A 142,057-nucleotide genomic window follows, 5' to 3' on the forward strand; every position below is an offset into this window, starting at 1 on the left:
GCTTTAAATAGCAGTATCTGTTGTGAGTTTGATTTGGTTTTCAGTGTTTGAAAAAGCAGTCATTTGTATATTTAGTTTTCAGTGCTTGAAGAGCAGTCATTTCATTTGAAAGTCACATGTATGGCACTTTAAAGAACAGTCATTTTGTTGTAACCTACTGCTTTTATTCATTTTCAATTGAAATTAAAGTACATGTAATGTTATCCACGTATCCCTCATATTTTGTTCATTTTGTGAGGTGGGTGGGTCATGGAAAAATGCATTAAAAAAAAGGTGAGCACAAAGCAAGAACCTCAGGTGCTCCTTTGAGAACCAGACCAAAAAAATTATGTGCACCCCTGTATATAGTAAATCATATAACCAAGCTACACATGGGCTTTACATTTGATCATTGCATCATTTAAACATTGACTAATACTACTGGGGATTATGTTGTGTTTTTTTAAATGAATTCTTGGCATTCACATGGTTTTTCCTAAATGTCAACTCTGGGTTTTCCATAATTTTTACTTAGATAGGGTAGATAGCCTCTCAAGTCTTTTACTTACTCCTAGTCAAGAGTGGGGTGAGATGTTTGGCCCAAGAGGACATGGGATGATGTGACTTCTGTCTGGTGAGTTTACATGGGGTGTGGTGATGTAAATCTGGGGCATTTCAGTTGTCTTACAATTGACAGACAGGACTCACAGCTATTCTGTCTGAGGTAAGACAGTCCCCAGAATGTACATACATTGTTGTTTTCATTTGATGTTTTATTTGTGCGATTTTGTTGTTGATTAAAAGTAACCAAAAGGGGGCATCTGGGTGGCGTGGTGGTCTATTCCATTGCCTACCAACACGGGGATCACTGGTTCGAATCCCTGTGTTACCTCCAACTTGGTCGGGCATCCCTACAGAGACAATTGGCCGTGTCTGAGGGTGGGAAGCCGGATGTGGGTATGTGCCCTGGCCACTGCACTAGTGCCTTCTCTGGTCGGTCAGGGCGCCTGTTTGGGGGGACGGGGGAACCAGGGGGAATAGCATGATCCTCCCATGCGCTACGCCCCCCTGGCGAAACTCCTCACTGTCAGGTGAAAAGGAGTGGCTGGCGACTCCACATGTATCAGAAGAAGCGTGTGGTAGTCGGCAGCCCTCCCCGGACCGGCAGAGGGGGTGGAGCAGCGACCAGGACAGCTCGGAAGAGTGGGGTAATTGGCCAAGTGCAATTGGGGAGAAAAATCCCCCCCCCCCAAAAAAAAGTAACCAAAAGGGGGGGATTGTGAAGACAATTTGTCTGCCATATATGATAATATAATAAATGATGTTTGCTTACTTTTAATCTTTGACCATGTGTATGATGTATACCATGTTAACTTTATTCTACATTGTTTAGATAGATGCTTAAAGTTCATAAGTAACAGAACACAGGTAGGTTATAAAGTGTCTTCTTCATGTGAACAAAAAAAGCTCTATTGTTAACTGCTAGCTGGTAGCAGAGAACTATGAGAAACCCACCGAGTGTCACAAAGTCTGTACAAAGTAATTAGAGAAACGGCCTTGGTGCGATGTGAGCTGGAAAACACGAGATAAGGAGGAGAAGAACAGGCGACTGCCCTATAAAAATGACTGTACCGGACTGATCGGCGCACACTCTGGTATCCATGTTTTGTGTGCAATGTTTGCAAGCTGTAATAAAGTGTGACAATACTGCGAAGAACCTTGTCTCTGAATCCTGTGTTTAGACAAATGAGTAGTCGGGTGTAGTATTGCCACGACATACTTATTCAAACACCACACACATTTTCTGTCTGTGCATACCAAGTGTTTCACCTACAAGCACGGCCGGTGACACAGAACATATGACTCGTAAAGCTCGTAGGGGATATAGGGTTTTATAGAACATACTGGTTTGCTTAGATACGAATGCCACAAGACTGCAGACTGTGTGAGCACCTTAATTTGAGCACCTTGACCACTCGGCCTCCAGTAAACCCAGAATCAAGCCAAACCAGATCAACCCTCCACCACCTTACACACAGTCTGGCCTGGCTTTCTCGGGGGGGCAGGATGGTAACAAGATACCTACAGCACACATCAATAATGTACTCTTTCTAGGCAGGCAGGCATACATTCTGCCAGCAGTAAAGACCTGGGCGACACTCAGTCACAAAAGAAATGTAGATTTATCACGGGTCTACACACTTTTATCATGTATCTTTGGAGGTCACTCACCATCACCCTGTGAAGGTGTCTCCTTTCTCCCGGTCCATAGATCCCAGATGGGCGCAGGACGCAAGTTCGCAACAGGCCCCCACCTTCACAACAGAGATTTCACACCATAACTGAGATAGTAATACTGCTTCTCGTGCACCACATAACGCCTCGACTCTGTCCTCTCCGGCGTTTTCATTGAGGAAAGCTTGGATGGGATGTCACCTGCTGCCAGTATTGCTACTGAAATTAGTTTTGCATTGTGTAAAACTGCACAAACATCACTGTACATGATAACCTGTCAAATATGTCTAACTGCCGATTACATGACATCTTTTTTAAAATGCTTTATGTCATGCAGTCACATTAGTGACTTAATACCAGCGTGTGTGTCCCTCAGAACAAACACTAACTCATGTAAACCACATCCTCCTTAAGAAGATGCATAGCCCAGGTTATATAATGACATAGCTCCATGTTCCAACCTTAACTGAATATATAAGCACGTGGTCATTGATAGGGTATAAGGTTACACCAAACGAGGGAAAGAAAGGCGTCACACCTGTTCTTTTTAAGTGCCTGTTAGGACCTATCAGAAGATTTCCCTCTGACGGTGGGCACTGGTAATGATAAAATACTACATAATGGATGTATTTATGTGTGCAAGTGTGTGTGTCTACAACTATATGTGTGTCTGTGTGTACGTATGAGCAACTGCACATGTGGCAGAGAGAGGGAGGCACATGAGAGGCAGTACATGGGCATACACGAGCCATGTGGAGCATTTGAGATAGTCTGGTGTCAGGTGGACGCTGCACTTCCACTAATTCTGTGCTGGTGGCAGCAGGTCCACTTGCACCAATGGGCTGCTTGGTTTCCATGGAAACCATTACCTCAGTGGCATGCACAAGTGCACATTCACTAACACATACAAGCACAGACACACACACACACACAAGCATGGACACATGCACACGCAACAGTTGTATGCATGGACACAACTCTCCTATTCTCTCAGCGTTGAGTGAAGCTTTCTTTAAAATTGTTGCCCAGCTTTTCATTTTTACCTTTCATTACATTTCAATTGCATTCTTAGCAGAAGTTGTTCCACACCTGTGATTGAGCTCCTGTTGGCTGAGAGGACCATCTGGTCTGCAATTGCTTTGGTTCTGGAGTAGTGATCTATGTGCTGGAGGAGAGAAACATAATTGTTTCTTGTCAACACTTTAACCCAATCCCAACACGTTAACTCAATCTCAAACCAATATCACATTAAGACCTTGCAAAATTATTGAACTAAAAAGAAAAAAAAAGTTTTACAAAACAGAAGCTATAACTATCAGCAGTTGTTCCCTCTGTACATTTGTGTATATGCCGTCCATTTGCAAGCTTCTGCATACACAAATACATCTGCATTTGTATTTAATTAAATAGCCAAACTATCAGTGAACAGCTCTCCAACTTAAACTAGACTTTGGGGTGTCTGGGTAGCATAGCGGTCTAGTCCGTTGCCTACCAACAAGGGGATTGCCGGTTCGAATCTCTGTGTTACCTTCGGCTTGGTCGGGTGTCCCTACAGACACAATTGGCCATGTCTGTGGGTGGGAAACCGGATGTGGGTATGTGCCCTGGCCTCTGCACTAGCACCTACTCTGGTCGGTTGGGGCACCTGTTCAGGGGGTAGGGGGAACTGGGGGGAATAGCGTGATCCTCCCACGTGCTACGTCCCCCTGGTGAAACTCCTCACTGTCAGGTGAAAAGAAGCGGCTGGCGACTCCACATGTATCGGAGAAGGCATGTGGTAGTCTGCAGCCCTCCCCGGATCGGTAGAGGGGGTGGGGCAATGACTGGGATGGTTCGGAGAACGGGGCGATTGGCCAGGTACAATTGGGGAGAAGAAGGGGGGGGCCCTAATCCTGAAGTGGTTATATCTCTCGATGTAGAAAAAGCTTTTGATTGAGTTGAGTGGAGCTAGCTGTTCTTCACATTAAAGCAATTTGGGTTTGGAGAGAAATTTACATCCTGGATACGCTTACTGTATACTTCTCCACAGGCCTGTGTATGCACCAACAATTAGCGATCACAATTCTTTCTCCTCTCACGCTGGATACATAAAGGACGCCCGATTTCCCCTCCTTTTTGCCATCGTTATTGAACCTCTATCAACAGCTCTTAAAACTAATAAGTTCTTTTCAGGTATCAAAAGAGGTGATGTCACGCACAAAATATCCTTGTATGCAGATGACCTATTCCTTTATGTTTCCGATCCAATGAGTTCCATTCGGTATATTTTAGCCACTCTCCAATCCTAACTTCTCTGGGTACAAACTAAATTTACAGTAAAGTGAATGCTTTCCTATTAATCAATTGGCCCAGGAAATACCCCAGTCTAGTATTCCCTTCAAATACCTAGCACCAGGCTTAAATACTTAGGAATAAATATTACTAGAATTCGTAAATCTCGGCTCCAGAGGGGGACTTGGTCTACTAAATTTCCAATTATATTACCGGGCTGCTAACATGCATAAAATTGCACTCTGGATCTCAGACACTGATGATAACTGGATTCAATTAGAAGCTAACTCTTGTCATTCTTCATCCCTAAAAGCACTGGTGTGTAGCACTCTTCCATTTAAGCCTAGACAGCACTCCTCTAACCCCATAGTAATTACCACTTTGGAAATCTGGCAACAAATTAGGCAACAGTTCAGCTGGACTCCTCTGCCCCTAGCTACACCTATCTGCAACAAGCAGCTTTTTCAACCAGCCAAGTTTGATTCAAGATTTTCCGTCTGATGCAGACACGGCCTATCCTGCCTGGGTGACCTTTATGTTGATGGCCTGTTTTCTAGCTTTGCACAATTATGTTCCGCATTCAAACTTGAACATTCTGATCTGTTTAGGTATTTTCAAATTCACAACTTTGCCAAATCCAGCATCCGAGCATTTCCGCAGGGTCCGCCGGCGGACCATATTTCTTTTATATACAATCTTTTATCAGCATTGACTTCCCCTGCTCCACATAAGATCAAGACAGGCTGGGAGACTGAACTGGGTATCACTCTGTCCGATGACTGGTGGGACACTGCAATACGTGCAATACACTCATCCTCCTCTTGTGCGAGGCTTAGCCTCATTCAATTCAGAGTTCTTCATAGGATCCATTTCAGTAAAGTAAGATTATCAAAGATTTTGTCAAACCTCTCTGATATTTGTGACAGATGCTCTCAGGCACCAGCAGACTTGACTCATATGTTCTGGTCATGCCCGAGTTTGTATACTGGAGGCCTTTATTTCTTTGACCTTATATCGGAGATTTTGGAACTGAATCTGGACCCATCACCTCAAATTGCTATCTTTGGTGTCCCTGAGGAGGGAGTTAAAATGACTGCTAAAAAAATTAATGTAATCTGCTTTGCCTCTTTAATTACCCATTGTCATATTCTCCTCCTATGGAAAAATCGCTCACCTCCCTCAAACACGTCCTGGTTACGGGAATTAATGTCATTTCTGAAATTGGAAAAGATCACATTTGCTGTCTGGGGCTCGTCTGAAATTTTTTACTAACACTGGCAGCCTCTTATCTCTCACTTTGAAACGATGCGGTCTATCCCATTGGACTACAGCAGTGGATGTATGACTTGGTTTAGGTAACTGTGTATTGTTCTGGGATATGCGTGTGCATGCACATACACATAGTGTGTATACAGGTACATCGGGCATGTGTTTATGTTGGTAGGCATTCGTGCAGGTATAGCAATGTGCGGGCTCGTACATACATCTTGGACTGTGGCCTCGTGGCGAGCAGGCGGTGTTTGAGGGCAGATTGACATAATGATTTGGTGTATTACCAATTGTCCATACCTTTTACTCTTTTTTCTCTTTTTTATGTTATGTATGTTTTTATGTATGTACAAGTATTTTGTATTCTGTTATCTTTGCTTATTCAATTCACTCATTTATTATTATTATTATTATTATTATTATTATTGCTGTTGTTGTGGTTGTTTTTAATGTTCGCTATTATGGGGAGACAATGGTTATCGGTGCCTTCCCCTTTTTTTGTATATATTTTTTTCTTTGTATTGTGTGTTTTTGTTGAGGTGCAGGGGGTGGGTGGGGAAAAGAAAATATGAAAAATGGTGACCTGTGTTTATTATTTGCTTGTTTTTTGTCAATAAAAAAAAAACAAAAAAAACTAGACTTTAAGTTTACGTGCACAGCTCTCGGCGTTCAAGACGCCTTTAACTACCCGACTGCTCACCTTATTCAGGGGCACACACGGCACAGACTCCTCGTCTCCTTCCTCAATTGGTTTGCCGGCGAACACCACATTGACGGTGCTCGTGTACACCAGCTGAGGGATGCCTCTCTCCTTGCATACTGAGGAAACACGAATCCACAAACGTAAGCAAAACAGAAACACTGTCGTACTGAATCATGCCAAACATTAGTACAATAACAAACGCTTACTGAGGGAGTATTATGTGGCAACTTCAGCAAAAAAAAAAAAGCTTATTTCAGTTCCCAAGTATTTCAAGTTTTAGAATTGCAAAAAAAAAAAGACACATTTTATGAACTCCAAATTGACAACGGCTTCTTACCGTTTATTATGTTGCTGGTACCTCCAACGTTGACTGACTCCACCTTTTCTCTCTTCAGCTTGAAGACAGTAGGAAAAGCATCACTTCTATATAATGTGAATCTATACAACACACTGACACGTAATAACCCTCAGTTTTAGCTGTTGTGCTTGATTTTTTTTTTCCACATAATTTTCTAGGTGTAACTCTGCAATACTGAGAACGACATGGGTTGCCTTTGTATCGAGAGACAGCCGCCAGCAGCTAGTTCACCACATCTCATCCAAAATAGAAAAACAATGGTTTCATATCTCGTGCCAAAACTGGTCCGATTACATTGGAAACTTGTCTGTTCACGTTGTGATTTATGCACACACAATTACACTTGCACATACAAATACAAAAACAAAACACACACACACACAAAGACATCACACATACACACCTACACCTACACATATGAAATTGAATACGACTATAGGCTGAGGGGTTACGTCTAGCACTGGCAGGTACGTGAGTCTACTTTCCTGCAAACTCTAGCTCGTCTATATCAGGTCTAGTCTAGTCTGATTGAACTCTAGCAAGTCTGTATCAGGTCTAGTCTAGTCTGGTTGAACTCTAGCTAGTCTGTATCAGGTCTAGTCTCGTCTGGTTGAACTCGGGCTAGTCTGTATCAGGTCTAGTCTGGTTGGCATTGCTGAGTAAGGTGTATGTTTATAGTATTGTCTGAGTGCTGAATCTGAACCACTAATGACGAGGTCATTATCTAGTGGCTACGTATGTTGGCGCCATTTGCCAACGCAACTAACATGGCTAATATACTGTGATGATTCACATATTTGCCCTGAGCAGCTCTGAATCAAAACTCTACGTACTTGTAGGAGAGACTCTACAGTACAGTTGCAGGCACAAAATATCCCGTGGTGCATCAAACTGAAGATATCACTACTGACTCATCAATGCTTCCAAGTAAATGAAGTCTGTTGCCTGACATGTATTTCTTGAATATTGAGATGAAGGAAAACTACGAAACAATACGCCGAGCAGAAAGGCCTGGGCCCAATCTCATGATGGGAAGGGATGTGGACTCACCTGTTCTGGTCCAGACATGCCATAGGAGGCCAGGTGAAATACACATTTCACCCCTTCACACACCTTGAAGAGTGAAGCATAGTCCCGAACATCACTCTGCAAGACAAGAGGACAGGGGCGTTTGCATAAATGAATTCACTCCAAGCTTGATGACGTTCCTGTATTACAATCACTGCCCCCCCCTTTTCTCCCCCATCGGTTTTTTTGGACAATTACCCCACTCTTCTGAGCTGTGCCGGTCGCTGCTCCACCCCCTCTGCCGATCCGGGGAGGGCTGCAGACTACCACATGCCTCCTCTGATGCATGTGGAGTCACCAGCCGCTTCTTTTCACCTGACAGTGAGGAGTTTCACCAGGGGAACGTAGCGCGTGGGAGGATCATGCTATTTCCCCCAGTTCCCCCTCCCCGCTGAACAGGCGCCCCGACTGACCGACCAGAGGAGGCGCTACTGCAGCGACCAGGACACATACCTACATCCAGCTTCCCACCCGCAGACACGGCCAACTGTGTCTGTAGGGACGCCCGACCAAGCCGGAGGTGACATGGGGATTCGAACCGGCGATCCCTGTGTTCGTAGACAACGGAATAGACCGCTATGCCCACGATTACTTTTTGATTCCTCCAGTTTAACGTGACTTCAGTGGCTTATTCCGAGAGACAAAACGTGCTAAGAAAAATAAAATGTGGAGACATGCTTAATGATGACCCTGCTTAGGGCACAGCTGCTATTTCCAGCAGCGTCATGTTAGTTTTGAACACACGCCCAGTCGTCTGACAAGCCAGCAGCTACTGAGGTAGAGTAAGTAACACAGTATGTGTGGCAAGTAAGCAACAATCCCATAAAAGGGCGGTATAATTAAGGTTAGAGTGCCACAGCTGAAGTTGGGGTCTGCGGCTGAAACCTGACTCATGTCCCCGCCCTGTCTAACCCCGGTCATCACCTGCCTTTCTGAGGTGGATCACTCACCTGCGTCTGTTCCCGACCCGTGCACAGACTGAACCCAGGACGCACAGAGCCATACTGATACCGACTGACCGAAAGCAATCTGCTATCCCCAAGCACACCAGAGCTGGAGTATGAAAAACTTTCCCCGGCGGCAGAAGTGATGGTCATCAATAATACATCACCAAACAAAAGGAGTAAAACTGAAGGGGTGGGGGTGGGGGGGGGCAGAGACAGCGTCAACTCCTGACCTCCTCGTGGCAGGACAAGACGAGACAAGTTTAAGGCTTAAAAAGACATTAAACGAGAGGAGCTCCAGTAACAAGAAGAATATCAAAAAGAATAAGATGAAGAATAAAAAAAAGAAACTAAAGGATGAGCAAAACTGGTTAAACAGTAAAATAATATGGCAATAAACAGTCCAACTCTGTGGTGTGCGTACTTCCTGTGTTAGAGAACAAGCTAAACTTGGCACACTTTAAAAAAAAAAAAAGTTTTAGCTTCACTACTTGACTGGTTGCTACTCTGTGGTTGTAGTACTCGAGTGTGGACTCTATTTTGATGGTTTCCGTCTAATTGGGCAATTCATACCATAACGACTCCGACTTGACTCGGTCTCAAGCGGCATGCATTCATGATCATTTTTCAATACCGGTCGAATACAAGTCTTTAATTTACTTTTTTTATATGACTATCAAGTTTCCCCTGTGGAGACCAACAAAGTGCAATCTAATCTAATTCGACTCTTTTGTTAGTGTCTCTGAAACATTAGAAAATTGGAATCTGTAACATTCTTTCCTTGGAGAAGGAAAAAAAAAATGTTAAAATGTAGTGAAATTTTGACGTTTACATTGATGTAAACACCGCGGACCCCTAGGGGTCCGTGGTGTAATTGCAAGGGGTCCGTGAAAATAAAATATCTTTAAAAAAAGATCCTATGACATTTATAGAAATAGGATTATTTTACTCAAATGTGACTGAGACCTTTATCTGCCTAAACTATAAAGGGTAACAGGACTTTTTTCTCTAATTACATCTGTTTCACAAGTGTAATTTATTGTATTTTAATAAGAGATCTCGCTCCTGTTTGCATTGTTAAAAGTTACTGCATAAAAATTCTGTGTTGTTACATATATCTGAAAGTTACTGAATACATATTCTGTTTTGTTACATATATCTGAAAGTTACTGAATACATATTCTGTTTTGTTACATATATCTGAAAGTTACTGAATACATATTCTGTTTTGTTAACTATATCTGAAAGTTACTGAATACATATTCTGTTTTGTTACATATATCTGAAAGTTACTGAATACATATTCTGTGTTGTTACATATATCTGAAAGTTACTGAATACATATTCTGTTTTGTTACATATATCTGAAAGTTACTGCATAAGAATTCTGTTTTGTTAACTATATCTAAGTTACAACTGAAAGCTCTTATTTTTGCCCCAAAGAGTGAATAAATGCTATAATGCAATTTAAAATGCAGTTTCTACTGTTTCTATCAAATTGCAACCCCCTCCCCCAAAATCAGGTGGAGGGGTCCTCAGGGTAGATCAAAAATACGCAGGGGGTCCAGGACCCCAAAAAGGTTGAGAACCACTGATGTAGGCTACCACAGTTACAATCATGGTACTTAAAAGAACTTACACTGTTCTGGTGTCAGTATATGTATGTATTTCTTTTAAGTTGAACTCGTCATTTTAAGTCTCGGACTTGACTTGGGCTTGTCCCCCTAAAGACGTGGCCTGGACTTGGTCTCGCCTTGGGTGGTCTGACTACACAGCCACCATAGGGCAACACTGCCCCGTACCTGATAGAAGACCGCTCCATCCGGAATATCCCAGGGAGGCTCATGCAGGTCCAGCAGGATCACAGACACTCCCCGGATGGCCAGCGCTCTCCCCAACCTGAAGCCGAAGTAGCCGCCTCCTCCCGTCACCAGCACCTTTCCTCGACCCCCACATGCCACCGCCGCCACCCTCTCCTCCAGCTTGCCGGAGACGGCACAATCCAGAGTGTTGCACCAGGCCTCTACTGCCCCGCTGGCCCTGTGTTGGGTTGCCACAGCCGAGGTAGGGTGGTTAGCCCAGGGCTGGTGGGTGAAGTGGTGGAGGTTGTGGAATTGGTGTTCGTTGGCCTGCCGGCGACACAGCCTGCCGTTTGGTTCAGCGAGGGAGACGACGCCGGTGCAAACTAGCTGCTCCACCTGGCACACAGAACTCCCACTTTCAGTCATGGTGGAACCACACAGCTCCATTTACTGCCCCGGAGTGATAGAGGCCTGAGGAGGAGGAGGATGACGAAGGACTGGAGATGTGGTGACAGACATGTGGCAAAAAGAATACAGACCTACATCATGCTGAAATAAAGGGATAGTGAAGTGACACATGCAATGAAAAGTTTACAGAATGCTGCTGGTGAAGATTTGGCTAGGGAGCACGAGATTTAGCCTGGTACATGTGCAGGCTACCTTGTATTTCGCCGTTTTAAAAAATATTTGATTAGCTGTAAAAATACCACACAAAGCGCAGAATTTCAGTCAAAATGTAAACAAATTAGCATAAAAATAATTTTTTAAAAAGTAAGTCATCTTTTACCTTGTAAACCCACAGGCAGGTAGCGGCAAGTGTGTCCGGCGCCCCTGTTAGTTCTTCAGCTGGTTTAGCCTCACGTTTTCTGAACACACATCTATTTTAATCTGACAACGTGGCGAAACTGGCGTCAGCTGTTCTAATTCTTTCACGACTAAACGACTGGATTGACTTTCGTCTATATAGACTACACTAAAACGTGTTAACTCCTGCAAAGCTGCTTCTTCTGCATCCTTCGAAAACGATTCACGGTGTGGGAGCGAAAAGAAACTCAACCTGACAGGTAAACAAACAGACACCTGAGTCACGGGTCCGATAATTTTTTCATTTCTTCATTGACTCGCCTTACTATTTCTTCCGTACTGTCACATATCCACACTGTAGTGTGCACTCAGCCGATAGAAAAAAAAAGGAGGGGGGGGTTACCTGCAGGGATCACTATCACCTTTCTCAGCAGTCAATCACCTGCGCCTGTGCCCGTGAGCCTCCTACCGTAAAGTCTGGATATACAGCGCACACGATTATGTTAAGCTGTCAATCAACCTGCGGCCTGTGAAGTCCAGAAACAAAACAGTGCGCAGGATTGAACACCTGACTCACCGTCAGGTGTTCACTGGGTAACACGAGACTGTCACTGCTAAACGTGAGGCCTGGTTTTTATTTAGTCGGGTTTTTTTTATGCAAAAGTGAAGGCAGACTTTATTTTGTTTCATCTGTGATCTTCAATGCCCCAGGAAAGCCTTGACACGTTTGCTTAAAACACACTGAAATGCCCCCCCCCCTGGGGGGGAGGGGCGGGGGCAGTTTATTCAAAATGTGGACCACGGATGCAAATCTACCGAATATGCATATGTGTGATATTTAGCTTCTAAAGTTTAGCTACAAAATGAAATTCAAATCATAAATCAAATTAGACATTTCAATCGAAACACAGATTACAGCAACTCAACTAGCATGGTTATGGTAATCCGGGCGTAGTCTGGTGTAGTCTCCGCCCTCGACGTCCTCTTGCAGTCACAAACACACCCTGTCAAAGACAAGAATCTTTGCACACGACAGAGTTTAAGTGTCTTGCAAAGAAAGTGTTAAAAACAGAGGGGACCAGCTTCTTTTGATGAGCACAGTCTGGTCCAGTGGAGGTCTGGCTTCAACCTCCTGGTCCTACAGATCCTATACACCTAACCTGCACTCGTTAGCATCCGCGAGATAATTATGAATTAGATATGCACGGTGTTGAACCAGTAGCTGAGACCATCTGCATGTCACACCTGTTTGGTGGATCTGAAGTCTTTGTATTGGAGCAGGGGCACAGAAGGGAGGGACTTAGATTCTAGGGTAGTTTTAGGTTTGGGGAAAGACACCGTCATTAGGGGGAAAGGGTCAACCATGAGGAGTCACAGGAAAGTTTGGCTTGAGCAAATGCAAAATCAAACATACAATATGAGGGATCTCTCGCTTTCTCTCTCTCCCTCTCTCTCTCTCTCTCTCTCTCTCTCTCTCTCTCTCTACTGGCTTTTGAGAAGTAGAAGATATATGCGTGTGTGTGTGCATGTTAACATGAGCGCATAGTCCATGTATGTATGTGTATGTTGTTTCTCAGTGCTACAAGGAAGCACAACAATTACTAAGATGCAAGGGCACACACACCAACATCCATCCATCCATTATCTGAATCGCTTATCCTGCTCTCGGGGTCGTGGGGATGCTGGAGTCTATCCCAGCAGTCATGGGGCGCCAGGCCGTCACACAGGGCCGACACACACACACACACACACACATTCACTCACACCTACGGACAATTTAGTACGGCTGAGTCACCTGACCTACATGTCTTTGGACTGTGGGAGGAAACCGGAGCACCCGGAGGAAACCCACGCCGACATGGGGAGAACATGCAAACTCCACACAGAGGACGATCCAGGACAACCCCCAAGGTTGGACTACCCCGGGGCTCAAACCCAGAACCTTCTCGCTGTGAGGTAACCATGCTAGCCACTGCACCACCGTGCCGCCCACACACCAACATACCACTAAAAAAAACCAAAACTTGACAATGAACAGGTCCCCAGTTTTCTGCGGTGAACCTGAAGTATCTAAAGTGACACACCTTAGAGATTGGCAAAACAGTTCAATAACGCCATACCTATCTAACAATAACTAGCTTAAAGCAGCAGAGGGCGCCAGTCATTAGTCCGAAGCTGCACCGTGATCCCTGACAGACTGCAGATTATCTCTTACTCTCTCCCCATGGGGGCAAAGATTATTTCATGCCCTCTTTTACTCGGGTCAGGATCAATTTGTGGTGCTAGCTCATGATCATCCTTACCACCATGAGCCGTAAAACAACAACAAATCTCGCGCTGTCTCCCGGTTGGACAGCCTGTTGGTAAAGCAGTAAGATGTCTTGGATGAGACGGTAAAGAGATGGATTAGGACTGTTATCCCCTCGAGGGAGCCTGTCTAGAGCCTGGATGTGAGCCCTTGGGGTGGATGTGAGCCCTCGGGGTGTTTCCACGGCCCGAACAGGCCCATTACGAACCAAAATCTAGCATATTGAGGATTCCTACGCAAACGAAAGGCAGCTAGACAAACTAATAGACGGATACGCAGGTAGACACAAACCACACACCCACCCACACACACACACACAAGCACTCAAATTCCCTTGAAAGTTTCACGAGAGATGGCGGATGAGTTTGAAAGAAGTCTGAGTGACAGGTTTGGGTGTGGCGGCATGTGAAGCAGGACTTGACAATGGCATGTGTGACGGCGGAGAGCTGTGATGGAGCAGATCTGAAGGAGGTGCGGCAAGGGAAAAGCAAGAGAAAGAGAGCAACAACTTATATGACGAGCTCTCAACAGCGAAACATCTGAGAACTTCACAGCCTCTCCGCATACACACATGAGACCACCAGACATCTTAAAGATTTTCTGAAATGGCGGTGAGAGGCGGGGGCGAGGGGGGGCGCATCCTTTCCCTCCACTGTGTTATCCTGGAATCAAAACTGTCACCATGACAGAACAAACTGTACCCAGTGCTACACGTTACTGTGGCCTTTTGACTGACAAGATCGACAGACAGACAGATCGACAGACGGATAGATAGATAGATAGATAGATAGATAGATAGATAGATAGATAGATAGATAGATAGATAGATAGATAGATAGATAGATAGATAGATAGATAGATAGATAGATAGATAGATAGATAGATAGATAGATAGATAGATAGATAGATAGATAGATAGATAGATAGATAGATAGATAGATAGATAGATAGATAGATAGATAGATGGGCCTAGAATAGGCACAAATGTAAATGACTACAGACCCTGACCAATATTCTTATTCATCCATCCATCCATTATCCGAACCGCTTATGCTGCTCTCAGGATCGCGGGGATGCTGGAGCCTATCCCAGCAGTCATTGGACAGCAGGTGGGGAGACACCCTGGACAGGCCGCCAGTCCATCACAGGGCACACACACATCTAGGGACAATTTAGTACGGCCGATTCACCTGACCTACATTTCTTTGGACTGTGGGAGGAAACCGGAGCACCTGGAGGAAACCCACGCAGACACGGGGAGAACATGCAAACTCCACACACAGAGGACGACCCGGGACGACCCCCAAGGTTGGACTACCCCGGGGCTTGAACCCAGGATGTTCTTGCTGTGAGGCGACTGCCGCGGTACGCACCGCGCCACCGTGCTGCCATATTCTTATCAAGCATCTTTAATGGACTTGTGAAGCTCACCTGGGCGGGATGCAGTCAACATTTCATTACACAGCTCCTCCACAACCTGGCAACACACTCCGGGGAGGTGTTTGGTGACTTAAATTTTGTGTTTTCTGCCATCATATCTGCGTAAACACACATCAAATACACTGACCTTCAACAGCGGCGTGCCAAGGAGTGCGTCTACTTCTTGTAGACAAGTGACTGCACCTCCAAAAGGCCTCTCTGTTGAGCTCCCAGAGTTAAACCGACCACTAGAAGTTGACATCTGGTGCACAGACGGTAACCTGAGGCTTAACACTGTAAAAGACAGCGGCAGTGATGCTAACTTTAGGAAGAAAACGCAGCTCTCTGTTCCCTCTCAGCATCAAGAACAGTAACTAGCCAGGGGCGGCTGGCCAGTACAGGGTGTTGGGGCACCGCCCCTTTCAAATATCAAGAGATGAAAATCTACTAATTCAGTTGTATAATGCAGATAACTATGAAATAAAAGCGTTTTTCAGTCTGTTTAATGTCTGTCAGCAGTCATTAAATATTGGTTCCAAATGGTGTTTGTTTGATTTCTGTCTGGGTGAGGGGCACCGGCCAAACTATGCCTTATGTAAGCCCTCAAACTTGTAGTGAGCAGGTGACCTGAGGCTGCTGTCTGATTTGTTTCTTCAGATTTTCCAGGGGGCGCTGTTCTGTGCCGCCCCAGACACTCCCACTTTTATTGGCAGCGAATTGGTATTGTTTTAATGTTTTTTGATCTAATGTGATTGGACAATTCTTGTGGCTGTCAATCATGTTCACACCCACCACCACACCTCGTCTCGACTGTCAATCATCCACCGTCTACCAACCCTGATAAAATCTATAGGCTACGCTGTCCTTGATAACTCTGTGGCTGTGTGGACATTAAAGCAGCTGTCAGGTGTGCTGCGTCAAGTTAAATTGCCCCCCCCCCCCCGCTTATCCTGCTCTCAGGGTCGCGGGGATGCTGGAGCCTATCCTAGCAGTTATTGGGTGGCAGGCGGGGAGACACCCTGGGCAGGCCGCCAGGCCATCACACAGGGCCGACATACAGACAAACACACACACCTAGGGACAATTTAGTACGGCCGAGTCACCTGACCTACATGTCTTTGGCCTGTGGGAGGAAACCGGAGCCCCCGGAGGAAACCCACGCAGACACGGGGAGAACATGCAAACTCCACACAGAGGACGACCCGGGATGACCCCAAAGGTTGGACTACCCCAGGGCTCAAACTCAGGACCTCCTTGCTGTGAGGCAACCGCCGCGCCACCGTGCCGCCACCGACCACCTAATGACACTGAAATGAATGAGGCACAGAGGATAAAGAAATGAAGCATCTCACAAGGTCAGATGTCTTTAACCCAAAGTTTCGTAGATGGCTAACACGTCTGCACTCTCGCTTCACCTGAGATCGTGCCATGTAACACCGTCATCATGCAAGCTCACAACCCCACCATCACACATCATTATAGCTGTTAAACAGACCCCTCCTATTGACTCAAGGCTGAGTCATAAATAGAAAAAAACTATTACCCAGCGTCCCAGTTTTCAATATCTCGCCTTGAAGCTAGAAAGCCAGGCACCGTGTTTTTGTTGAAATTAGCAACTGAAGTGGATCAGTCATCTCATTTCATGCTGATTTGCGCACCAAGCAGCTCTGAGGTCGTTTTCTTAACGAGCAGCTAGACATGCTTAATACATGGAGAGGATTTCGAGCCAAAGAAATTAGACTGACTGACTGCATCAGCCTAACCAATTCACACTTGCTGAAAAACGACGCTGAGGGAAGGAAGTCTCCATAGTTTGAGGAGAAGTGAAGCAGGGCTGTGTGTGCATTTTCCATCAAGATGAGGTTTCACAAGCTGTATTGGACAACTATCCACAACTGCACTCACTGTCCATCTACGTAGGCGTATGTGTGTGTGTGTGTGTGTGTGCGTGCATGCGCGTGTGCACGGCAGACATAATATTGTTGGAGCTCTGTTTGTTGGCCCTCTGGTTTTCCAGTAGTGCCCTGAGGGATGGGTGAATTGGGAGTAAGAGGTCAGAGTTCATCACTGACATGTCCGCTACAATCTGGACCCTAGGGAGCTGGGGGATGGAGGGGGGGGGGCACAGAGATGATAAACAGAAAAAGATGATGTTATTCCACCATATTCCAAAACAAGAGGGCGGGCTAAAATGGTTCATTGGCCATTTCACTGCTCTCTTCAGCACACACACACACACACACACATATATATATATGTATATATTATAGCTAGCTTGCTAGTGAAATAGATAGATAGATAGATAGATAGATAGATAGATAGATAGATAGATAGATAGATAGATAGATAGATAGATAGATAGATAGATAGATAGATAGATAGATAGATAGATAGATAGATAGATAGATAGATAGATAGATAGATAGATAGATAGATAGATAGATAGATAGATAGATGGATGGATGGATGGATGGATGGATGGATGGATAGATAGATAGATAGATAGATAGATAGATAGATAGATAGATAGACAGACAGACAGACAGACAGACAGACAGACAGACAGACAGACAGACAGACAGACAGACAGACAGACAGACAGACAGACAGACAGACAGACAGACAGACAGACAGACAGACAGATAGATAGATAGATAGATAGATAGATAGATAGATAGATAGATAGATAGATAGATAGATAGATAGATAGATAGATAGATAGATAGATAGATACTAGATAGATAGATAGATAGATAGATACGTAGATAGATTTAGGACATTGTAATGTCCTATATCTGGGAGCAGAGATTGTAATCATCTCATGTCAGCCCATCTTCCCTGATGGAGAGTCTCCATCTGGCTCAGCTGCCTTGCTCTCCCTCCATAAGACAAGTGACATCTGCAGGCCTCTCCACGTGCGAGTAAAGAGGAGAAGGGAAATGCTGCGAGGTCTCATGCACACACGTGTATGCCCACATGTCTACGGTAGTTACGAGTGCAGCTGAGAAGATGGGTTAGCAGCCGTGGGCCACAAAGCCAATGGGTCTCATTACAGCTCCCTGTTTGAAATACCAAGCCTGGCGTACCCGCCGGTGAAAACAGAATTTTCTCGTGTATCCAGCCCTTGTTGTTTGCAACACAGCAGTGTGTCACAGCGACAGCCGAGCCGCACTAACGTGGACCAGCAAGTCTTCTCTCAGCGTCCCCTGCCCTTTGTAGTCAGAGATGACGTCTGGTATCTGCCCATAGCTGGAAATGGACAAAGTCGGAAAAAATGAAAATGCCGGAGGAAAAACAGCAGACACGCTGTATGAGGAGGGAAAGTAAGGATGAGATTTATTAATCAAAACACATGTCTGCATTTATGGCTTGTATATCCTGCGAGCCAACGCTGGTAATAAGAACAATCTGGAAGCTCCATGTTTCAAAAACAATGAGAGGAGTGATTTATGCTCTCCACCCGCAGCTGTGAACAATGACCAGGGAGCTAGACTGAGAGCGAGCCAACCCAAAGCCTCCTTTTAGGGCCTGGAGGAGGCTTTGGTTTCCTTTAAAACTCAGGTATCTGACCCAGGCCTGGGCCTCTAGCTGTCTGGGGGAGAGATGGAGGCAGATAAGAGAACAGACGGATCCATCGCAGCAAGATTTCCAGATATAACCACAAGTCACTGGTAGAGAAAGTGGCTTGAGGAGGAAGATGTGACGAAGCAAAACTCGAACCCGCGAGCATGTAAGCTGTAAAGCCCAACGTCGTTTTGCTGCAAAATATCTCCCGAGCCGAACTGTTATGTAAGCCTTACAAAGCAGTTTGGCGGTACAAAGACGCTCTCTCAAACATTTTATTTTTATCTCACGATGACGGTGCGGATCAGATAAGAGAAGACAAACCTTCTGCTGAGTGAAACACAGAAGCTTTCACTGCCCCCCATTAACTAACTAACCTGTGTGAGAGAGGCGGAGAGACAGACAGACAGAGAGAGAGAGAATGTGTGTGTGTGTGTGTGCGTGAGAGAGAGTGCCAGTGTGTGTGTGTGCGCATATGCGCACGTGTGTGGGTGAGCGTGTGTGTGTGTGTTTGTCAGTCTCCATCAGCGCCTTTGTGTTTCGTGTGCAAGCCTGAGCGAGTGCGCGTACACGCACACACCGTCCTGTCCCTGCGTGCCCGCGTGTCCCTCTCCTCACATGGGCACAAACTGTTCTCACCAGGCACCCACACATCCCCCCCGTGACTCATGTGAGACAGCACAAGAGGCATATCAAAATAGATATTAATACCCTAATGAAAACAAACACGGGGCCGCAGGGCTGGACCGGGGGGCCGTGAGACTGCGGCGCTTGCAGCCTCCGCTCCGGCTCCTACTGTTCCAGCCACACTCAGAGTCCATCCACATCAGCCAGGGACTTAAGCTGAAGTGACTGGACAGCTTTTAAGAACACCACGGGGCCGTGCGCTGAATAACGCGGGCTTTCACCCCGGCACCACACTCGACGGGATGTGTGTCGGCGATAATATCCGGCGCGTGATGAATAACAGCACTTCTACAGGGCTTTTATGGCGAGGCTGTGTATGTCTGGATGAAGTCAACTGGGGTAAAGGTAAAAGCCCGGGGTGAAGAAATAAACGCATAAAGGGGGGGGGGGGATTCCCTGACCACAGACAAACCTCTTGGACCTCAGCGGCGGAAAAATATATATACTCTCAAAGAGCAACATCAAACCCCGGTATCAGCCGTGCACTGCCGCTTTTCTTTTCTCTGAATAAAATGTTCAGAAACGGCCCCAGACAGCAAAAATTGCTGTGGCCCGGACCCGTCCCACACCCGACACTTCAACCGGCCCACATACCGCGTGGAATGACGGCACTTGGGCGGTCCGCTCCTGTTTGCCAGATCTGGGCCAGAACCAAGCCGCATGGGCCACCTTTTGGTTTGTGAGATTTGAGCCATATTCACCATTTACCACACGGGCCACTTCAGGGTCACATCCAGATTACATGTTGCCGAGAGCAGCGCATCTTTGCCAAACAAGGCCCACATCTGGTTTGGCATATTTGAGCCATATTTGCTATTATACAGTGCATCCGGAAAGTCTTCACACCCCTTCACTTTCCCCACATTTTGTTATGTTACAGCCTTATTCCAAAATGGATTAAATTCCTTTTTCCCCTCATCAATCTACACACAATATCCCATAATGACAAAGCGAAAAAGGTTTTGTAGAAATTTTTGCAAATTTATTAAAAATAAAAAACTGAAATATTGCATGTACATAAGTATTCACACCCTTTACTCGGTACTTGGTTGAGGCACCCTTGGCAGCGATTACAGCCTCAAGTCTTCTTGGGTATGAAGCTACAAGCTTGGCACACCTATATTTGGGGTATTTCTCCCATTCTTCTCTGCAGATCCTCTCGAGCTCTGTAAGGTTAGATGGGGAGCGTCGCTGCACAGCTATTTTCTGGTCTTTCCAGAGATGTTCAATGCGGTTCAAGTCTGGGCTCTGGCTGGGCCACTCAAGGACATTCACAGACTTGTCCCGAAGCCACTCCTTTGTTGTCTTGGCTGTGTGCTTAGGGTCGTTGTCGTGTTGAAAGGTAAACCTTCGCCCCAGTCTGAGGTCCTGAGCGCTCTGGAGCAGGTTTTCATCAAGGATCTCTCTGTACTTTGCTCCATTCATCTTTCCCTTGATCCTGACTAGTCTCCCAGTTCCTGCCGCTGAAAAACATCCCCACAGCATGATGCCGCCACCACCATGCTTCACTGTAGGGATGGTATTAGCAAGGTGATGAGAGGTGCCTGGTTTCCTCCAGATGTGACGTTTGGCATTCAGGCCAAAGAGTTCAATCTTGGTTTCATCAGACCAGAGAATCTTGTTTCTCATGGTCTGAGAGTCCTTTAGGTGCTTTCTGGCAAACTCCAAGCGGGCTGTCATGTGCCTTTCACTGAGCAGAGGCTTCCGTCTGGCCACTCTACCAGAAAGGCCATCCAGATGCTATCGGGGGGGGGGGCTTGCACAGACAATGAAAGGGGGCGTGGTCAGTTGGGATCAGACTGTCCCTCTGCTCAGTCATTGCGGCCGTAACATTTACAGTCTTTTTTTTCTTCTTCTTCTGCAAACGTGACTTGTTTGCGGACAAAACCGCTTGGCTACTTAAGCATTCGGGATGGCCCGCCGACACGCCCACGGCAGAGTTCAACCAGTAGACGTGCATTGTCGGGAGATTTACGACAGGAAGTGCTGCAGCCATCCTATTTGCAAAGAACTGTTGACATTTCACCCGGGACTGATGTTTTTCATTGGAGCCACTATAGATCAGTGTTCCACTCAAAAATGGATTTTATTGTGCAGTTGCTCTTTCAGGACATTCTTCCCAGAGAACCATCTGCTTGGATCCCCCCGCCCCCTTCCCAACACACACACACACTCACACCACAAATATGAGATCACAAAGACATAGCCTAAAAAAAAAATGCAATAACAGCAAGCTGGTATTGACATGTATGACTGAGTCCATCAGCTCTGCGGCAAGGAATGAAAAGCTAATAACAGATACTCCGTGCACGTAGAGGTCCCCTGACGCCCTGCGCCCCTGGGCCTGTGTCCAGTCTGGTAGGCCCGTTCTGTATTTCCTCATGTATATTACATGGTATAACAGTACTCTCCTCTGTAAGTCACCGGGTCTGCCAACTGTTGTCGGTGTACACCTAGCAGATATATGCCTTGGCACCCGTTTGTTTTTCCGACACCTAAATGACAGCAGATGTCTGTCGTTTTGCTGTACGTGGCGTGTCAAGGTAGCACGTGCTTTGCACGCAGTAATTTCCGTGACACCCGCCACGACAGCGTAAACTCAAGCTCTATGACAGCCTCAGCTCTGAGTTCCAGCTGTGTAGTTATGACTCGCTTATCCGAGGCCTGATAGGAACATGGACAGAAGGTAAGGGAGCGAGATGAGACAACCCGGTCTCACCAATCTGCGTACAGATAACACGATATTACATTTTGCATGCAATGCATGCGCCAAAATCCAATTTTGCGTGCAGATGATATGCCGATCCTTTCCATTAACTTCTGGGGGGAGCTGATGGGTCCAAATACCATGCCTCACCTCGAACGGTCATGACGTCACCAACGAGGCTCAGTTCAACCAGTTCACCAGAAGTGCAGGCATCCACAACCAGGGTTAGGGTTAGGGTCAGGGTTCATAAAATAGCTAAAATACTGTTAATACCATGATTTAATTACAAAAGATTGTCTCCCCTGCTTACCTGCTTGTGGATGTCCGCGCATCAGGTGAACTGGGTGAACTGAGCCTCGCTGGTGACGTCATAACCGTTCGAGGTGATGCGTGGTATTTGGACGCGTCAGCTCTCCACAGAAGTTAATGGAAAGGATTGGCGTATCGCCTGCATGCAAAATTGGATTTTGTTGTATGCGCCGCACGCAATGTGAACGTGTAATATGGTGTTATTTGTATGCAGACTGGTGAGACCGGGCTCATCAGAAGCAGCCCGATAGGAGCCGTGCTCAACTAGACACCACCGCATGCAGAAAGCACGTAAAACGTCCTCCACAGAGCCCAAAGAGCCCCCGAAATCAAAGAGCAGAGCTCTTGGAGACACAGCAGACAGACCCGGGCACATCGCTCACACAGACAGAATTATTTTGAGATAAAAGTGTTGCAAAGTGACCGAGGAAAGAATTATTTGTATTCCTTCTGATGTTTCTATTATTCTTTGTGACTCAGCTGCTGACAAAAATAGATGGTGATTTCAATTTATTTTCATTTGCCACACTTGGCAGTACATATTGTTGTGTGTGTGTGTGAGAGAGACAGACAGACAGACAGACAGACAAACAAACAGAGAGGGATAGATTGATGACCATTGGACAGCTATGTCTCTCTCTGAGGACATTTGAGTTCCCCCAAAGGAGAATTATGATGCAGCCTGGTTGTCAGACTTCATCTCTCATCCATTACCAGTCAGCCTACAAAAAGCAAAGCAAGGCACTTACACTGCCAGCAGTTTAAAAGTGGTTTTGAGCTATTGAGTATTTAAATGAATGGCCTCCCACAGCTGTTTGTCAGAAACAGTACAGGACCTGGGTATTTAAAGACGATCGGGACATTTAAAAATTTCATCCATCTGCATTCTCGCTGCAGTTACACGGTGAATTGAAAGGCAGCCATTTACTGTCAACAAGGGTAGAGTGAATATTGGGTGGGGGTTTTTTCTCCCCTGACGGCCTCCTTAGACAGATGTAGCTACTACCTCCCCTTATCAGAGTGTTACGGTGGGAAACAGAGCCGGCATTCAGATTCACACACTGGCTCTGACACAAACAGCTGTTCAAAATCATCCGGTTATGTGTGAGTCAATGCGTCCGGCGGTCCCGCCTGATACTGTCGCAGTCTGCGACAGTATCAGGATGCTGGGAGTCACCGCATTAAACCTGTTGTGTTGGGGGCATCCGGGTAGCGTAGTGGTCAATTCTGTTGCCTACTAACATGGGGATCGCCGGTTTGAATCCCCGCGTTACCTCCGGCTTGGTCACGCGTCCCTACAGACACAATCTGTAGGTGGGAAGCCGGATGTGGGTATGTTTCCTGGTCGCTGCACTAGCGCCTCCTCTGGTCGGTCGGGGCGCCTGTTCGGGGGGGGGGGGGTTGGGGGAATAGCATGATCCTCCCACACGCTACGTCCCCCTGCGAAACTCCTCACTGTCAGGTGAAAAGAAGCGGCTGGCGACTCCACATGTATCGGAGGAGGCACGTGGTAGTCTGCAGCCCGCCGCGGATCGGCAGAAGGGGTGGAGCAGCGACTGGGACGGCTCGGAAGAGTGGGGTAATTAGCCAAGTACAACTGGGGAGAAAAAGGGGGGAAAAGAAAAAGAAAAAAAACCTTGCTGTGTGTTGTGTTACGCAAGCGTTGCAGCTATGTGTTTATTCAATAAGGAAAATTTAATCTTCTATTTCATTAGCGCCATGTGTTAGACATTATTAACAAAAACAAGAAAAATGCATATTTATTTAATAAGAGGACAATGGTAATCTTCTATTTCATAATTAATAAAAACAAAGATAACACTATTTAAATCACAGACACTACCATGCGTTAAACAAATCGGGTTTCTGGAACGGGCCGGGCAATGACACCGTTTTAGGATTGAACGTGCCCTTGGCGTGGGCCGAGGCAAATGGGGGGAAAAGCGCTAGAGGACGCACCTGCACATTTTAACTACGTTTCAGTGGCGGGAGTGAACGGGGCCTATTCTTTCTCAAGCGAGTGCACGAAGAAATTATTTACACTGAGGCCGCAATTAATCAACTGCCCGAAGAGCGCAACATGTTACCGCCAGATAACAGTGTCTCAGTCCATCCGAGGGCGCAGATTACTGCTAAACACACACACACACACACACACACACACACACACACACACACACACACACGTCCATCCATCCATTATCCAAAACACCCATCCTGCTCTCAGGGTCGCGGGGATGCTGGAGCCTATCCCAGCAGCCACCGGGCAGCAGGCAGGGGGGGGACACTTTGGGGGGGGGTCTATTGTAGGTTTTCCGGTTTCATAAGATGGTCACTCCTAATTGTAATGGCTCCATATTGAGTAGAATGGAGGCGGTTTGATTATGATAGCCTAACAGTTTTAATTTATGGAGTCGGCGATACATGAGAAAACATCAAATTATGGAGCCTACATTGGACAAAACATGTATAATGACAGACAGACAGACAGACAGACAGATAAAGACTTGGTTCAGGCCTAATTCCTTAAACAATATTGGGATATAATGCTCATAGTTCCTTATAGGAACAAAACCATCAGGAAATAATAATAATATAGTCATTCAGACATGCAGACATATACATAGTCATTTACTCATTTCCTGACAATGCCGAGAGGACACCATATCGATCCTCAGCTCTCTTGGTCATACGATGTATGTTTTCACGGGTGGAGTAAAGAATTGGACCAACCTCAAAGCAAACAGATGGCGGCCATGTTTCCATCTAAGTGCACTTGGCAAATGCTGTGACACAATAATCAATCTTGGTGGGCAGGAGGACACCACGCTGTTGGTCATTAAAACAACATTTATGAAAGGCACAATTTACAATTCACACACAATTGCAAGTGGTGGTATGAATATTTCCCGAAACATATCCGGAGAAAAGTCTCTCGCTGCCTTTTAAAGTGTGGGTTTCTCTGAGGGCTCTCAGTGGAAACCACGCCTGGATACTACATCCGGTATCTCGGGATACTGGTGTCTGACCAGCCGCACTTAGCTCAGAGGTATTGGCTGTCAGCTAATCGCAGGATTTCTTAGTAGAAACACATGTAAATAAGAGAAACATAGCAGCTGAAAGCATCCTTTCCCAGAGGATTTATTTAGGCAAATTTGCTCAATAACAGAAGTGGAAGTGAAAGGGTTTCCTAACCACAACTCAAAATGATAGTAAAAAAAAAAACATTTCCTAAAATTGAAATTCATAAATACATTGACATTACGGCCTGTGGCGCATCACAGACTCCACTGAAATTCCCGACAGATTTGTTACAATAGCCTTGATTTTCTGGACGGAAATGTCAAATAATATACAAAAACCGGTCATTGTCATTTAAATAAGCCCCTTTAAGCAGCCATTTATTCCAGAGCAGGTTTTATCATGAAGGACACCTTGGTCAATGCATGCTGAGTGAAGCCAGCTGCAAGCTGAATCTGCTCCTTATACCTACCATGCCCCCCCCCCGTCTCTGTAAATGTGAAGATAGAAATATTCAAACTAATGCAAAGAGCGCTTTAATTCACCTACACATTATTCTGTATCGAATATAACCATAATATGAAATGTGAAACCTAATGGCTTTGTTTCTTTCATCGATAGTGGATTAAATAGATCTTTCGTTGATAGTGGATTAAATAGATCTTTCGTTGATAGTGGATTAAATAGATCTTTCGTTGATAGTGGATTAAATAGATCTTTCGTTGATAGTGGATTAAATAGATCTTGATGGACGTGACTAAAGACTTAAGAAGTCGATGAACCACTACTTGATGAGGGGCCCTGTATTACAACTGCATGTTATGCTGATAGAGGGCAACAGCAACGTTATCAAGGCAAGGAAACAAATCTGCTATTCTGGACACAATGCACCCATCCCGTGGCGTGACGCGAGGCTGCGGGTCTGGCAGACGTCATCAGGTTTTCGGTGCGATTCAACTTGGAAGACGTTTTGCCCCCGTCAATTAAGCCCAATTGAGCGATGAACAGTGATTCAGCAATCATTTTCAGCAGCAACTCTTTGTCCATGTCAGGCTATTACCGGGGCCACTTTTGTCACGCCAACCTTGCGAATGCTCATTTCGATTCTTATGCAACACAAAAAAATGAAAAATAAAAAGCTAACCGGGGGACACATTTGTGTGCCGAGAGAACTGGACAATAAAATGGCTCTCTGCTCTACCGCAGAAAGAAAAACAGGTTCTGACGTGGAGCCGAGCTCTTGTAGAACCTGATAAATGTAACAAATCCCCGATAATGTAATAACCCTGATAATGTAATAAAAAAATGCACTTGATGCCATTGAAAATGCAATAAAACCTGATAATGTAACAACTTCCTGATAATGTAATAAGATGATCCAACTGAGAAAAAACATGAGTGGAAGTAGCTTGGAGGTCGCTTTGAGGAAGAGTAGAGCATTCACGCACATCCAACTTTGACCTGTCGGTGGCGCTAGACCTCTCGAGCTTGCGTTGCTTAAACAGCATCACCAATTGAATCCATTTATGGGTGGTCTGCTGTTAAATTATTACAATATTGGGGAATTATTACATTATCAGGACCAGGGAAATGAAGGCTAACCTGATAATGTAATAACGTCCCGTTAATGTAACACATTATTACATTATTGGTAAAAAGTTTATGACATTATTGGGAAATGCACTTTATTACATTATCGGGAAGTTATTACATTATCAGGAAGTTATTACATTATCAGGTTTTATTGCATTTTCAATGGCCTCAAGAGCCGATTTTTATTACATTATCGGGGTTACTACATTATTGGGAATTTATTACATTATCAGGTTCTACAGCTCTCTCTCTCTCTCTCTCTTCCCCCCTCCCTCCCTGGTGGCTCGCGCTTATCTGAGTAGAAGAGGGGGCTGGTTGGTTAGTCAATCAACCAATCATAACCAAGCTGCTCAGACCAGAGCGGTCTACTCCGTCTGACGCTTAAAGGCTACGTTTACACGACAACGGTCTTGCTAAAAAAAAAAAATTAAAAAAAAGGTTTTCCTTCGCGTTTTATAAAAAGTTCCAGGCTCAGACGACATCGTGTAACTCGAGCACAAACACGTCTCGGTAATCCGCCATTGCTTTACGTCGTTTTACCGTTTGACTGAAAACGTAACACGCATGTGCGAAGTGGAGCCGTGACGTCACCGTTTCCGCAGTCATCGCGGCGACGCGGGACTCGCGTTCCCGGCGGATCTGGCTCCGGGATCCGGTTTCTGAGGTTTGCGTTTTCGGAGCCCCAAAACGCCGTTGTCCTGTCAACGAACGGCCGAAACGCAACGATACTTCGCCGTTTTATGTTGAAAACGTTGCCGTGCGAACAGTCCACACGTACACGGGTGGTTTTGAAACGTCTCCGCCGGCCAAATGAAAACGGAGAAGAACAACGGAAGCGGTGTCAAGAGCGCGCCAAACCAACAGGCAGCGATATAACGCCGACCTGACTATGTCGTCTCATTATGTAGCAGTGGCCTCCGCAGCGCATTCTGACGCCTCTGTTCCTCAATATGGTGGAGGAAGAGTAACTATGCATCCTTCCATCCGTTATCCAAACCGCTTATCCACGGTCGCGGGGATGTTGGGAGTCCATCCCAGCAGCCACCGGGCTGCAGGCGGGGAGACACCCCGGAGAGACCGCCAGGCCGTCACAGGGCAGACACACACACTACAGTACGGCGGATTCACCTGACTTACGTGTCCTCGGTCTGCTGGAGGAAACCCACGCAGACACATTACGTTACACTACACGTGTATGGCAAATAACGTCAAAAGTCCCGTCAGCAAGTTTTGAAGCAGCACTAGTTTGGCCACGTCCGCCATTACGCGAAACGTCGCGTCCGGAAGTAACGACGCATGCACCGACGTCACACGCGCAAAACTTCCGTTTTCGAAACGGAAGTGACTGAGCAGCCTCGCCGTGCGACGGGTTTTCCGGAAGGTCCGTTTTCAGTGACCTAAAACGTAGTGTAACCGGTTATTTTCTTGCCCGGTGCGGGATTCGATACGGGGTGTACTGCACCACAAGGCGACATCACTAACCGCTCGGCTAAAGCAGTGTTTCTCAACCGGGGGGGTCCGCGGACCCCTAGTGGTCCGTGGTGTAATTGCAAGGGGTCCGTGAAAATAAAATATCTTTAAAAAAAAGATCTTATGACCTTTATAGAAATAGGATTATTTTACTCAAATGTGACTGAGACCTTTTATCTACCTAAACTATAAAGGGTAACAGGACTTTTTTCTCTAATTACATCTGTTTCACAAGTGTCATTTATTGTATTTTCATAAGAGATCTCGCTCCCGTTTGCATTGTTAAAAGTTACTGAATACATATTCTGTTTTGTTACATATATCTGAAAGTTACTGAATACATATTCTGTTTTGTTACATATATCTGAAAGTTACTGAATACATATTCTGTGTTGTTACATATATCTGAAAGTTACTGAATACATATTCTGTTGTTACATAGATACGTAGATCCAAAATACGCAGGGGGTCCAGGACCCCAAAAAGGTTGAGAACCACTGGGCTAAAGGGTCAGACCCGTCAGCTAGGGGCTAACGTGTCTTATTAGTAGTTTACAGTATTTTCCGCGAAAGGCCAAAAAACGTGTAGAAAAAGCTACGTTTTAAATGAAAAAAAACCCACCTGTGTACGTGTGGACTAGCCTAGGCCCGAAAGGAGTACTCTGGGAGCCGCCTGTCGGTATTAATCAGTCCTCCACTAACTCACTATTAAGTATCTGCGACCCTCAAGACGGCCAAATTAAATCAAGTCTAGCACACTCGTCTGTGAATCTTCCCGGCTAACTTAATAACCTGTCACCTTAACACACTACCACAGATCCACGGGCGCACACACACACACACACACACACGCCTGCCTGCGGCTGAAGCAAAGAGATGGAACACCAATTTGTATAACATAAACAGCAAGGGAAATAATACACTGTGTAACCCAGACCAAAAAAAAAAAAACAGGTTGAGGTTGATAGGGGTCACATAGTGGATGCCGTTGCACAGTAATGAAGAAAGTTTAGTTGGGCACTTGATGTGGGTACAGGTAGGCGTGGCGTTAATAATAATGGGTGGTAATGTTGCAGTAACAACCATAGGATTGGATCTGTGCAGCTGACTATGGTTACTGCAAACATTACCATGTGCACAATTTACAACGATGGCCCTGTGATGGACTGACTGGTGGCCTGTCCAGGGTGTCTCCCCCCCTGCCGCCCAACGACTGCTGGGATAGGCTCCAGCATCCTGCAACCTGAATTCAGATAAGCGGCTTGGATAATGGACGGATGGACAACTGACAATGACCAGCGTCTTAACAGCCAGAAGAGGAACCGAGTAAAGCACTCAGTGCAATAGAGCACATGGCACACCATTACCGCGTGTGTGAGAGAAAGGGAGGAAGTACACGAGAAAAGCTACTCCACAATGACCGTGACCTTTGATTAATACACCAAGTATTTGTCAGAGTTTAGCATTTATAGTCCAGATCAAATATTCATTAGCAGAGCAGACTTGCATTATAAGAACATTTATTTTTTTCCCCCCGTCACGCCGTTTGTTGTAAATGGGCTTGAAGTGGCGATGTGAGGCAATTCTGCAAAAGGCCCGGGGCTGTCCGTGGAGAGAAAAACGTATTTGGACTGATGTCAACCACCGAGCCAAATTGTTGTTGTAATGAATGAAAGGTCACGTGTTTAACTTGACCTACTCACGGGTGTACGTGCAGTGCGTGTGACGTATACAGGAAGTGAGAAAGGCATGTTATGAAGGTTGTATGTCGGATGAACGCTAGTAAAAGCTACACAGAGTTAAGAACCTACGAAGTCGGCTCGTTCTTGAATTATTCTTATGTCAGTAAGACAAGGCGTCTACGGACATTACATGGTGTCAGAATAGTCTGTGTATCGGAACACGAGCGGTCATGCCGAAGTTTAATCCGCCGAGTGAATTCAAGTTTGACTGCCCCGTTGAATGGCCGGAGTGGAGACAACGGTTTTCGCGCTTCAGGCTCGCGACAAAGCTGGATAAAGACGACGGGGAGATTCAAGTGAGTTCGCTGATTTATGCAATGGGCAGCGAGGCTGAAAAGATATTCAGCTCGTTTGACTTCGCGGCGGAGGGTGATAAAGTGGACTATGATATCGTACTGAAAAGGTTCGACGACTACTTTATTCCCCGCCGTAACATCATACATGAGAGGGCGTGCTTCTATCAACGTAGCCAGCAGCCAGGAGAGACAGCGGAGATGTACATCCGGACATTGTATGAGCTGTCTGAACACTGTGAGTTTGGGGACAAGAGGGATGAACATATCAGAGATCGTCTGGTAGTGGGCATAAAAGATAAGGTGCTCTCCCGTCAGTTCCAGCTCACAGCGGACCTTACTCTGGTGAAAGTCATTGAACAAGTGCGCCAGGCGGAGGCAATAACAAAGCAGCTCAGCCTCCAAGCTAACCAACCAGAGGCCCTGCTGGCTAACGTCAATGTTGTCCGATGGCGGGACGAACGCCAAAACAAAAAGGGCGGACAGCGTCATGGTGGCGGCAGTCCGGCAACCAACAAAGTAGATGAATGCGGGAGGTGCGGCAAGACGCAGCACACCGATGAGCGGAAATGTCCTGCAACGAACAGTAAGTGCAACAAGTGTCATAAAAAGGGACATTGGGAGCGTGTATGTCACTCTAAAGCGGTGAGAGAAGTCACTGAAGAGGCTAAACAGCTGTACTTTCTGGGAGAAGTTGGCAAAGAGAGCAGTCAGGAAGATTGGACTGTTAGTTTAACAATAAGTGATGTACCAATAACCTTTAAAATTGACACGGGGGCTGACGCTACTGTTATCAACCAAGGGACATTTAAAAAGCTGAAGCCAAACATAAAACTGGGACCTCCTGACACATGCTTCATAAGCCCAGGTGGAAACATCAGCTGCATAGGACAGTTTCAAGCCACAACCAAATACAAGGAGAAACAATACTCCTTTCCAGTGTATGTGATCAAGGGGAGAGGCAGCTGTCTGCTGAGTCGTCCAGAGGCAGTGGAGATGGGTCTAGTGAAGCGGATGAATGAGGTCAGTGGAGTTTTCGGTTCAAGTGGACTGCTGAAAACAGACCCAGTGAAAATAGCTCTGGTGGAGGGTGCCCAGCCATACGCGGTGCATACAGCCAGACGGATACCGCTGCCACTTGTACCACTGGTTAAGAAAGAACTGCAGCGCATGGAAAATGAGGGCATTATTGAAAAAGTGACTCAGCCCACAGAATGGTGCGCCGCTATGGTGCCGGTGCTGAAACCGAACAAGAAAGAGGTTCGCTGCTGTGCTGACCTCAGGAGGCTGAATCGAGCGGTGAAACGTGAGAAATACGTGCTGCCCACTATGGAGGAAATAATGCCAAGGCTCGCAGGGTCAAAGTTCTTCACAACGTTGGATGCAGCAAGTGGGTTTTACCAGATCCCCTTGCATGAAGACAGCAGGGGGCTTACCACTTTCATCACCCCATTTGGGAGGTATGCTTTCTGCCGCCTTCCATTTGGTATAACGAGTGCTCCAGAGATTTTCCAGAGAAAGATGGCGGAAACTCTGACCGGGCTAGAGGGCACAGAGGTGTACATGGATGACATCCTTATACATGGAGAGACTGAGGAAATCCATGACCGGCGCCTAGCAGAGGCGCTGGGGGTCATTGAAACAGCAGGTCTCAAACTGAACCAATCGAAATGCAAGTTCAAACAGAAACAAGTCCGCTTCCTTGGTCATATCATCAACGAGGCAGGCATCAGACCTGACCCGGACAAAGTGGCCGGAATAGAGAACTTTCCTCAGCCCCAGAACGTGACGGAACTCAAGAGGTTCCTCGGGATGGTGAACTATTTGGCAAAATATGTCCCAGAGCTGTCCACTGTAGGTCAGCCGCTTTATGGACTGCTTAAAGCAACGACAGAGTGGCTGTGGGGACCTGCACAGAACACAGCATTCCAAGACCTTAAAGCAGCACTCGCCACCGCCCCGGTACTCACCTTTTATGACGTCACTAAGGCTACGGTGGTGTCAGCAGATGCCAGCAGCTACGGGCTGGGAGGCGTTCTGCTCCAGCAGCACGGGGAACACTGGAAGCCCGTGGCCTACTGCTCCCGACGGCTGAGTGACGCAGAGACAAGGTACGCACAGATCGAGAAAGAGTGCTTAGCCAGCGTCTGGGCATGTGAAAGGTTCGAGAAGTACCTGTTTGGGCTTGACAATTTCAGACTTGTCACCGATCATAAACCACTAGTGCCTCTCATGAACAGCAAAGACTTGGATAATGTGCCCATTAGGTGCCAGAGACTGTTAATGAGGCTGATGCGTTTCAATGCAGTGGCTGAATACGCACCAGGCAAAACTTTAGCTGTGGCTGATGCACTCTCCAGAGGCCCAGAGCAGCGCTACGGAGATGGTGCTTCTCATGATGATGTTGCAGCACACATTGATGCCATCGTGTGCCAGGTGCCTGCCACACCTCAAAGGATGCAGGAGATAAAACAGAGCACGGATGGGGATCTGCAGCTCCAGACAGTGTTGGGCTTCATCAGACACGGCTGGCCTGAGTATGTCGATAAAGTGCCGGAGACAGTCAGAGACTTTTATCAGGTGAGAGGGGAGTTATCTGAGGTAGATGGTTTAGTCATCAGAGGCAGTCGTATCGTCATTCCCACAGAGATGAGGGAGGTGATCTTAGACAGAATACACGACGGGCACCAGGGGATAGTTAAGTGCAGAGAGAGAGCTAGCCAGTCAGTGTGGTGGCCCAAAATGACAGAACACATTACAACAAAGATACAGCAATGTCAATTCTGCAGAGAACACAAGAACACACAGAGAAAAGAGCCTTTAATGTCAAGTGAGCTCCCATCCAGACCATGGCAGAAAGTTGGCATAGACCTGTGTGAGTACAAAAAGCAAAACTACTTGATAGTGTCTGACTATTATTCCAGGTTTTTGGAGATTCTAAATCTACCAACAACTACTAGCAGTCAGGTTGTAGCTAGGCTGAAGGCTACATTTGCACGTTTTGGTATCCCTGAAATTGTAGTTAGTGATAATGGGCCACAGCTAGTTTCAGAAGAGATGAGGAGGTTCAGTGAGGATTATGATTTCATCCATGTGACTTCAAGCCCACACTACCCCCAGAGTAATGGACAGGCAGAGAGGGCTGTTCAGATAGCCAAAAGCATATTAAGGCAGGAAGACCCTCTCCTCGCCCTGTTGACATACAGAGCTACACCCTCTTCTTCCACTGGAGCCAGTCCAGCGGAATTGCTCATGGGTAGGAGACTCAGAACCACCTTACCCACATTGCAGCATAACCTGAAACCGGCCTGGCCTAAAGAGGAACTGATCAAAACCGCTGACGCCGCAGCCAAATCGAGGCAGGCTTTCTACTACAACCGCAGGAACGGCGTGCGGACACTGCGCCCACTGAACTCGGGTGACGCAGTACTCACCAAACTTGATGGACAGAAAACATGGACAATGCCAGCAGTTGTTCACAGTCAGAGCTCCACTCCCAGATCCTACATAGTGGAGACAGCTCAAGGTGAACATTACAGAAGGAACAGGCGCCACCTGTTGGCCACACCCAAAACACTCACCTTTGTCAGCAGGGATCCTGACCATGTCACTCCAGGGGAGAGTGGAAACACGGATGAGTCCCGAGCAGCAGAAATGCCAACTTCCACACCATATGTTACTCGCTCTGGCAGGGTGAGCAAGCCAGCAATCCGGCTGGATTTGTGAGGCGTATGGACTTGTGTACTGTGGGGGATTTTTTATTTTTTTTGTGAAAAGGGGGGTGATATACAGGTTAGAAAATCATCTTAGAGGGGGAGATGTAATGAATGAAAGGTCACGTGTTTAACTTGACCTACTCACGGGTGTACATGCAGTGCGTGTGACGTATACAGGAAGTGAGAAAGGCATGTTATGAAGGTTGTATGTCGGATGAACGCTAGTAAAAGCTACACAGAGTTAAGAACCTACGAAGTCGGCTCGTTCTTGAATTATTCTTATGTCAGTAAGACAAGGCGTCTACGGACATTACAGTTGTGACCTTTCGAAAAGCTATATCGAACACCATTCACGCTCAACCCTCGGCTGCAGTCACTGACAAGGTAATAAAAGGTCCTGCAAAAAAGAAAGAAAGAAAGAAGAACGTACTGCACACTGGTGGTGAGAAAATGACAAATAAATGCCTCAGACTCCCTCAAACAAATTCAACAGAAGCATGAATATAAAGACCTATTTGTAGTCGTCTTGTACGGCGTGGGAGGCAACAAAGAACTGAATATGCTGTTTTCAAAGGCTCGCTCATGAAAGACACGAGGAAAAGGTCAAGAAACTTTTTTTTTCTCCAATCAATACGTACGGAGCACTGAACTTTACCCACATTTGATGGTTACTGTGGAGCCTCCTGTCATAAAATTCAGATCGACTTGTCTTTTGGGCGATGTGCTAAAATCACATGTTAGAAGAAAACAAAGTGAAATTTTGATGGGAAAAAAAAACCTCAAACTGCATTCTTGGTGTTTTGTTTCGTTTTGTTTTGTTTTTTTTGCTTACGGTTTACATGGCGAGTAGGATTTTGGACACTAAGGCCTCACCTGTTCAGCGTATCTATGAAATGCAACGTCAGACGATGCCATGAACGACGCTGTGAATGACGTCAATGCACTTTTTCCAACAGCAAATCATGACAGCATGGCCCATCCATCAGGGCGAAAATACCGAGCGCATTCGCAAGCGTACCCCACAAAGCATTTTCCATTAAACAAGACATCAGGTGACAATCTCCATGTTCACGCCGTGCTCTGACATTACAAACGTGTTCATCGATGTGAGACTCGCATCACCAGAGCAGTGGTTTTATCGCAGTCTCTGAAACAAACAGTAGGTCGTCCTGTTAAAAGTGTGATTTACAAATGCACATGACTGAAATTACAATCCTCAATCAATTCCAAACCGGTCCTCAAAAAAAGAAAAAAGAAAAAAAAAAGAGGCGTTTAAAAGGTCATTGTCAGGAATGTTAATACCGATGTGGAAAACATCATTCTTTATATGACTGTGGGAAATTCTAGCTGGACTGCATATGAATACTGAACCACAGGAAACTGTACCGTCACTAGGCTATCTGTGGGACAGTCCTGCATTCAGCAGACACACTCTTAACATTGATAAGCCCTTCAACTAATGCGCCGCATAAGGCTGCTCTCGAATCGCAGCAGGTTTGCGTGCAGGACCATCCCTCCCGACTTGGAAAAAGACGGCGAAGAAGGTCATTTAGGAGACATCCTATGACTAAGTAGACGTACCACATTGATTTAGAGTCCGGTAGCCGACGAGAGATAAATACTGCGTTCATCTGAACAAGCTTCAAAGCTGCAAAGCAGGGCCAATGACTGCTCATTTCACATTGAACATCCATTTTAAACAGTAGGCTTTATTTGTCATTCGAGATTAAATTATTGCATTGGATCAGATTTCCCTAGCTGCGTCATCTAGGCTACTGTTTAGCCTCATAGTGTCACGTCTAGCAAACTACGGTCGAGAAATTGATTTTATATAACTTTATGTAAGTACAATGAACCATATAGACTGACTGTGTAAAAGTAACACACATCCATCTTTTTCTCTTTTTATTCAGTGATAAATAAATTCCTATCATCATAGGCTTTATGTGTAGACATCTGATCGAGGCCAGAGACACATTAGAGGGCACACGTTGCCACCATTAGAAGATAATAGCAGAAACAAAACAATGAGGTAAGAAGTTCTCTTTTTTTTTATACATTTGTGTTGACTCTATTTGCTGTTGCCTATGCTATTGAATGCACAGTGCTTCCTATTACAGAAATCCCGCCTTTTGTGTCTATACAATGTTGAACAAAAACAGGTCATGGCACAATACTGAATCAAACCAAAACAGGGCACTGCAGAATCCATATGTAGTAGTGTACATGAGACCAGGAGCAAGAAAAGATGAGCGTGGAACAAAACTACAAAATAAACTAAGACTTAGTGAGTTAGCCTGTGAACGCATCAGCACACACGTATGTTTGTATCTATGTATGTAGCATGCATGTATGTGAATTTTGTTTTTATCCTGCAGAAAAGTGTGTTGCATGTGAGAACTGTAAGTACGTTCAGTACAGAGCAATATAATGGGCATTTATACTCCCATATAGATGTGTGCAGGTGGGTGTCTGTATATGTGTGAGTGGGTGAATCTGTGCATGCATGCTTGCATTCACAGGCCTCACAGGCACCCTTGGGGCACAGCCCCACAAACGGATCTGACCTGCAGTCCCGGCACCTTTACCAATTTACAAAACGAGACAAACAAAAAAAACAAGCTCTTGGTTCCTTTTTCTCTCAAACAAGAGCACCCTTAAAGAGGAATAGCCACTTAATTTCAGCATTTAATGTTATTTTCATAACTTAGGAAACTCATTTCTATAATAGTCGATACAGTCTGCTAAAGAAAGTAGCTTATTGAAGAAGTTATTGCACCTCCAATACTGATATGCAGCTCCATAGAGAATCAACTGGAAAATATGTAAAAGCTTACTGTGCTTTGTCATAATATGAATACAAGTGTAAAGATTCAGAGGGTTATTATTACTATTCACAGACTCCTACTGATTGGCAAAGGAACTGGTTCTGCATGTGCATCTGTACCACATTACAGGTTAGTCTTAAACGCTGTAGGCTGGAAATTCACTATTAACAGTTAATATATAACAGTTGTACATGTTTGCTCATACTTATTGTGCTGTCCTACACTGTTGCATAAGCAATGTATGTCTATTCTTGAATTGAGTGGCATTCCTCTTTAGAACAGTGCATGGTTCCTTGATCTGTTTAGGCTCAGGGTACAACTGTGCTCAAGAGCTCAGGGAAGGTCATGCCAGCCCCCTGCATGCAGCCCTCTCTCATCTCCTACCTGCTCCTCCTGGGAAGAGGCTGCTTTGATAAAATAAGCGAGCACACCTGCACCCTTCCTGTCTCTCCTCGGCAGCCTGCGTGCCGGCCTGACAGCTGGAATCACAGCTGCTCGGCTCGGCCACACACCTGGGGGACTCCCTCTGTAACAGGCAGGAAAATACTTAAGCCAATCTGGCAGGTTCCTCCTTTCCCTTCTGTATCAACGTCGTCAACCATTCAGTGAAGAAAAGGAAAGGGAGGGAGGGGGGATTTAAACAAAGAACACAAAATGTACAACCAAATAATAAAAAATAAAAAACACACACACACACACACACAACTGAAATAGTTAAGAGAAGCCAAAATTAGCAACAGGAGCTGTAGTGACGGCAACGGATTCTTACTGGGGGGATGTGAGCGTGTGCGCTGAGGGCCAACAGTGGGCAGGGCAGGCGGCCAGGAGTTGAGCTGGGGGGAGTGGTTGTGGTGCGCCTCAGAAATGTGCGATTATGGTTGTGGCTGTGGTTGCCATAGTGGCGGCAAGACGATGCACGGTAGTCGCACAGTCTCGCAGCGACACCCCCTTTCCCAATTCGTGCTCCCCTGCTCGCTCGCTCGCTCCCTCCGCACGTCTGTCTGCCTACTGCCCCCTACCCCACCCCACCCCTGTCGTGCTCCAAAAGTGCAACACCAACAACAGAAGACGATCATGTTTTAAATAAACAGTGGCAGGGTGCTGCGATGGCCTAGGCCATGTCGTGTCCACATCCCTGTTTGTTTTAATTTGTTTATTCAGTTCTCGTCTTTTTAATTGTTAGGAACTCCATGGCGCGGTCCCTTGCTGCAGACGGACAGATGATCAGAGGTTTCCCCTGGGTCTGCGAGAGTTTCTGGGGATGGTTTTTTTTTTGTGTGTTTTTTTTTGTCGTTGCATGTGTTCTTTCAAATTCCGCAAATTCTTCAAAACCTCCCGTGTCAGTCTACAGGAAGGCTTTGTAGAGAGTCCTCAGCCCGGGAGACAAACCTTCCCTGCAAACAGCAGTCCCACTATGGTAAAGAAGATGGAGAGGACAAAGAGAACGTAGGAGGAGCCCACCACCGTATTGTTTGGCAGCTTGTATGGTTGGCCCCCCACTTCGTTGATATAGAAGCCAATTGGGAAGATGAGCGCTGCCATGCAGAACAGGATCACTGGGGAGAGGGAGAGAACAAAAGAGAGAGAGGGAGGTTAGTTCATGTCATTCAGTGTGTCATGCACTTCGGGAAAGACATTACTATGGTTCTGTAATCCTGCCTGGCATCATTCACTTCTGTAATTTTTATATCTATCTAAATCCTACATACAAACAACATGAAACCGATTGCCGAACTGATATCAGGGCGGAGCTCGGATGAGTCGCTGAGGTCCACTTGAAAATGGCAGGAGGTAAAATGCTAGATACCTCGATGCGTAGAAATCACCAAAAGCCATTCAATACAGAACTCCATTTTTGGCCTTTTTTCCCTAGTCAAGATACAAAGAGTACATACAGCAAGTCACTCTGCATGAGCAGGAAGCAGAGTCTTCAAAACCCAAACTGAATTGAATTTTAGCAAGTCCGTCAGTGCTAGATAACAGAACCTTTATGAGAGGTCCGAAAAGAGCAATTAAACAAACTGGAGTCATGATGTACACCAAAATTAGACGTGTGAGTGTGTGTGTGTATGTCTCTGGCAGGAGAGGGGAGATAAGAGAGGAAGAGAGAGGGGCCCTTAGAAGAAGCAACAGACGCTTTGAGTCTCTATCAATTTGTGCAAAGTTGATAAGCTGTCAGAAATGAACATCTAAGTGATTTCCCCGTCTCCCAGTGCATTGCTGCCAACATAGTACGACACGTCTTGAGCGGTTTACCTCACACTTGCGTTAAATGAAAACATAACTAGTTCGCCTTTTTAGTAGAGGGACGCTATGCTTTGAGGCTCCACTGTGATAAAATAATCATGTTGACCATGTGGACACTTATCCCCGAATATGGGGTTTTAAAAACCACGGTCACCAGTGTGTAAAAGGCTGCAGAGAGCTGCCAGGGGAGGTTGAGGGCGATAAAGAAAGTTGACTTCGAAACAAACTGAGCCATCATTGATTCAGAAATCCCCCGTCGAGAAGGCAATTCCATAATCCACTCAGCCAGGAAGCGTCACTTCAGACCAAGAGTGAAGCTGCACACGCTTGCAGCTACTTGGGCCACGGTGATCAAAATGCACTCATGCCGACAGCACAGACACAAGGCAAATAAATATATATTCATTTGCACACAATGTAGACAGAAACAAAGCCCGTGCAAAACACACTAAATGAAACTTACTAAAAAGCCTGGAAAAAGAGTCAGACTCATGATGTGTGGTCAGTGCCCTTAAGTCCATCATTTAAGACTTGAAAAGACTTGAAAAGGCAATCAAGGTGACACATAAAGCCAATGACTTGAAAAGCTAGCTCAATATGGCAAAACCAAATCAATTAACATAAATTCAAACATGGGGGGGGGGTTAAGGGAACCGATTAACTGGTTAAGGAGTCCTTGTTCATGTGGCCAGGCTTAGAACAGGAAGCTATCTTATTAAAAACTGGATTTAGATTGGAACCACAAAATATGAATTCGAAAACTGTATAAGGATCTGTCAGCTTTCGACTGCTTAAAAGACGGGGATCTTTACTGCGTCTTTATGCCCTGACACGAAAAATGACGCACTCAAAGAACGTTCTCTCCCCTAACGTTTTGTGGAGAGACGAGAGCTGCCGTGGGCATTATCACTGGGGCCTGCCATGGTCAAGACAAAAGTATGACACGTCCATAGGGACCCATTAGACTAGTGTTTGGATCACATGTTGAAAATCAATACAGAGGAAGCGCTTGTTGTGATGCAGTACTCCGCATGTGGTATGTCACTGCTTTTTCCAACAGCAGCAGAGCGAAGGGACCATGAGTGAAGTCATTACAAAGCTTCATCATGTGGCTTAGCCCGGGTTACGAGCCGTGTTTTCGGATAACAGTGTCACCCTTAATAAGAATTACCCCCTTATTCTCTCCATTTCCTTTCAGAATATTACAGGGAATTATTCCGGCATCCAGCTGACTAATGCCACACAGATGACTTCCCACCAGGCAGCAGTAAAACCCACGGTGTGACTCCGGTGAATTATTGCTCAATAACAAGGCTAAATTTGAAATGGAATCTAATAATAATGCTCTGGTAGTTTGATTTGAATTGTACGATAAAAGGGATTTGAGAAAACAAACCCTCTATCCTTGGGGTATCTTAACAGTCAGGCTTGTTTCACCAAACACAGGTGACAGGAAATCAAAAAAAAAAAGCCTGGGTCTTACTCTGGAAAAAATAGGGCAACGGCTAGCACCGCTTCTGTGTGTGTCTTTATCTCGAGAAAACTCATTTGCTTGAGAACAGCAGGTTCCACGGGGACGACTTAAATGTAAGGTATTGGTGGTGAGACTGAGAAAAAATGTTTTATGTGCCGGTGACGTTCCCTATTATGTGCACAAACAGGTGTTGAGAATGGTAATGAAAAATTGAAAAACTCACTTTTCAGCAACAAAGCATTAGGTATAACTGCAATTTGTTTGCCAGTTATTTGTGGGGGGGGGGGGATCTAAACCGCTGTATTTTTTTTCTGAAAACATGTCCCACATATTCAAAAATGCCATTATGAGACCAGTTTTGCCATGAGCAATTAACTAGCAAGGACCACACCATCAACAAGATGCGTTTAAATTATTTATTGAAGAAAAATGATTGATGTGCGTAGTTCTTGCTAACTGCATTTTGGGGAAGCTTCGTAGGGAATCCGCCGTAGCACCCCGGCAATGACGGACCTCCACAGGACCCTATGAAGGAGAGGAAAGAGGAAGGGACAGAGAAATAGGGTGAGGTCAGGTGGGGGCCTAGAATAAGACAGTGAAGAAATAGGGTGGGAGGATGCAGAATATGACAGCAGAAAGGGAGGAGAGGGTTAGGTGGGTATTTATAGGAATGCCGGAAGTGGCATGGTTGAGGTGTGGTCCTGCTCCTGAAACTGGCTAGATAAGCTTCAATTCACTAGCAAGAACCACACCACCGACAAGATGCGTTTAGAATAAGATTGAGTGGATCTGAGACCTTTGGGCTCTGAATGGATATAGCAATGACATGTTTGGGAGGACCAATGGCCCAAGAGCTGTATGAGACGTTACGGGGTGCCAAAGTAAAAGACGGGTGTAGGCTGATCGGATTTATTGGTTTTTGTTCCCTTTCAGTAGATTACCAACGGTTATCATCTGAGAAATAAGATAAGTCTGAAATGCAAGTGTGGTGGCGTGGGTTGAAGTGAATGGTTGAAGAAGTGAATTCGGAGCATCTGAGGTAGCAGAAAAAAAAGCAACAAGAACATGGCTTCAAGAGTTTGAGCAACGAGAGGAGTGCTGTATCTGGAGTCGATGCTGAAGACATCGATGAGCAGATTTGTATGTACACTGGAGGGCAAATGAGATGAGAAGTATTACTATGGCACAGGCACTGATATTTTCCTTCACACCTAGCACACACACACTGTCTCTGGTTTGCCAACGAGCAAATTGACCACTACTTGGCTAACCTGATTAGCCAGGCAGACATGGCTGATATTTACGTCTGTCCCATTTCTTGCTCAGTGTGTTTGCCCACACAGGGCCAGAAACACTGGCTCACAGCCATGACAGCAGAGGGATGCTGGGTAAAGTAAGCTAAAGTACAGGCAGAACTACCTGGCTCAGCATTCCTCTTGCTAGCTTAGCCAGTGAGTTAACTGTAGCCGTTATCACATTAGCTTACGCAATTAACAGTTCATGAGCCTCTGATTGCCATGGCCTTCTGTCGTCTTGTGCATAAACCGATGAAGTGCTGGGTCATTACCTTGCTCACCTGCTGCCAAATACATCAGCTTGGCTGTCGAATCCCACAACACAGCTTAGTTGTGTTTATATTAACTTCTATCTTAACTAGTGAGGGTGTACAGTACATGATTTGGGGACTGTAGGCTGTAGTGTATGAGGGACTAGAGAGGTACTGGTGTGTGTGTAGTGTACAGGGAACAGAGAGAAGCCTGTGCTAATCATACAAAGATGCCCATTCAGGTGCTAGTGGCCTGTGGCCAGTTACGACTCCTGGACCAGACTAAAGGCCATCTTCTACTCTTCATCACCTGTTAGCCTCAAATGACCCACCCCAGTCTCCTTCCTGCCATCAACTCTCTTTCGCTCCATTTCTCAATTTCTACTGACATACATATCTCACACAGCACTTTCCGCTCTATGTTCACTGTCACTTGACCTCTACGAACATGATCATTCACTCAGTTCTCCCTGCTCTAACCTTGTTTCCTTCTCAAGGTCTTACTCCCTGCCTTGTTTCCTCACTCACCCTCTCATCTCCTCCCCCGCAATACCCACAATCCCTTATTATGAGCCACACATCAGTCCAGATAGGTGCAGTGTTCAGCATCGCAGCTAGATTTAAAGCAACGTCAGGGAAAAATAGACACCCCCCACCCCACCCCCCCTCTCTCGTCCCTCTCCTCCTCTGGAAGCAGGTTCTCAGGTTACAAGTGATGCTTTTCCACCTCTTCGGACTTACACTGTCTCATATGGTAAAATTCTCTCTAAGACCTCATGTGGAAGATTTTTTTTTTTAAAAAGAAAAAAGCCGTACTGCCTCTTTTACATGTAACCATTCACCATGATGATCTTTATCGGATCGCCCACAGAAAAGGGGCTTGAAAGACAGACGCAATACTAGCATCCAGATATGGCAAAAAGAAACACAACAGCAGACAATGGTGATGATTACTCCCTGTTGCCACAGCAACTTCCTCACTTGCCTTTCAGTGCGATTCTTAAAGAATGACTCAACACCTTCCAGTGTAGCTTGTGACTTGTGATTTGTACTCTTGGACTTGAAGTATTGTTGTAGACGTAGAGTGATTCACCAAGTGTTTGAAAGTGATGAGTGACTGCTACAAAAAATTATTCTAAATTTGCTTTAAGCCTCAGCTGGAGAGCCTGAGACATTCACTGGGCCCCTACTGAAAACTAAAGACTAGACTCCCTTTAAAGACTAAAGCAGTCTCAAAGCGATGAAAACACAGACGTCTTTCAAACAGCTGTAAGTACTACTCCGTCCCTAGCAATCTCTCAGCCTCCTCCTGCCTATGCCATCTGTGTGCGCTAGAGGCTATTTATTCCCTTAACTAACCAACCAATCAAACTACAACCACCCACACAGCCTTACGAAACAAGCCTAGCCACAGTCCACGGGGCGCACATGCTGAGTTATTGAGTGGTGAAGGTGCATCTGTATAGAAGTCCTGTTTGAAAAAGAGGGAGATGAATGTTCAAAGTAAAGCGGCAGAGAAGACACTGTGGCACACATGCCACCCACTCAGTTGCCTCTGGAGCTGCATTACTCAATCGATAAGCTTCGGGAAAGCGGAGTCGTTGACTGTGTAAAAATGCTCACAAAAGTGCATACGCAATCACACACACCGACACTTGCACTGTCTTTGTATGCAGGTGCAGTATATTACAGCGTATATCATATACACAAACTATAAACACACGTGCAAACATCTCTTTGTATGCAGGTATAGTACATATATATTATACTGTACACATACATGCAAATATACATACACTCTGAGAAAACACACAATCTCTACAGACTGCATCTATATCGGCAGAAATGTACCTAACCGCTGGGCTAAAACCAATACCGGCATATCCAGCTCCATCGTCTCCCCTGCTCACCTCCCACACCTCTTTTCCACCCCTCTCTATTCAAGAGACTGAGTACAGCTGCAAATGCTGCAAATGAATATACTACTAGTGTAAAAGCTGTTATTCTTCGTACCTCATGCCATGAAAGAGACAAGACCGAAACAGGGTAGCACAGTAACAATCATCTGCCATGTCATGGTGGGCTATGTGTATACAGGTTTTCTTTCCAACCCAACACTAAAACCCATCAGTGATTCCACCGATCAGTCTCCCCCTGTCTGGTTGAAGGTGTGTCAGTTGTGAAAACAGCTGGTGTAGTGTTGGTTTAGAAAGAAATCCTGCATACAAGTGGCCTTTCATGGCACATGACTCAGTACCACTGGAGTAGAACGTCCACAGAGAATCCAGTCTTTAGCGGATTATGTAAAGGATAAATCTTGTGTAAAAACTAGTCTGTTTAAAGTTGATTTCAATGAGCATGGTCTGGCCAACTTACTGCCAGTGAAGGCGATCCAGCGGGCATATTTGGTGGCTTCACGGCGCCAGTGCGATGCCACTAGCAGTCCACAGGTTACGGTGAGGGAGATAATGCCCATGATGATGAAGAAAAGTGTAGTGACCCATTCTGGGGGCAGCCGTGGGGGGATACAGGTCCGGTCTCGCCCGTGGATGGTTTGGCACTGCCGGACTAAACCAACTGTTAGGGCTCCTAAAAAAAAGACAGAAACAAAGACTTGAATTTTAAGAGGGTAATGTTATGATTCAAATATATGCACATAGAAAATTGCACAATCAGGGTTAAAAAAAAATAATAGAGATGATTTGTCAATATTAATGCAATGCAGCTAAAAAGCAGAGACGTACCACATTTTTTGTCAGACCACCACAAAATGCACATTAAGTGTTCAGAAAATTCATTCTAAAATGGCTCAGAGCTATGAACTATATCGAGCTGAATTAGCAGTCTGTCACCTGAGAAATGGTCTTATTTTGGCCCATGAATTCTCTCCACACCTCTATCTATCTGCACTGGGGCATTCATGACTGCTGCATTTAGTAGTTGTCAACTACTCCCAGAAAGTAGTCAAGTAGTCGATTAATCACGGGACAGATTTTTTTTTTCACCCAATAACAATGATCATTTCTTGTTAGAAAGGTCTCAAATACAACCAGTAATGGGTTAACTAACAGGTGGAAACAACCTGGGGGTAGATGAATAGCAACGTCATCGGTTGGCTCCGATAGGCTGTTTAGAAATGAGATGCAATCTGATTGGACTAAACCCCCAGCAAACCTGTGTGAGCTGGAGAGTTTGACTGTAGTAAAAACGTGATTGTTTTCTTTTCTTTTTTTTTGGATTTTTCCCTTTTTCTCCCCAGTTGTACTTGGCCCATCACCCCACTCTTCCGAGCCGTCCCGGTCGCTGCTCCACCCCCTACCACATGCCTCCTCCTATGCATGCGGAGTCGCCAGCCGCTTCTTTTCACCTGACAGTGAGGAGTTTTGCCAGGGGGACAGCGCGTGGGAGGCTCACGCTATCCCCCCCCCCCCCGGACAGGTGCCTCGACCGACCAGAGGGGGCGCTAGTGCAGCGACCAGGACACATACCCACGTTCGGCTTCCCACCTGCAGACACAGCCAATTGTGTCTGTAGGGACGCCCGACCAAGCCGGGGGTAACACAGGGATTCGATCCAGCGATCCCCGTGTTGGTAGACAACGGAATAAACCGCCACACTACCTGGAGGCCCAAAAACATGATTGCTTTCTTGCAGCTGTTTCGGTTTAACTAGTGACTGTGTTCTAGTGAGTTTCAGATGAGTGCATCCGTGGTTGTCATAGTGATGGCAGCTGTTGAAAAGCCTAAAAGCTTTAAACGATCTTACATTGAATGTTCAATACAGTATATATTTGTCTGGTCCATTTTGTCCTACATTACGTAAATTAAACGGTGTCGCCAACAAGAAGCATTTACATTTTGTGAAGTTACTTGTAATGCGGGGAAGAACAGATTAGCAGAGAAGCTAGCGTCTAATGAGGAATCTGACACTATAACGCAGGGGTTCCCAATAGGCGGCCCGCGGGCCACGTCCGGCCCGTGACGGGTTGATTTATGGTCCGCGAGAATTTTTGGAGAAATGCCAGAAGGACGATTTTTTTTTTATTTCCCGGACTAAACTTTTGACCACTACTGTATGTGAAATAATTAATTTCTTAGTAAAAGTAAGACTAGTAATATATCGAAAAATAGATGAAAAATCTCTGTTTAAATTATAATACCTGCAACGTATCGACACCAAAACAAACTAACGAACAACATGCTGCTGGAGGTTGAGTGGCCCGTGGTTTTAAAAGTGGCCCTAAAAGTGGTCCGCTATGAAAAGTAATTTGGGACCCCTGCTATAACGTTACCGGTTAAATGACTGAATATGGGGCACTTTTCAATTGAGGATAATGGTATAAAATGCAGCTTCACTGCCAGCTGCGGTATTAAACACAGACGAGTTTTATATTTAAAATAGATTAAAGTAAAATCAAAGGCTTTTAGGAGGACACTACATGTTCCGTTCGTGTTTTCAACAGCTGCCGTCACTTAAGTCACAAGTTAACACGGTCACTCGTTAAACCGAAACACAGGGCTAGCGGGAGTCTTTCCTTCTCGAAATACTTTAAATTCTTTTTATTTAACATAGCATAACGTAGAAAATTATTCTTCCAACAAATATACGTTGGAACCACAGCGCCCCCAGCTGCGTATCTGGTGTGGATGCATTGCCACTGCTTTATCAAGTAAAGCCATGTGGAATTTTTTTATAGCCCAATATATAAGTATGTCTCAAAGGGCTGTACATATAATAAAACAATAATTACCAACATTAGTAAAATATATAAAAATGTACAAAAGTGAGATAAATGACATAAAACAAACAATGCAATACAGAAAAACAATAAAAAATGTGTAAAATACAGTACATAACCATGTGCATATAAAATTGAATAGATAAGCTGGATCACCGTAGTTTAGTACTTAGGGCAGACTAAGTGAGGTTGAAGACTGATGCAAATAGAAGCGTTTTGAGTTTACTTTTGAATGAGTCAACTGAACTAGCCTCTCAAATTTGTATAGAAAGACAATTCCAAAGAAGAGGGACTTGGTAAGAGAAACCCCTGCCACCAACTGATGTTTTATTTATTTTTGGAATAGTCAGGAGACCGGCATTTTGTGATCGTAGAGCCCTAGCAGGTATATGAGGAGTGACTAGATGTGATAAGTAGGATGGTGCAACTCTGTGAAATAATTTATAAGTTAAAAGTAGAATCTTGAAGTCAGATCTGGGATGTACTGGAAGCCAATGTAATGAGATAAGAGCAGGGGTAATATGATCAAATTTTCTAGTCTTGGTTAATAATCTAGCAGCAAGTTGTAATATGCTAATAGTTGATTTAGGTAAACCAGAGAAAAAAGAGTGTTACAATAGTCAAGCCTAGATGAGACACATGCATGAACAAGTGTTTCAGCATCAGCCATGGAAAGAATAGGAAGAATCTTCGCAATATTCTGTAAATGGAAATATGCAGTCGCTGTAATATCGTTGATATGTGTTTCAAAAGAGAGATTAGGATTACATAGGACACCGAGCTTTCTAGTACTAGGGCTTTGTGAAATTACCAGCTAGTACTGGAGTAATTACAGCTAAAATCAGGGTGAGATCACTGAATTTGTTTCTAATCTGCTTTGGACCAAGAACTAATATTTCAGTCTTCTCAGCATTTTAAAGGAGGAAGTTAGATGACATCCATTGTTTGATTTCTAATAGGCATTCCTCCAGCTTCACCAGCTGATGGCAGGTGCCAGGCTTAATGGAAATTTAAAGCTGGGTATTATCCCCAAAGGAAGGGAAATCTAGTTTGTAATTATTAATTAATATACCAAGTGGCTACATGTACATAGAGAAAGCAATAGGACCAAGCACAGAGCCCTGTGGCACACCATAACTGACCTTAATGTGATCTGATGAACAGTTGTTGTGTAAAATAGAGTGAGATCTGTCAGATAAATATGATCTAAACCCGGAGAGAGCAGTGTCAGTGAGACCAATATAACTTTATAGGCAATCTAATAGAATGCGGTGATCAATTGTGTCAAACGCTGCACTTAGGTCTAGCAGCACCAATATTGAAAGAGAGCCAGAGTCCGAAGCAAGCAGTAAGTAGTTTACCACTTTTGTCAGAGCCGTTTCTGTGCTGTGGAATTTTCTGCAGCCGGACTGATAATCACACAGATACTCTACGAAAGGTGATCGGTGAGTTGCTGAGCCACTGCTTTTTCAAGGAGCTTTGAAATGAATGGCAGATTTGTGATTGGTCTGTAGTTGCTGATCAAATCGGGGTCCAGATTATACTTCTTCTTTTATACTTCTTTTAAAAGATTAGGCCACTATGCCACTAATCAGAGAGCTGTTTATTACCTGTAGTAACAGTGGGCTGAGAATTGGGAAAAGGTTCTTAATAAACTTCGAAGGAATGGAAATGTAAGCAAGTAGTGGGCTTGGCTAGAAAGTGTTTAAAGAGAGATTATCTCGGAGAGGATGAGCTAGCAAGAGGAAGGATGTTTAGATGTAATCACATTTCTTCAACTTTAGTGGTGAAGAATGCTATGAAGTCAGTTGCAGTAAGAGAGATGCTACATATAGGGGCAGTTTACAAGTCAGTTTAGGGCCAGTGTCAAAAAGACATTTTGGGTTATTTTTATTATTTTGTATCAGGTCAGAAAAATGTGCCATTCTAGCAGCACAAAGAGCATGTTTAGGTTATTAGAAAATACAAGCCAAAAAGTCTCTTGCTTGATTGTTCTCTTTTATGTTCATGTTTTCTGAGATTTTTGTTTAAGAGACCAAGTGTCTTGATTGTACCAGGGGGTGGTTTTAGTTGAGCTTTCCTAGTAGTTAGGGGGGCAACTGAATTAAATGCGTTCAGCAATGTGAGATTGGAGTTGTCAGTATAGTACTTGTTAAAGCAACAGAAGTGATCTATGGTGGTTACAGCAGACTCAAGCTGCTCAGCGAGTTTATGAATGGTAGTTGAGAAAATATGACGGGTGGTGTGGGTTTCAGAGTGACTAATACAATGCCTAGACAGTGTAACCTTAAAAGTAAGGAAGCAGTGACCTAAAAGGACAGGAGAAGGGGTGAGATAACTAGATCTGAGAAAGAGAGACCACGTGTCACGACTAAGTCAAGCATGTGGCCATAGAAGTGAGCAGCTACATCAACATGCTGTGTAAAACCAGTAGAATCTATGAGATCTAAAAAAGCTTTACTGAGCGGCACATATTTATCATTAACAGGAATATCAAAATCCTCTGTAATTAAAAGACTGTCGATTCATGTCAGTATGTCACAAAGAAAGGTAGAAAACTCTGATAAAAAATTGTAAATAAGGCCCTAGTGGTTGATGTAAAATTGCTAAATTAAATGATAGCAACTTAAGAGTGCAAAGGAAGTACATCAAAAGGACATAAAAACAATGGTGTTAATTGGATTTAGCATTAACGATCTGGAGTCAAATATAGCAGCTATGCCCCCACTTCTTCTTGATTCACATGACACTTGTAAACTAGTGTAATTAGAAGGTTTCATATAAGCCCATAAAATCAAGATGGTGGTCATTTGTCATGTCATGGATAAGCAGACATTTAATGGAAATTGATCTAACTTTAATAAAGTAAATATTTAAAGTAACAAAGTGGCAGAGGAAGGAAAAACGAAGGGCTTAATGTGGATGACGTTATTCTGATTTCGAAAGTTGTAGCTCTTATATTTAAAATCTTGGTTATCACTGATTATGACAGGGATATGACTAGTTGTGGAGGAAATGGTTATCAATACTGTGGAGATTTTCTGGGACATAGCAGCTATCATTAGGAGTTTTAACATTTGAATTAGTAAAAACTGGCTATGAGCCAGCAGGCACCTCTCAATCAAGGGTGGGTGTATTTAGAATCAAAATGAGGTTGTTAGGGTCTTGCTGGGATGTGGGTCAGAAGGAATTAAAAGCTATATAGTTGATGAAATTTGACACCAGTTGCCAGGTCCCTTTCCAGTTTGGATGTACAACCATCAGTTTTATACAAATCATGCTCAGACCAAAACGAATCAAAACAGCTGATAAAACCGTAACATGTTGCTGTACAGAAGTTTTGCAACCACTGATGAGAGGCTAAAAAGATGGCTAAAATGTTCAGATCTGGTTGACATAGTGGGGATAGGACTAGATAGGACAGTTTTTGCTCAGGCACTCAATAGTTAATGCCAATGATTCCATGTCACACTGGAGCTTAATTCATTTTCTGAACATGACGTCATTTGTTTCTCTATGCACTATGACTGTGTAGACCGAAGGGTGACGTTCAATCAGCTTTGGTGAGAGTTCAATAAAGTCAGCTACTTTACCACCAGAAAGGCAGTAGGTTACAGCACCAGGTAAATCCACATATCTTATAATGGAGTCCCCTAAAACCAGAACTTCGGGCTTTGATCAGCTTTGATTTGATCAGCTACAAGGGAGTGAGAAAATGGAGAAACTGGGTCATTGGTGACCTTGGCCAGAGGAGCAAAGCCACCGAAGAGCTGAGGAGAATCATGTTCACCATTGGGGTCAGAGAGGAAGGGAAAGCTTCCTTTTGCTTTTCACCACCTTTGGCTGGGAGGAGCATCCAAGAGCGAGGCTAGTGACACCCCCTTGTGGCCTGGTTGCTGATACCAACAGGGACCGACAGACCGGCTGTTCTAGATCGGCTAAACAAGAAGAGAGCTCCATTTGTCGCTGGAGAAGATCCACGATGAGAAGCTCAATGGATTGTAGCTCAGTTTTTATGTCTGTAATTGCTGATGTCATAGCCATTCTTCAGGAGGAGACTTCAATCGGATGGTCAGAGAGACAGGATCATCAAGGTAAGTAAGGAGTCAAGGTACGTAAAGAGATTCACTCAGGTTATCCTTCTAGTAACGTTAGCTGTCCATTTAGGTCAGATTCACAGTCAGTGTCAGCAGGGAAATGGGGTGTACTGTAGTGTGTCACAAGTAGTCAAGCTAGTGAGATGATCCAGAGGCTGAAAGCAGAAAACAGAAAGAGACTTCGGCAGCAGTGTTGAATTGTGCGAAATGACTCGATGTTTGCTTGATAGCAGCCACAGCAGTCAGAAAAACAATCACCATAAAATAAGATGCTGTGGTCCACATTCAAGGACAACAAACCGGGAAACTGGTTTGTGCTTTCCAAAATAACACTTACCGGCAATGATCCAGCTCTTGACGTTGGTGTAGCTTGGTTCCCAGCTAACCAACAATAGGTAATAACTTTGAAATCCATCCAATTAAGGTTGAGGTCGGGCAGGAATGTAGCCCGGACCCCTAGTGTATTCAGGTCAAGTCAAATTTATTTATAGAGCTCATTTAAAAACAAGCTCAGGAAGAGATCATGTCACTCTCTACTGTGTTAGAATGTCACATGAACATCTCTACAGCTGTCGTCACGGCCACAGCCTGATCACCACAAATCAGATAGATCTTTTCAGGCAATACAGGTTGCTTACTGAATGTTATCTTTACTATCTTATTACAATGGTTAGTGTCTGCGATAATTTCATAATAAACAAAATCCCAGTGTGTGTCGGCCCTGTGATGGCCTGGTGGCCTGTCCAGGGTGTCTCCTCGCCTGCCGCCCAATGACTGGGTGGATGGATTTAAAAACAACCCGTATTGACCAAAGTGCTGTACAGACCAGGGGTCTAATTTATAACCGTTGCGCATACACAAAACGGAGCCTGAAAGAGGTGTACGCCACTTCCCACGCAAAATTTGCGATCTATAAAAACACACTTGACAGATTGTATAATGACGCCTCTCACACATTTAAGTCCCAATTTTTTTTTTGCTGCACGCCATTTTCGGCTTTTGTGTGCACGTACACTTTTAGTAAGTTTCCTACGCACTGTTTTATAAATGAGACCCAGGAGCAGGTAGGTAAAACACAAATACAAGAAACACCGACATAGACAACAAGGCACATAGCTAGTGGTCACGAATAAACAACACATGGACATAGGCACAAGCCAGAACTCCGCTACATCAGGAGGATTCAAATGCTAGAGAATAAAAGTAAGTTTTGAGCCGGGACTTAAAAGAGCTGATGGAGTGGGCAGATCTTATAGGGAGGGGAATGCTGTTCCACAGTCTAGGGACTACAACCACAAAGGTCCAGTCCCCCCTGAGCTTAAGTTAGGCAGGACAGCCAGGAGTCCCAAGTCGGCCGACCTGAGGGACCTGGAGGTGTAATAGAGGGTTAAAAGGGTCTGCGATATGGGGGGGGGGCACCCCATTTAGGGCTTTATAAACAAACAGGAGAACCTTAAAATCAACTTTGAACTGTACAGGCAGCCAGTGGAGAGAGGTCAGTATAGGGGTAATATGGGCTCTCTTTCAGGTACCCATCAGGAGCCTGGCTGTGGCATTCTGGACCAGTGCTGCCGGGACAGGGACGACTGACTAATCCCAATATACATGGAGTTGAAGTAGTCCAAGTGGGAGAATATCAAATTGTGGATTGAGCTCTTTAAAAGAGAGAAACGGCTTGATTTGCAGTGTAATCTTCCTCAGCAGTTGAGCGTGCAACCACAGCAAAAACAAAATGAGAGACTATACTGCCGTCCTCATGTGAGGGAACCTGACAGGTATTACTGCACAGTGCTAAAACCACAGATGTCTACAACTATGCACAGTATCGACTAGTGGATTTGATAGCAAACTATTCTGTGAAACCCCTCATCTACATATAAATCTGTGCCCCGGTGGGCATATTGTCAAACTTTATGGAAAGGAAGCAACCTTTACTGACTACAGCTTCCGGATCAAGAGTGGGCTTAAAGCCTGAAAAAACAGAGGGAGAGGAACCGCAAAAGAGCAAGGAATTCTGTGCCTGAGTAACTGACAATGCCTCGGAGTGGGGGTGTGGACTCGAGCACAGTTGCTGAGCCGACACCAAAGCAATAGAGAAGCAGGGAAGGGGTGGTGAAGACAGAAAGAGGCTCCTTTTATCTGTCATTGATGCAGTGTCTGCAAGGAGCTGAAAAATGTCTTTCTCCATCCTGGTGGGCCCAGATATGTTCGTGGCTGATGCTCCATACTCCATCTTTCCCTCTCTCACTCCCTCTCTCCCCGGCACGCACTGCACAAAGTCCCCCCTGTCAATAATTTAATCAACGCCACACCGGTCTGTGTATATTGTGTGCATCACTGATGCCTCCAGATCCTCAACCTTGATACGTGGGTGTTTCCCAGAATAACATACGAGTTGATTAAAAGGAACTGCTTGCAAGGAATCAACACAGCAGTTTACACATGGTTCTATTGCTTAGTAAACAAAAACAAAATAAAACCAAACTAAAGACGGCATTTACCCTGGATCCTCTAGCCTTTCCTTTTACCACCACCTGCCATCTTTGAGAGCCTCCACCTCCTACCTCCCGTTTGAGTTCGAGAGGCCTTTTGCTTTGATCTTGGACTTAGTAAGCATGCACATCTGCCCTTGTGAAACAGGCTGAGGTTAGATATCCTACTGTAAAGATTGTGCATCAGACAGGGAAAATTATGGATTTTTGCAACTGAGTAAGTCAGGAGAGAGAATATGCAAGAGCCAAACCCAGACCCAGACTGACAAAGCCAGTACTCAGGGTGTTTTCAAACTTGGGATTGTTTCAACCTTCCAACTGAACTCAGCGCGACTAGTAAGCGTTTAATGTTATGTATGAACACACAAGAAGAACTCGGACTCTTCTGAAAGGAACAACACTCAGACCTCCACAAACGGTGGTTTGGACTGTTATTTACCTTAATTGACATGTCAGTGAAAAATGTTATATTTGGTACATTAGTATACAATAGAGAATTATTCGTTAGTGTGCTACTGATGAGGGAGTTTTTCCTTTCATTTGTCAAGACTGGTTGAGAACCGTCTGGGTAGCGTGGTGGTCTATTCCATTGCCTACCAACACAGGGATCGCCGGATCGAATCCCCATGTTACCTCCGGCTTGGAGGAGGCACGTGGTAGTCTACAGCCCTCCCCGGATCGGCAGAGGGGGTGGAGCAGCGACTGGGACGGCTCGGAAGAGTTGGGTAATTGGCTGGATGCAATTGGGGAGAATAATGGAGAACCCCCCCCCCCTCCAAAAAAAAGAGACTAGTTGAGAACCAAACCCTCTTCATTTTTTTTCAGAAAGATTTAGCTCACCATCATCATCTATCTTTTCATCATTGCTGAATCTAATGTTAAACTAGGAGCGCACTCAGTACAGCGCAGATCTCCGCCAGGCCTACGTATCTCCCCTTCTCTGTGCGTGCACACACGGACAGAAAAAACAGTTTTTCCTGCCATTTTAAGACTTTTGCGCAGCACCCAAGTTGATTGAACAGGAAATATGGGGGGAACGTTTTTAAAAGGCTGCGCTACAGCTAAAAAAAAAATCTACTTAATAAAAATGTTTTGCCTGTCCGTCTGTGGATGTGCAGCCTCCTAGGCGGACCCTCGCACCAAGTGACCAAGTCTAATATGAAATGACAGAGATCAGGCTACCATCATTTCAAAGCCCTCATTAAAAGACATCAAATGTGCTTGACCGTCGCGGTTTTCATGATATAAGATGAATGAAGGCGCATGGCTGCTCTGCTGATTGACTTTCATTCATTCTACAGCAACAAACAACGGCAGGAAAACATAGCTCAGCCGTGGGAAATGTTTTATCGTAGCTACTGAGATGAGTTCTACCTGTGAGTGTAGTTAAGCCTACTCTTGAAATGGTATTTCTATCAGTGTCCAACGTTAACATTTTTCCCCCACCGGCCCACTTGGCCAGTAGATCAGAGTTTTACTTGCTCCTTGTACTTCACTAGCTCAGAAGCCAAAAAAATGAAAATAACTCTTTTTTTCCCATAGCGTAGGTGATTTATTCGTTGTATAAAATACGATACACCTGATTGCTACCTCATAATGTGTCAAGTAAAATGAAATTGATTCTTATATACAACCAATACATTTTGACATCTTAACGTTATTTCGACAAGATTTGTTTGTGTGCCTCCGACATGCCACATCGGTGATATACTGGGATCCTGTGTCACCTCCATTCTTCTTTAGAATAACAACAGTCTTTTAATAAGCAGTGAAGGGCTGCCAGGTTGTGTTAATAAGCTTCTCCATCCTCTGGTGACTCTTAAGTATTCGCCCGTCTTGCCAAGATGTTAAGCGGGCCGGATGGCGGCTCGTCCACCATCCGCTTGGCTAGCTCGATAGGCAGTGGCTTCTGCTTTTGTCGAGCCTATCGAGAGCATGTTTTTGACAATTGTCAGTGCCTTTAAAAAACGAACCCCTCGATCGGCCTTTGCAGGGACTCACCGGCAAACTGTACAAAACATACCACGGTCCCCGTTTTCCACCCAGGGGTAATGTTGCTTCCACAAAAGTAGAAAGCCCCTCTTTCTTTTAGTAGCCTTGTATGTTTCTTTTCTGGACATTTTTTTTCGAGTACTGTTCGAGTGTGATGGATGAATGACGCTAGGGTGGGAAGGATTTAAAGGGACCTACCCATGACTCTGATTGGCCTGTCACTGGCCCGAACAGGCCAGTGACAGGCCAATCAGCTTGCCCTGCGTAAACTTTTTCTTGCCCCGGGCCATCGGTTATGACCGATCCTGTCCATTGCAGAGTTTTAACACTGGAGACTATGGCACTTTCGCATGGTGGCGAGGTGAATAAGGCGAATTATATTTGGTTCATCCAGTGTTCCCCCAGTTCCCCCAGGTAGAGTGCATACCACATAAGCCTGAGTCCTTACCGCAGCGGCCTGGGTTCGAATCCGACATGGGCCCTTTGCTGCATGTCATCCCCTCTCGCTCCCTGCCTTTCCTGGCTCTCTCTCTCGACTACCACTGTCAAATAAAGGCAGAAAATGCCAAAAAAACTAATTTTTTTTGTTGTTGGATTTTCCCCTCCAATTTTATCCGGCCAATTACCCCACTCCTCCGAGCCGTCCCGGTCGCTGCTCCACCCCCTCTGCCGATCCGGGGAGGGCTGCAGACTACCACATGTGGAGTCACCAGCTGCTTCTTTTCACCTGACAGTAAGGACTTTCACCATGGGGGGGCAGTTCCCCTTCCCTCTCGAACAGGTGCCCCGACCGACCAGAGGAGGCGCTAGTGCAGCAACCAGGACACATACCCACATCCAGCTTCCCACCCGCAGACACGGCCAATTGTGTCTGTAGGGACGCCCGACCAAGCGGAGGTAACAAAGGGATTCAAACCAGTGATCCCCATGTTGGCAGGCAACGGAACAGACCGCTATGCTACCTGGATGCCCCTCCCCCCCACCAAAAAAAAAAAAAATTCTCAGAAAAAAAGCCTTAAATTATTTTAGATTGAATGCACAATACAGTATATATTTGTCTGGTCCTTTTTGTCCTACAACATGTAAATCAAACTGTGACGCCAACAAGAAGCATTCACATTTCTTCAAGTTACTTTAAATGTGAGGGGAAACCGATTAGCAGAGCAGCTAGCGTCTAATGAGGTATTTGACACTATAATGTTGCAGGTTAAATGGCTGAATATGGGTCACTTACCGATTGGGGATGACGGCATAAAATACAGCTGCACTGCCAGCTGCCGTTTGTTTCCCACATTATAAGAAACGCTGTACGAGAGGTGAATGAGTCTTGCTGAGCACAGTTTAACTTATGTAAATGGTTGGCGTAGATATTAAACACAGATGAGTGTGTATTTAAAAGGCTTTAAGTAGGACATCATGTGTTCTGTTCGTGTTTTCAACAGCTGCCATCACTAAAGTGGCCAGTTAACATGGTCACTTGTTAACCCCGTACTCACCGTAACAACCTAGCTTGTTGTTATCTGAAACAGGGGCAGCAGGAGTCTTTCCTTCACCAAATACCTTAAATGCTGTTTACTCACAATAGCATAACATAGAAAATTATTCTGTTCATTTCACATGCCAGAGTAGAAAACGGTCGTTCCAACAAACCTGTTGGAACCGCAGCGCCCCCAACTGCCTATCTGCTGTAGACGCATCGCCACTGCTTTATTACTGCACAGTGCTAAAACCACAAACGGACGATTAGTCTGCAACGATGCAGTGTCGACTAGTGGTTTCGACAAGTCGACCGTTCTGTGAAACCTCTATCACAGATAGGACCATCTTTTTTTAAGGGAGCATCCTTCAGCAATGGTGGCAGGTTTAAGACTGTGGAATTTACAATTTCATTTAGCAGACGCTTTTATCCAAAGCGACGTACATCTGAGAGTTAATACAACACAAGCTAGGATCTAGTCAGGAGGTGACAACGCAAGTTAAGTGCCAAAAAAAACAAGCTAGGCCGAAGTGCCAGGCGCCTTTCGTTGGCAGAGCGCGGTGAGCGGGACTGAGTGTAGACCTGAATGAGGGAGTTCAGGTAGGCAGGAGCCGTTTTAGTTGCTGTTTTGTAAGTGAGCGTCAAGGTTTTGAATTTGATGCGGGCAGCAACTGGGGGCCAGCGGAGGGCTATGAATAACGGGGTGACCGGAATGATGCGGGCTACCCCTTGTGGCAATCTTATCAAACTGAAACGAAAGGAATTTCTGTCTGTATGTACGTCTGTCCTTCAACTTTCTCAACAACCGTTCATTTGATCGACTTCACACTCGGCGGGTGTACTTTTGAGGACCCAAGGAAGTGCAGTGTCAAGTGTGGGGTTGTTTGGATGAGTGGTTCATGAGAAAGCTGCACGCAGTGACGTTTTCAGCAAAGTCACAAAACTCTGAAACGCCGCTTCTGCTTCTTCACTTCCCCTGGAGTCGGCGAGCTGAAACACGAACAGCGGCACTCTGCCGCTGCAACCCATATTGTGGTCAAAGGGAGGCTTACGCCCGTAGTCCTCCGAGTGTCGAGTGTGAAGTTGCTCGGCTGCACGGTTCTTGAGAAAGCTGCAAGCAGCAACACCAGAGGCCAAGCAACCGGCCCTTTCTGAACAGGCGCGTGTTGAATAGGCCGCTGCACTAGTTCAAAATAAATCAGGGAGTCAACACAGGACTATACGTTGGTGAGCGAGACAGCTTTTTCCAAGTCACTCATGTCAGAATATTCACAATTACCCCCATTTACAATTATCCCAATAATGGATATTCACTATGGGCAACTTTTCATGAGCGTTTATCGCGATCCGCCATAAAATCCGATACCGTCCCATCCCTAACCATGACTACACTGAAACACGTATTTGGAACAATGAATTATAAATATCAGTGTTCTCTTGTGGGGAAAAAAGGCTCAAAGCAACCAATTCACCTCATCTTCACAAATACTGCTTGGTGCAGTTCAGTCATTCAAGGACGCATTAGTTTCACTATGACAGGGCATGAATAGATGCGTCTGTGTGTGTGTCTGCATGCATGTCAGCAAGCTCGTGTGATTTGCCGTTGTGGGGAATAACAAACTGTCAAAGTGGCGCGGGGAAACGCTGCTCTCTGTTTAGCGGGAAGCACGAAGTTTCCCAACTTTTTAGACACAGTGGCAGCATTACAACTTTCTTCCTGCGGCTTTGCCATTTTTTAATGTCGCTCATCACAACAGCAAATAACGCTCGCTGCTGTACACGCAGGCGTGTCTAATCACCGCCTGTCACAGTGGAAACTACCCGATCCTCGAACGATCAAACAGTACCAAACAATATTTCACATCCACATGATCGTTACGAGTATCTTTTCGTGTCCAATCAATTTGCGCTGGTCACGTGAGGTCCAAAATCCACACAGAATAAAGAAGAGGGTGAAAACAGAAGGAAGCAAGTGGAAGTAGAAGAAAGCAGCAACTGGACGCTGTGCAGGTCAGACCCACGATGTGGTAAAATCCTCCTATGTAAGACGGGAATTTATAGAGGATTTCGTGGCAATATGTGCCAATTCAAAGACCCCCTTGGAGAACGAAATATTTTATTTAAATTTTGAGTTTGTCCTTTATACAAAATAATAATAATAATAATAATCATCATCATCTTCGCTGGGAGTGATGAAGAAGGACAGGATTAGGAACAATAATATTAAGAGGGACCGCTCAAGTTGGACGGTTTGGAGACAAAGCAAGAGAGGCAAGATTGAGATGGTTTGGACATGTGTGGAGGAGAGATGCTGGGTATATTGGGAGAAGGATGCTGAATATGGAGCTGCCAGGGAAGAGGAGAAGAGGAAGGCCAAAGAGGAGGTTTATGGATGTGGTGAGAGAGGACATGCAGGTGGCTGGCGTGACAGAGGAAGACGCAGAAGACAGGAAGAGATGGAAACGGATGATCCGCTGTGGCGCCCCCTAAGATAATCATCATCTTCATCATCATTATATTCACGTGTCAAGTCCACCAAGCATCTTAACAGTTTATATCAATTTTTGGAAGAAGTTTCAATACAATGTTAATGGGTAAAATAAGTTAAAAACTAGTAAATTTGGGCAATTAAACCAAAAAAAATAAAATAAAAAATTCTGAAGCTGGGAAAAAAAAATAAAGGAGGAATTGAGAGAAAATAAAACAGATTTTGTGAGGCCCTGTTTGAGCTATATACCCAACAATGTAATGATTTATGCAGTAGCACATGCAATGATTACAAAGAAATCTTTTTTTTTTCCTTTTTCTTTTTTTTTTGAGTCAGGCCCACGTTGGGGGACAAAACATCACTTCCAGACTGGCTTAGCCGGTGGGTGGGCATGCGCATGAGACAAACATGCATGCATGTGTGTGTGGGTGGGAGGGTCACAAGGTCCAGCTTTTTCTTTTTCTTTTTTTTTTTTTTAAAGATTATCTTTTTGGCCTTTTCGCCTTTATTGGATAGAGGATAGTGAAGTGGCAGACAGGAAACAAGGGGAGAGAGAGAGAGATGGGTACGACATGCAACAAAGGTCACTGGCTGGAAATCAAACCTGGGACTTGGCGTTTATGTGGCAGGCGTGTAAGCATTTGGCTACCGGGGCGCCCAGGTCCAGGCTTTTTAATAGCTCTGCCCACCACTTTCTGCTCGCCTATTGCCTTTCATTTAACCCATATATATATATATATATATATATATATATATATATATATATATATATATATATATATATATATATATATATATATATATATATATATCAACATGGATACAGGAAAAAAGATTTTAATGCATAGCACTACAGGCCTGATTCGTGCGTCTCGCACTCATCAGCTGCTAATATGCGAGATAATGTGCAAGACGCATGAAACAGGCCTGTACTACTATGCATTAAAATCTATTTTCCTGTATCCATGTTGAGATATATATATATATATATATATATATATATATATATATATATATATATATATATATATATATATATATATATATAGACTACGCACATATATTGTGGATTCCAACCCATCTAGTCTCATTGTGGAGGAGCCGGCCCAGTATTCTAGTAAGACATGCTGTTGCTGGGTGTGAGAGTCCCCTGGCCCTAGGGGCAGGGTGGGCCTTCCCTATCATTCAGCCAAATGCGGTCCTTCAGCCTGTCCAGAGGAAATCCTGCCCCCTTTGTAACACCCAGCGAGAGAACAGCCAGTAACAACTAAACATGGACTCGACCCTTTCCAAACCACACACATGGACCATGTCTGCGGTTCAGAAGGAATGTCTTGATAAGTTAAGACAAGTCGCTCAGAAGAACTGCATAATTGCAGGGTTTTGCCTGTCTTGTGTGGGCTATCTCGGTAAAGGCTTTGGCTTGCAGACCTAACACAGTGGACTGCTGCCCCTGGTACCCCCCCCCCCCACTGTTTCATTACAGGCAGGGGTATCTGAAAAGATGTTCTTTATCATACACTCTTATTCCCCTGTGTTCGGCCTCATTGCTGCCGCAGTTCATTTCACTCTGTAAAGATGACATATCCGATAGCACTTCTTATTCACCGCGTAAGAAAAATTGAGGTCACAGCACGCTCAACAAAGACGGCACCTGAATGGCCCACAAGAGCTCGCTCAGTAGCCTATTTCTAAAGTGGGCCACATAATTGCGAGTAACCTTGAATGCATTTGAGGACGGGAGGTGAGGGAGGTAAAAGAAGCTGGGGACCAGTACTGAGAGCAGAAACGTTAGCCGGGGTTTGATAGCAGTGGTTAATGGCACTGTTTTATAACCGTTTCCCCTGGACCCTCCGGCCACCCGCTGCTTCACTAGCTCTCGGTGGAATTCCAGCCTTACAGCAGGCAGGCACGCGATGGTACACAACCTGGACAAGCCACACAAACAAACACTGGGGCAAACACAGATACGCACGCATGCATGCACGATGCAGGCATGCAGACTTGCACGCACATACACACACGCTGCCTGATAGGGTTATTTGACATTCAGATTACCGGCGGCAAAGCAACAGGCAAGTCCTTTTCAGCGGAAGTTGTCAACATAAAAGCTACAAACACACGCCCGACATACACTGCAGCACGACGGGCTGCAAGTTGAAGTTGCGCTGGCCTCGACCTTTTTTAGGCCTCCAATGATGTGACAAAGCGTCAACTAATCATAACATGTAGTTGCTTCACCAGTTCCATCTCCCGTCTCTCTCCCAGAAGTACCAGGTTCCACATAAGGAAAAGAGGAAAAACTCAATCCTCACTGTTGGGCTATACACAAGTCACCATCTTTTTTTAAAAAATGTTGTGTATAATGAGTGATTCCACATACCAAAAACAATGGAAGAACCACAAATTCATGGTAACCAAGCCTGCGGCGACATTGTCTACATCAGTGAGGGCTTGAACGTCACCTGAAGGGCGACTCGGCGACGATGCAGCCTGCCACACCTGACCGTTTTGCAGCTTCGTCGCCCGTGATCCGAACGCGCTGTCAGAGGTTCACACATGCACATCCACATGACAGCCAGCAACACTGGAGATACACACAAAATGGCAAAAACAAAGGTACCGTTCTGTGTGCATCGCCACACACACGCACAAACATTTGAGGCAAGCCCTTCGAGGCTACATGGGGATGAATAAACAGGGAGCGGAAAATGAAAAGTATGAGCAGTGAAGCGATGCCTCATTTCCATCATGGTACCAGTTGGTGTGTGTGTGTGCCGGGCGGGGGGGGGGCCCTTAAGCAAGATGTAGGAGTCAAGTCAAGTCCATTTTATTTGTATAGCCCATTATCACAAATTTCAAATTTGCCTCAGCGGCCTTTAATTGGCTGGATTTGAACCATCGGACTCCACTGCGCGCCTCTTATTCAGTTCACAGATACTCTCTTGCAGCTCCTCTGCCTCACGAATGACAGATCCAACTCTTCATCATGTGTCGCCGTCGTTAGCAGAGCATAGAGGGTGCCGCTCGGGGGGGGGGGGGTCAAAAAGGCATCTGAACTGTGGTGGGCAGGAAGCAGCCAAACGAAGGCAGCCGGCAGCAAATGTTTCTGGTGCTAGAAGCTTTTACAGTGCCCACTTACATAGCAGGGGCACTGAAACACAGCCACACACTTTCCAAAGCTACACACAACCCTGGGAACACAAAGTCCAGGTAAAGAATCCCAAGCGGAGCAAGGCAAAAGAACGCACAAACACAAAAACATTGTTCACCGGCGTCCGGGTGGCGTAGCGGTCTATTCCGCTGCCTACCAACACGGGGATTGGTGGTTCGAATCCCCGCGTTACCTCCGGCTCGGTCGGGCGTCCCTACAGACACAACTGGCTGTGTCTGCGGGTGGGAAGCCAGATGTGGGTATGTGTCCTGGTCGCTGCACTAGCGCCTCCTCTGGTCGGTTGGCTGCCTGTTGTGTGTGTGTGTGTGTGTGTGGGGGGGGGGGCTGGGAGGAATAGCGTGTTCCTCCCACACGCTACGTCCCCCTGGCGAAACTCCTCACTGTCAGGTGAAACGAAGCGGCTGGCGACTCCACATGGATGGGAGGAGGCATGTGGTCGTCTGCAGCCGTCCCCGGATCGGCAGAGGGGGATGGAGCAACGACCGGGACGGCTCGGAAAACAGGGTAATTGGGCAGAAAAAAATTAGGGAGAGAAAAGAAGAAGAGAAAAACAAAACATAGTTCACCAGCACATCATAGTCAACGATGGATCCAAGGAAGGAAAAGACACACAATCAACAGCTTTCCAAGAGTGCGACCAACTTTTCATGGTAAAAACGTAGAGCTGCACCCAACGACCGGCCGGTGAGCGGAATGAGACGATGTTCAGCTTGATCGGCCACGACCGGTGACCGGCTGGTCAGTCACATCAGATTCTGTAGCGGGCAACTTTACACGCATATGCCGCAAGACGGCTCACGTCACGCACACAGCGGCACGGACAGTAACGTCCCAACCGCACACAAGCGCGCTAAAACATGTCGCTGGACACCGTCGTTTACTTTGGGAAAGTGACGAGGGATATACTGCAATTCATATTCAGTTGGGTTTTATAAGGGCTGTCCCCAATACCATTTTTTTGGTTGGGGGGGGGGGGGGGGGGCTTTGAAGGTATTTGAAGCTTCGCTACAATGGGGGTACTGTCCATCCATCCATTATCCAAGCCGCTTATCCAATCTGGGTCGTGGGGATGCTGGAGCTTATCCCAGCAGTCGTTGGGCAGCAGGAGGGGAGACACCCTGGACAGACCGCCAGTCCATCACAGGGCCCTAATAATAATAATTATTATTATTATCATTATTATTAATATTATTATTATTATGGGGTGGAGGGACTGTGCAAATCAAGTACATTACAGCTGTGGCCTATAAAAACTAAACTACTCATGTTTTCCGTTATTATTAATTGTGTCTTTAACACATGCTATCGTCAGCCTGTTATTGTAACTAATTATTATGCTAGATTTTATTTGTATGAAAAAGCTCTGTCCAGTAACCTGGAGCAGTTTTTTATTTTCAGATTGTCCTGTAACCTGGAGCAGTTTTGGAGAAAATGTTAAAGCTCTTTAATAGTCAATGTTTTATTATGAACATACAATTGAAATTTTCATTAAGGAAAAGTTGCAAAAATGTCCGTGTATGCTGTCAATTATATGTTTTTAGAAAAAAAAAAAGAAGATCGGAATCAGGTCAGACTTTTACAAAATCGGAAATCGGGATCGGCCAAGAAAACTGCAGTCGGTCCGTCTCTGACAAAAACACTTTCAGAGGGAAATCGGTTGCTCATGAAAAGAAAAAAGAAATAAAGCTTTTTGTCAGTGTAGACATGAAATCTTAAATAACTAATGGCATTACTTCTGTTACTTTAGGATGATGAACATTTTCATGAAAAATGGGGGGGGGGGACCAAATCTAGTACTGATTTTGCCATCAATTACCATGGCAACGATCAAATGCAGCCCTAGATTTTATTTTTTATAAAAAAAAAAAGCTCTGTCCAATAACCTGGAGCACTTTTTTATTTGAGAGTACCTCTCACTCAAACAACTTTGACTCACTTTGAAACACTCAGACTTGAAAATCGGAGTACCAATTTTCAAGAACAATGGTGATGTGCAGAACTGTAGCAACTACAGAGGTATAAAATTGATCAGCCACAGCATGAAGATAAGGGAATGAGTAATAGAAGCTAGGTTAAGAGGAGAGGTGACGATCAGCGAGCAGCAGTATGGTTTCATGCCAGGAAAGAGCACCACAGATGCGATGTTTGCTTTGAGAATGTTGACTTAGAAGTATAGAGAAGGCCAGAAAGAGTTGCATTGTGTCTTTGTGGATTTAGAGAATGCATATGACAGGGTGCCGAGAGAGGAGGTGTGGTATTGTATAAGGAAGTTGGGAGTAACAGAGAAGTATGTAGGAGTGGTGCAGGATATGGATGAGGGAAGTGGGACAATGGTGACGTGTGCGGTTAGAATGTCAGATGGGTTCAAGGTGGAGGTGGGATTACATCAAGGATCGGCTCTGAGCCCTTTCTTGTTTGCAATGGTGATGGACAAGATCAGGCAGGAGTCTCCGTGGACTATGATGTTTGTGAATGACATTGTGATCTGTAGCGAGAGTAGGGTGCAGGTTGAGGAGAGCCTGGAGAGGTGGAGGTATGCACTGGAGAGAAGAGGAATGAAAGTCAGTAGGAGCAAGACGGAATACTTATGCGTGAATGAGAGGGAGAACAGTGGAATGGTGAGGATGCAAGGAGTAGAGGTGATGAAGGTGGATGAGTTAAATGACTTGGGGTCAACTGTCCAAAGTAACGGGGAGTGCAGTAGAGAGGTGAAGAAGAGAGTGCAGGCAGGGTGGAGTGGGTGGAGAAGAGTGTCAGGAGTGATGTGTGACAGAAGGGTACCAGCAAGAGTTAAAGGGAAGGTTTACAAGATGGTAGTGAGACCAGCTATGTTATATGGTTTGGAGACAGTGGCCCCGACGAAAAGACAGGAGGTGGAGCTGGAGGTGGCAGAGTTGAAGATGCTAAGATTTTCATTGGGAGTGATGAAGAAGGACAGGATTAGGAACGATTATATTAGAGGGACAGCTCAGGTTGGATGGTTTGGAGACAAAGCAAGAGAGGCAAGATTGAGATGGTGTGGACATGTGTGGAGGAGAGATGCTGGGTATATTGAGAGAAGGATGCTGAATGTGGAGCTGCCAGGGAAGAGGAGAAGAGGGAGGCCAAACAGGAGGTTTATGGATGTGGTGAGGGAGGACATGCAGGTGGCTGGTGTGACGGAGGAAGACGCAGAGGACAGGAAGGAAACGGATGAGCCACTGTGGCGACCCCTAACGGGAGCGGTCGAAAGTAGTAGTAGTAGTAGATTTGTTTGCGTGAGAGAAGGTCCTCTAACTTGGTGCAGTTTTGGAGAAAATGTAAAAGTTATTTAATGGTCAATGTTTTATTATGAACATACAACTGAAATTTTCAACTTTGCAAAGCAACACATCCAAGGGTAAAAACACCGACCCTCAGTTGTGTGGATGCAACATTTGTTAGAGCAAAATCCACCAGATAAATCTGCATTTCCTCTTTGGAACTAACCAATAAATGTCAGCAGCAACCTCTCCCAAATGTAAAATCCAGCTAACACAGAACCTGATCTCAGGTGTCATTCAACTACATACTGCGGAACGGTATAACAAGGCAGTGTTAGGATGACTCTGCAGAATGACAAAACCTGGTGGAGGTTATGTCCCAATGCTAACAGTTTTGATCCACAACGTTTTGCCATATTGCTCGTAATCAACATTGGATCTGGTCACACAAAGTCAATATCCAATTTATGGGCAAAATTTGAACAAATAAAAGAGGATGTTTGCATTACCAAATCATGTTTTGTCTCATCCAAGATCCCCCCAATGAACAGATGCCACAACGTGTTGGTCCTACGAGTTGGTACTCTGAAGTAATTATGATTCCCCCCCACCCCCACCCCTTTTTTTCTCCCGAGTTGTAACCGTCCAATTACGCCACTCTTCTGAGCTGTCCCGGTCGCTGCTCCACCCCCTCTGCCGACCCGGGGAGGGCTGCAGACTACCACCTGCCTCTTCCCATACATGTGGAGTCGCCAGCCGCTTCTTTTCACCTGACAGTCAGGAGTTTCACCAGGGGGACGTAGCGCCTGGGAGGATCACGCCATTCCCCCCCTCGAACAGGTGCCCCGACCGACCAGAGGAGGCGCTAGTGCAGCAACCAGGACACATACCCACATCCAGCTTCCCACCCGCAGACACGGCCAATCGTGTCTGTAGGGACGCCCAGCCAGGCCAGAGGTAACACGGGTATTCAAAACGCGATCCACGTGTTTCTAGGCAACGGAATAGACCGCCACGCTACCCGGGCGCCCCGTTATTATGATTTATAATGTTGCGTTACGCCATTAAGTCGAGTTCCTTGTATTTGTAAAGTTTCTTGGCGAATTAAAAATAGTTCCATGGAACAGGGAAAAATCCGGGACTCACATTTGAAACATGTCAATCATCAACAGGGGTGATACAGAGCCAAAGTGAAATGTACCGTGAAGTGCATGAGAGCATGGTGGAAAGCCATTTCACAAGTTCATCAAATACTGCAATCTCTTTTGGTAGCAGCATCGACCCTGTTTTGTTGAAAACAGCTGTTTAATTTGGTTCAATTAAACGGACTTCTGCAGGGTTTACCCCTTTTGCTCTGTTCCCTGGGCAGAAGCCACTTGAAAGAAGGCGTGCATCAAATAAGTGCTTCCAGGTCACCAACTCCCTCCAAGTAAACCTAAGAGCAAGTCGAATAAAGTGAGAAGGTAACCACGCAAAACACAGGAAGAACAGCCAGGGAAACAAGTACTCAGCTGATTGCTCTATTTTTTTTTTGCTGTTCCATTAAACTAGTAAGATGTTTTTCAAGACCACAACTTGTTCGTTTTGCCTTGTTAGAAATAGCCAAACAACGCAATACCAAAACAACTGGCCACGAAAACATTCAGAATTACATTAAGTTTGATATCTTAAATAACAGTAACAGTTTAATGTTGTTAAGAGCTTTTAAAGGCCAAAACATCATTTAGCAGACGCTTTCATCCAAAGTGATGTACATCTGAGGGGGGTTGGCGTGGATACCATCAGGAGTCTAACCCTCAGACTCTTACTGGAGACTCATCCCAATCGGGGTTTGAACCCCCAATCAACAGCAAGAAAGCCGGCGTTCTCAGCTCTTTTTTTTCTTTCATTATCAAAAATACATATCATACCACACTAGCGAGGTAGCCAAAGCGCTTTGGAAATATCTCCAACACACCGATCCCCCACTAAATCAAATAAAACTAATATTTAATACACAGATAGACGAGACAGAAAATAGTGAGATGACCTGCAGGCTTCTCGCATTACCCCCAACCTACAGCCCCACCCCCACCCCCACCAAATCACACAAATCAAATATTAAAACACAGACAGACGAGACAAAAACAAAAAATAGTGAGGTAACCTGCAGGCTTCGGTGTTCTTACCTACTGAGCTATCCAGCTCTCTTTAGGCTTTGTTCATAAAATACGATTCATACGTCAACATGTAATGGGAACTGTAAGAGAATCCGCAATAAAAGCATGAAAGAAGGGTGAAACCATTAGTTCATTCTGCGTCCTGCCTTTTCAAAGTCTCTTTTTTCCTGAACTCCTATAGCAGAAACTCTATCACACATTTCCCACATTGACTTCTTCACAGAGCCACCGCCTCATTACCATGTACATAAATCCATCACATTCTTCAGTTGAAAGGCTCATGGCTCAGAATGGTTGTAATACCATTCAAGCTACTAGTGTGTTTCACAACAACGCAGTTCAGCAGCCCGTTTTCATTTGCAACTTGCACTGAAGTTGTCATGAAAGACAGCATGGCCAAAAAAACAACGGTAATTTCCAAAGCATCCAGAACTGTATATTTTTGCATCATTGTGAGAGATTAGTGCTCAGATTGTCACCCCTTGAGAGCACAAGCCAGTCCAGACAAGGCAGTTGTTGTCCGAGTAAACACAGATGAACGAAGGTGTAAAAAAGAGCGAGTAAGGGATTTTAAAATATTGCTTTAAAAATATTCAATGCAGAGTTGGCCTTGGTTGCCACCTTTTCTTTTCGGACTAGCCGCTACTATCGTATTGTGTTCCTCTTTTAGTGGCACTTCTCTGTTTTCGGCCCATTCAACAGCCCACTGCACACCATAAAACATTCTGCAAAGACTGCCCCCGTTACAAAAGCAATCTGTTAATGTGATGGTTGAGCTCTAAGTGCAGATCTAGACACTTCCTCCCTCAACAGCGGACCGTTTCAGGATAATTGTTTTGTCGGTAGATTGTGTGGCTGTGCCAAAATTCAAGCTGGTTAAATTCACAATAAAACGGTTAACCAATCTGTCCACTAGCCAAGAGATGTCTAAAAGAGTCAATTTTCAGACTAAATTCTCAAGAGTTCCAAGGATGCTTGTCCCTGGGCGTCTGCTTTAGGGCTTGTCATCCTCACTGGCACCTGATAGAGCTGCATGCTGAAAAGGCTGCCTTCATCCCTGTACCTAGACGCAATCCTTTACATTTTCTAAGTGTGACTGTACATGCATACAAAGAGTGTCTTGAAGGCTGGGTCATTCAGATTCTGAAGAAAGCCATCCACTGTACTGACACGAAGACGATGGCGGTTGCCTGGGGCTGCTGGCGGAGTCAGTTTCTCTACGCAACCACAGCAACAACAGTTTTGAGTCGAACCCCCAGGCAGGAAACGAACCTTGATGTTACTGCCTGGGGATGTCAAATCAAAATAAGGACGGTGTCAGGTAGCACAATTAATCGAATACTAATATCGGTCGCGATTTTGGCTTCCCACAATGAAATGAACACGATCGACTGCGATATTGACATTTAAAATGCGTGCTCCGCTCACAGAATGCTCCGCTGCAGAGCTAAGGCTCAGCGTTTTCGGTTTTTATTTTTCAAAGCCATCCAGCATGCCGAATTCCGCCACAAGAGGGCACTGTTACATGACCTCACACGAACAAGACACAACTTTTGGATCTGTGGAAACATAAAATCCAGGTGAAAATCAGTTTAAAAATCTGGGTATTTTTCAGTGAAAATCGGTAAAAAAACCGAAAACGCTGAGCCTTGTGCATATCAAATCAAGCGCTTCCTAAACTAACTGCCTGGCCAATCACAGCTGTTCCCTTTAAGCGCAAACCCTGCAGCAGCAGCATCCCGTGGAAAAATGTCCTGGATGTTGCAGGCTGCAGTCCAGAGTAGGAGTACATATACACAACACAGAGCAGGCGGGCAAAATGAAAATCAAATGTCTGGAACAAAATGTGAAGAGCTAGTCCCTCGAAACGGATCATCACTCGTTGTGTGGAAGTATTTCAGATTTACGGCGAGTGACGTTAACTGAGATCAAATCATATGTAAAGAGCGCTTTAGAATTGTGTCTGTACCACAAAGCAACACAACTGTTCCAACAACCCGAAAAAACACCACAAACAAGAAGAATACTGTCACTAACATTACCGCACCGAATCCCCATCCTTGTCCAACGTCAACTCCGACACCGTCAACAGCGACCCTTTACAGCCCGTCACCATAACACTATGTTATTGCCTTTTCTGCATGAGCCAGAACTGTTTTTCTTTGGTTGCACTCTGTGATGGCAGATTTATGTTTAGTTAGCCTATATTTAGGGTACAATTATATTTATATTTTGCTTCTAGTAGATGCACTGAATTCAGTTGAATCTTCTTCTTTCAGCTTGTTCCCTGTTTCCCAGGGGTCGCCACAGCAGATTGTACAGCTTTCATCGGTACCCTTTGAGGGTAACCCGGGCCCCAGTCAATCTGGCATGGTCTTGTCAATCCGCATAATGATTTGGAAAATTTTTACATCGGATGCCCCCTCCTGACACAACTACTAACCCTACGGGCGGGGGTACAGGTAACATGCTGGATGCCATCCCAGTATTCATGGACTTGCACCCATGCTTGTCGCTATTCAGGTGAATAAGAACCATATTTTAAATCTTATTTTGATGCAAAGATGTGTCATTTAGCAGGAATGTAGCACAACATTAAAGTGAAAGCAGTGCTCTGCTTATTTAATTTTGGGGTAAAAAGTTTTGGTACAATTTTATTTATATTTTGCTTCAAGGAGATGCACTGAATTTAGGTGACTAAGGACCAGTCTTATTTTGATGCAAAGACTTGTATATTAGCAGGAACATAGCACAACATGGAAGTGAAAGCAGTGCTCTATTTATTCAAATGTGAAAGTGCAATAAAAATATTTTGTCCCTAAAAATCAATGAATAATCATGATAAATAACCGTGATCTCAATACTGATCAAAATAATTGCGATTATCACTTTGGCCATTTTCATGCAGCCCCTGGTTCAGGACTCAATTTTCTGCCTTTTGTGTCACTAGCTGTGTTCAAAGACAGCAATGTAGCTTGAACTTGAACCTACATATCTCAGGCGTTCAAATATCAAAAGCAGTTTGGCCTGGCTGAGAGCTCCTGTATCAAAGCCTTTTGAATGTCGAGTGGAGAGAAATCATTTTAGTCTTAAGCACATTGGCCTAGCAGTTGTTAACGTCAAAGTTATAAATTAATTATCTGCCAACATAAAATCCTCAAACATAGTCATTGGTATTCAACCATGTGCCATAGGGGGTTATGTGTGTATGCAGGTTTTCTCTCCAAAGGAACACTACACCAGCTGATTTCACCAATTCGTTCTTCCCTGTTTGGTTGAAGGTGTGCTGATTAGTGAAATCGTGGCGTGGTTGGACTGAAAACCCACACACGCATGGTCCTCCATGGCACATGATCAACTACCACTGCGTTTTTAGTCAATATCCTGGCCAAAGACATTCGGCTGCAAATGCCGCACACAAATGCTCTTTTGGGCTTCCATCGCTTCCAAATGCCCCGGAAAACATTCCCGTTTCTCCACACTTCCGAGTTCAAAGACGCCACACTGAGCTTCCTACAAGGACAGGTCTCCAAACACAATGACCCCACTTCAGAATATCTTCTGATTTCATAACTGCAAGGATGAAAATAGAAAATCAAGTGACTGGATACATGGGGAGTCTGACTAACTGATCTAATCTGACACATAGATCTGAGACTATCCTACCTCTCCTGCCATGCCGAGACTGAAACTGAGACTATAACCTGCAGTTTTGGTGTGAAATTTATTCAATTGCGCAGAACTACCTTGTCAGAATCAACTTTATTGGCCAAGTGTTGCCTACGCATACGAGGAATTTGACTCCGGTACACAGCATCTTCTAGCACTTGCAGACATCACTCACACACACACAGAGAAAAACACAACAACAAACAAACCATAAAACAGAGGAGCTAAATGGAGCAACATGATATTGGAGGCAAGCATGTACGCACAACAGGAAACAACTGTGAAAGAACGTAGGCTAACACATTTAGCAAAACAAAAAACAGTAGCCTTTTCATTCTTGGGATGAAAAGGAAACATATTTTGAGTGTGTGTGTGTGTGTGTGTGTGTGTGTGTCTGTAGTTGCATGTACCATAAAATTGTCCAACAAAACACCCACTATCTACAGTCATCAAAGGGAGCCACTGACGCAGGAGAGGGAAGGTGGCGACACAGAGCACGGTGGTCATTTAAAACAACCTTTCTGCAGTAGAAATGTGGCATGTTTCAGTAAAACACGTCCATCCATCCATTATCCCAACCGCTGACCCCGCTCTCAGGGTGGCGGGGATGCTGGAGCCTATCCCGGCAGTCACCGGGCGGCGGGCGGGGAGACACCCTGGACAGGCCGCCAGGCCATCGCAGGGCCCAGTATAACACAGTCACCCATAAAAGAAATAAGTTACTTGGGTGAAACAAACCCCCAAAACAGACCCCCCCCCCCCCTAAGCGGAGTGACAAACAAAGGATATCAGCAGGATATAACCCTTGTGGGTTTTGGCAGAGGAAAGCTCGGATGTGACCCCAAGTCAAAAGGCGGTAAAGCTGTTGTCAAACAGAATGCTTCAGGTGACACACTTAACAGGCCTATCACATTTATTCCAGTTTACAGTCCAGCTGGAGTGTACGGCAGAAAGGGCCCCTCGTTTCTTTTGCACGCCATTATTATATTTGTCAGGGGCTCCTTGTTTTCTGTAGCCAGTGGTCTTGCCTTTGTATTGGTGGATGAACTCTACTTGACCCAGTCACTAATCTGTCATCCCACAGAGGGAACAAAGAGCCGCCAATCAATAATAGGAGTTCTGAGGAGTGACGCAAAAAGGAAAGAACACACACACACACACACACACACACACACACACACACACACACACACACACACACACACACACAAAACAACAAAAACAATGGTCACTGGGTAAACGTCTGAGCAGAACCAGTAAGGGAGCCAATTTAACACATGCTCCAGAGGCTATGTTGACGGGATGCTGATTTGGACCGACCAAGGACCACAGGGTAACACGTTACCACAAAAAAAAAGCTAATTACAAGGGCTCACGCACAAGATCACCTGCAACATTTAAAAACAATCGCCAGGTGCGAGAAAACGGAGCAATGTGGGTGGCGCAGACTCGCCTTGGATGGAGGACCAGACGGTGTAGAACCTGATAATGTAATAAATCCCCCGATAATGTAATAAATCCCCCCCCGATAATGTAATAACCCCCCCGATAACGTAATAACCCTGATAATGTAATAACCTTGATAATGTAATAAAAAAAATGCACTTGATGCCATTAAAATGCAATAAAACCCGATAATGTAATAACTTCCTGATAATGTAATAAAGGGTGTAACCGGTTATTTTCTTGCCCGGTGCGGGATTCGATACGGGGTGTACTGCACCACAAGACGACATCACTAACCGCTCGGCTAAAGGATCAGACCCGTTAGCTAGCGGCTAACGTGTCTTATTAGTAGTTTACAAGGGCATTTCCCGATAATTTAATAAATTATTGCATTAACAGGAGGCTGTTACATGATCAGGTTAGCCTTCATTTTGCAGGTCCTGATAATGTCACAATTCCCCAATATTGTAACAATTTAACAGCAGACCACCCATTAATGGGTTCAAGTGGCGATACTGTGTTGGCAACTCTAGCTTCAGGGCTCTAGCGCCACCAACAGGTCAAAGTTGGACGCGCAAATGCACTTTATTACATTATCGGGAAGTTATTACATCATCGGGCTTTACTGCATTTTCAATGGACCCGAGAGCAGATTTTTATTACATTATCGGGGGGTTGTTGCATTATCAGGCTTTACTGCATTTTCAATGGACCCGAGAGCAGATTTTTTTATCACATTATCGGGAAGTTATTACATTATCGGGCTTTACTGCATTTTCAATTGACCCGAGAGCAGATTTTTTATCACATTATCGGGGAAGTTATTACATTATCAGGCTTTACTGAATTTTCAATGGACCCGAGAGCAGATTTTTTTTATTACATTATCGGGGATTTATTACATTATCCGGTTCTACGGACGGGTATTTACGGTGGGGACGCCGATGACCTATAGAGACGCGTCGGAGAGCGCGTGCCCGCCACGCTGCCGAATCGAACCCGCGTCCTCTTTTGTCCGACGCCGTGGCGACAGCGGATGCTGCTGAAGAACAAACGTAAACAATGGGATAAAGCCTTCACGTGCCATGCCGTCATTGCGGGACGGTAGCAAGAAACGGTTCAAAACAATCGGGCCGATCTACAAAAAACACCAACAAAACAAAACAACAAAACAAGTGTGTGTTACTGTGTGATAATTACCTGCCGATTCACCAGTGTTGATCCAATCCGGGTTGGCAATACTAGCTATGGCGAAGATATCCGCTGCCAGAAACAGGCATCCCGATATTATTGTGAGTTTATCCATAACGCCGGCTTCTTCGTTTTCCCTTTCTTCTTCTTCTCCTTCTTCTTCTTCTTCTTCTCCTCCTTCTTCTTCTCTCTTTTTGTGTCAGCGGGGAATCGACGCGGCGAGCGGGCCGCCGAGTTCCAAATCAGACCCGCCGCCGAAGGGTAACAAGGTTGAACAGGGGGTGGCCGGTTCGTCGTCCGGTCTACCTCGCCCCCCTCAACCGGAGATGGCCGTTGTGGTTCCTCCGCCTCGCGTTATTTTGTCCACGCATCGCAGCAACGGCCGCCTTCGCGTCGGCTAGGCTGAAGAGAGAGAGAGAGAGAGGGGAAAAAAAAAACAAAAAAAAACAACCCCCCCGCCCCGAAAAAACATCGCGTCTCAGAACGTCTCCCGTGGCCCCTCGCTCGTCTCTCCCAGGATCTTCCTCCGATACAGCAACAGATGGCGCAACGCCAGGGCCCAAGACTCCAGCCGCTTGTGTTCTCGTTTGCACCCGCTCGCTGGCGGCAGCATTCGGGTAGCTGTGGCTAGCGGGCAGCTAGCTTTAGCTAGTTCGCAAATCCCGATTCGGCGTGCCCGACTGCGGCCCAGCGGCGGCTAAACGCCCGACACCCCGACTGCGTCTGCATTTTCGAAAGCGGCGCGCCCCCCACCACCACCACCACCTCCCCCTCCTCCTCCCCCCGGCAGAGAAGCGAAACGGACCGAATAAACGCACTAACTTCGCGACAGCCTCGTTTTTCCGCGCAGGTCTGACGCTAGCCGTCCGGGAAAAGGAGAACCCATCCTCCGTCTTGCTGCTTATTCATGCACCGCACCGCACCCCCCCTGCTTTCTTCCTCCGCTGGAATATAGCATCTGCAACCGAGTCCCGCCGGCCAACAAGCTCGCCCCCCCACCCCCTCCCTGGGCGCCGAGGCGAGACGAGGGAAGCCGACTGGACTTAATGTGCGTTTCGGCGAGAGTGCGACGTTAGAGGGAGCATTTTTAAAAAACAAAAACAAACTGTAAACAACGCGTTATTGTTTTCCACTTCTCTCCCCCCCCCCGTCTGCCCACCGCTAGCTGAGCCCCTCTCTTCCGACTAACACCAGGCGGACAGCCCCATCGCCCCGCCCCCGCCGCACAGACACAACAGCGCTCATGTTTCGCGTTCCACCGGCTCTCGTCTCGCGAGATTTCGTAGACGTCGAGAGGGGGGGGGTCGAGGGTCCGAAGCGGTTCGCCGACCCCTTTTTTTTGTTTTTAAAGTGTATTTAGGACACGTTTAAACACCGACGCGTGGCTGTCAGCGCGTTTAGAAAGCAGAGCTCAGACATTAGCCTACTGCCACGTGCCACTAGGAATTTAGCATATATATATATTTAAATCCATTCATTCATTATCCGAACCGCCATCTTCCTCTCAGGGTCGAGGGGAATGCTGGAGCCTATCTCATCAGTCGTTGGGCGGCAGGTGAGGAGACACCCTGGACAGGCCGCCAGGCCATCACACACACACACACACACACACACACACACACACACACACACACACACACACACACACACACACACACACACACACACACACACACACTCACACCTAGCGACAATTTAGTAATGCCGATTCACCTGACCTACATGTCTTTGGGCTGCAGGAGGAAACCCAGGCAGAGGACGACCCGGGACGACCCCCAAGGTTGGACTACCCCGGGGCTTGAACCCAGGACCTTCTTGCTGTGAGGCGACCACGCTAACCACTGTGACACACACACACACACACACACACACACACACAGAGATTGATAGATGTTGGTTTGGTAGAGCCCTGTGATGGCCTGGCGGCCTGTCCAGGGTGTCTCCCTGACTACCCCCCAGTGACTGCTGGGATAGGCTCCAGCATCCCTGCGAGCTGCGACCCTGAGAGCAGGATAAGCGGTTTGGATAATATATATTTATATAAACCTTGTTGAAAGAAACACTCAAAGGTAGGGAAAGTGCTCAACAAATAAGGAGCGAAATAACCCAGTGATTAAAGCGAATAAAGAATTTACTTGATTATATGTGTGTGTGTGGGGGGGGGTTGACAATGGGGGCTGAGGGGGCAGGGGCCTGTCTAATCAACATGTTGTCCTCATGGTGTGTGTGTGTGGGGGGGGGGGTTGACAATGGGGGCTGAGGGGGCAGGGGCCTGTCTAATCAACATGTTGTCCTCATGGTGTGTGTGTGTCAAAACAGTTAGCAGCTTTTATCGGGAAGCAGCTAATTCTGCGGAAAAGCTTCGGTCCAGACCACACCGGTGCAAGTTTCATGAAAGCCGGCGATGATGGCACATCCCCAGTGTATCGTCGTCTTAATGTTGTGTTACACACGTCACCGGACCAACACTGGTAGAGGTGCCACGCGGGTTTGTTTTAAACATCTTCCAGGTTGGTCTTTAAACCGATGCACGCGGACTGAAGACGTCCACGTCAAATTCGGCTTCAATTCCCAAGCGAGGACGCCCTGGTCGTTCAGCGCCTCGAAATTGTCTGTTGTACGTTGGCGCCCTCTGGTGGTGTCGCGTTGGAATGACAGGTTCCCTTCATGCCGAAAATGCCAAAGGAGTCTGGCGGACTGAGGACACCTCCGACTCCTCACACCTCCTCCCACTTTACTTGTTACTCTGTCAGGCAGCTGATGACGCTCTAGGCATTCGGTTAGGGTTAGGGTAGGCAGTGGGAGGTGTTCGCGGAGGCGGGTAGGACTTGGCGTATATGGGGAGAAGACAAGAGGTGTCCTCGGTCCGCCACCAGACCCATCTCGAAAATGCCCTCAAATTCTCTAGTCTAGTGCAAACTAGCCGCAGATTAGTCTCCAGATAAAATTCAAAAGACAACCGTCACTGATGGAGGTAGGTAATTTAATGAATTTACATGAGATATACAGTGAAATGAACAAAACACATCTGCAGGACAAACTACAAATGCTTGGTGACAACATGGGTATTGTTTGTTGTGAGAAGCTGTCAAGCTTCAGTTTCTTTTTGTTTGCAAGCATCCTGACATAACCTGTCACGAGTTAAAATGTTAAATGTTCCTATACTCCAAATTTCATAATTCATCCAAAAAGGGTGTATTGATGAGCTGTCCACTAGCTGCCATGGATCTCTTGCCATCCACGAATTTTTTCGCAGCCTGGAAAAAAGGAACGAGAGGTACTTTTAGTTCCAGAGGTCTCACTTTTTCCATTTACTATTTAGTTCATCTCTAAGTAGGACACTATTAAAGCAGGACTCTTCCGACTAAAATTCTCACAACAGTAATTTCATAGCTAAGGCTAATGATTAGGGAAAGACGGTGCCTCACCTTCACCAAATCAGCGTGGGTGAGAGTATCTATGCTTTGAAGAAACGTTTCAGGTGCCTGGTAGGTCCCAGTGGCCAGGGCCTGGGCCCCCATCTCCTCCATCAGGCCCTCAGAACTTTCCATGGACATCAGGTATTCAGCCTTTATCTGGTTCCTAAATTAAGTCATCAAAGAAAGACCAGGAGTAGAAAAAAAAATGCTCTTGCCTATACTCAGTTCAGCAACTCAGCCGGAATTGCATCATCAACAGCAAAAGACGGCTATGCTTCTTACTCCCTCAGCTCTGTATTCTATTCTATCTAGTTGGCAACATCCCATCTTGGTGTCTGGAAAATTAGTAATAATGCAAATAGATTTCAGATGAAAATTTATTATTGAATACCTAACAGGCAAGAGAAGTGGAATTACTGGCAAAACCCAAAGGCACCCAAATATTAAAAACCCCAAATAACAGGCAAATATTAGCTAATTAACTCACTTTGCTCTGGAGACATCGGCCTCAGAGAGGTTTCCCTCAGCCACACCCGTCACCTGAGCAATGGCTGCTTTGATCACCTATACTCAAATAATAATGATAATAATAAAAAAAAGACAACCAGAATGAAAACCATGACACAAAGATTTTAAAGTTCTGCAAACTCTGATGAGGTTTCATTCATTGATGGGAAAGTGCTGAACAATCTAGCACCCACCTCTCCTGCAGAATCTGCTTGTGAAATGGTGTAAACCCCAAACAGGCCAGAGTCGGAGTATGTAGTATTGAACGATATGGCCTGAGGGACAGCAAAAAGGTACAAGGTATGTTTTAACAACGAACAATACAATTACCCTGCATTCACAAGTGAATAAAGTATTCTGTATTTAAAAATAAATGCCCATGATTCAAGATTTTTTTTTTCTGCTTTTCAAGCATGTGACTTGATGATATATTTGGGAGGGAGCTCACATCAAAGGGCTGTGTGGTAGCTTTGGCAATTCCCTGGCTTAGTTTACTGGTGATGTTGGAGCCCCTCTTAACATGTGGACCAGCTCCCAGGATCCTCTGCAGCACACTAAAGGCATTGGCCTCTGTAGTACCCGTCATACCCCCTTCACACGTAACCAGTGTGTGGACCAGGCTGTCACTGTTCTGCATCCTTAGTTCGCCTATACACACATACACAAACCATAACAATAACCTTGAGTAGTAGTTCTTCAGCGTGTTTCAAGCAGGCAAGTGAAGTGAGCTCCGACGGACCTCGATCTTTGCTCAGCTGCATACACGTGAACATTATATTAACCTCATTTGAATCAACTCATATCCACCTATAATAATTATAATACCTGATTTAAGTTTAAGCAATTTGCTCCTAGGCCAGTCTTTCTGCATATCTTTCTACCTCATACCCAAGGCTCAGCGTTTTCGGTTTTTACCGATTTTCACCGAAAAATACCAAGATTTTTAAACTGATTTTCACCCCGACTTTATGTTTCCACGGATCCAAAAGTTGTTCCTGTTCGTGTGAGGTTATGTAACAGTGTCCTCTTGTGACGAAATTCGGCATGCTGGATGGCTTTGAAAAATAAAAACCGAAAACGCTGAGCCTTGCTCATACCATATGGTCATATCGAGGCTCACTGAGCATTTCTGAGCTATCGCCGATATGCCTAGAAGATTAGTGGCTCTAAAAATGTTGAGAATTGCTGTTCCAACCATAATTGTCTGATAATGGTCATCTCAATAACATTTGTCATCTTACCTCCACGGTATACAGCCTTTGCTGTGGGTGTTCCAGCTCCACGCCGGACACTCAGCTGCCCCTCCCCTAACTGCCTCAGTGTGGAGTGCTTCACACCTGGACACAGAATCAATATTAAGCTTCAACTTGCCTTAAAGATGGATAGAATTTACTGTAATAAGCAAAACTGCTGCATGAACTGAGGGTTAAACTTTACAGCGAAGCATGTATGCTGCTAGTTAGACATGCAAACACATCCCAATGTGCACCTAATAGTTACTTCCACTCCACACACACACAAACCCACACATCCCTCTCCCATCAGTACCACCCCTTGCCTCCTACCAACGTACCGGCACCTACTCACTGCCCCTGGGTCTTTGGGCAGAGGTCTAAAAATGTAGTAGGTAAGGAGGCAGGCAGGTGTGTTTGTATGTGCACACTAAGTTAATTTACATGAAGACTAAAACGTAGCAGTGCCAGGAACTATTAGCAAAACTGAACAGATAAGAAATTCATGCCAAAAATGTCTCGAGGGTGTACATGTAGCCGCAATTACGCAAGATGAGTAGAGCCTAGATGCCCTTGAATAACAACACTAGCAGACACTCACCTACTCCTACAAGAGCCATTCTGCCAGAGGAGAAATTGTTCTCAACAAAGGACTGCAGCTAAGGATGGAAGGATGAGGAGGAGAGATGCGTGAAGATTATGCGGTCACAAACGCAAGCTAGTTCTGCCACTAGCTAAATGGGGGGGGGGGGGGGGCTATGATTTGCAATGACCAACTTTGACACTTCCAGATATACCGCTAGTTTCAGTCAGTTGCTATCACTCCTCAGAGTGGATGGAGAATTACTTACTACTGGATCTGACTTTGCCGCCATGACCAAAGCATTGACTATTCTACCACATTCAAGATCCTACAAAGAACAAACACGGATCCTTACCTGCTCAGGGGAGACGTGGCCCACCATGTAGTCAGGGCAATACAAAGAGTTGGACAGAGCATTTTTGTATGCCGCCTCATGCAACTTCTCAATGACACCTGCAGAAAGAAGGGAGAAAACTATTTCATCCAAAGAGAAACGGACGACTATGAGGTAATTTTTCCAAGCAAAAATGTAGACACAACACTTGATTACTGAAAAGATGCTATGAAATGTTACGAAGTTTATAAACAGAAACACATGAGCTGAAAATGATTTATTATGCACTTATCTATCGATTTTACATCTTTTTTGCTACCAATATACTTCGGTCGGTCACAGACATGCCCCAAAACACAAGATGGTGTCATGGAACAGAATTACGAGTCTGTATCTGGTGTGACCATCATTTTCCTCAAACAGTGCAAAACATCTCCTTCGCATAGAGTTGATCAGGTTGTTCGTTGTGGCTTGTGGGATGTTGTCCAACTCCTCTTCAATGGCTGTTCCAGGGTATTTGGTACACACTGTCATATATGCTGGTCCAGAACATCCCCAAGTATGTTCAATGGGTAACATGTAGAGATGTGTGATATTGGATTTTGGGCAATATTCGATATGCCAATATTTTCAAACTCATTTTGGCCGATACATAAACATCTTTTTTCTTCTTCTCTCATTTCATCGAACAGAACACCAGGTTTCTCCTGTACTAGAATTAACCTATTACTCTTATTGTGATGGATGTGGTGAGGGAGGACATGCAGGTGGCTGGTGTGACACAGGAAGATGCAGAGGACAAGAAGAGATGGAAACGGGTGGTCCACTGTGGCGACCCCTAACAGGATCGAACTTTCCTAACTAACTTTCTTAACTTCACTTTTCCCAATGTAGACATTCACTAACAAGAAAATCATTTCAACTTGGACTAAATGTAGAGTATGCCGCATTTATTTTTTACGTCACATTTTCAAGTAAAAACGTAAATCTCATCCTACTTGAACAGGTTTGTATGACACTTCCCTGAACCAACCCTGACAAAGTAGCTGGCACAGTACAGAAAAACACACTGAAAGGTTTTCACTGGTACCGTTTTTTTTTTCCTTGCCTACTTTTCAGAAACTCTTCATGGTATTCAGGATCACAGCTCTAACGGTGCATAATTAAATTGGCGGTGTTAAATAAGTGTGGTTTCACCCTCCTCGTATCACTGGTGCTTCACAAGGATGTCAAATCGCCATTTTGTTATCTGTTTCAGATATTTCAAACTAATCCCATATAGCTGACACGTTGAAGCTTGTTGGTGGCTCTCATTTAGCATCGTCGCATGCACATGGTTAACTCGTCACCTTATCGGCCAGGCACATCGGCAGAAATTTTCATATCTGCTGATGCCGATATTGTTTTCTCAAGTTTTTAAATCGACCGATACCGATGTCGCGGCGATATCATGGTGCATCCCTAGTGAGAGGATGCTGGCTACGGAAGAACCGGGACATTTTCAGCTGCCAGATATTCAGTACAGATCCCTGCAACATGTGGCCATACATTATGACGCTGAAACATGAGTTGACGGTGGTGGATGAATGGCAACAACAATGGGCCTCAGGATCTCATCCCAGTATCTCCGAGTATTAAATTTGCTGTTGACAAATTGCACCTGCGTTCTTCGTCCCAACAATATGCCTGCCCATACCAAAACCCCACCACCTCCATGGGCCACTGTTTAAACAACACTGGCATCAGCAAACTGCTAACCTTCACGGCATTATACACACTGCCTTCCATCTGCCCGATACAGCTGAAATGGGCATTCATCGCTCAAGCAAGCAGACTCTTCTCCAGCGAGCCCAGTGAACCTATGCCCACTCAAGATGGTTAAAGTGCCACACAGCCTTCTGGGGTAGACCCTGGTAAGGATGCCGAGCACTCAGAAGAACCTCCCTGAGACAGTTTCTGACAGTTTGATCAGAAAAGTTTCTTCGGTTGTGCAAACAAACTGTTTCATCAGCCATCTTTGTAGGTGGTCTCAGACAATCCCGCAGGTGCAAAAGCTGGATGTAGTGGTCCTGGGCTGGTGTGGTCTACAGTTGTGAGGTTGGTTAACCATACTGTCAAAACCTTTGAAACAACTGTAGAGTGGCTTACTATAGAGAAATTAACAGTCAATATACTGGCAACAGCTCTAGTGGACTTTCCTAAATCAGCATGCCAATTGCATGATCTCTCAACATTTGTGGCATCTCTGGCACTTGTGTGGCAAAAACCGCACAATTTAGTGTCCTTTTAGTCCACCCATCATGAGGACTACCTGTGTGATGCTCATGCTGTTTAATCAGCATATTGATGTCACACCTCTCAGATAGGGGGATGCTGTTGGCAACACATGAAATATGAAGAAATAAGATGAAATGTACACAAATTTGTGTGCAAAATCAAAGACTTCAATACATTCCGAAACTCGTGAAAAATGGAGGCAAAAAAAAAAGTGTTGCATTTAAATTTTTGTTCGGTGTACTTTCAATGCTGTTAATGAAAAACCCTCAGTATAAAACATTAGATGAAATACATGTGGAAACACTGCATAATAGTTGAGATCGGTGATCCTTCAAATGCTGAAAATCCAGGCGATCAAACGTTGTACAGATGGTTAATAGTACTAACCTATCTGTGGACACTGCTGGGCCAGAGCCTTGTCAATCTTCACCCGTGAGGTCAACTCTGCAACCTCCCATGGCCGGAACTCTTGAGCTGTGGTCACATTGACCAAAAACTCCAACACAGTGTCTCTGCAGGAACATGGACACAAAACAGGTCACTAAATCCTGGCTGATGCAAGAACTTCAGTGACTCAAATGAATGTGCGGTGAAGACGTAGACTTGAGAAAGTAGAACGACCCAGCTAAACCCACAACGAGAGCCCAACATCCAGCAGCTAGGGTGCATTGTAAGTGTTTTGACATTTGGCCTAATATGCGTCGAAAAAAAAAAAAAAATCACCTTCGGATATGGCGCCAACTTTGTTGTTGACAAGACCTTTGAGAATGTTTGCCTTGAAAAATACTGTACTAAATTTACTGGAGTAACCAGCTAAGTGAAAAAAAAATTAAATGGCAATTTATATAATAAAATATGTTTGCAGCAAACATCTGGAGTGATGTCCAGACAGGATTTTGCTACAACATGTGTTTTATTTTATTTTGCTAACATCACATAATAAAAGTGCTTTAATTTTAGCTTTTTTAAATCAATTTAGAGAACAACAGAATCCTCTGGGAGTCAATGTGCTCTGAAGAGCATGTAGAATTATGTCCCGCTGTGCTCCCATTAACTGCTTAAGTCTGCCAGAGTCCATTTTGGCAGTAATCATAGAAAAGGTTTTGGGCGGCACGGTGGCCCAGTGGTTAAGTGCTGTCGCCTCTCAACAAGAAGGTCCTGGGTTCGAACCCCGGGGTTGTCCAACCTTGGGGGTCATCCCAGGTCATCCTCTGTGTGGAGTTTGCATGTTCTCCCCGTGTCTGCGGTGGGTTTTCTCCGGGTGCTCCGGTTTCCCCCACCATTAAAAGGACATGCATGTTAGGGTTAATACTCCTGTCTGTGCCCCTGACCAAGGCATGGCAAAGACGAACTGGAGTAGGTCCCCGGGTGCTGCATGGCGGCTGTCCACTGCTGCTAGCTACATGGCTAGGACGGGTTAAATGCAGAGCGTAGTTTCCCCATGGGGATTAATAAAGCATATCAAAGTCAAAAAAAAAAATCTGAAATTACTTTCAATTTATTGTGAATAAATCCTTAGGAAATATGTACATATGAAAGCCCTGCTCTTCACCAGCTCAATTAAATATTCCAAAGCTGATGCCCTCATGTAAAGTGGGCTGACAGGTAAGTAATACCTGTTGTGGTGGGAGGTATTCTCAGTGACATGTTGCAGCGGGTTTTCAAATCGGTCCCCCGGCACCACAAGTACTGCTGGTTTCCTGTTCTACCAGGTAGTTTTTTTTACACTCACCCGATTTGTCAGGCATTCTAGTCACCAATCGGGTTTATTTTAAGACCTGGCACAGGCTGCTTACTTGCTACTGTAATACCAGACACTAGCAAGTGGCAAACAATTTTTGAGCTTGGATGGGTGGAACAACAGGTGGAACAAAACAAATTACACCAATGACTTTTGTCAACGTTTGTGATGTAAAAATTGCACAAATCTGAGCCATTTTTGAAACATCAATCTGCTTCTGCTTGACAAATATTTTATCTATAAGACAAGTTTTGATTTTGAATCAAACTTAAATATCATCTGAATGTCTCCAAACCAACCCGATAGCTGAAAATTTGTGTTTTTTTCCAGTGGATTGGGCCTTTAAAGGGTGGCAATACCGGTGTGAAAAGGGTACTAACGTGACGAGACTATTGCAGGCGGTACGTTGGACCCTGCTACTACCCAGCAGAAGTGACAGAACAAGGGCAGCACTTACAGGTGGTTTCTCAAGCAGTCCACAGAATACACTATGGTCTCCCTCGATGATGTCACACTGCAGGGAAACATGATAACATAAATAACATAACATAAAAGACCGCCATATCTATTAATAGTAGGTTAAGCAAGGACACTGAATCCAAGTTTGTATGAGTGCAGAGGGGAGAAAGACTTCAGTTACTGACCTTAGACTGCCCCCTACTGCCTCCATGCCGCGACAGATTTTAAAGGCAGAAGCTCCCTTAGTAGTCTGCAAAACAATAGCACAATTATCGAAACGACACAGCATTCATTAACACATCGTCACAGGGTGTAGGTGGGGTAAGATTAGGAACTATGAAGATGAGGATTGGGATGCCTCGAGACAAACGCTGCATTAAGAATTGAGTCCAAAGGATTATATCTCATTTGTCACGAAAGTTTTCATAAGGAAGGCTTAATCATGGGTGTGTGTTTGATTAACTGTGGTCGTTTGCTCGGTTTCGGGTTTCGCTTTACCACGTTAGGAGTAACCATACAGACAGCGATGTCTTGTCTGATACCGAGGCCCCGAAGCACACATCGAACTCGCCAGGCTATTTGGTTCTAAACACAGTGTGCTGAGGCTTGCTTTGGTCTGCAAATGACCACGTAAATGATGACATATAAACCACTTTACGGCTTCACTTGGGCAGAATCACCGGACTGGTTTGGTTTGACAGGTGGACCTTTGAAACTTGGCAGGATTCACAGCTTTTTAAAAGGACCAGAAACTGCATTATTTGTGGGTTGTAGTAGGAGGAGCTGTGGATTGTCATTGCAGAACGAATCAATTTCTGAGTGTTTTGTGATGGAGCCAAGAAGGAAACTCTTCCTTCGTGGCCCAAAATGTTCCCAAGTGTGGGAACATTTTGGGCCAATTCCCCCGAATAAGGTCATTACAACATTATATAAAACTCGGAAGACGGAAAAATGCCACCGCAGATGCCACTGTGGAAGCGCAATGATATCCAACTGCTCCTCCTGTGGAATAATCTTAAGATCCGTTTACCTAAAGGTCAAAACATAAAGCGGTCCAAAAGGGGCCCGCACAAAACAACTGGTCCGTCTCATTTGACTGCACAGCATCCACTTAACCAGATGTCACTCAAGTGCGCTGCAAACGAAGCTTCGAGTCGGGAACTAATTTCCAATGCAATGGTTCAAAAAGGTTGAAAGCTTAATTTCACCATCACTACAGACACTCATGCACATAATTAAAGGTAGCTATCAAGGAAATGAGCTCTCATTAGCTGCCACTTTGACAAATGCATCACCCATTCAGGAATCCAACGTATATTACCAGGTTGGCTGCCAACCGTAGTATATGAGAGACCCCCTGGTTCTCTGCTGGCTCATAGCGACTCCCAGCTTTCACGAACACACCAACAGTGGACAGAGGCGAATAGTTCTCCAGCGATGCTATCACCAGACCATTTGGAAGCTTGGATACCTAAGGTAGCAAAAGGGGGGAAAAAATCATGAAATTGGGGAATTATTCAAGCTTAAGAACCTTCATATTTAATAATATTTTTTTTTAAATTACAGTACGTTCAAGATAACTATCCATCTACAATATCATGCTTGCTTTAAGAGACCGATATGTGTAAAATGACCCAATTAATCAACTATAACCCCCTGGAAAACTTCACATCGATGAATATGAAGCTACAACAACTGTTCATGTGCAGTCTGGAGTAGGGCCTACCTGAACATCCTGGGCCGTGAGGGGAGCAGTAGGGGCTGTTTTGTGGCTTGCATAGGGCTCAGTTAGAGCCTCGCTCCTCCTTGCAGCAGCATAACATCTTTTCTGTGGGGGAAAAAAAAGCAAGACTAAACTAAAGCTGCAAGGAGCAATGAACGGGTCCTCGCACCTCACATGCACTGGAGTGAGTGGCAGCTGTGGTAGTGCCTGTGGAGGTCAATTTACACCTCTCTGAATGTTCTGAATTATCAGGCATTATGTGTATGGGTAAATATTATTACTGTGCAGTACGTGGTGCTGGAGAGGACATGTTGGAATTTGTGTATAGATTTAATGAACAATGTGTCACTTGGGGTTCAGCTCCTGTTAACTGTTAAGTGGTGTTATGAATGAAACCTTCCTATGTCCACTATGTGGTGCCAGAAAACACGCACTAAATGTACATTATGTAGCTGCAAATCAAATGTAGAGCACAAACTTTAAATTTCACGTGAATCAAAGGAAATTTGTAACATAAGGATTGACCACAGCGTTCGGGTAGCGTAACGGTCAATTTCCTCTCCTAACAAGACAGAGATGGCCTGTTCGAATCCCCGTGTTACCCCCGGCTTGGTCGGCCATCCCTACAGACACAATTGGCCGTGTATGTGGGTGGGCAGCTGGATGTGGGTATGTGTCCGTGTCGCTGCACTAGCGTCTCCTCTGGTCGGTCGGGGCGCCTGTTCGGGGGGAAGGGAACTGGGGGGGGGGGGGACAGTGTGATCCTCTCACATGCTATGTCCCCCCTAGCGAAACTCCTCACTGTCAGGTAAAAAGAAGCAGCTGGCTTGGTGTGGGAAGATGGCAGCGTGAATTCACGTTCGCAGCAGCCTCACCCAGTACCGGTGTGGGAAGGTGGCAGCGCAAACTTACGTTTGTGGCGGCCTCACCCATTACCATCCAAGCAGTGTCTTTGTCCACGTCTGTGTCTACGTTTGTGTCTTCATTTGATGGCTGGGAGAGCTGGCACTGATTCGGCCGGGGGAGCCTGGTCTGCTTCATCCGGCGGGCCCACTGTCTGGAGCTGTGCCCGCGGAGGAAACACCGAGGGCGGTCTGACAGGACACAGAAGCAGGGCAGGCTAAGCTAACTGCTAGCCCATGCAGACCGGCAGTTCCAACAGTCATCCTGGCGTTCGCTCTCTGGGAAAGTGAATCGATATGTTGGATATATGTGTTTATGTAGTTTGGATATATGTGTTCTTGTAGTTTGGATGTGTTTTTGTCTTTGTGCTGCGCTGCTGCGCTGCAAGTGCATGAAATGAAATGACAAATAAATGTTCCTGACTCCACATGTACACATGTACACATCTCCACATGACTGGACTGAACAGGATGACCTGGAGTGACCTTTTTGCTGGCCATAACCTTAACTCAGCTGTTGTCAGACCACCGTGTTGTTGACAACAGTTGCTGAGGATAGCTGCATGTGCCATATTATGCTTTACGCTATCAGTCCAATAAAGACATTCTGGTGATTTTCCATCTATAGAGACTAGAACAGAAGCAGAGAGACGACAAAGCCTGGCGATGCATAGCAGGGCATAAAAGGGCAGCTCATTTGACCGGGACAGGGGTCTCGTCCGTGGCATGACCGAGTTTTCAGGACAGACAACAAAACAAAACACAAACATAGAGCCGGCTCTTCGTTAGAGCCCAGGTTTCTCTGATATGACCTTCAGGCTGCGCAAGATGACGCCGAGCGACGTCTTGAAACGTCTACCGGCACCACCAGGAAGTCGTCCCGGGCGGTTTAAAGGACTTATCTCGCTGTCAAACGAGCTCGCCCCCTACGTTAAACCCCATAAGTACTCGCGGTTGAGTGTCCTGCCTTCCCGTGTCTTCAAGCTGCGGCTAGCTAGCTAGCTAACGAGCGTTACTTCCAATACGTTACACACCCAGCAAGCCAATCAGCCGCGTAGCACGTACGCTAGCCAGGAAGCTACCGCCATCCGCGGGTTCACCTTCAAATGACACCACGGGGCCTAGCGAGGAAAAGTTACTCCCGACTGGTCTCACGGTTCATACGGTGCGGAGAAGGCGTCAGACTCACGGAGAGGCGGTGTAGAGACTGGATTCCCCTCATAACGCTCGATTCTCTCCCGTCGCCGGTCCGAAGAGGCGGATGTGGCGGATGTGACGTATTACCCACAATCCTTCTTCCAAAGATGGCTTAGCGGTCGAGATGAGTCGGGTACAAATAGTTCAACTTTCACGCCTTTTTTTTTTTTTAAAACATTGTTCACTTATTTAAGCGACCCAAACAAACGAGAAACAAACGTTGAACCGTTCAGCGGCGCAATAACGCCAACAAACAGAATTTGACTATCGAAAAAAAAAAACAAAAAAAAAAACCGCCCCGTCCGATGGGCTTGTAAGAACATATACAAGTTCATTCATTATAGTTAACCGAAAAAAAGCTGGCAAACGGCTAAACACCGATGGCTTGATTCTATAAAATCAAATGTCAAGACCGAACTAACTACTGACAAAAAAACTAAAATAAAATAAAACGCGGGACAAAACAAATTTAGTCCACTCAAAACTCCGCGTGGATTAGCTCTCGTACGTTATGTCATCTCTGACGCGCTTGATGATGACGTCATCCGCCGTTTCCGTCTCCTTTTTTTATTTTGGAAAGCGTGCGCTGTACGACTCGAGCTAAAGAAGTATCCGGCGAAAGTAGGGTCGTTTATTTTTATTTTATATGCTTTTTTTGTCCTCCGTGAAGCAAAAGCCGAGAGGACACAGACAAGAAGCCTCCTAACGTAGCGCACGACTCGAAATCCGTGAACGTTATGGTGAGTAAAGCATCGCGTTGGCGTTCTGTGTTGGCAGTTGCGACACGTGGTAGGTTAGCCGGCGAGCTAAACGCGGCTCAGACCCGTCCAGCGGCACCCTTGTCTTGAGACGCAAGTACGTTTCGTCACCGTTCGGACGGTTACTTTATGACGTAACCGATTAGCACAGGCTAAGGTTATGTGTGGCTAACTCGGTAAATCACTGCGCAACCACGTGTTGTTTGGTTGTTGACGGGAACGTTTGTTTATTCACCTCACGCGACCACGAGAACGCTGCGACAAATACAATTGAACGCAGGGGCGTCGAGGTAACCTACTGTTGCCTTATCGTTAGCCTCGTAGGGTAAATGCCTAAGTAATTTTTTGGCTAAATTGAGATTTCTGCCTACATGTGTTCGCCTCAAGCTGCTGCATCACCCTGGATTAGTGCCTATGTCCTAAGCCAATCAGAACTGTTTACATTCAAAAATGACAATCTGCCTAAGTCACTCGTGTGACTTGAGCATTGTTACGTTGAAAAAAACAAAGAAAAAAGTTGCATACAAGAAAGGCTCCTGGTGCTCGGCTTTCTCTCTTTCCTTATCTGGTAAGATAATTAATATTTCTTTGATTTACTGTAGGCCTAGTGTAAATGTACTCAGTGGATATGAAAATGCGTTTTTTTCTTATTATCCGAAAATCGTAAAAAAGGACTTAGGCATTTATCCTATGAGGCTATGATAAGTGTAGTGTTTGAATACGAAGTGCATTACTCAGTGTGACTGCTAGGCGGCACTGTAACTTTGCTGTTGTGTTACTGTGTTTGTATTGAGACCACAGAATAAAAAACGTCGTCGACTGACTGGACATGGCTTCCACCGCATCATACATTACAATAAGGTTTTCTGCTGTTGTCCCCTCAGCGTATTGAATCGCGCGTTGGCAAGCAGACCGAAAACCGTGCAACAATGTCAAGTCAATTTTATTTGTGTAGCCCTGTGTGACAGATTACAAATTTGCCTCAGTGGGCTTAACAGCAACACAACATCCTGTCCTTAGACCCTCTCGTCAGATAAGGGACAGCTCCCTAAAAAAAAAACCCTTATTGGTGCGTAAAACAGCCACACATTAAAATTATAAAGCTACTGTCCCAAAGTATGTGTAGTAGCGTGTGTAATGTCCCCATCTTAATAAGGATCAGTAATAGCTACAAGTGCAAGGGTGCGACCACTAGAGGGCCCCATAGTACGGTATTAGCAGTATACTTAAAGGACCACTTCGCCGATTTTTCAACCTTATGTCTATCCAGCTGCGTCGTAGTGAGGGGGGAAAGGGGGGAGGACCTACCAGGGCCCAGAAGGGGGGGGGGGGCTCGGGAAGCCTGGAATTAGAAGTTTGTTTTGGTTTGCACATTTTTATTTCTAATTCGTGTCATAACTTCAGTTAAAATTGGCTCAATACATCGGTTGAGGGACTTAAAGAAAATAGTGGCGGCTCTCTGAGGTCCCCCTCTCACTCCTTACAAAAGGTGCAAATGGTTTAGTCCGCCCCTCACAAGCATCTCTCAATGCAGCTCATCTAGTCCTGTCGCGAGCGACTGCTGATACAAGCACAGTCATGTCTTTCTTAAAGAAAGCTAAATCTGGGTTCCAGAAAAGGGCAAAATGAGGGAAAACAACTGTTGAGTAAATTTTTCCAAAAGAAAGGTGAGCTAGGAGCCTTTAAAAGAAAACTGGCTAGCTAACTCCTACTACCACAGCTAGGTAGCAGCTAGCTAGCTAACTCTACATATCTTAACCATGGTGTCCATGCTACACCAGAATGAAAATGAGAAAACTGTTTTTGAATGACGGCTTTCTTTATACATCAAAAGACAGCAGAGGCAGCATCTCAGGTATATTGGTTGGTAACTGCTATGAATCGTATCTGAAATGAATGTATCAGTTTTAAGTCAAATTGTGCTGAGCATAGCACATTTTGTCAAGCATCCATCAATTTTTTAATGAATAGTCGCAACCCCCTTTGCTAGAAATTTCCTCAATTAGCAATCAGAATGCGTTGAATACTGGTATTAAAAGAGAATAATTATTTTCCTTGAATGTCAGCATAATGTAGTTGGACTTTGAAATGATCATTGTATGACTTTTATTTAATAACCTTTTCAACTAATCTGTATCAAAAGTGCCAATAACCTCAGCGTCTGGGTGGCGTAGCAGTCTATTCCGTTACCTACCAACACGGGGATTGGCGGTTCGAATCTCCGTGTTACCTCCGGCTTGGTCGGGTGTCCCTGCAGAGACAATTGGCTGTGTCTGCGGGTGGGAAGCCAGATGTGGGTATGCGTCCTGGTCGCTGCACTAGCGCCTCCTCTGGTCGGATGGGGCGCCTGTTCGGAGGGGAGGGGGAACTGGGGGGAATAGTGTGATCTTCCCATGCGCTATGTCCCCTCGGTGAAACTCCTCACTGTCAGGTGAAAAGAAGCGGCTGGCGACACCACATGTATCGGAGGAGACATGTGGTAGTCTGCAGCCCTCCCCGGATCGGCAGAGGGGGGTGGAGCAGCGACTGGGACAGCTTGGAAGAGTGGGGTAATTGGCCGGATACAACTTGGGAGAAAAAGCAGGAACTTTTTTTTTTTTTTAAAGTGCCAGTAAGCTTCGAGCACACTGTATGTTTATTTGGATTAATTCAGCTCATTTTAGATGTTTCTCATTATTTTTATTTTCATCTTTCAGGCTGATCCTGAAGTCAACCCCAAAGCTTATCCTTTGGCAGATGCCACTCTGACCAAAACCATTTTGGACCTAGTTCAGCAAGCTTCCAATTACAAGCAACTCAGGAAAGGTGCCAATGAAGGTAAACCCAACTACACATTTACAGTCATGCAGACATACAACTAGCACAGACTAGATCTGAGCCCCAGGCCTGTTTAACAAAGCAAGGTTAGTCATTTAAACAAGCTAACTTGGGGCTTGAGCCTGGGTTTTCTGTCTCATGACAGTGGATTAAAAGGCGTATATTGTCATTGTAACCTATGCTTTACTGATTCTGTGCAGAACTGTCTGCAAATATAAGATTTAGTCAAATATCCTTAATTTGACTCGGTGTGCCCACATCTTCACTTTGTCTGTCATCATGAGGGAGCATTGAAATACTCATTTCCAAAACACATTTATGAACTCCATCAACTCTATCTAGCCTCTCTGCCTAAAAGCATTACTTGTGTTTTGGGATGTCTTTTGTTGCTCATATTTATCCATCTATCCATTATCCGAACCGCTTATCCTGCTCTCAGGGTCACGGGGATGCTGGAGCCTATCCCACCAGTCATTGGGCAGCAGGCGGGGAGACACCCTGGATAGGCCGCCGGGCCATCACACAGGGCCGACATACACACCCACACACATCCATACCGAGGGACAATTTAGTACGGCCGATTCATCTGACCTACATGTCTTTGGACTGTGGGAGGAAACCGGAGCCCCCGGAGGAACCCACACAGACACGGGGGGAACATGCAAACTCCATACAGAGAACGACCCGGGACGACCCCCAAGGTTGGACTACCCCAGGGCTCGAACCCAGGACCTTCTCGCTGTGAGGCGACCGTACTAACCACTGCGCCGCCATGTCGTCGCCCCTGAGGAAATCCATTTATACATTATATATCATTATATATCAAAAGCGGCCTCAAAAATCATAGCTCAGGACATGTACACCACCTGTTGCAGAAGGAAGGCCTTGTGTATCATGGAAGACACCAGCCACCCAGCACGTGGTCTGTTCTCACTCCTTCCCTCAGGACAGCGATTACAGAGCATCAGAGCTCGGCCCAGCCACCTCCAAAGACTGTTTTTACCCCTAGGTGGTAAAAATAATGAACAGTAGATGCCTTACATAACTTCAGTGATTTATTATTTTTGGATTTCCTGTTTCTTTTTATTGTTTTTGTTATATAGCACTTTTCTAAACAAGGTTACAAAGTGCTTCACCAGAACAGGATAAAATATAGTCGTTTTTTATTTATTTTTTTCTCTTCTGTTTGTCACCAGGTTTTTAAAATCAAAAAAGAAATAATGATAATTGTAAGGGTATGAAAATATATATTGGACATTTTGAGGTTGTACCGAATTATGAAATAATTGCATTTAAAAAAAAAGATAGAAGTAATTATGGTTTACCCTTTGGCGCTGTCCGCAGGCACCGATAGTTAACTGTCCCCCATCTCTTCCACAGCCACCAAAACCTTGAACCGCGGCATCGCCGAGTTCATCGTGATGGCTGCCGACGCCGAACCCCTCGAGATCATCCTCCATCTACCTCTGCTCTGCGAGGACAAGAACGTCCCGTACGTGTTTGTGCGCTCCAAGCAGGCTCTTGGGCGCGCCTGCGGCGTGTCCCGTCCCGTCATCGCCACCTCGGTCACCATAAAGGAAGGCTCCCAGCTCAAGCCTCAGATTCAGTCGGTGCAGATGGCTATTGAGAGACTGCTGGTGTGAACTGAGGCTCATGGGGGGGGATGGGGGGTGAGATTGAAGAGGTTCCCTGGTTTCGCCATTAACCTTTTTTTTTTTTTTTTAATACATTGAACAATGGTTTTATGTGTTGTAAATGCTTTTCATTCATATTCTTCAGAAATGAGACATGGTGACAAACATACATGCTGACACATCAAAAGGCCGTGTGTTAGATTTCTGATGATGTTGGGCGATACAAATCAGAATACTTTATTCATCCCCAAGGGGAAATTGAGTTCTATTACAGACACTCACGCTCTAATAACCAAAAACTAACGGAAATAAACGATAAATAAGAAATAGAAATGAGAAAATATATCAACAAGCATGGAGCACATAACACCCTATCTATACTGCACTACTACACAAATAAAATTAAATTGGCTGATATATTCGTATTGGAAGATATGTTTGATAAAAAGTTAATGGAAAAATCAAATCAAATCAATTTTCTTTGTATAGCCCAATATTACAAATTTGCCTCAGTGGGCTTAACAGCAACACAAGAAAGAAAAGAAAAGGAACGTGTGTCATTCATTCTGAGGTTTTTTTTTTGGATTTTTTTTTTTTTACCCCAATTGTATCCGGCCAATTACCCCGCACTTCCGAGCCGTCCCAGTCGCTGCTCCACCCCCTCTGCCGATCCGGGGAGGGCTGCAGACTACCACATGCCTCCTCCCATACATGTGGAGTCGCCAGCCGCTTCTTTTCACCTGACAGTGAGGAGTTTCGCCAGGGGGACGTAGCGCATGGGAAGATCACGCTATTCCCCCCAGTCCCCCCCCCTCCCCCTCTGAACAGGCGCCCCGACCGACCGGAGGAGGCGCTAGTGCAGCGACCAGGACACACACCCACATCCGGCTTCCCACCTGCAGACACGGCCACTTGTGTCTGTAGGGACGCCCGACCAAGCCGGAGGTAACATGGGGATTCGAACCGGTGAACCCCGTGTTGGAAGGCAACATTAATTCTGAAGTTTTGAATTTAACCGCCTGACTGTAGAACGGCGACTGCTGATTTGTTTTTAAAACTGGTTTGTCTCGTGGTAGCTGTCACGCTGACGATGAAAGAGTTTCAGCCTTTTGAGTATACGTGTACCATGTGGGCTCGGGCCGACCGCAGCAGCCCACTTTCATGTGGTCCCGAGACCTTTACTTTATCTTTTCCCATTCACTCCTCATCCTGTGTATTTCTACTTCGTGTCTTAATAAAGGATAAAATGGCAAAAAAAAGAATGAAAATGAAGTAATTTTTTTTTGTCTCTGGGTGATACAGAACAATCCGTGATCAAAAATACACACGGTTTTACTGGCTGTTTTTTGCTTTGGTTTGTTTTATAAGGTTGTCCCTTGGTAAAGAACATATGATAAGGCTGATGAAATGAAATAAACTCAGTAATGGTGTAAAAAAAACATCTAACACGAGACAGTGAAGGAAAATAAGCAGTGTGATAACATTTACTGTTCCGGATGAAGTTATCACTGTTACTGCGACACTTGGTGGCGTGGCTTTCAAGTCCCGATTTGTTGGTCACTAAACTCTCCTGACAGACACCGGCCTGCATCTGACTGAGTTTCAGACTTCATGGCCATTAAGCTTTTTGACTTCAGGAATAACTATTGGTCATGGTATCTAATAAAATAAAATTGGTACCCTACTACTACTTTCAGCTGCTCCCATTAGGGGGCGCCACAGCGGATCATCCGTCTCCATCTCTTCCTGTCCTCTGCATCGTCCTCTGTCACACCAGCCACCCGCATGTCTTCCCTCACCACATCCATAAACCTCCTCTTTGGCCTTCCTCTCCTCCTCTTCCCTGGCAGCTCCATATTCAGCATCCTTCTCCCAATATACCCAGCATCTCTCCTCCACACATGTCCAATCCATCTCAATCTTGCCTCTCTCGCTTTGTCTCCAAACCGTCCAACCTGAGCTGTCCCTCTAATATACTCGTTCCTAATCCTGTCCTTCTTCATCACTCCCAATGAAAATCTTATCATCTTCAACTCTGCCACCTCCAGCTCCACCTCCTGTCTTTCCATCAGTGCCACTGTCTCCAGACCATATAACATAGCTGGTCTGACTAGCATCTGACTAGGACAGCACGGTGGCCCAGTGGTTAGCGCTGTCGCCTCACAGCAAGAAGGTCCTGGGTTCGAACCCTGGGGTTGTCCGCCATCACCATCGGTGCCATGATGTCCCAGCTGCATGGGGGAGTGGAAAGGCCGATTGCTTTCGCCTCCCGAGTACTCGGCCCCACAGAACAGAGGTACTCAGTAGGGGAGCGAGAGGCTCTAGCGTGCCTCTGGGCCTGTGAACGCTGGCACAGGTACCTTTATGGATGCAAATTCACCTTGAGGGTGGACCATCAAGCTCTCGCCACCCTCCTTGCCACATCAGGCACTGGCCACAAACCACTCCACCTTCACCGTTGGGCAGTACAACTATCGCCTGCAGTTTGCGCCAGGCCGGGACAACGTGGTGACTGACCTGCTATCACGTTCGATCCCCAACCTACCCACACCCCTGGTTCCAGCCTCTGAACTTGACCAGGCAGAGCATGACCTTGTCCAGCTTCTCCACACACCCCTTCAGGAGACGACGTCACTGAGGGAGCTCCAGGATGCCTCAGCAGCTGACCCTGTCCTCTCCTCAGTTTCAACGTACACCAAGCAGGGCTGGCCCGCAAAGGTGTCGGATGAGCTGTCTCCCTACTTCTGGAGGAGCTGGCATGCTGGCATGACACTTGTGTTGCCGGAGGGCTCTGCACTGTGGTCCCAAGTGCCCTTCATGCGCGTGTCCTTGCTATGGCACACGAGGGCCACTTGGGCATAGTTAGGCTCAAACAACAATGCCGGGACCTCGCATGGTGGCCAGGGATCAAAAGAGACATGGAGAGCCTGGTCAAGGACTGCACTGCCTGTCTGCTCAGCAGCAAGACCAGGGCTCCGGCCCCGCTCCTGCTCATGCAGCCCCTGAACTGGCCGTCCCAACCCTGGGAGCATCTACAACTCGACATCTGCGGCAAGTTGCATGGGGTACCACACCACGAGCGGTTTCTTGTTGTGACCCATGACCTCCACTCTAAGTGGCCAGAGGTGACACCTGTGGGCTCGGTTACTGCCAAGGTGTTAATTGATATTTTAGACTCCCTGTTCTCATGATGGGGTTCTCCCAAGCAAATCACGACCAATAATGGGCCCCAGATGGTCTCACACGAACGGTCCTCCTACCTGGAAGAGAAAGGGAACCGCCATATTCACACAGCTTTCTATAACCCAGCTGCTCATGGGGGGATGGAACGGCTGAATCAGTTCTTAAAGAACGGAATCAGGGCGCAGCTCGCCCAAGGGTGCACGTTCAATACCATGTCTCCTCCAGACACTGCTACACTATCGCGCCACCCCACATGCCACCACTGGAGTCTCCCCACCCTCCCTCATGCTGGGACGGGAGCTGCAGCTACCTCTGGATAGGCTCCGCCGTGCCCTGGCCCATGCTCCAACTCACCCAGTTCAAGCCGCAGTCAACACACGTCAGAGCCACAAGAACCAGTTCAACCCGACACGAGCCAGGCCTCCTGCCATTGCCGCTTACAATCGGGTTCGGGTCTGACGACCTCACCGCGACAATAAGCTACAGTCATTCTGGTCAGATCCTGTCCAGGTGAGCCGACAGCTCGGCCCAGCCACATTCGGGCTCATTGATGGCACTCGCAGGCATGCTAGCCGCCTGCACAAGGTACAGTCCCCTCTTGGGCCAGGATTGGGTGCGGCCCCTACAGACGCCCTACCAGCCTCACAGCTTGACACCTCAGCAAACCCCAGTCCCGCTGCAGCTCTACACCTCAGCCCCTCCTGTCCAGCTACGAGTCACAGAGCCAAACCCTGAGGCTAGTGCTGCAACTGTGCCCCGCTCAGCCCGTGCACGTACCCGGCCTCGTGCACCTGCGTGACTTTGTGACCGAGTATCACACTTCGGTTCTTGTGTGTGTGTGTGTGTGTGGGGGGGGGGGGGGTGTCACGTGAGAAAAGGTAGTTAGTTGTGTTGATTAAATGGAGTACACTCCAACTAGCGCGTCGCCTGTCGTGTCTTTTTCACAACATAACACCACCGTCTCCAAACCATACAACATAGCTGGTCTCACTGCCATCTTGTAAACCTTGAAGCAGGAAGCATGTGCCGGTTTGCTGGGGGGGGCAACTTCTCAAACGACATCTCGATTGTGGAAATTCTGTGAGTATCGTTTATTGTTTATTTCAAGTACTTTCAATTACTACCCACCTCTGGGTACAGTACAATAACAGGCAGTGAAGACATTTCGATTTTTTTTTAATTTTATTTACAAATCACTACTTGCATACAGTTAATTCTTTACATTAGCGACGCTCTAACAGCTCGAGTCACAAGAATATTCTTGGGCTCCATCTTTTGATAAGACAAAATATTTAGTGATTTTTATTTAGCTTGAAAGCAAAATGTCACAGCTGAACAAGTCCCAAATAAATATAGTCACACAAAAAAAAAAAAGATACAAAAATACTCATTTTGGCTGGGAAACTCGTGGATCACAGATCTGCAGTGCGCCAACATCCATAACACAACACCCCGACCATTTCCACAAACAAAACAGAATGAAGAAAGAGTTCACTGGTGGACGAGTCATTGATAAATCACAGTAACCATGGATTCACGTGGGTCGACAACAGTTTCAACCGCCCCCGTCCCCCCACAGCGATACGTTACCCATGTAAACACACCTGACAAGCTGCCAACAGATAAAAATGTGCCTATGGTAACAGCGAGATTGTATTTCGGAGCCCTCGAAAATAGTGATTCACCAGATCCAGGCACGAGATGGCACCCCTGCTCAGCCGTCCGCTGTCCGGTTCTTTGTCCCGGAAGCGCTGATCTCTCAACTGCCGTCCCGTAAGACAGCAAAAGGAGCCTCGGAAGGTTGGTCGGGATGCCTTTTCGGAAAAAATGGCACCCGAGAGCTTTCCGTCCGTCCTTCCCTCAGTTTAAGATAATCGTGTTGGCGGGCGGGCCGTGGCAGCTGCCCATATGGGCGTCCTTCCTCAGCTGGAGGGAGACGCAGCTAAGCCAGCTGCGGCTAGTGGGCATCTCCCCGACGAGCTCCCACAGATCAGTCTCGTCGCAGTACCGCTCAATGGTATCATGGTACCTGAAGGGAAAGGGAAGACCCGACTAGGACATGTCCATAACACAGTCGGCTTAAATGACTGGTTCGCTTGTTCTGAACCCAGACCCAATTCAAAGCATCTTGTGTCATTGTTTTGAAATCATCCATCCATCCATTATCTGAACCGCTTATCCTGCTCTCAGGGTCGCGGGGATGCTGGAGCCTATCCCAGCAGTCACTGGGCAGCAGGCGGGGAGACACCCTGGACAGGCCGCCAGGCCATCACAAAAAGTCACTGACTGCTTTGGTACTGGATTAACCCACCACCTTCCTGAATCTTCTTGGGTTCCAGCATAGTCCAATGCAGCAAATCGTTTAAGCTTTCAAAAACTAGTACCGTATTTCCCCGGACTACAAGTCGCACGGGATTATTAGTCTCAGTCAGCCAAAAACGAGATTGTGAGGAAAATAAAAAAAATTTTCGGGTGTATAATTCGCATTTATATGGTGGTACCATAGAAACTGAATGACGGTAGCACGGACTTCCCAATTCAAATCAACGCAGCAGGATGGTCAGAGCCGCGGCAGCCGTTTGAACCACTGCCATTGCAAAGAACTGTGACTGTTGTAGCGGGGGACTGGATGGACGGAAATACCTAGTCTGTTTTATATCTCTCTACATGGTACCGGACCAACTCGACTCGACCTTTTCGGAAAATACCGGCATTTTGGTAACTGTTACCACTTTTCTGGTACCACCTTTGTCGAGGTTCGAAAAAAACTGGAGCGGGTACCAAAACCAATGCAGACCAGCTACGCTGAGGGGGTACTGAGGGGCTACTGTTACGGTAATGGAAAACGACATTCTGCGAGTCGAGCCGGTACCATGAAGTGGAAAAGGGGCATTAGATACAAATGGAGACTTGTTAGCGTGATGATTTTTATGTTAAATTAGTTTTTTTTTTCTGTCATCCTAAACAGTTTGCCAGCCTTACTAATGTTATCCCAAAACCATTCTTACTTTTGGCCAAAGGAGGAGTCCTACACACCAATTCAACAGCAACACTGCCAAATCTGTACACTGGAGAATTCCAGTTCCTTGATAAAAACATGTAACAGGCTGATCACACAGACGCTGTCCAATGACTTATACTCAAACCAATTCTTGACTTTGGAGACATGGACCCTGCAAATGTGCTAAGATTAAAAACGGACTTCTTACATTATCCCCTGCTACCCGATGCTACGGAAGTCCATCCATCCATCCATTATCTGAACGGCTTATCCTGCTCTCAGGGTCACAGGGATGCTGGAGCCTATCCCAGCAGTCACTGGGCGGCAGGCGGGGAGACACCCTGGACAGGCCGCCAGGCCATCACAGGGCCGACACACACACACAGATTTTGAGATTTTGTTGTTTCTTAGCTTACCAGTTGATATTTACATGATGAGAATGGAAGTCTCTCTCTCTCTCTCGCTCTCTCAGCCCCTCAAAGTACTCCTTCCACCTTCTCAACACACACTGCTTGCTTGTCAGCACATTTCCATCTCTATCCTTCATTGTCCTAACCTGCTGCACATCCTTCCCAGCTTGGTCCCTCTGTTTAGACAATCAGTACAAGTCCTTTTCTCCTTCCTTAGTGTCTAACCTCTCACACAACTCACCATACGCCTTTTCCTTTGCCTTCACCACCTCTCTCTTCACTTTACGCTGCATCTCCTTGCACTCCTGTCTACTTTCTTCACCTCTCTGACTATCCCACTTCTTCTCTGCCAACCTCTTCCTATGTATACTTTGCTGTACTTCCTCATTCCACCACCAAGTCTCCTTGTCTTCCTTCCTCTGTCCTGATGACACACCAAGTACCTTCGTAGGTGTCTCCCTCCAGTGGTTGCCCAGCCATCCGGCAACTCTTCACTACCACACAGTGTCTGTCTTAACTCCTGCCTGAACTCCATACAACAGAGAAGAATTCTGGAGTGAGTTGGATCCTTGGCTCTACCTTCACGCTCTTCTTCTTCTTGGTCTCCAAAGTCATCCTACAGACCACCATCCGATGCTGCCTAGCTACGTTCTCCCGTCACCACCTTGCAGTCTCCAGTCCCTCTCAGGTCACACCTCCTGCATAAGATATAGTCCACCTGTGTGCACTTTCTTCCACTCTTATACATCACCCTGTGTTCCTCCCTCTTCTTGAAATATGTATTTACCACAGCCATTTCCATCTTCTTCGCAAAATCCACCATCTGTTCTTCCACATTTCTCTCCTGGGCACCATACCTACACATCACCTCCTCATCAACTCTGTCCCCTTCACCAACACGCCCATTGAAGTCCGCTCCAATCACCACTCTCTTCTCATCGAGTACCCTCTCCACCACTTCATCCAACTGACTCCAGAATTCTTCTTTCTCTTCCATCTCACACCCAACTTGCGGGGCATATGCGCTGATAATATTCATCATCACACCTTCAATTTCCAGCTTCATATTCATCACTCTGTCCGACACTCTCTTCACCTTCAACACACTTTTTGACATACTCTTCCTTCAGAATCACCCTTACCCCATTTCTCCACCCATCTGCACCATGGTAGAAGAGTTTGAGGGAGAGTGATAGAAACAGAGGTAAAACAACAGTGAACCTCAGACAGGCATTCACTCGATGGAGCGAGCTCCGGTGTTGTATTGAACTCGGTTTCCCCCCCTAGACAGACGAAGGCGTTTGCATGGAAAGGTTAGCTATCAGTTACTATTAGGTTTAGGTTGGGTTAGGTTAAAGTTCGGTTAAGGTTAATCGAGTGTCCCGGTGTTGTATTGCACTCTGGCTAGGAGGACACAAATCTCAACGGGGAAACAGAGTTCAATACAACACCCGAGACTTGAGAGGTTTCCAAGCCGACATTCAGTTGGCATTCTCTCTACTGGATCAGTAAGTAACACAACCTGCCCGCTTATTAATACTACCGGATGCTTTACTCGGCCTTTATCACAGCACTGAGGTCGCGGTTTCTAGTTCAAATTGGGATTCTCACGGTTGTTTCATGCTTTGGCACAGTAGCCAGGCTGCTAATGAACAGACAGCGATCCGGCTCTTTGCGACAGCGGCGCAAAAACAGAAACGCTAGGGGGCGAAAGTTGAGAAGTTTTCTAAAACCACTTTAAATAAACGAAGGCTGTCCTGCCAGCTTTCGCTTTTTGAAAAGGAGATATTAAGGTTTTTGAAGACCTAATTGCCGCAGTGGGACCAAGTTCAGCAAAGTTTCTCAATCCTGAATCAATCAGCAAAGTTTTTGTCTGTAGGACTCCAAATGATGCCTAATGCCCTTTTCTTATGAGGTTTGGGTTCAAAAGCAGCGTACCTTCATTTAAACCATAAAAAAGCACCTTGGATGCAAAAGCCTTTTCCGGTTTTTTCAGAATCAGCCGCTCACCTGTCCCAGCCCTCCTCCCCTCCCAGCACATAGATCTTCCCATCTACCACAGCTACACCTGGCCGGTATCGGCGTTCCTTCATGGGAGCACACATTGTCCACTGGTTGGTCTTTGGGTTGTAACACTCCACCTTGTCAGTGTTCTCCGTTGATGCATGCCAGCCACCTTAAAGAAGAAGGGATAAGACAGACAATAATAACCGACAGCCATCAGCAGCGATGTCCCCTCAGCAGAATGTTTAATGTACTTGCTGCTCAGTGGAGGGCACTTATTATGTTTATATTCGTTATATATAGAACCATGTGGTATAAAAAGGTGCAAGTACCTATAACGTAAATCTTTCCTTTCAGAGTACAGGCCGCTGAACCAGAGCGGGCGATCTGCATAGGAGCCACCTCTGTCCACACACTAGTTTTAGGGTTGTACACTTGGGCCAGATCTGTGCCATCACCATCTTCTAAAACGGCACCACCTAGGCCCCCCAAAGTTTGATTGGTAGACAGAATAGAAATCCACACAACACAAACATACCAGGAAGTGCCAATGAATTGGAATGTGCGGTCATTTGTGTTTATCCAATACCCTTTATAAACAACCACAATCTCAAAAAATCCCTGTTTAACTTTCATGTACGTGACCCCTGCATTTAATACCGGTAACATAGAGGAGTCCATCAAGGGCCACCACGGCAGGGCTGGTGACTGCCATCTTGACAGACTCCATGAACTGCCAGGTGTTCGTGTGGGGGTCATAGCACTCCACCGAGTCCAGGCGAGAGCGACCCTCCCATCCACCCACTGCAAACACATAGCCATCAAGCATCACCAGGCCTGCGAAAAAAAACGAGGCGATGAGAAAAATATCAAAATCCAAATCAGGGAGTTCAAGAGCACAACCTTTGCCAATTATGCCATAAGAAGGTTGGTTAAGTGTAAACTGAATGACACATGACAAAGTACATACTGCATTAAAGTAATGACATGCGGTTATTACAGGAAGGTCAAACAGTTCATCTGGACACAACATTTATTGAGATAATCAATAAATGTTGTGTCCGTTTCATCACTCATCTAAGTGACCTCTTCAGTTTCAACCGACTGCAGGTATCCCCACCCTTATAGACAATACAGTGGCATAACGACTGAAACCAATGATTGATTTCATACGCAAATTACTGTGACCATGAACTAGACTTACAGAGGATTTGGGAATAGTTGCAATTACAGCATTGTAAGATGGCAACAGATGTACTCTTAGGCCCCCCTCCTCAGTTCAGGGATTGTCATTCTTTCTTCACATAGACGGCCTCTTTGACTCCCCTTTCGAACCAGCGTTTCTCCTTATCAAGGATGTGCACATCCTCGTCCTTGAAAGAGTGGCTACTGGCCTGTAGATGGTATAGACTAAAGAGTCCTGGCCTAACGGGTTAGCTCTTCTGTGTTGTGCCATCCTCTTGGCCAGCGTCTGTTTGGTTTCCCCAATGTACAAGTCACAGCAATCCCCCCACCACTTAACAGCGCACGGTATATTGCTCCGTTTGTGTCGGGGACCAGATCCCTGGGGTGGACTAATTTCTGGCGCAGTGTGTTTTGGGATTGGAAAGCAACTGAGACGCGGTGTTTGTAAAATACGTGTCTCACCTGTTCCGAAACTCCCACCACATATGGAATCACCACCGGTTTGCATTTAGGCAGCTGTTGTCTTTCTCCTCTCATCGATTGGCTGGTGCACTGTTTGGGCGCCTTCCACACTTTGACAGATGCCCAGTTAGGATAACCACACTTAACCAGGGCCTGTTTAATGTGGGATTTCTCCCCTTCCTTGGCTACTGTGTCAGTGCGGGGGGACCAAAGAGTACATTGCTGTGATTGCAACTATTACCCAATGCTCTGTGAATAGTACACATTGCCAATGTAACTCTAGTTAATGGTCATGGCAATTTGCATATGAAACCGACCGTTGTTTTTGGCCGTTATGTCACTGTATTGTTTATAAGGGTGGGGATACCTGCAGTCAGTTGAGACTGAAGAGGTCACTCAGATGAGTGATGAAACGTTACTCTCAATAAAAGTTGTGTCCAGATGAACTGATTCAACTTTCTGTGATTTCCTTACCTGGATTATTGAGTATGTATAAAGACATACGGTTATATTCTCACCCAATTCAGAGCGAGCTACATTCATGGGCGCCATCTCTATCCATGAGTCAAAGCAGGGGTCATATCGCCACATCTCCCGGCTAGCTGAACCATCAGGAAATTCCCCTCCTGCCAAATACAGAGTAGAGCCTATAGATGGGAGAAGGACAGTATTACAGCAAGACAGAATCAGACAGATGGCTTAAAGGAAACTATGGCGTTATCAAATATCAATATAACCAATAGCTTCTACAGGGGACTTTTCATTCCCACAACATGGTTCAACGGCAGCTCAATTCGGAGGGGGCACTATCTGGATTGGAAACCTATCATTTGATCCCGAATTCATTGGGTCTTTAATCCAAATGACGTCGATATCAGCGTCTCACCTGACACGACAAGGCCATGTTTGCTAACAGCGAAAGGCAGGCAGGCCAGATTCTTCCACTGATTAGTCACTGGGTCGAAGCTCTCGACGCTGCGAAGCACCACCTTGTCATCCTCTCCTCCCACTGTCACGATTACTTCGGCTGTCCCTGTTGCCATGGAAACAAGGGGGAGGAAAGAGTCGTGAGCCGAAGGGGACGTGTTGGTTTCAAAGAGACATTAACTTCATTAATGAAAAAAAAGGACCAGCATGCTGGTCATTGGGATGCATTTTGTGGCCTATTTAATACAAGAGACAAGATTTTAATAGGCAGTGTTAAGGCATGCGATGGCACAAGCTAAATGTTACTGAATGAAAAAAAAAAAAAGCCAGAACAGTGATGATTTAAGAGGACTTCATCATCAATAAACTATGCCTTCAATAACTAAAAACATAATTTCCCCTTGATTTTACGACGACAGTGTATTTTAATGATGACTTGGCTCAGCTGTCAAACTGCCCATCCAAAGTTTCCTGTGTGTATGTAAAAAGAGACACGACGGGCGTATCTCTTTCAGAGATTTACAACAACATATTAAAGCTTCAACCAAAAAACTGTATCTGCAACAACAACCGAGCAAAACACTAATGAACACTAAACAGAAAACCTCGTCTGAAAATGAACTTGAAGAGTCAACGTTAAAAAAAAAAAAGAACATGTGAAATAAAGAAACTATAATAACATAACCCCTTTCATGTGTCTGCAGATGCCTGTGCACGCAGCAAGCATCAGTGTAAATACATGTGGGTTTACCAGTGGACCTGCGTGGCCGTGCCCTATGGCAGTAGAGCTCCCCACGGCGGTCCTTAAGCAGGAGGTAGTCTTTCGCCTCAGAAATGAGCCTTTGGCAGCCTGGATTCTCCCTCACAACATCCAGAGATTCAATCACATCATGGAGGTAGTAGGGGCTTACAAGAGGCAGGCGTATATGCTCCAAGACCTTCATGGATGCACAAAAGGACAAAAGGTATATGGCTGAAATTATCAACATATGCCAAGCATAGACAGAGCCGACACATGCAAACCAATATGCACTAACATCTATGCACAAATATTGAGACAAGCAACTTAGGCTATGGAAAGACTGCTATGATTTTCAGTAGGGCTTCAAGAAATGATGATGAATGGCTCTGGAATGTGTGGGTTGCCAAAAATGCATCCAACTATTTCTGACCTTTTCAAAGCTCTGTTTGCGGGAATCACATTTGTTTAGCCATAACATGGCGGCCTCAAACACCATCTCCTCTTTGGGCACATTAAGATGGTCACTGGCAATAATCTCAGTCAGCTTGTGCGTACACAAAGACAGAAACTCCTCCTGGCGACAAAAGATACAGTGATAATCTGAACACGGCTAACACAATAGACTGTACATGAGACTATTAGATCTGTTCCCATACATTCCCGAAGACATACTTTGCCCCGGGAGCAAAGTATTGCCGTGCACTGATAAGACAACCTTTAAAATATATGGATCCGTTAGTCGCGCACCTGCTGGTAGACACTGTTGAAGTGCTCAAGAATGTAGTCCATGCTGCGCCTTTCCAGGACCTTACAGGAGTGAGCCTCAGCAAAGCAGTGTATCCCCACACAATTCATTTCGTCCATTTGACGCTCCATGAACTGACAACAGGCCTCTCGGACCGCCATGACATCAAGCAGGTTAGCTGCTGCCAGCAGGGCCTAGACCAAGTCAGAGAGGGCTTTAGTGCAGCTCTTCACTGGAGCAAGAGCCAGTGAAGAAAGACAATGACGACAGCGGACACACGTCACCTGGACATTCGCTTTCGAGATGAAGACCTCTGACGTGTACGCGTAGCTCACCAGCATGCCAACCATCTGAGGCTCCACTCCGTTGATGGCGACCCGTTCCTGTCTGGACTCTATCAGGTCGGTGGAGAACATTGCCTGGCAAGATTCAAATGATGACACAAACACATGGTCACTCTACATCAGTGGTTCTCAACCAGGGGTCCGTGGTGTAATTGCAAGGGTTCCGTGAAAATAAAATATCTTTAAAAAAAAGATCCTATGACATTTATAGAAATAGGATTATTTTACTCAAATGTGACTGAGACCTTTATCTATCTAAACTATAAAGGGTAACAGGTCTTTTTTTCTCTAATTACATCTGTTTCACAAGTGTAATTTATTGTATTTTAATAAGAGCTCTCGCTCCCGTTTGCATAAAAATTCTGTTTTGTTACATATATCTGAAAGTTACTGAATACATATTCTGTTTTGTTACATATATCTGAAAGTTACTGCATAAGAATTCTGTTTTGTTACATATATCTGAAAGTTACTGCATAAGAATTCTGGTTTGTTAACTATATCTAAGTTACAACTGAAAGCTCTTATTTTTGCCCCAAAGAGTGAATAAATGCTATAATGCAATTTAAAATGCAGTTTCTACTGTTTCTATCAAATTGCAACCCCCCTCCCCCAAGATCAGGTGGAGGGGTCCTCAGGGTAGATCCAAAATACGCAGGGGGGGGTCAAGGACCCCAAAAAGGTCGAGAACCACTACTCTACATTACAACACGGTGTCCCTCTTAACAACTGATTTGACATGACAGCAAAAGCAAATAACAAAATAAACGCGCATATGAACTCTTGAGCTGTGTCTGTGAGAGCCGGGGCAGGATGACACGCTTCTCGGGCAGCGAGAGTTCAAACGCGTGCCAACACGTGCAGGCTGGCGGGGATGCGCGACGCCCACCTGGAAGTAGGAGCTGAAGGACGCCAATACAATACGGTGGCACGGGAACTCCTGTCCCCCGCAGCAGAGGGTGACGTCACAGAAGGCGTTGTTGAGCCGCAGGCTGTTAAGGCCCTGCAACACCGTGTTGGGGTGCCGCGCCTCGGCGAACAGGTAGTCCTCGCCGCCCGCGGAGACCCCCGGCGGCGCGTCGGCGACGTCCTCCCGAGGCGGGTGAGCGGCGGGCGACGGCGAACTGGCGCCGCCCGGGATAACCTCAGCCATGCCTCACTTCACCTCGGCGAGCCTGTACAGGTCCGCAAAAGGGGGGGGAAAAGGGGTCAAAATAAACGACGGGGAGAGTCACACCGGTCGTCGAGTCAAACGGCTGCAGCCCTCGCCAACACCCCGCAGGGAGGGAGAAGCCGCGCGTCCGGCGGCGCGTCCGCGGACTCACGTCGGCTCGTCGGGCGCGACGTATCTACAAACTAAAGGGGCTGCTCAGCGCGCACGAAGAAGAGTAGGGTCGAGCTCGGCGGCGGCAGAGACGGTGGCTGCCTTTCCAACGAGGTCTGCTCCAGCGCCGAAGACACCGTCCCTTCCACGCAAACACATATTTGGCGACATTTTGCGGTAAACCGCTAGGCTAGAGGGGCCATATTACCTGATCGTCGACATAATCGCGTTAAACAGCCACACGCACACGCCCCGAACGACGGCGCGTTGAAATCGTCCCGGTCTAAGCTCCGCCCACGTCGCGCCTCCCGCCGACCGTGATTGGTCTAGTCTACCGCTAATCACACGTTTGTTTGTGTGTTTGTTTGTCGTCAGCCGGCTTTGGCTTTCGCCGGTAATACTTCGGGTGTAAATATCTGCGCCGCGCCGATCAACGCCGTGTTCACATATTCAGCATTGTGACGCTATTTGCTGTTAGAGTAACACAATTACGGAAACTCGCGCATTAGCGTTAGCCTCTCCTACTTCCGCCTTGCTTTTCGTAAGAAACGCCTCGAGAGAGAGAGAGAGAGAGAGAGAGAGAGAGAGAGAGAGAGAGAGAGAGAGAGAGAGAGAGAGAGAGAGAGATGAATTATCATTACAAATCCCTCATTATCCTATCATTATAAATCCCCCAAAAGCCAAGAGATGAACATAGAGAAGAGTCCCCTCAGACAGCTGGTCCTGACGCTCAACAGACTTAACATTAGACCCTTCTAACACCACTAATAATAACCAGCCTCAGGACAGTGACGTCATTCCTCAACAAATTCGACCCAACCAAACTGTCAATCAACAAAAACAAAATTATGAAACCTATTGGACTGAAACAACAAAAACCCAAAGTAAACTTCAACGCTATTTGGCTCTAAATAGACAGTACACCGTGGCAGAATATGACTGTTAACACACTGAGAAACACCTGGACAATGTACACACAGTGAGCACAGCCTGGCCATGGGGAAACCTGGCTACCCAGAGAGGACAGACAGGCTGTGTCTCACTGTGGTCAAGGAGTGGTAGAGACACAGCTCCACTTCTTGACCACATGTGACAAATACAAACATATAAGACAAGAATACCACCTCAAATTCACAAAAATGACAAAAACACATATACATTTTGACTCTGCCCAGGCAGTCCCCTACTTGTTAGGGGAGAAAGCCCAGTGTTCATGGTTGGCAGCAAAGTATGTAGCAGCCTGCCATAAAGTGAGGCACAAGGAGTGACTAAAATCACTTCATTAATATAGTACGTCTGTTTGTTTGTTTTCGACTGTCTTATCTTGTTTGTATTGTTTGTTATGACATTAAGTATTTTGTATCATATGTTATTGACGCTTTGGCGATATGAGAATGCTTGTCATGCCAATAAAGCAAGTTTGAATTGAACTGAATTGAACTGAATTGAGAGAGAGAGAGAGAGAGAGAGAGAGAGAGAGAGAGAGAGAGAGAGAGAGAGAGAGAGAGAGAGAGAGAGGTGCTCAAAATGTGAGAACACTTGCAGGCCTTTGGAAAAAACAATTCACCAGTTATGTCCATATTAAAACATATTGTGTGCTCAAACAGATCTGCAAGTCTGCACACACACACACACACACACACACACACACACACACACACACACACACACACACACACACACACACACACACAAAGTCCCATCCAACACCTATTGCACCGCAACTTTTATTCTTTGACAATAGACAACCTACAATAATAAGTTACATGTAGATCATACCTAAATTGGTTCAGTATTCATTTGGTAACATTGCCCGATACTTCAGAATCAATGGTCATATTAATGAGAAAACATTCACGTTAGAATCAGCTGAAAAATAGCACATCACTCAGAAGCAATCAAAACCTGTTTTGATATTGTTAAAGTTTTCTCATACTGAGAATTTGTACTAGTTCGTGAAAAGGCATTGTTACTGATTTGTAATAACAGTAATAATAATAGTAGCTGTCCATATTTAGTTATTTTCGATTAAAGATGGACAGATCTTAGGCTGCAGCTACTAAGATGTGTTTGTATGATAATGTTTTCATGCAAAGCCATTCTTACAGCATCCACATCAAGGTGAACAACCTTTCCTGCATGTTATTTTCAGTTTATAGTGTTAGCCACTTAACAAAAGTTGGTATGTAGAAGCAGCTCTTTAAAGTGGCTGTAGACAACTTTACAACTCTCCCCCTAGTGTATCCAAGTGTTTTTTATTGTTTGCGCCAATGTCGTAAAGACAACCGGATCGCTGTCCGTTCATTAGTTACCCTGGGTACTGTCCAAAGCAGTGGTCACCAACCCTGCTCCTGGAGAGCTACCCTCCTGCTGGTTTTCACACCAAACCCTAATTTAACACATCTGACTCAATTAATCAAGGTCTTGGTAAGTAGGTAATCAGTACAATCAGGTGTGTTGAATTAGGCTTGGAGTGAAAACCGGTAGGATGATAGCTGTCCGGGAGCAGGGTTGGTGACCACTAGTCCAAGGCGTGAAACAACCGCGAGAATCCCAATTTGAACTAGAAACCTTGATCTCAGTGCTATGATATAGGCAGAGCAAAAACATCCGGTCGTATTAATAAGTAGGCAGGTTGTGTTACTTACTGAGCCAGTAGAAAGAATGACAACTGAATGTCGGTTTGGAACCTTTTCAAGTCCTGGGTGTTGTATCAGACTCTGTCCCCCCCGGGCCGGGCCGCTTGATTAACCTTAACCTAACCCTAACCTAACTTCAACCTAACCCTAAGCTTAACCTAACGCGTATCTTAACCTAATCATAGCCGATGGCTAACCTTTTTCCATGCGAACGCCTTCATCTGGCTAGGGAGAAACAGATCTTGACGGGGAAACAGAGTGCGATACAGCACCGGCGCTCGCTCCATCGAGCCACTGAGTGAATTCCTGTCAGAGGTTCACTCTTGTTTTACCTCTGTTTCTATCACTCCTCCTCTTCACCTTCTTTTCCTCCTCCTCTGTCAATGGGGTTCTTTTTCTCTTTCCGGGTAGAGTTTCCACTGTCACTGAAGTTGTTCCACCTTCCGCCATTTCCACTACTGGGGATATCTACCAATAGCTACCGGGGAGAACAAAAGTGCTACCCTCTCCCTGTTTTGGACGCGCAATGGTTGACGCGTTTCCTTTGTTCCGAAATCGAGCCTTCCTTTTCCCGCGAGATCGTACCCGCTGGCTGACAGAATTTGGTTCACTATAAGCCTGAAAGTGAGGCTTAAAGGGGAACCAAACACTGTTGGTGTCATTCTTCTATAGCCATTAGGTACACTGTGCAATCAACATTTACTTCCTAATGATAAGTTAAAGCACAAAAAAGTTGTCTACTGTCGCTTTAAAGTCGCTGCTGCTACTCCTGACACAATGATGATAATGTAAATCACAAAGATTTTAAGGTCTTCACAATTGCATTATATCTCCAGAGAGCAGTATTTCAATGACTCAGAAAAAAAACTTCCATTTTGGAGAATATCTTGTCAAAACTAAAATCCTTCATTTTCTGTCCAAGAGATAGCCTCTCATCTTCGGTTACAAACAACATAGCTAAACTCTCTCATTTTGTTTTTTTTGATTATAGGAAATTGTCCTTCATGATGCCAGGATTCTCCATCGCGTTTTTCCTGCGTGCAGCAGCTTCCAGGATCTTCTTCCTGGGTCCCAGCTGGATTCGAATCCCCTTGAGGTCTTCATCAGAGCAAAGCATGAGGGCTTCAAGGTCCAGTTGCTCCCGGCTGAATGCTACAGCAAATTCTGGCAATGAGATTGATGCCAAGAAGACATCCAAAGGAGAGGTTTCCTCATCATCCTCATCGTCCAGTCCAAGTTCTTCCTGATTCCAAGGCAGGTCAGCATTACCGTCTTCTTGAAAGCCAACGTCACCTCCCACTGTGTCAGACATCTCATTCTCAACTAGGTAGCCTAGATTTTTATTGCTCCCACTGGGTATGTCATCTGATTCCAAACCCATCTTATTCATGAAGATCAGACCTCCAAGACCAGGCCGGTTGAAGATAGACTGTTTGCTTTCGCTGGTTTCATCATCATCATCGCCATCATCATTATCAAAGCCAGCCACTTCATCCTCATCTAAGTCGTTCTCATCCTGTTCATTGAAGACGCCCACAAACTCTGGTTTCCCGGATGTTCTGTCCTCCTGTTTAAAGAAAATGACGTTCTCATCACCCCCTGCTCTCTGCATTGTACCTTTGTCTTTCTTGCCAAACTTCTTCTGGAGCGTACCTTTAACCCTGGCTGAGAGCGTGTCGGAGGTGTCAGAAGCGATGAGCTTGGAGAACTGTTCATTGACGCTGCTCATGGTACCAGTGTTTAAAGACAATGATGCCACACTAGCCTCTGAAATGGACCCACCATTGCCTGCTTCACGGTACCTCTTATCCATCTTGCTCTGGTGTCTTTTCTTGACCTTCTCACAAAGTTTCACACGTTTCTCTGCTTCCTTGCTGGCCTCCCTTTTCAAGTTGGCGACCCTCTTGACATTCTCGCCGGTCTGCTTTGAGGCAGCAGCATCGAGGAAGCGCACGCAGGTCATGTGGTCATGTGCCGCGGCAACATCCATGGCTGTGTGAAAGTCATTGTCCAAGCTGAAGAGGTTAGCACCAAAGTTTACCAGGAAGCTAAGGACGTGCATGTGGCCATTGGTTGCAGCATGGTGCAGTGGTGTGTTCCCCCAAATGTCACTCCTGTTGGGATCTCCCCTGTATAAGACAGAAAATCCTTGTTGATTGAGAGTGGTTAAAACACAAATTGCTCATTCCTAAAGACACATTTTCGTTCTTAAAAAGTGATCTAGGAATGTGGGATTGCAACAACGTTAAAGCGAATATGATGAAATGGCTGCTCATAAGCAATTTATAAAATGGGTTTAAACACCTACACCGTACTATTACCATGCAATATGGAAAATATCATAATCATTACGGATTTTACATGATATTAATACATATCACGATATCTGCTTACATATGCAAAATTACCCCATTTACAAATCCAGCTGAGGCTCATAACATTGGGTAATGTAAAGTATGATATCAAACTAAAACTAGTTTCAAATAATACCTTCTCAAACATTATAGACCTAATTTTGGGAGAAATTTTACATAATAGATTCTAGTGGTCATTAATTTAGACAATAACGTTGTGTACCATGACATGACAATATCCATATTTTTCCCCCAATACAATAATACTGCTGTAGGATGATAAACGATAACACCGAATTACTGCCCAGCCCAACACCACACCTACAAGATAGCGACCAAACATGGCCGAGATTAATTGGTAAGCTATTAAGAATTAAAGTCCTTCTGTGGGCCATAATCACAGCAATAAAAGTCTTACTAGCGGGAACATAGCAACACCCTGTCATGATCCTGTTTGCAGGATACTCTTATCAAAGCCACTTTTGCCCAAAATGGAAAAAAAACCCACAAGTTTTTTTCCCATTTTGTTTATAATGTAAGCAAGATGCGGGTCACTGAGTGCTGTTTCTCTTATTTGGGGCGTCCTTGTTGAACGTCAAAGTGAACGAATGCTCAGTATGAATGTGCCACATTTCAGCCCATCTCTACTGGGGGGGGGGGTGAGGGATGAAGGGGCCTTTTGTTTTACAGAATGGCTTCGGATGATTACACATTTGGCTCAGCTCATGGGAGAGTTTAGTCCAAGCAGAGGAGCGCAGATTTAGGTGCATATACACAATGCTATTGTACGCCGGAGTGGAGTTTACATTTCAATATATCACGGTGTATGAAACATATCACTACTTTACTAACCCCCCCCCCACACACACACACACAGGTCAGCTATTAAATTTGAATACAATGATTTGTGAGAAGTGTATATAGGCCCTTCTTTGCAAACTGTGTGTTCGATATATCTGTAAGGACGCTGCCTGCTTATGCATTCTCAAGTATTAAACTAGAAAGTGAGTACACAACATTTCGCTTAGTGACACAACCTATCTCAGCCGACGCACGTCAGGTGTCACTTGAGTGATCCAAATCCAAGCGTTTGAGCAAACACCTTACTTGGAAACTGGCTACAGTGAAACGGTGTGGCGATTACAAGACGTCAGCCTGGGTGTGAGTACAATTGCAAATAAAATTTTTAAAAAAATGAAAAAGACAGGCGATCAAGAGGTCGTCCGCTCTGCTCACCCTCTGCTGCATATGAGCTGAAGAGCATCGACGTGTCCATGAAACGCGGCCCATATGGTGGGAGTCATCCCGTCCTCGTCTGGCGTGTTCAGGTCCTTCCTTGTGGCCTCCTTCAGGAGGTCCAAGTAACCATCAATTGCAGCTTTGTGGTACCGAGACATCTCTCACCTTGTTTCAATTCTAACACAAAATAGATGGCAAACGTTTAATGAAAATAGAGCATTTTCTCCGCCCCCCCCCTTACTCCCCTCTCGAGTCTGGAGACCTGGAGACAGCGTGTGAGGATTGGGTGTTAACACAGCACAGCCTGTCATAAAAAAAAAGAAAGAAGCAAAGTCCAACGCGCGCCGGTGTTGTGTCAAAATCTGCGACCCTTCGGAAATTATGACCCTGCGCCGGTAGCCCCCTAGTGACCGGTGGGGTCGCCGCTGTCACAATTTTCGTGGGTCGCAAAGTTTGGTACGACACGTTTAAACGTCGTAACAGCGATTACCGTCGGGCTCTCACACGAGGGGCCATCGTCGGAACATTTACTACGGCAGAGAAATAAAAAATAACAAAATCCCTCGACATCACTCTCGGCCGACATCTCATTATTTACCTCCCAACCAAGTAACGTCTCAGGGGCACATGAGGAGGTGTTCCCATCACTGTCAGCTCATAGGCTTTACCAAGGACTCGCCAAACCCTTAACCCGCAACCACAGGAAGTGCCGCGGCCGGGAAGCGAACCCGTATCGCCCGCACCGCAGGAGGCATCGCTAACCGCTCGACTAAAGGGTCAGACCCCATGCACATTACAATATGCTACTGAACTATACTACACGGCTGTAACACGCTGACGTCAGAGGCGCTCAACTTTTTCCATTAGTTCTTGCCAGGGGCGGATCTACGGGGTGGCAACAGGGGTGGCAGCTGCCACCTCTGGGACACAAGTCTTGCCACCCCTGTTGCCACCCCATTTACAAATCAGATAATATGTTTTTTAAAGTATATTTTATGTACATGCATGGTGAAGGTCAATGAGACCCGCGCCAAACTCATCTCAAACAGAAGTCGCCGATTTAGAATCCCCCCTCCCCCTCACAGGCGCGGATCTACAGGGTGGCAAAGGGGGTGGCAGCTGCCACCTCTGGGACACAAGTCTTGCCACCCCTGTTGCCACCCCAGGAAAAAAATCTCTAGATCCACCGCTGGTTCTTGCAGAGTTCTCTATGGACATATCAGACCAATGACAAAATTCGAGATCTCACATCGACCAGCAAGGCCAACTTACATCCGTTTATTTATTTATTTTTTACATTTTTACATTTTCACATTAATTGTGCTTCCGATGCGAGGGTCTATGGGCAGGATGTTGTGTTGCTGGAAAGCCCCTTGAGGACTTGACTTGACTTTACAGCAGTGGTTCTCAACCTTTTTGGGGTCCTGGACCCCCTGCGTATTTTTGATCTACCCCGAGGACCCCTCCACCTCATCTTGGGGGAGGGGGGTTGCAATTTGATAGAAACAGTAGAAACTGCATTTTAAATTGCATTATAGCATTTATTCACTCTTTGGGGCAAAAATAAGAGCTTTCAGTTGTAACTTAGATATAGTTAACAAAACAGAATATGTATGCAGTAACTTTCAGATATATGTAACAAAACAGAATATGTATGCAGTAACTTTCAGATATATGTAACAAAACAGAATATGTATTCAGTAACTTTCAGATATATGTAACAACACAGAATATGTATTCAGTAACTTTCAGATAGATGTAACAACAGAATTTTTATGCAGTAACTTTTAACAATGCAAACGGGAGCGAGATCTCTTATTAAAATACAATAAATTACACTTGTGAAACAGATGTAATTAGAGAAAAAAAGTCCTGTTACCCTTTATAGTTTAGGTAGATAAAGGTCTCAGTCACATCTGAGTAAAATAATCCTATTTCTATAAATGTCATAGGATCTTTTTTTTAAAGATATTTTATTTTCACGGACCCCTTGCAATTACACCACGGACCACTAGGGGTCCGCGGACCCCCCCGGTTGAGAAACACTGCTTTACAGTACGTGTGAACCGATGGGCAAAAAAAAAAAAAAGAAAAAACAAGCCGGCTCCTTGCCAGTAGATGGCGATGTAACGTGCATGTTCTACTGGACGCGACGGGGGGTACACCACCACAGAAGAAGTGAATCGGAAACCAGTCTTGACACTAAGCGGCCGTGCTTGGTCCGGTCCTGTCTACGGGCCGTTTTCGCAGACCAAAAAAAAAGAAAAAGAAAGAAAAAGACGACGGAATAGCAGCAGAGGGGGAGGGGGGGGTCGCCTAATTCCAGATACTTATTTCTTGCCGGGTGCTTTGCGAACAGTCGGCGTTTAGCTTTGGCAGGCGTCGCGGCGAGAAAGTGCAGACATGTCCGACAACGGCGGCTCGGCTGTCGGCCTCCTGTCTTACGAGACGCTGGTGCACGCTGTGGCGGGTGCATTGGTGAGCACCGGCGCATGTCAACACAATTATAATCTGAGACTTAGAAGTCCGCTAACTGGTGTGTGTGTGCGTGTGTTTAGGGGAGTGGGGGTGGACGAGCGTGTTGGTTTTGATTTGACTCGATGATTAATCTTCGTTTAATAATGTAGTAATGACGCTGCGTCGGCCCTTAGGGGAGCGTGACGGCGATGAGCGTCTTCTTCCCTTTGGATACAGCGAGGATCCGGCTGCAGGGTGAGTCGGGGAGGTTTTACCAGAGACGAGACTGACGTTACTTCCTGATAGCGACAGTGGACTCTAAACTCGGGGGGGGGGGTCCAGAGCTCATCGGTAGACCTGTTTCAAAGGGGGAAGGGCGTCTTATTCACATAGCCATAAAACATACTAATCGCACCCGGAGGTAACTTCGCCATGTCCAGTTGTATCACTCGGTCAGAGCGTCCGGCGTCACTGACACGTGGTTTTGCTCTTCTTTCAGTGGATGAGAACCGGAAGTCAAAGTCGACCCCTGTCATCCTGGCTGAGATCGCAAAGGAGGAGGGCCTGTAAGTAGTGTTGCGTTGTAGTGTCACAGGCATGGGTGCACTTTGTCCTTTTTTTGTGCACAACTCATGGTAGAATCCAACCCCGCTGAATTTGATTGGAGCAATCGGTTGGAGTAAAAACCCTGATGTGACCTCAAACCAGACTTTTCCCGGCGTTACACCCGTGGACCCATGAAAAAAGTACAAACCGTCCATTTCGTTAACACCATACTTTGTCACGACCGCTGGGGAGTTTTGCAGTCGACACATTCAGTCTGCCTAAATTGTTTCAGTGCATTTAGTCGCTATTGATGATGCGAGGGCCCCGTTACATTATTGACCTAAAAACACCTCTTTGCACACACACACCCTTCTCCCAGGCTGTCTCTGTACAGAGGTTGGTTTCCAGTTATTTCCAGCCTTTGCTGCTCCAACTTTGTCTACTTCTACACCTTCAACACTCTGAAGAGGTTGACCGTTTCTGTCTCGGGCAAGTCAAGACCTGGCAAGGACCTGCTTATGGGGGTTATATCAGGTGACCGCTTTCACAACCAGTCTGCTAATCTTTATTATGTTAGTAGCAATCGATTAGCAAGCATAAAGCACGAAACATTTTGACTGAGGGATTTGTTCCTAGAGGGGCATGTTTTGACAAGCTGATCTCGGTATGTTCTTCATTCAGGGGCGGTGAACGTGATCCTGACCACACCCATGTGGGTGGTCAACACCCGACTGAAGCTGCAGGGGGCAAAGTTCAGAAATGAAGACCTCCAGCAGACCCACTATAAGGGCATATTTGGTGTGTGTGTGAGAATTCAAACATGTTTCTTCGATGGTGTGCCATTTGTTAAAACCCATGATGTTTGGTCTCCCGTTGTCAGATGCCTTCTCCCAGATCATAGCCAATGAAGGGGTGGGTGCCCTGTGGAATGGCACTCTGCCCTCTCTGGTCCTTGTTCTCAACCCAGCTGTGCAGTTCATGTTCTACGAGGCCATGAAGAGAAGTGCAGGCAAAGGAGGGAGGAAGGTGAGCGATAAGGGGCGGGTCAGTCAGCTACACGATGCACAATTCAAATCCAGTCTTTGAGCTTTTCCCCTTAACAGTGTGGCTGGTTTTGTTTTCAGTTCATACACAGTCAGATTTTAACACGTCCAGTTAATTGTTGGTAATTTTTGATATACGTCAGTTAAGTGGTGGGTGCATATGGCCTCGCAATCAAGCAGTCGTGAGCCACCAGATCAGTTTATGTACTGCGTTAACTAAAATTCTGACTGGTACTTTTGGTCTGTTTACTGTTACAGCCACTAGATTTCATGAATCTATTTGGTTGTTAAAGCTGCTATGGGTATGCTTCATGGAAGAACAGCTTCATTTTGCATAAGCATCGCCTCTTGTCGCAAAGCTCTACATTCACCCATCTGGTACATTTGTTTTGAAAACAGGCAATCAGTAGGCAAGCTATACAGTGATAAGGTAATCGACCTCTAATTTTGGCTTTGTACAGCCCATCTGGGACTTGTTGGTCAGATTTCGCAGGGAATCTGACCCAGAGACAAGTGTTTTAAATGATGAAATAAAATGTAATCTTCTCGTTTGCTTATGTCGGTAATATAGAGGCATCAAAATTAACTATTCGTAGCAACTTTAAAATAGTTAATGGTAAGTGCGTTAGGATATATGTGTGTGTGTGTGGCAAGGTATTTACAGCACAAATTAAAATTGAACTTTTTTTTTGACGCTGTCCTAAAATAGGTGAAAAACGTAGTAGATTTAGCCTGGGGCTAAATTTGATTTTGTATTGATCCACAGATTTCATCAGCAGACATCTTTGTTATTGGAGCCATTGCCAAGGCCTTTGCTACCACAGCGACCTACCCCCTGCAGACGGTCCAGGCTATCCTAAGGGTAGATAATAACACACCTATCAATGTGCACAGGCTAACTAATACATGTTAGTAAAGGTTTATTTCGGTCTACTGTAAAGACTTTGGCATAGGGGTGATACTTTTGACAGCTGAGCCTAACACTGTTGGAACATCCAATACTTAAGAGTCAAATGCAAGGTAACAAAAATGAACAAAGAAACTTCAAACTCAAGAAGAAAACTAAACATGGCGTAGAGTCAATGAGGAAATTTTGCTCTTAAGTGGTTGATCATACTTGGGGCCTCGTTTTGTCCACAATTCTGAAGATTACATGCAAAACACCTTTTTTGATACTTTCAGTCGGCATATTTGAGATAATAGCTAATCCATGACCATCCAAATCCTGAATGCTTTCATATTTACGCGTTTGTCTTCACCGTGGCAGCCAAATGCAGAGGAAGACAACAAGTAGTGGCAGGTTTAAAGAGGAAGCCAGGCGTTGTGGCTAGCGAGCAGATATGGCAGAAAAGGCTTGTTAATGGCCTCTACCAACAAATACTATCAACATCAATAGCTCAAAAACCGTGGCGTCCAGGTAGCGTAGTGGTCTATTCCTTTGCCTACCAACACGGGGATTGCTGGTTTGAATCCCTGTGTTACCTCCGGCTTGGTCGGGCGTCCCTACAGACGTTGTTTATTACTGGCCGTGTCTGCGGGTGGAAAGCCGAATTTGGGTATGTGTCCAGGTCGCTGCACTAGGGCCTCCTCTGGTCGGTCAGGGCTCCTGTTCGGGGGGGGGGGGGTAGTGTGATCCTCCCACGCCCTACGTCCCCCTGGCGAAACTCCTGTCAGGTGAAAAAAAGTAGCTGGCAACTCCACATGTATCGGAAGAGGCATGTGGTAGTCTGCAGCCATCCCTGGCTCGGCAGAGTGGGTGGAACAGCGACTGGGACAGCTCAGAAGAGTGGAGTAATTTGCCTAATAGAATTGGCGATAGAGAAGGCATAGGCATACTGCTACTGCTGGCTCTGTTTGACTTGTAACGGAGTACTCAAACATTACTGCAGTTTCAACCATGTTCAGAAATGACAGTAAGTTGAACAAAAACAACTAGTGAACGGTCTTGTGTTTTTTTGTCTTTGTGTTGCACTGATGTGGGCTGGGGGAAATGTGTCATTTCATTTCATGTGCGCAAGTGCACGAAATGAAACAACTCTGATCTTCTTGCACAATGTTTATAATATGGCATAAGCGGTGCTCCGTACATGGCGTGACTAGCTTATCAACGGATGTTAAGATTGCATGGTCGCAACCAGGACACCGATGAGCAGATCTGCCTTGTGAGATACGTGATTCATCCTGGAATACATTCAAGGCCAATCCCTCAGCTAGAATAACATTTTAATAGGCCTTTATTGGCCTTCACAATATACAAGTGAGCCATAACAGGCATTTAATTCGTCTAATCTAATCTGGTGGTGATGTAATTTTGTTTGGCATTCACAAGCGAATAACTGGTCGCGTCTCGAGGCAATGACCGACTGTCTACTTATTCAACAGTTTGGTCAGTACAAAGGTGATGGCAAGGGTGGTGTTTTCAGCAGCCTCAGGAACATAGCCTACCTGCTGATGGACAGAATCAAGTGAGTGACTATATATGTACAGTGCATCCAGAAAGTATTCACACCCTTTCACTTTCCCCACATTGTGTTATGTTACAGCCTTATTCCAAAATGGATTAAATTCCTTTTTTTCCTCATCAATCTACATACAATACCCCATAATGACAAAGTGAAAAAGGTTTTGTAGAAATTTTTGCAAATTTATTAAAAATAAAAAACTGAAATATTGCATGTACATAAGTATTCACACCCTTTGCTATGACACTCAAAATTGAGCTCAGGTTCATCCTGTTTCCACCGATCATCCTTGAGATGTTTCTACATCTTGATTGGAGTCCACCTGTAGTAAATTCAATGGATTGGACATGATTTGGAAAGGCACACATCTGTCTATATAAGGTCCCACTGTTGACAGTGCATGTCAGAGCAGAAACCAAGCCATAAAGTCAAAAGAATTGTCTGTGGACCTCCGAGACAGGATTGTATCGAGGCACAGATCTGGGGAAGGGTACAAAAAAATGTCTACAGCTTTGAAGGTCCCGAAGAGCACAGTGGTCTCCATCATTTGTAAATGGAAGAAGTTTGGATCCACCAGGACTCTTCCTAGAGCTGGCCGCCCAGCCAAACTGAGCAATCGGGGGAGAAGGGCCTTGGTCAGGGAGATGACCAAGAACCCGATGGTCACTCTGACAGAGCTCCAGCGTTCCTCTGTGGAGATGGGAGAACCTTCCAGAAGGACAACCATCTCTGCAGCACTCCACCAATCAGGCCTTTATGGTAGAGTGGCCAGACGGAAGCCTCTGCTCAGTAAAAGGCACATGACAGCCCGCTTGGAGTTTGCCAGAAAGCACCTAAAGGACTCTCAGACCATGAGAAACAAGATTCTCTGGTCTGATGAAACCAAGATTGAACTCTTTGGCCTGAATGCCAAACGTCACATCTGGAGGAAACCAGGCACCTCTCATCACCTTGCTAATACCATCCCTACAGTGAAGCATGGTGGTGGCAGCATCATGCTGTGGGGATGCTCTTCAGCGGCAGGAACTGGGAGACTAGTCAGGATCGAGGGAAAGATGAATGGAGCAAAGTACAGAGAGATCCTCAATGAAAACCTGCTCCAGAGCACTCAGGACCTCAGACTGGGGTGAAGGTTTACCTTTCAACACGACAACGACCCTAAGCACAAGGCCAAGACAACGAAGGAGTGGCTTCGGGACACGTCTGTGAATGTCCTTGAGTGGCCCAGCCAGAGCCCAGACTTGAACCCCATTGAACATCTCTGGAAAGACCTGAAAATAGCTGTGCAGCAACGCTCCCCATCTAACCTTACAGAGCTCGAGAGGATCTGCAGAGAAGAATGGGAGAAATACCCCAAATATAGGTGTGTCGGGCTTGTAGCTTCATACCCAAGAAGACTCGAGGCTGTAATCGCTGCCAAGGTGCCTTAACCAAGTACTGAGTAAAGGGTGTGAATACTTATGTACATGCAATATTTCAGTTTTTTATTTTTAATAAATTTGCAAAAATTTCTACAAAACTTTTTTTGCTTTGTCATTATGGGGTATTGTGTGTAGATTGATGAGGAAAAAAAAGGAATTTAATCCATTTTGGAATAAGGCTGTAACATAACAAAATGTGGGGAAAGTGAAGGGGTGTGAAGACTTTCCGGATGCACTGTATATGCACACACATGCAAAATTAGCTCAGTGACAGACTTTGGGATGGAAAAATTAATTATAACTAAATTAATCTTTCTTTTACAGACGGCACGGTGCACTTGGCTTATACAAAGGCCTGGAGGCCAAGCTGCTGCAGACGGTACTGACAGCCGCTCTCATGTTTGTGGTGTACGAAAAGATCACTGCAGCCACCTTCAAGGTCATGGGCCTGACCAAGAAACTGAAGCACTGATCTCACCTTTCTGAGTATGAGTTACACCAGCTATACAGGGCACTTCCCCAGACCAATGAACCACGCCCTGTCTGGGCAGATAAAGGGTGTCGGAAGGTTTTACTGTAACCCGGCTGTGACAAGAACTGTTTCAATCAAATCTTATTGGTGACAGAAGACTGGGATTGGTGACCTCCTAAGGACCACAGATTCCCATCCTCACCCAGTATACCATATATATATATACTCAGTCATAGGCTGTGAAGGGCCACATGCATACAGGTTTTTGTTCTAACCCAACACTACACCTGCTAATTTCACCGACTAGTGACATGGTCCAAGGTGTGCTGATGAGTGAAATCAGCCAGTGACGTGTTGGATTAAAAAGAAAACCCCTATACACAGACATGGGTCATTATCAAGTACCACTGACACACCATTACCAAAAGTGGGCATGTCTGTTTGCTCACCGTCGAATACTTGACCTCGCACGGCCCTTATGTGGTTGCACTTATGCAAACTGGTCTTTTCTCCATCATCCCTGTTTGTGAGTCTTTCACCGCGGTTATTAGTTGGGCTTTAAGATGAGAAAATGTCTTTTCTGTTTTCCTTGATAGACAAATGAGTTCCCGGTCTCTGTATTCCATGTTGTTTTTGCTTGTACTTAAGCCCCTCAAAAAACAAGGAAGACACTGTTTCAGGATTTAAAATGTTTTTAACAATTTTTTGAATGCCATGCAATCTTGGCACCTAATGAAATAGATTGAGGGGTTAATTTCTTTAATTGGCACATATTACTGTGCGTACTGCTATATTTAACACTCTTATCCGTGTCATCTTTGTAAGACTACTGCTGTAATATCGGTGTCAATGGCTTCCAGATTGTCATTTAACTGCTACATCTAATCTTGGTCCCCATCTGTTCACCGGCAAACCATTGCACTAATGCCATCTGTACTCTTGGTAACAAGATTTAACAAGTACCAAGAGATTACAAATGAGTATAATTATTACCAAATGTACACATTACTTAAATTTTTCTATGGCAACAAAGATTTTTTTTTTTGCTGCCAAGATTGACCAAATGGGTATCCTGCTTTTCTTCTCCACTTCTTTGCAGCAGGTAAAGCCTTGAGCTAAAGAAGCCGTTTGACCACTTTTTCCATACAAGTCTTACATTTTAAGATTGAATATAACATAACCCCTTAATACTGTGATTTATTGTAAAACATAAATGTCAGAATATCTCGCTGAAGACGTCAGTGTTGCACACTGGATGCATTACATGGGTGCTAGCATGTAGACGTATTTTATTGACAGAGATACGGAAAAATATTCATCAGGTTTGTCAAAAGTAAGACATCACATAGACAAAGACAAGCTGAGAAAATCCTTAAAATAAGGTATGTCGACTCATATTTGTTGGCGTACTCTTTTTAAAATGTGAAACTGCATTTCCAATTTGGAAATGAACATTTGGATGTTAGCAAAATAATACCATGGTGTATGAAGGGATATTTGGAAATAAGAAGTATAGCTGAGATATAAACAAACACAAGCATCCTGCATCATCAGCATGCAAAGGGTCTCGTAATTTTAAAAAATGCAGTAATCGGCAACGGTTGCACTAACTGCAGAACTGTAACAACTGTTGATGCAATACTATACCCGCAATTCAATGCATTTCCTGTTTTATGTGGCCTTAAGGACTGACATCACAGTCGGCACTTTGTCTTGCAAGTATGTCTCAATATTTTAACGCCATTGTTTTTTTGTTTTTTTTTTTCTCATCTAACAGAGTCACCTTGGCTTACACTGGCTATGTTTGATGGTCATTATGATATTGCGAGCGGTAGTCATGGTCTATTTTCACTGCAAGCTGAAATCTGTTGGACATTGATTCATCGTGTTGACTGCTGTCCCACCAACTGGTTTTACCTTGTATTTAAGGCATTATTTAATAAGATGTGACAGCCGCTGATTAGTATACATAAGACCTATGAAATACATGCTGGCTTTCATCTGGACACCGTGTTAATTGTCAAAACGTTTCATCACTCTTCTAAGTGACCTCTTCGGTCTCAACTGGCTGCAGGCGTCCCCACCCCTTATAAACAATACAGTGTGCATAACGACCGAAACCAACAATCAGTTTCATATGGTCACGCTGTGACCATGCAAACAGGTCATATTGCAAAGAGGCATGGCCATGGTCACGCCTACTAGCATACGAAATTGGTCGTTTTCGGTCGTTGTACACCCGTATTGTTTATAAGGGGTGGGGATGCCTGCAGTCAGTTGAGACTGAAGTGGTCGCTTAGATCAGTGTTTCCCAACCCAGTCCTCAAGGACCCCCTATCCTGTAGATTTTCTTTGCAACCCTGAATAGGTACCCGTTTGTAGTTATTCAACCAGTCAGCAATGAATTATGTCAGATGTTGCACACCTTGCATAATTAAGTGCTGTGAGATGATTGGTTGAGTAAGTACAAGCAGGGCTACCTATGCAGGGTTACAATGAAAATCTGCAGGATAGGGGGTCCTTGAGGACTGGGTTAGGAAACACACTCTTAGATGACTGACGAGTCATAAACATCTGAACGTCGTGTCCAGATGAACCGATTCAACCTCCTTCGATGTTCCCATTGTGTTTTCACTGTTTATATGAAAATACGCAGAGAAAATGCTGATGCCAAATCTAACTTATTTGAAGTAATTTTCATATTTTCTTTTATTTTCTAATCAACCAAAATCATTGTATTATTTTGGTAATGGTAACTTATTGCTATAACATGGGAATAATTAAAGTTTGGGAAACTGCTGACATCAGTTATTACTGTAGCACGTGCAATTATTGGGTAACGCTTTACATTAAGTGCACGTAATAACTTAATCGGAAATAAGGCCCTTAAGTCGTAACTTTTACATTTTGTGGACTATCAGAATTATTTTAATAACTTAAACATGAGGGTCCTTAGATTCTACATACAACATTTTATGTAAATTGGACTTACAACCTAAGATGACTGTGGAAAAAGTCGGTTTTGCATATTTTGCAAGCACCACTTCATGGCCGAACACGTTTATGATGCTATTATTAACACTTAAATAGTCTTATGTTTATAAGTCATATAATAAGTTAAGTCAATGTTAATAAGCATTTTATAAGGACTTATAAGTGCCTTATTACCTACTGACCAACACTACATGCACTTGATATAAAGCGCTACCAGTTATTGTATGCCATTGAAGAAAACACAACTCTGCTGGCTGAGGACGGTATGAAATTCTTGTGAAGATCCTGTAGTTGGTGAACAGTGACATCAGATACTATAGTCCCCCAGCAATTCTGAGACGGACAAATGAACCCAAGGACATATGTAGCCCACACATTCAACTACCAAATTTATTTTTCATCTCCAAAACTTCCACCGCAAGTCCACACCAGTGTGAGACCTGGGCTGACTTGGCCTTGCTTGTAAATAGGGTGACCAGAGCCCAACAAACCAAATGTGGGACAAAGAGTATGTTTGTGTGGGACAAAGTGGGACACGTTACCAATGCTGAGAGGTAGTCTAAAATTTGGATATAATGTCTATCGAACTTTGCAACTTTCCCAACTCCCACGCTAAGTAAATGTAGTAAGCATGAAAGGACGCTAGAGTCTCACAGTTCTTACGGTCTTATGCGGTAGTCTGCTTGCATTCATGTATTCCCTTTTTCTTCCCAGTAACTGTTAAAAGTACAGCGCTTCTTCTCACCAATACCGAATCTGACTAACCTGTGTACAATAAAACAGAGCAGACAGGTTGCTGACATGGGATTCAAGTCATGGCTTCTGTTCTTTCAAGTATACTACTGGTGCTTTAAAAAGGGTATATGGCATATAAAATTAAGGGTAAGCCCAGGATAGTATATCCAAAAAAGAAAAAGCAATACATTTAGATCAAGGAACTCGCTTTTGTACAACCACGTGACATTTTTTTTACAATGTCCAAGTCTGGAAAAATGACAGGTGCCAGCTTACTACTGCAGTCTGCTGACTTGTCTGAGTGGAAGTGCTGTACTGTTTGGGTTTCAGTAGGAACGAGTCCATAGATTGGCACATCTCTTTTTGAACCACACGTTTCTTGTGAGACTCGCATGTCCCGTGTCGCTTCACATTGTATTCCCCTTCATGTGAAACTGAAAAATAACTCTACCAAAATTCGCAAAAAAAACTCTGGGAATCGTCTTGCACCGGCTTCAACCAGTCACAAGTTGTTTCCCAGTCTTTGTTGTAGCTGCATTTCCTTTTCTTGGTGTTACTGTCCATCATATTCCGCCTAAATCTTGCAGTGATTTTGTGGTGACTTGCGATTTCCTCTGTTGGGCGTCGCCTGTGGCAGCAAAGACGGTGACAGATTAACCTACACTTGACCCGCATGTGCCCAGTTTGATTGACATCAAACACAGCCCTGTGATGACAGCCTTCCCTGCTTTCTTCACGGTCATTGGATAAAAGCCAGATTTTAGAAAAGCGTCTGTCCTGCAGTGGTTTGACGTTTGAAAACTAGAGCAGCCAATCAAATTGCAGGAGATCGTCTCAATATGTGGGACATGGGACAAGGGATAAAAATGCTGTGCGGTCCCGCATAAAGCGGGACACCTGGTCACCCTACTCATAAAGCAGGTCTCTTGGTCTTATCACTGGTGTGAATGTTGACCACTGGTCATCTCCTCTACATACCAGTGTGGTAGGAAGGAGTACTGCGAGTCCCTGTGGATAAAGTAGGTAACATCTCTATGGGGCTCCCAGGAAAACAGGTAAACCACACTGGAAGAAAAACAAGAACAGTTGCAATGGATTCTGCAATAAACTTGGTATGAGAAGGGATGAACAGAGGGAAATTCTGTAACACTGTGCCTTACCTTGGATTGTCTTCTGTGACAACACTCTTCGCAAAAGACAGGAAATCACAGCAAAAGTTCATGCACACTGTTGGCTTCCAGCAGTTGTATTCATTCTATGTGGAGTAAGGCAACACAGAATGCCAAACTTGAAAAAATAGTCTTGATTTTAGAAGTTTTATTAAGGTTTTTGTCATTGGGAACTAACTAAAAAAAAAAAACCCAACAGTTTCATACCTTGATAAGATGTGATATCTTGGAGATGTGAAAAGTCTCCATGGCCACAACCACACCTTCAGGGTCCCGAAAACCAGCTACAATACGAGGGACTCCGGGTAGAAAGGACTGGGCCCACCACTTCAGCAGTTTGAATCTTAGAATCGCCCAAACAAGGAAAAAGCATTCTGAAACACTTTGAAAGCAGAAAAAATAATTGCCAACTGCAACAGCAATATGAGCTGAAAAGGCATTTTGGTTTGTGACTTTATTAATTGGCATGGGTCTTAGCCAGGCATAGTTGTTTGGTTCTGATCACCTGTTCTTACCTATGGAAGTTGCTGCGTTGTTTGGGGGTGCAGATCTCTGCAGAGGTCTTAAGCTCGATGTAGCAGGCAGGAGGACGGAGAGCCTTTGGATCCTTATCCTTGCAGTCCACTTCTCCAGAAAACAACAGTCTGTGATCTGCAAGCCGGGTCTGGACCACAGTGCAGAAGGCCTCGTTAGTGTTAACTATCCCACCGGGGTCAGGCAAACTGTGGATGTTATCTAGAAGGATGGACAAAGGTGATTTATTACTATCCTAACATCTATCTGTTAATCACTTAGTAAGATCTCATTATGTGCTTTGGGTGTGTGCATTTTATTACCACATCAGCTAAAAGAATGACATGCATACATATAGAACAAAGTTCTTTTGTTGGGATTATACACTTGTGAAACATCTATCTCAGGCTTAGAAAAAAATCTGCACTATAATGATAGTTCAGTTACGATGGTTTGAATGCTTCCACAGAAAGTCATTACTAACAATGTGTGCTATCTACCTGCACATGTGTACTGCTCAAATTTGTATCCCCAATACATCATTTCTTTATGCTTCTCGGTGCGATTCTCCTTTTCCCTACGAGCGGCCTCTGTTTCCACTTCACTGATGTAGAGTGTTCCCTTGAACTTTGTGACTGCCAGCAGCCAGCCCTCCCGTGTCTCATACGGGGTGGTCAGCAGTTTGGTAAGGTGGCCACGCCATGTTACAAAGTCAACACCTAATACACTGGAAGGAACAGAGATGGGGGGGAAAAGGATACATAACTACCAGACAACAATGATTTTTCAAAGCGACCGCTGTTTCCAGTCTACTTTTTTTCATTCAAAATAACCTGATTGGGGGGTGGGGTTCTGTCTGCTCTGCATTCTCTGATCCCATGGACCCGGGCCCTAAACCTTTCTGGCCCCTTGGCTCTGTATCACTCAGATGATGCTGCTGCTGCTGCATTGGACAGTGCTGTTCTGTGGCGATGTCATACATTTGACTTGACTTTACAGTCGTAAAAAGTGATTAGTATCTTTGTGATGCGTACTTACAACTGAGGCGTGTCCAAAAGAATCAAACAAGTGCCGTCATCAACCTCAAATTTGAGAACTTGATATACACTTACCAAGCGGATGTGGATGAGGCTGTGGTAACCTTTGTCTGAAACTTGGATCTGTTTGCCAGGATCCACCGTAGGATGTGGTCCAGCCTCTCCTTCACCCCATCATCTCTCTGCACAAATCGGTCCGTGTAGCCATCCCTCAGGTCAAAACTGGGACTCCTGTCAGGTTCCACAAAGTATCTCATTTGCCTTGCATCGTTATAAAATCTGCGTTTCGAGTCCAGGGAAAAACTCCCCACTTCAGCAGGCTGTTTGTATATGGGAAAGTCTCTTTCATATAGCGCCTTGTTGGTGCTCAAACACTGGGAAGTGGATGAGGGTGGTTGGGGGGCTGGTCCATGTCGGCACTGGTTGTGGTTTGGTTTGAAACGTTTATGCTCAGAGTTATTAATACCGATGTTGCCTCTTTTGTGTGCGGACTGGTGGTCATTGTGACTGGAGTTCGGATTACGTTTGTGGGGACGTTGGTCCATTGCTACCTGCAAGGAAACAGTAAAGCAACGTAGTTAGAAAAAAAAATTACTTGCACCTCCTGTGGCATAGCACAGAAGTGAGGTGCCCGTTTTATGATTTGCATTCGTGTCTATTCCTTTATGCCCCGTGTTTATGGGATGAGTTAAGAACCTAATTTCTGAGAGAATAAACCCAGGTTAATGAAACTGACATAACTAATAGGATCGAACTACTTACATTCTCTCACATTTGTTAGTTGCATAAATAAAAATCGAAGTTTTCAGGAGTATTGTGTACGCATTTGCCTTTTTTTACGCAGTTCCTTGGATATCTGGCTTGCCAGCTAGTCAACAAAAGCACCAGCTGGAGGAGCCGAAAAACGGATCAAGCTAGCCGTTTGTCGCACTGCGCTGAGGGACGAGCTCTCGCGACAGATTAGCTTCACGATTTAGAGCCAGCGCTTTTAATGCCAGACTCCGACGACAAATCGCCGCTCGACATATAAAGCTGGCGATTACCTGACGAAGACGAAACAACAGAAATCGCAAATCAATTCGTTCGGCGGGCTAGCGCGAACACGCTAATCCACGGTCCGCAGAAGACGTTGATTTCCGCTACAGCACTTCCGCGTGTTTCCCATCGCGGGCCGCGATATTATGAACCCTACATAGCCCTCGCCAAAATCCCGTACCCTGTCCCAAATCTCGCGAACGGACGCCGGATTTCCGCTGCGTTGCTAAGGAAACAATCAACTATCAACTCGGTGCGAAGCAAAGCTAACGTTAGCTACCTTCAATTTTGGTCGCCAAAGTTAGTAAATTTCTCCCCCTAGTGGCAAAATAATAATTAAAATGGCAGTCTTATGTGCTCTCCTCTGTTCATGATCCTCATTGCTCATTGAAACTTGAGTAGTTTCGATGTCTGATACTTCATTACTTTTACCCAAGTAGCCTATAGCTTTTCAGCAGGCCTTCTTTATACAACACTGTGCACTATACACTATAGGCCTAGGCTAATAGTAGAAAATGTAAACTTTCTGGTAAATGAAGTGAAAGACATGACTAGGATGTTTGTCTTATGATTTAAGTGTTTGCCCTGAAAACGAAATTAAGCAGGAAGTCTAGATTATTTTTGGATTTGATTAAAAATAATCAAAATATTAAGTTACATAACTTATGAATCGTCTAAAAAGTGAACCATGGGGTTGAAATTATGATTGTGAGGGAAAGAATAGCCTTAAGTTGACTAACCTAACAATTTTAGGTTACAATGTCTGCCTCTGCTCCTTGGATACGTTATTGGTATTATATTAATGTTGATTGTGGATAACTTAGACAGGTTAAATTGTGGGTGTACAGCGTTTCCTTGATGAGCGCTAACCCCATAACAACATATTTTCGCGTTGCTACGGTGGCGCACACGTGACAAAGCCAGAAACGGGATTTTGGCGAGGCCTATGTAGGGTTCATAATATCGCTCTCGGGCCAGTAGGCTGATTAAAGGCGTCTGCGTCGGATTCGTACGGGGGCGAAGAAGAACAAGTACGGCTCGTATTTCGCACCGCCGAGCAGTCAGCGGCGGTAACGTTAACCGCCGTTACGATAAAAAAGAAGACGAAGAAGAAGAAGCGCATCCGCTCGTCGATGTTTAAACTCGACGCCGGCGTTATCGAAAGCGATGATAATTATTTTGTAAAAATTAGGTAAGTTATTATTCACTGAATGTTGTCCAAAGGCAGGATTTATTCTTTTATTAAGTGTGTGAACCAAATTGTATCAAATGACGTTTGTGGAAAAATAACGGCTGTTAAGCTCGCCGGAAGTGTGAGCTTTGTCAGGTTAGCTACAGAGTACAGTTGGCGGTGTCCGTAGGTTATAATTTATGTTTTTATGTCTCGGTCATTTTCTCTGTCCAGCTTTATGCGAGGATAGATAAAAGGATGGATAAATTATTATTTTAAGTCACCCTTCTTAAAATGCATCCTTGCAGATATGAATAGGAAGCGGGGTCTGATTTGTGATGCTTTCAAAGCGAAGAAGAAGAGAACCGGTACAGAAAAGTTTGGAGATCTCTCCAATGGAGAAGGTAGGCATGGCTATCATTTTGTTTTTTTTGGATACAGCTTCAAGGGGTTTAAAGCGGATATTAACGGAGAATATTAAACTTCTTTATCTAGAAGGACCAGTTGACACCAAGGCCACGCTGCAATACCTTACGACACTATTTCCCCGAAAGCTCTTCAGCGACACCTTACCTCAAATCGTCCTCAAGCACCAGCTGTACAGCATACATAACGACAAAACTATGGTGGACAAGCAGCTGGTAAGCTACCTCTTACGTCTTTATGCATGCTCAGTACTCCCAAGTAAGGAAAAGACAAAGTTGAATCGGTTTGTGTGGACACAACGTTTATTGAGAAACGTTTCATCACTCATCTAAGTGACCTCTTCAGTCTCAACTGACTGCAGGTATCCCCACCCTTATACACAGCACAGTGGCATAACGACAGAAAACAAGGATCGGTTTCATATGCAGATTACCATGACCATTAACTAGAGTTAGAATGTGGTCATGTGTACTATTCACAGAGAATTGGGGAATAGTTGCACTCACAGCATTGTAAGATGGCAACCGGTGTACTCTTACCCCCCCCCCCCCCCCCCCGGTTCAGGGATGGTCGTTCCCTCTTCACATGGATGGCCTCTTTGACTCCCCTTTCAAACCAACGTTCCTCCCTATCAAGCGTGTGCACATCCTCATCCTTGAAAGAGTGGCCTGTAGATGGATGTAGACTGCAGAGTCCTGGCCTGATGCGTTAGCTCTTCTGTGTTCTGCCATCGTCTTTGCCACGGTCTGTTTGGTTTCCCAGATGTACAAGTCACAACAATCCTCCCGACACTTGACAGCATACTCTATATTGCTCTGTTTGTGCTGGGGGACCTGATCCCTGGGATGGACCAGTTTCTGGCGCAGCATATTTTGGGGCTTGAAAGCAACTGAGATGCGGTGTTTGGAAAATACGCATCTCAACTGTTCCGACACTCCCGCCACATATGGAATCACCACCGGTTTACACTTAAACAGCTGTTGTCCTTCTCCTCTCTTCGATTGGCTGGTGCACTGATTGGGTGTCTTCCTGGCTTTGACAAACGCCCAGTTAGGATAACCCCACTTAACCAGGGCCTGTTTAATATGGGATTTCTCTCCTTTCCCGGCCACTGTGTTGGTTGGAACGTTGTTAACTCTTTGATAAATGGTCAAAGAGGGCATGTATGTGAAGAGGGAACGACTATCCCCGAACCTATGCTGTGATTGCAACTTTTCCCCAATCCTCTGTGAATAGTACAGTGCCATTGTAACTCTAGTTAATGGTCACGATAATTTGAATCAATGGTTGTTGTTTTGGGTGGGGGGGGTTCCCCCTTTTTCTTCCCAGTTGTATTCGGCCAATTACCCCACTCTCCCGAGCCGTCCCGGTCGCTGCTCCACCCCCTCTGCTGATCCGGGGAGGGCTGCAGACTACCACATGCCTCCTCCAATACATGTGGAGCTGCCAGCCGCTTCTTTTCACCTGACAGTGAGGAGTTTAGCTAGGGGGACGTAGCGCATGGGAGGATCATGATGTCTCCCCCCGAACAGGCGCCCCGACTGACCAGAGGAGATGCTAGTGCGGCGACCAGGACACATACCTACATCCGGCTTCCCACCCGCAGACATGGCCAATTCTGTCTGTAGGGACAGCTGATCAAGCTGGAGGCAACACGGCGATTTCAACCGGCAATCTCCGTGTTGGTAGGTAACAGAGTAGACCGCTACGCTACCCGGACGCCCACCGATGGCTGTTTTAGGTCATTATGCCACTGTGTGGTTATAAGGGTGGGGATACCTGCAGTCAGTTGAGACTGCTCTCTTAGATCAATGATGAAACGTTTCTGTCAATAAATGTGTCCAGATGAAATGATTCAACTTTGTGATCAAGCTCTTGTGTTCCTATTCATCCATTTTTCTTAATTGTATTGTATTGCATTGTAGAAATCAAACTTTTTTTTCTATTTACAGAATGAACTGCGGGATCGGGGAGAGCTGTTGATGTTCCAGCTCGGCTTTGACTCGGATGCATTTGGACTGGTGTTCACCTCAGACTACAAGGCCAAAATCTTGGCAGGGGAGGAGGGCCGCGTGACTCAAGAGACAGTGGAGAAGTTTGTGGAGCAAGTGTTGCCTTCTTGTACTGACCTGAGCTTCAGCAAAGACAAGATGCTTAACGAGTTCCTCTTCACAGACTCTGAGATAACGTATGAACGAATCAAAAGACTTCAGATTTGTGCGACTTTAACCAGTTCTCTGTAAAACGATAGAACGACTGAAGGTTTTTTTTTTTTATTCCAAATCGAGACATCTAGACAAAATTGATACTTCCTTTCGAGTCAGTGCCACTGCACTTTTTGTTTGGGAATATCTCAATATCTTTACACTTACTTTTATTTCACTCTACAGGCAACTAGTGAAGTCAGGGGTCCTGACTGTGAGGGACGCCGGCAGCTGGTGGCTCTCCATTCCCAACTCTGGCAGGTTTATCAAGTATTTCATACAGGGTGGGTGTAGTGAATGACAACTGGAGAAAATGTTCTTCTCCACTAGCTTAATTTTCAACATCCCAGTGGGTCAACTGCAGTTTCTTTCTTACCGTGGAATTATTTGTTTACCCATTAGGTCGTAAAGCAGTGCTTAATATGGTTAAGAAGTCCAAATATAGTGAAGTCTTGAAAGCTGAGCTAGAGGAGCGGCGGACAACCTCTCAAGTCAAATTCCATATGAAATACCACATCCACGATATTGTTGGCGCTGAACTGGTAGAAAGGTAAGTCACTAATACAAGCTGCCTTGCCTTCTTCCTAAAAACAGGTGATTTTTATGTTCCCCATAATTGGTTTTCAATTAAGAAGTTTTTTCTTACAATGAAGTTTTCCTTTTTTTTTTCTAGCATACCTACAACTTCAGGGACACTGTTGCGGTTTGTCGATTCCTGACCCATTGTAACAAGACATCCATTTGTTTCAGCCAAGACATGAAGATCAACTGAAAACATAAAACCGAAAAGTGCACAAAAAGATCAGAAGTGCTATTGTGTTTAATTGCAAGAGAATTTTTTTTTTTTGCTAACGGTGATCAACAAAAAAAAACCTTGTAGGTTTGTGACATGACATTACTTTCAGGTTTTCTGAGACACACTTTGTAAATGTTGTCAAGATGGAAGGAAAATATGCATACCTTTATACTATGAAAACAGTAGGCTTAGCATGTGTCCTATCCGGTGAATGAGCTTTGTTGTTTTGTGATTATGAGTACACTGGCATTAAAAGAAACTCTGCCATGCACTGTCCGTACCTATTTCCCCCTATACTGAAATGTTTACATCTGTGACCAAATTGTGAGTTAAATGTTTGAGCTGTATTTCCTCCATAATGTATTACATCATGGAGAAAATATGGCCCCGTTACATGCTACAGCTTAAACTATAGAAACTACACTAAGTTTTAATGGAGCAAATAGTCTCAAGTCAGTTGGTTTCTATTGAAATTTATTGGCATTTTCAAAAAAAGTGAAAATAGCTTCATCCATAAAACTAAAGGTTTGCAACATTGGCTTGGAGTACAGCTTGATGTCTTAATACAATACACATGAGCAACGTCGTGAACTTTACTTTACCCCTGATCTAGTCGTTCAAATACATTTGTAAATATGCAAAAAATATAAATGTAGCAATTCTAATCTTAGTGTTCAGTATAAGATGCACATACATGCTGTCAGCATTAATTACAAAAAGCTAGGCTTGTAGGGACATTAAGGTAATGTTAATTGTGGGAGGTAAAACAATAGTAGATATTCATAGTTAGTTTAACAATACGTTGCGTGAAGTTTAACTTTTGTGAAGAAAAACAAAAAAAAATCACAATTGGCGAAATACCGGGTATGCTGTTACTACAGCAAAACTGACAGAGGCTTTATTGTGGTTATTACATTGAAGCGTAAATGTTTACTTTGATATTACTTAGCCAGTACTAGTGTTACTTAAAACAAGTGTGCTGTTGGTGACAAAATGTAATGCACAAAAAAAAAAAGTATAAATGCCCATAAACTATTAAGGTTGCTTTTTGTTTTTTGCTACCACAATTGAGACAGCTCCGGGGACATGTTGGAAGGAATACCAGTCTTTATAGGTCCAATGGGCGACAACCCCTTGAAATACTGGATTATCATGCCTTTTCAGAGTGACTTATTCATCTTGGTGGCATTCTTGTGTGTCCATATGCACAACATGACAACTGAATTGTGATCCAGCCATTCGCTTTTGTTAAACTAACGACGTAAATTATTGCGCTAGGAATAGAAACTAAGCACCACTGGTAAAAAAAAAAAAAAAAGTTATGAGGCAAAAAGAACTTCATAAATGTCAACTTTAAGTTCCTTGTTCACAAAGCAACCACTTCAGTGGCTATTCTCAAGATTGTAAATAAACTCACAATATGCCATAAACCACATAATGCCAAACTGTCAGCTGTAATTGAAACGTTTACAGGTTTGAGACAAAGGTTCTCATTTTCTCAAATACAGTATCTAATATTTGAAAATGAACTTGGCAACATTATTTTCCACACATAAATCAAGACGGTAAACAAGCAAGATGGACTACCAGTGGAGGAACAAATTACAAAACACTCCCTAGTCCATTTTTGCAAAACTCTTCTTAAAAGGCCTCAGGAATTTGATATTCTCGTCTAAGTATGAAATGTGGTAGATGTCCAGGAAAGAGCGTCTGTGTGTATGTGTGGAGATTATCAGCAAAACCCTTCCCCTAGACCTAACTGAAGGTAAGAATATTCATAGGAGCCATTGGCATTAACTACTGCAATTACACTGTTACAGAAGGAAAGAATCTGGCATACACTGCTTTTGTGTGTGTGTGTGTGTTCAGGTGTCTCTCCCCATCCTTACCACTAACAATCATTCCCCTCCCATCTCCTCCCGTGAAGTCTTACAGAAGAGAACAGGTCTTTTTCTTCTTCTTGACAGGCGGGGGGCAGAGGACGGCCCGGATGGCCTCATCAAACACAGTTTTAAGGCCACGCTGAGTCAGGGCTGAACACTCCATGTACTTGACTGAACCTGAGGGAACATGAGGGGAGGGGGGCTGTCTGAATAACGGGAAATTCTAGGATTTTCAAAATGATCTTGCTAGGGTTTACAATGAATCGGTTCATATCGAAAGAGTAATCAATTTTTTTTTAAATCTGGAATAATAAGGTTAATAGGTTCGCATTCACTGATTGTCTGAACAAAAACAATGAGTTTGCTTAGGTTTTTACAACAGCAAAGACAGAATATGTTGTTGTGCCAACATCTTTGTATGCTTAGGTGTCATACCAATCTCTTTGGCCATAGCCAAGCCTTGGGGATAGATGATGGGAGAGAGTTTCTTTTCTCTCAGCTTTTCAATGGTGTCCTTGTCATCTCTTAAATCAAGTTTGGTACCCACCAGGATGATGGGAGTGTTGGGACAATGGTGTCTGACCTCAGGATACCACTGTACACAAAGCACAACATTAAGGACTTCACTTCGGAGTAAGAATCTCCCATGCATGTTCCCGATACCTTCAAGAATATTATCAGTGCAGTTATCTGTTGGCTATAAAAGGTACCCGATCAGTTACTTGAGCATTTGCAAGAGAGCAAAAGGTTTTAAAAGAAAATTTGATTCTCCCCCCCGCATACATAAGTTATCTGGAAGGCAAGAACACTGGACTGTTACTGGTTACAGTAGCAATGAACAAGCCTGCTTGAAGAATGTAATACAAGTGTAATGGTTTAAGTAATCAACTGAATGACTTGAAGCCAGTGATACGGGGGGGGGGTTGAAAATTGGAATTTTAATAAATCCGAGTAGTTCTTGTCTGGAAATTCAGGACATCCACTTTTGGTGAAAAGGCTAGTCAACACCAGCCTGTGAGTTACTTCTTGTCCAGTATCTGGTCTTGCCTGTGCCAACTTGAAGCTTTTCTCTGATTCAGTTGAAGCTACACTGACTCACCTTGGCACGGACGTTCTCAAATGAGGCAGGACTCACAAGGGAAAAGCAGATGAGGAACACATCCTGGTGAAACAGATATTACTATCAGAGTTTGTAGCAATCGCTTCCTTCTCAGAATACAACACAAGTCTGTGTCATTATTTGCAAAGGTGTGGTGTTTCTTTCCGTTCAACTTCCTTATTACCACCCCTTTGTACAAACCACAGATTTTTCCACATTGAATCTAAGCAGAATCCTCCAGCCTCATCATATCTCACGGCAAATACCACCATTGAAAGAACAGCAAAATATGTGCAATATGATACAGCATTGTCTATTATTGTACCGTCTGTGGGTAGGACAGTGGGCGGAGTCTATCATAGTCTTCCTGTCCTGCTGTATCCCAAAGGCCCAGGTTTACTGGCTTCCCATCAACCATCACATTTGCAGAATAGTTGTCAAACCTAAAAGACAGAATGAATAACGGTATTTAAGAGAATCAGCTTTGCCCATGACACTTGAATGGATAAAGTATTGTTTTATGGCACCTACAATGCATTTGACAAACCCAAAGGACTACTTTTTTGAATATGTAAAACTAGTCAATGTTATTGATTTTTTTTTTTTTTTAGGGAGTTGTTCCTTATCTGATGCGAGGGTCGAAGGACAGGATGTTGTATTGCTATAAAGCCCCTTGAGACAAATTTGTAATTTGTGACACTGGGCTACACAAATAAAAGTGACTTGACTTGATTTAAACTCAACTCTTCATTTGTTATTTTGCGCTACTTCTATTCTCTTTTGAAAGAAAGCCATTTTACTCAAAAACTGGAAATGACAGGCACCAATATTTTCTGAAACCAACTGCAGGGCAAATTACTGTCAAGCTGAAAGACACAAACCAACAGGATCAGATAAGGCACAAGTTTTCTGTGTGATTGAAGGGTATCTGAAACGGGTGCTCTCATCCTCATACAAAGACAAGCTTCTTGACCCGCTTGAAAACCACATTTCCATCTAAAAACCTCCTGAGGAATGACCTTCAGCAGCTACGCCATCAACATTTCAATGTCATTGCAAACGGTGGGGTTGAAAGAATAATGGAGCCGAGAGCAATTGTGCTGGTGGACTTCGGTCTAAAGCAATCTCCTTACCACCACCAGACTGCAGTGATACTCACACTGTGGGGATGTACTCTCCAGGAAAGGCATTGGTGGTGTAGCTGATAAGCAAGCAAGTCTTACCCACAGCTCTAGATGGAGAAAGGAAAGAAAAATTAAGGTCAGTGGTGTAAGACTTGGACAGACAAGCAATAACGTTTTACAAATTAACTCGGGTTGAATTCTGAAACCTTTTCTGCGCAGGAGAAACACAAGATAAGAAGCACCCCAGCACTCAAGCCATTACAACAGTGTTTTTCAACCAGCATGGTGTTGCAAACTGAGACAACCAGGTGTGCCATAGAGAAAGCTCAAATTCCACTTATAACCAATTATTTACACAGAAAACAACTTTATATTTTTACTAATGGAAATGAACTCTTCTATTGCGATTCCAAAGTTATGTACTAATTCTGTCATGGTGGACAGTGGTGTGCCGTGGGATTTTTTTCATTCTAACGGACGCCATGGCAGAAAAAAAGGTGTGGAAAAATCCCTATACAAAAATTTTAAAATTAGTGTCAGCACTCCTGGTGAGTCAGAAAGACATGGGCCAAGCCTTTTCTGTACTCAATCAATCAAGCTGCATTTGAGATAGCGCTTTTCTAGCTGCAACAGACACTCAAAGCACTTTACAATTCTCACACACACACACACACACACACACACACACACACACACACACACACTCTCTCTCTCTCTCTCTCTCTCTCTCTCTCTCTCTCTCTCTCTCTCTCTACTGTAGGTAAAGTGCATATCGACAAACTAGAGTCATTCTTTTTGGTTAAACTCCAAAGCTGAACACATAACATGGGGACAGTGCTGTTTAACACATAAGGCTGGTCAATCAGTGACTACCCTCCAGCGGTATCCACCACACCCGTAACAAGAATCCGAATATAATGAGCGCACGCAACCTCCCACATCGAGCCAGCAAAACAGCTGGTCTCCATTCTTGACCTCGTTTCAGGACCATCATCGCTTGCTGCCATGGGCCAAGAGCTAAGGGCTTTTACCCAGATGTTGGAGAAGCCGAGCGATGCGCCGCCAACACTCACGAACAAGGGGGCTAAACTTCGCGAACTTGCTGGGCTGGGCTGGGGGTAGGCCGTACCCAACGTGCGTCTCACCCGAGACGGATCAACCCGGCGAACCGGGAGATCACTTACCGACTACGCCCCCCCCCCCAGAGTGTGTGTGTGTGTGTGAATCGATGTGTAAACAAGTAATGGTCAACTACCCCCCTCCTCCTCCTCCTCCCCCGTTTCTTTTTTCAAATCGACTTTTTGGAAGAAACCCCCCCCCACCACCCCCTCCGAAAAACAAACATGTTATACACTCAGAAAGCCACAAAATCAACAGTCTAGCCGGGTCCGCTTACCCGTCCCCGACCACGACACACTTGATGGCCTGCATTGCGCCGCGGAGGAAGGTCTTAGCCGCTAAGCTAGCTCGGCAGCCGGCTAACGCTATAGCTCGCAAAACTCGTTTCTTTGTCCGAACTCGCTTCGCCGGTGAAACGTGAAAAACAAAAAAAGAGTCCTTTTTTGGCCACCCCTCCACAACAAACACACGAAAAACAAAAACGCCGTTTGTGTCACCGGGGCCGTTCCTTCGGTGCGAAAAGGGCTCGTCGGTAACTCACGGACCAACTTTTATCGTCCGCCTTGACGCGAGTTTTTCCCGGGGGGGGAGGAGGGGGAGGGGGGAGTTCTCTCACAGCATTCCCATGCCTGGAGCGCTCCTGGACGCCGCGCGAGCAACACAAGCGGCCACCACCCCGGAGAGAGACGGAAGTCGACCGTAAACCAGACGCTGCTTCCGGTCTCCGCGCTGGGGTATAGCCCAGAGGGAAGTCGATCCAAAATCAGTGACGCTTTATTTGCGTGACCGCGTTAATTACGTAAACCTATTTTTCCCGGACTTAGCCTGTTGGTGATTTTAAGTTCCTGTTATAAGCTGTCGCCGCAGTGTTACGCCTTGGGCTCTTATTTTGAAGGCTGAAGAGAGAGCGGAAGTGCTGCACGCAGTGTTGTTGCTGCGGAGTTCTGTTGGGGGGGGGTGAATCCAAATAAAGTGGTCCTCGTGTGAAAGTGGAACCTCCGTATTTGTTATTTTATGGTTTCATACCGTATAGGCCAGTGTTTCTCAACCGGGGGTCCGCGGACCCCTAGTGGTCCGTGGTGTAATTGCAAGGGGTCCGTGAAAATAAAGTATCTTTAAAAAAAAACATCCTATGACATTTATAGAAATAGGATTATTTTACTCAAATGTGACTGAGACCTTTATCTACCTAAACTATAAAGGGTAACAGGACTTTTTTCTCTAATTACATCTGTTTCACAAGTGTAATGTATTGTATTTTAATAAGAGATCTCGCTCCCGTTTGCATTGTTCAAAGTTACTGCATAAAAATTCTGTTGTTACATATATCTGAAAGTTACTGAATACATATTCTGTTTTGTTACATATATCTGAAAGTTACTGAATAAGAATTCTGTTTTGTTACATATATCTGAAAGTTACTGAATACATATTCTGTTTTGTTACATATATCTGAAAGTTACTGAATACATATTCTGTTTTGTTACATATATCTGAAAGTTACTGCACAAGAATTATGTTTTGTTAACTATACCTAAGTTACAACTGAAAGCTCTTATTTTTGCCCCAAAGAGTGAATAAATGCTATAATGCAATTTAAAATGCAATCTCTACTGTTTCTATCAAATTGCAACCCCCCTCCCCCAAGATCAGGTGGAGGGGTCCTCAGGGTAGATCAAAAATACGC

The 142,057-nt window shown here is 45.2% G+C and overlaps 10 protein-coding genes across 14 annotated transcripts in view; 3 read left to right on the forward strand and 7 right to left on the reverse strand.

Moving 5' to 3' along the window:
- The window catches only part of sdr42e2 (short chain dehydrogenase/reductase family 42E, member 2), a 29,375-nt gene extending 18,299 nt beyond the window's left edge, over window positions 1-11,076 (reverse strand). The window contains exons 1-6 of the mRNA XM_056288274.1: window positions 10,630-11,076; window positions 7,866-7,961; window positions 6,795-6,852; window positions 6,455-6,573; window positions 3,304-3,379; window positions 2,212-2,294 (exon numbers count right to left, since the gene is read on the reverse strand). Of these exons, the coding sequence (XP_056144249.1) occupies window positions 2,212-2,294; window positions 3,304-3,379; window positions 6,455-6,573; window positions 6,795-6,852; window positions 7,866-7,961; window positions 10,630-11,076 (879 nt within the window). The remainder of the gene's footprint in view (window positions 1-2,211; window positions 2,295-3,303; window positions 3,380-6,454; window positions 6,574-6,794; window positions 6,853-7,865; window positions 7,962-10,629) is intronic.
- Window positions 11,077-38,128: 27,052 nt separating this feature from the next.
- Window positions 38,129-75,243, reverse strand: mosmoa (modulator of smoothened a). The gene is made up of 3 exons (XM_056288556.1): window positions 74,532-75,243; window positions 44,733-44,945; window positions 38,129-38,645 (listed from the first exon to the last, which is right to left on the reverse strand). Exons 1-3 carry the CDS (start codon window positions 74,635-74,637, stop codon window positions 38,461-38,463), a joined length of 504 nt encoding a protein of 167 aa, XP_056144531.1. The 5' UTR covers window positions 74,638-75,243; the 3' UTR covers window positions 38,129-38,460.
- Window positions 75,244-77,491: 2,248 nt separating this feature from the next.
- On the reverse strand, window positions 77,492-88,971 carry LOC130119365 (cytochrome b-c1 complex subunit 2, mitochondrial). Its single transcript, XM_056287830.1, has 14 exons — window positions 88,889-88,971; window positions 86,801-86,902; window positions 86,396-86,545; window positions 85,260-85,324; window positions 85,073-85,129; window positions 83,262-83,386; window positions 80,619-80,716; window positions 80,282-80,339; window positions 79,690-79,785; window positions 78,897-79,096; window positions 78,643-78,723; window positions 78,429-78,505; window positions 77,951-78,104; window positions 77,492-77,779 (listed from the first exon to the last, which is right to left on the reverse strand). Exons 1-14 carry the CDS (start codon window positions 88,919-88,921, stop codon window positions 77,696-77,698), a joined length of 1,380 nt encoding a protein of 459 aa, XP_056143805.1. The 5' UTR covers window positions 88,922-88,971; the 3' UTR covers window positions 77,492-77,695.
- Window positions 88,972-89,501: 530 nt separating this feature from the next.
- On the forward strand, window positions 89,502-95,353 carry snu13a (SNU13 homolog, small nuclear ribonucleoprotein a (U4/U6.U5)). Its single transcript, XM_056287933.1, has 3 exons — window positions 89,502-89,636; window positions 92,351-92,471; window positions 93,852-95,353. Exons 1-3 carry the CDS (start codon window positions 89,634-89,636, stop codon window positions 94,112-94,114), a joined length of 387 nt encoding a protein of 128 aa, XP_056143908.1. The 5' UTR covers window positions 89,502-89,633; the 3' UTR covers window positions 94,115-95,353.
- Window positions 95,354-98,457: 3,104 nt separating this feature from the next.
- Window positions 98,458-108,778, reverse strand: si:ch211-256e16.3 (kelch-like protein 20). 4 transcript variants are annotated; one of them, XM_056287965.1, is made up of 12 exons: window positions 108,641-108,719; window positions 107,998-108,283; window positions 107,049-107,183; window positions 106,767-106,958; window positions 106,450-106,593; window positions 106,029-106,215; window positions 105,237-105,383; window positions 104,869-104,997; window positions 103,364-103,540; window positions 103,036-103,182; window positions 102,710-102,875; window positions 98,458-99,317 (listed from the first exon to the last, which is right to left on the reverse strand). In XM_056287965.1, exons 2-12 carry the CDS (start codon window positions 108,259-108,261, stop codon window positions 99,149-99,151), a joined length of 1,857 nt encoding a protein of 618 aa, XP_056143940.1. In that variant the 5' UTR covers window positions 108,262-108,283; window positions 108,641-108,719; the 3' UTR covers window positions 98,458-99,148. The 4 variants fall into 4 exon arrangements, with proteins under 4 accessions (XP_056143940.1, XP_056143942.1, XP_056143941.1 ...); XM_056287967.1 differs by lacking the exon at window positions 107,998-108,283 and having other exon boundaries at window positions 108,641-108,778; XM_056287966.1 differs by having other exon boundaries at window positions 107,100-107,183; window positions 107,998-108,704.
- A 2,063-nt stretch (window positions 108,779-110,841) lies between these two features.
- Window positions 110,842-114,884, reverse strand: anks4b (ankyrin repeat and sterile alpha motif domain containing 4B). Its single transcript, XM_056288298.1, has 2 exons — window positions 114,662-114,884; window positions 110,842-113,200 (listed from the first exon to the last, which is right to left on the reverse strand). The coding sequence occupies exons 1-2, from the start codon at window positions 114,820-114,822 to the stop codon at window positions 112,057-112,059; spliced, it is 1,305 nt and encodes a 434-aa protein (XP_056144273.1). The 5' UTR covers window positions 114,823-114,884; the 3' UTR covers window positions 110,842-112,056.
- A 2,042-nt stretch (window positions 114,885-116,926) lies between these two features.
- On the forward strand, window positions 116,927-123,074 carry slc25a17l (solute carrier family 25 member 17-like). Of its 2 annotated transcripts, none has more exons than XM_056287823.1 (9): window positions 116,927-117,142; window positions 117,316-117,376; window positions 117,621-117,687; window positions 118,047-118,201; window positions 118,349-118,465; window positions 118,548-118,693; window positions 119,477-119,572; window positions 121,093-121,175; window positions 122,918-123,074. In XM_056287823.1, exons 1-9 carry the CDS (start codon window positions 117,068-117,070, stop codon window positions 123,063-123,065), a joined length of 948 nt encoding a protein of 315 aa, XP_056143798.1. In that variant the 5' UTR covers window positions 116,927-117,067; the 3' UTR covers window positions 123,066-123,074. The 2 variants fall into 2 exon arrangements, with proteins under 2 accessions (XP_056143798.1, XP_056143799.1); XM_056287824.1 differs by having other exon boundaries at window positions 117,043-117,142; window positions 117,292-117,376.
- Window positions 123,075-127,725: 4,651 nt separating this feature from the next.
- dxo (decapping exoribonuclease) lies at window positions 127,726-130,668 on the reverse strand. Its single transcript, XM_056287822.1, has 7 exons — window positions 130,276-130,668; window positions 129,589-130,064; window positions 128,977-129,203; window positions 128,479-128,698; window positions 128,171-128,306; window positions 127,955-128,049; window positions 127,726-127,859 (listed from the first exon to the last, which is right to left on the reverse strand). The coding sequence occupies exons 2-7, from the start codon at window positions 130,056-130,058 to the stop codon at window positions 127,730-127,732; spliced, it is 1,278 nt and encodes a 425-aa protein (XP_056143797.1). The 5' UTR covers window positions 130,059-130,064; window positions 130,276-130,668; the 3' UTR covers window positions 127,726-127,729.
- Window positions 130,669-131,576: 908 nt separating this feature from the next.
- On the forward strand, window positions 131,577-135,915 carry LOC130120055 (serine/threonine-protein kinase 19-like). Its single transcript, XM_056288671.1, has 7 exons — window positions 131,577-131,740; window positions 132,028-132,123; window positions 132,215-132,360; window positions 134,098-134,333; window positions 134,536-134,633; window positions 134,752-134,899; window positions 135,023-135,915. The coding sequence occupies exons 2-7, from the start codon at window positions 132,030-132,032 to the stop codon at window positions 135,066-135,068; spliced, it is 768 nt and encodes a 255-aa protein (XP_056144646.1). The 5' UTR covers window positions 131,577-131,740; window positions 132,028-132,029; the 3' UTR covers window positions 135,069-135,915.
- Window positions 135,916-135,957: 42 nt separating this feature from the next.
- LOC130120056 (ras-related C3 botulinum toxin substrate 1-like) lies at window positions 135,958-141,153 on the reverse strand. The gene is made up of 6 exons (XM_056288672.1): window positions 140,648-141,153; window positions 139,287-139,358; window positions 138,453-138,570; window positions 138,128-138,190; window positions 137,464-137,623; window positions 135,958-137,205 (listed from the first exon to the last, which is right to left on the reverse strand). The coding sequence occupies exons 1-6, from the start codon at window positions 140,680-140,682 to the stop codon at window positions 137,075-137,077; spliced, it is 579 nt and encodes a 192-aa protein (XP_056144647.1). The 5' UTR covers window positions 140,683-141,153; the 3' UTR covers window positions 135,958-137,074.
- Window positions 141,154-142,057: the final 904 nt, after the last annotated feature.

Source organism: Lampris incognitus, chromosome 10 (genome assembly GCF_029633865.1).
Source record: "Lampris incognitus isolate fLamInc1 chromosome 10, fLamInc1.hap2, whole genome shotgun sequence".
Classification (NCBI taxonomy): domain Eukaryota; kingdom Metazoa; phylum Chordata; class Actinopteri; order Lampriformes; family Lampridae; genus Lampris; species Lampris incognitus.

Coding starts and splice junctions, on each gene's coding strand:
- mosmoa (XM_056288556.1), bottom strand. CDS start 74,637: ATGGATAAACTCACAATAATATCGGGATGCCTGTTTCTGGCAGCGGAT. Junction 44,946..74,531: donor CAACACTGGTGAATCGGCAG/GTAATTATCACA, acceptor TCTTTTTTTTAG/GAGCCCTAACAGTTGGTTTA. Junction 38,646..44,732: donor CTGGATCGCCTTCACTGGCA/GTAAGTTGGCCA, acceptor CCCTCTCCCCAG/TGATCCTGTTCTGCATGGCA.
- LOC130119365 (XM_056287830.1), bottom strand. CDS start 88,921: ATGAGGGGAATCCAGTCTCTACACCGCCTCTCC. Junction 80,340..80,618: donor GCCACGTCTCCCCTGAGCAG/GTAAGGATCCGT, acceptor TTCCATCCTTAG/CTGCAGTCCTTTGTTGAGAA. Junction 78,724..78,896: donor CTACCACACAGCCCTTTGAT/GTGAGCTCCCTC, acceptor GCTGTCCCTCAG/GCCATATCGTTCAATACTAC.
- snu13a (XM_056287933.1), top strand. Junction 92,472..93,851: donor CAGGAAAGGTGCCAATGAAG/GTAAACCCAACT, acceptor TCTCTTCCACAG/CCACCAAAACCTTGAACCGC.
- si:ch211-256e16.3 (XM_056287965.1), bottom strand. CDS start 108,261: ATGGCTGAGGTTATCCCGGGCGGCGCCAGTTCGCCGTCGCCCGCCGCT. Junction 107,184..107,997: donor CCTTCAGCTCCTACTTCCAG/GTGGGCGTCGCG, acceptor GAATCTTGCCAG/GCAATGTTCTCCACCGACCT. Junction 102,876..103,035: donor AGGAAAGATTTACGTTATAG/GTACTTGCACCT, acceptor TTCTTCTTTAAG/GTGGCTGGCATGCATCAACG.
- anks4b (XM_056288298.1), bottom strand. CDS start 114,822: ATGTCTCGGTACCACAAAGCTGCAATTGATGGTTACTTGGACCTCCTG. Junction 113,201..114,661: donor CAGCTCATATGCAGCAGAGG/GTGAGCAGAGCG, acceptor TGTCTTATACAG/GGGAGATCCCAACAGGAGTG.
- slc25a17l (XM_056287823.1), top strand. CDS start 117,068: ATGTCCGACAACGGCGGCTCGGCTGTCGGCCTCCTGTCTTACGAGACG. Junction 117,143..117,315: donor ACGCTGTGGCGGGTGCATTG/GTGAGCACCGGC, acceptor GTCGGCCCTTAG/GGGAGCGTGACGGCGATGAG. Junction 121,176..122,917: donor CTGCTGATGGACAGAATCAA/GTGAGTGACTAT, acceptor TTTCTTTTACAG/ACGGCACGGTGCACTTGGCT.
- dxo (XM_056287822.1), bottom strand. CDS start 130,058: ATGGACCAACGTCCCCACAAACGTAATCCGAACTCCAGTCACAATGAC. Junction 129,204..129,588: donor GCCTCATCCACATCCGCTTG/GTAAGTGTATAT, acceptor TGTTCCTTCCAG/TGTATTAGGTGTTGACTTTG. Junction 128,307..128,478: donor CAACGCAGCAACTTCCATAG/GTAAGAACAGGT, acceptor GGCGATTCTAAG/ATTCAAACTGCTGAAGTGGT.
- LOC130120055 (XM_056288671.1), top strand. CDS start 132,030: ATGAATAGGAAGCGGGGTCTGATTTGTGATGCTTTCAAAGCGAAGAAG. Junction 132,124..132,214: donor AGATCTCTCCAATGGAGAAG/GTAGGCATGGCT, acceptor TTCTTTATCTAG/AAGGACCAGTTGACACCAAG. Junction 134,334..134,535: donor TTCACAGACTCTGAGATAAC/GTATGAACGAAT, acceptor TTCACTCTACAG/GCAACTAGTGAAGTCAGGGG.
- LOC130120056 (XM_056288672.1), bottom strand. CDS start 140,682: ATGCAGGCCATCAAGTGTGTCGTGGTCGGGGACGG. Junction 138,571..139,286: donor GGAGAGTACATCCCCACAGT/GTGAGTATCACT, acceptor TCTGTCTTTTAG/GTTTGACAACTATTCTGCAA. Junction 138,191..138,452: donor CACTGTCCTACCCACAGACG/GTACAATAATAG, acceptor CTGTTTCACCAG/GATGTGTTCCTCATCTGCTT.